Source organism: Hemitrygon akajei, chromosome 5 (genome assembly GCF_048418815.1).
Source record: "Hemitrygon akajei chromosome 5, sHemAka1.3, whole genome shotgun sequence".
Classification (NCBI taxonomy): domain Eukaryota; kingdom Metazoa; phylum Chordata; class Chondrichthyes; order Myliobatiformes; family Dasyatidae; genus Hemitrygon; species Hemitrygon akajei.
This window is the reverse complement of record NC_133128.1, coordinates 117,257,393-117,401,571: the sequence shown is the minus strand read 5'-3', so window position 1 is coordinate 117,401,571 and position 144,179 is coordinate 117,257,393. Positions and strand designations below refer to the sequence as shown.

Sequence of the window (144,179 nt, the reverse complement as noted above, 5' to 3'; positions counted from 1 at the left end):
CTTAAATGTCCCTTAGGTATCACCTCAACTACCACCCTGGCAACGCGTTCCATGTACCAACCACACTTTGTGTTAAAAAACTACCTCTGACATCCCCCCTATACTTTCCTCCAATCAACATAAATGTATGCCCTCAGTTCTATTTTCCTCAGGGAAAAATTCTCTGTCTATCCACTTGATCATCTTGTAAGCCACTACCAAGATACCTCTCATCCTCATTCACTTTAAAGAGAATAGCTTTCCTCATAAGACATGCTCTCTAATCCAGGCAGCATCCTGGTAAATCTCCTCTGCACCCTCTATAAAGCTTCCACATCCTTCCTATAATGAGAGATAAATCAGGACTTGGTTGAGAACTCATTCTTCAGCTTCTGAGAGGGTGGGACACACCCTCTCCCGCAACCCACATAACCATCTGAGAAATGCAATGCATTGCAATGAGAAATGAAATGCATCTGAGAAATGAGAAACAAGATGGGCGTCTCGTGAGTCAGTAATTGGGTTAGTTGGGCTGTTTATGTGGAGAGAGATTGGAATTGGAATTGCTTTATTATTGTCACACTAAGGAGTTGGTAGAAGTTGGTAAGATTTTTGGATCATTGGGCTCTTTTCCAGGGAAGGTGGGACCTGTACAGAAGAGATTGTATTCATCTAAACTGGAGAGGGACTTATATCCTAGCATGAAGGTTTACCAGTACTACACGGTGGAAGTTTTAAACTAGAATAAAAGGGGGATGGGATCTAGAGTTCCAGAACTGATAGTGAGGAGGCTGTGGAGACTTCGAAGTCAGGAATCAGAAGGTTGAGCATGGTGTGACTACTTGTTGTGAGGTGCATATATTTCAATGCAAGGAAAGGCAGATGGGCTCAGGTAATGGATCAATGCCTGGAATTATGATATTGTAGCCATTAGTGAGATTTGGTTGCAGGAGGGGAAGGACAGGACTGGTAGCTCAATATTCCGGGCTTTGGCTGTTTGGAATGTGATAGAGTGGAAGTGATTAAAGGAGGAGGGGTGGTGTTAGAAGTCAGGGAAAATGTAACGGCAGTGCTCAGTCAGGACAGACTGGAGAACTCACCTAGTGAGGTTTTATGGGTAGGATTGAGCAATAAGAAAGGTGTGACCATATTAATAGGGCTATAATATAGACCACCCAGCCTCGCGGGATTTCGATGAACAAATTTGACGAGAGATTGCAGACTGTCACAACAAAAAAAAAAGCTTGTAATAGTAGGTGATTTTAACTTTCCACATGTTGATTTGAACTCCCATGCTGTAAAAGGACTAGATGGGAGAGAGTTTGTCAAATGTGTTCAGGAAAGTTTCCTTAATCAGTACATAGAGTCCCAACCAACTTGATCTCCTGTTGGGGAATGAGACAGGGCAGCTGACAGAGGTTTGTGTAGAGGAACACTTTGCATCTCGCGGTTATAATGCCATTAGCTTTAAGGAGAAGGAAAAATCTGGCCCTTGGGTTGATTCTAAATTGGGGAAAGGCAAGTGTGGATTGGGACAGGCTGCTTTCTGGCAAAAGTGTACTTGGTAAGTGGGAGACCTTCAAAAATGAAATTTTGAGAGAACAAAGTTTGTATGAGACGTCAGGATAAAAAGCAAGGATAACAGGCTTGGGGAACCTTGTTTTTTGAGAGATATTGAGGCCCTGGTTAAGGAAAAAAGGAGGTGCATAGCAGGTATAGGTAGGTGAGAACAAATGAGGTTCTTGAGGAGTATAAGAAATTTAAAAGAACAGTAAAAAAAGAAATAAGGAGGGCTGAAAGAAGGCACGAATTTGCTCTAGCAGACAAGGTGAAAGATCTACAGATAAGTTAAGAGTAAAAGGATTGCGAAGGACAAAATTGGTCCTCTGGAAGATCAGAATAACAATCTATGCCTGGACCCAAAAGGGATGGGGGAGGTCTAAAATGGATTTTTTGCATCTGTATTTACTCAGACACAGAGTATGTACAAAGCAACAGTGATATCATGGACCCAAATGCAGATTATAGAGGAGGGAGCATTTGCTGTCATGAGGCAAATCTGAGTGGATAAATCCCCAGGGCCTGACAAGTGTTCCCTCTGACCCTGTAGGAGGCAAGTGCAGAAATATTTAAATGATCCCTGGTGCAAGTGCAGATATATTTAAATCATCCTTCGTGACTGGTGAGGTACCGGAGGATTGGAGGACAGCTAGAGTTGTTTCCCTGTTTAAGAAAGGCTCTAAGAATAAGCAAGTGTTTTTTCTTATTGTACACGTATCTCACCATACCTGTCCACAGGGCAATAAACTCAACTTGAATTTGAAACAGGGAACAAAGTTCCTGGTGCGCAAATAATTCTCAGCCTGTGGACAGTGAATTCCTTCAAAATATAAGGTCAAAGTCAAACCTCCCGTCATCGCTTTCCTTGTTCTTGTAAAAACTGTCTGTTATTTATGTACAATTTATGTTTTTCTTCTGAATTTGCATATCTGCATATACAAATAAAGGACGTCATGTGAGCGTGGAGGTTAGCATAACACTTTTCAATGCCAGCCACCTGGATTCAATTCCTAATGTTGCTGTAAGGGGTTAGTACGTTTTCACCATGACGTTTCTTCCCGGTGCTCCACTTCCCTTCCACATTTCAAAGACATACAGGTTAGGATTAGTAAATTGTGGGCACGCTGCTTTGATGCCGGAAGCGTGGAAATGCTTGTGGGCTGCCCTTGGGACATCCTCTGACTGTGTAGATTGATGCAAATGATGCATGTAACATGGTTTGCTGTACATGTGATAAATAAAGCTAATCTTTACCTTTCTGTCTCTGAAGCCATGTGCCTAGGTCTTTCCCCTCTCACCTTAAAGCTATGCCCTCTAGTTTCAGGGGAAAAGACTGAAGACTGGGAGGTGGTGCATTCTGGGAGTACAAGAAAGGATAGGGCCTACACAATGAGGCCTAGGGAGAATTGAGGAACAGTGGGGCCTCGGTATGCACATCCAAGAATCTCTAAAGACCGCAGCACAGATTCAGATTCATTTATTTATCACAGTGCATCACCGGCACCAGCCTACCAGCCATCAAGGAGATGTAGGCCTCTGTTAGTCTCGATAGACCATGGTTTTGCACCTTGGAAAGTTTCCAGGGCGCAAGCCTGGGCAAGGTGTTTTTGTTTTTATGGAAGACCAGCAGTTGCCCAAGCTGCAAGTCTCCCCTCTCTACGCCCCCAGTGTTGTCCAAGGGAAGGGCATTAGGACCCATACAGCCTGGCACCGGTGTCATCACAGAGCAATGTGTGGTTAAGTGCCTTGCTCAAGGCACACGCAGCCTCAGCCAAGGCTCGAACTAGCGACCTTCAGATAATTAGACGAACACCTAAACCACTTGGCCACGTGCCAACCCATCAAGGAGATATACTGTATTCAGAAAGATACCAGAAAATGGCCAGTAATATCCTGAAAGATCCCACCCACCCTGCTCACGGACTGTTCGTCCCTCTCCCACCAGGGAGGGGATTACGTAAGCATCCATGTCAGGACCACCAGACTCAAAAACAGTCACTTTCCCCAAGCGGTAAGGCTGATCAATACCACCACTCACTAACCCTGCACCCCCACACCACTACTACTTTATCATTTCCTGCCAGAGTCAGTTTATATACGCAGGTTATTTGTGTACACAGGGCCCTTGGTATTACTAAGCATCACACCCATCCATCCAGCATTCTCTTTGACTTTCTACCATGGGGCAAGGAGACTCTGATGCATAATGGTCAGGGTGGGAATCAGTTCTTTCCCTCAGGCCACTAGGCATCATGAAGTGTCCCTAGTTAATCTGTTCTCTACCTTACAATATTAATTTATGCACTTTAGTTTGTTTCTTTATGCGTAACCCATCTGTCGATTTCATCCTCACTTTCCTAAGTTATTGTGTGTTATATGTGTACTACTGCGCTTTACACCCCAGTCTGGAGAAACGTTTCATTTAACGGTGTACATGATAATAGTAAAATGACAATAAACTTGACTTGACTTGACTTGACTTGATGTATAGATGTTCCCATGCCTAGCATCACCTTATGTACATACCATCAGATTGCGTATACAAGCTAATCTTATGTATTTATATATATTGTATTTTTTATTATTGCACTCATCTTATTGTGTTGCATCAGACCCAAAATAAAAACAATTATTTTGTTCTCCATAACACTGGTGTACGGGAAATGATAGTAAACCATCTTGGATCTTGGATGTATATTGAAACGATACAGTGAAATGTGTTCAAAGTACATTTATTATCAAAGTATGAGTGCAATACACAACCCTGAGATTCGTCTTCCCCACACACAGCCACAAAACAAAGAAACACATGGAATCCGTTCAAGGATAACATCAAATACCCGGCATGCAAAAAAAAGGAACAAATCGCACAAGCAGCAAAAATCAAGCAAATAACACACAGAATACTAAACTCCAAACCGTAGAGTTTTCAAAACAGTCTAGGAGTGTTCAGCTCAGTTCAGTTCAATTTAGCGATGTGTTCTCCTTTGACTGCAAGCCGCAGACCACTCCGCCCTGTTCAAAATCGCACAAAACAATAAAAAAGGAATAACCAGAAACACATGAAGTGTGAGTCTTCTAAAAATGAGTCCAATCCACAAAACTTGCCCAAGACCCAAAACTCCTGAAACTTCCTCCACAGCAGTGGGAGACCGATCAAACGCAGTGGGTATGCCCACTCACCTTCTGCTCTCATCCTCATAGATTCCAATCTTACTCGATGCTTTAATTAGTGTTAACAACCAACACAGCCTAAGGATGTGTCGGGACCAGCCTGCACATTCCGGTCACGACATGAGAGAGTCCAAAACTAGGAGACATAGGTTAGTGGGGAAAGATTTAAACAAGTCCTGAGGGGCAACTTTTCACCCTGAAGGAGGTGAATATATGGAACAAGCTGCCAGAGGCAGTGGTTAAGGTAGGCAGAAGAGTAAATTGGTAAACACAAGAGATTCTGCAGGTGCTGGAAATCTTGAGCAATGCACACAAAATGGTGGAGGAACTCAGCAGGTCAGACAGCATCTATGGAGGGGAATAAAAAGTCAACATTTCAGGCAGGGATTGGTAATTTTCTTAAGTTGGTAAATTGGTTTATTATTGTCATATGTACCAAATACAGAGAAAAAGCTTTGTTCTGCATACCATCCATACAGATCATTTCATCATACCGGTGCATTGAGGTAGTACTGGCAAAATCAATAGCAATGCAGAATAAAGTGCAACAGTAATGTAGAAAGTGGAGTGCAGGCGGACAATAAGATGCAAAGTCATAACGAGGTAGTCAATAGTCCATCTTGTAGTATGTACTGTATATAACCATATAACAACTACAGCACGGAAACAGGCCATCTCAGCCCTTCTAGTCCATGCCGAACGCTTACTCTCACCTAGTCCCACCGACCTGCACTCAGCCCGTTACCCCCCATTCCTTTCCTGTCCATATACCTATCCAATTTTACTTCAAATGACAATATTGAACCTGCCTCTACCACTTCTACTGGAAGCTCATTCCACACAGCTACCACTCTGTGAGTAAAGAAATTCCCCCTCGTGTTACCCTTAAACTTTTGCCCACTAACTCTCAACTCATGTCCTCTTGTTTGAATCTCCCCTACTCTCAATGGAAAAAGCATATCCACGTCAACTCTATCTATCCCCCTCATAATTTTAAATATCTCTGTCAAGTCCCCCTCAACCTTCTAAGCTCCAAAAAATAAAGACCTAACTTGTTCAACCTTTCTCTGTAACTTAGGTGCTGAAACTCAGGTAACATTCTAGTAAATCTCCTCTGTACTCTCTCTATTTTGTTGACATCTTTCCTATAATTTGGTGACCAGAACTGTACACAATACTCCAAATTTGGCCTCACCAATGCCTTGTACAATTTTAACATTACATCCCAACTCCTATACTCAATGCTCTGATTTATAAAGGCCAGCATACCAAAAGCTTTCTTCACCACCCTATCCACATGAGATTCCACCTTCAGGGAACTATGCACCATTATTCCTAGATCACTCTGTTCTACTGCATTCCTCAATGCCCTATCATTTATCATGTATGTCCTATTTTGATTAGTCCTACCAAAATGTAGCACCTCACATATGTATATGTATATGTCACATTATACACCCTGAGATTCATTTTCTTTCAGGCATTCACAGAAGAACAAAGAAATGCAATCAAATTAATGAAAAACTACACACAAACAACCAATGTGCAAAAGAAGACAAACTTGATATTTTCCTTGAACGGGTTCCATGTGTTCTTTGTTTTGTGGCTGTCTGTGGGAAGACGAATGCCCGGGTTGTATACTGCCTATGTACTTAGATAATAAAAGAAGACAAACTGTGCAAATACAGAAAACAATAAATAAGTATTTGCTTAGCGTCCTGTAGTTTATCTATTTGGTGTAGTGGCATCCACAGCAGGTTTTGAGGTGAGTGATCCCAGGTTCGAATCCAGCCAGGTCTTTGCATGCTTTCCCTCCCTGCTGGGCTGAGTGTCGAGCTAGCAACTCGGCCTCGTACAAAACAGACAGATGCTGAAGAGTTGTAGAATCCTTGAAAGTGAGTGTGCAGGTTGTGGAATCAGTTCAGAGTTGAGGTGAGTGAAGTTACCCATGCCGGTTCAGGAGCCTGATGGTTGGAGGGTGATAACTGTTCCTGAACCTTGTGGTATGGGACCTAATGAAGGATTTCAGCCCAAAATGTCAACTGTTTCATGGATGCTGCCTGACCTGCTGACTTCCTCCAGCATCTTGCGTGTAATTCTGGATTTCCAGCATCGGCAGAAGCTCTTGCGTTCCTGTCCCTTCTTCCTCCTTGTCTTAATGTGTGGCAACACTTGCATCTGCCCCCAGTACATCTTTGGTTGTGTTGGTTGTTAATGTGTTTCAGTGTACAGAAAAATGAATTGGAATCTGAACCTGGGGAAATGACTTGTCATCCAACTTATCTGTGCCTTTCAAAACCTCAACACTTCTCTCAACAGTTCCACAAGTTGAATGCTTTGAATAATTCATATTGCTCTTTCCTCCCTCGCCATTCACCCCACCCAACTCGTGGGAACAGTCTGACTGCGCAGTAACCGCTGGGTGTGTCTCAGCGCCACACCGCTTGTTGCTCAACAGCAGCTGGTACATCCTGTACTTCGCCACCTGTCCAGCAGAGGCCACTAAAGAGCCACGACCAGGAAATCCGGATCATGCTGACATATAAGGAGTGTTCAATGCTCTGGGCTTGAGGGGGGGGGGAAATCACATTGAAACCTGTAGAATATTGAAAGATCTAGATAGACTGGATGTGGAGAGGATGCTTCAAATAGGACCTCAGTACCCAGCCACAGAATAGAACAGAGATGAGAAGGAATTTCTTTAGCCAGAGGGTGATGAATCTGTGAAATTCATTGCCACAGGCCAATGTGCAGGCCAAGTCATTGGGTATATTTAAAGCGGAGGCTGACAGCTTCTTGATTAGTAAGGGTGTCAAAGGTTTCAGGGAGAGGGTAGAAGAATAGGGTTGAGAGGCATAATACATCAGCCCTGATGGAATGGCAGAGCAGACTTAATGGGCCAAATGGCCTAATTCTGCTCATGAGTCTTTTGGGCTTATGGACCTCTTTGAAGGCAGATTCACAAGATAAATTAGTAAATTGTAAACTGTAAAAGGTATAGGGAATAGCTTGTCCCGTGTACTGTTCATACAGATCAGATCATTGCCCAGTGTATTGAAGAAGAACATAAGAACTAGGAGGAGGAGTAGGCCACCTGGCCCGTTGAGCCTGTTCCGTCATTCAATAAGATCATGGCTGATCAGGCCATGGACTCAACTCCACCTACCTGCCTTTTCCCCATAACTCTTAATTCAACTGCTATGCAAAAATCTAACTGTGTCCTAAATATATTTAATGAGCTGGCCTCTCCTGCTTCCCTGGGCAGAGAATTCCACAGCCTCACTACACTCTGAGAAAAGCCATTTCTCCTCATCACCATCCCAAATCTACTCCCCCGAAACTTGAGGCTATGTCCCATAGTTCCAGCCTCACCTATCAATGGAAACAACTTTCCTGCCTCTATCATGTCCTATCCCTTTCATAATTTTACATATTTTCTTATGATCCCCTCTCATTCTCCTGAATTCCAGTCAGATGGTGGTGCACTTGGTTGCAACAGCCTCTCCAGGTCCAACAAATGGTGCAAATGCTTCTCTTAAACATTTTTCTTGTGATCGCAGGATGCAGGGCACATTGGTAATTCAAAATGCTGCACAGACCAGGCTCTCGTGCCGTGACCATTACAGCCACTGAGTGGAGGAGGCACCAGAGATTCAGATGGGAGATAGCAGGAGGTATGGAATCCATGCTGGGTTGGGGGCTGGTCCCTGCAGGCCAGCTTTCCCATCAGGGCTTCTCTCAAGTGTTTGCTCCCTGGAAGGCAAGCTGGATTGCCTTCGTCTGCGGTTGACACCGCATGTGATATAGAACTGCGGTGTGCTTGTTCTTGCAGAAACGTGCTCTCGAACACCATCAATCTTCAAGCCATCGGATGCAGGGAGTCGCGCTAGTATTCATTTGTGACGATACCGTATGTGTTATCATAACCGTATGTGCTGTGTGTGACTGTATGTATTGTGTTTTGCTCCTTGACCCTGGAGGAACACTGCTTTATTTAGCTGTATACATGTGTTGGTTGAATGGAAATTAAACCTGAACTTGAAGTCCTGTGGGTAAAGTGCCAGAAAACTCAATCTTGGAGAGATTGGCTAATGACATCATCTCCAGAATCAACCTGGTCAATCTCCTCTGAACTGTCTGTTTCATCAAGTAAGAAGACCAGAACTGCATGCAATACTCCAGTAGAAGTGAAAACAATAACAGATGCAGCATAGAGTGTTACTGTTACAGAGGAAGTGCAATACAGCCAGACAATAAGGTAGAATGTGAAGTCAAGAACCCATCTTACTGTACTAGGGAATCATAACGGTGATTTTGTGTCTTGTGCCCGATGAGAGAGGGGAGAAAAGAGAATGTCCAGTGTGTGGGGTCTCTGATTATGTTCTCTGCTTTACTTAGCCAGCAAGAAATGCACGCATGGAGGAGAGGCTGGTTTCTGTAATTTGCTGAGCTGTGTCCACAGCTCTCTGCGGTTTCTTGCGAGCACATGCAGAACAAGCGCCGACCTCCAGGGGTCAGGCGAGATGACCAATTAAACACGTACAACAAGCTCGAGGAAGTGTCCTCGGATGTGGTATGAAACAACGGGTTAGAAAGGAGAATAGGGAGAGAGGGAGTCCTGAAAAAGGGTTTCGACCCAAACGTTGACTGCTTCTTTCAACGGATGCCACCTGACCTGCTGAGTTCATCCAGCTTTTTTGTACGTCTTGATTTGACCACAGCATCTGCAGGTGCACTTTGTGTTTGTTAGTCTTGGCAAACTTGGAGGCAGTGGGTTTCACGACACATGCTGGTGATAATAAATGTTTCTGATTCTGATTTCAGGGGGAAACAATCGAAGTTAGATCTCACACAGAAGAATTTGGTCATTAGTGAGTCTTCCGGCCCTTAGTCTTCCATGGCGTTTATTTCTCCCAGGATGCAACGCGAGGATGACTAGTCTCTATGTCTCAGCCGGTGTCACGTGACAGGAAGGCAGTGCGTCAGGCGCGGGAGGGGCACTTGCCTTTGAGCTTCGGAGTCGGAAGTGATTTGCGGCCTGTGTCCAGGGTCTGGAATTTGTGGACTGTAGAAGATCCCGAAGCCCCGTGGCCGGCCCTAGTAACGAGTTCCGAACCTCAGCAGTACCGGCACCATGATCCTGCTGGAGATCAACAACCGCATTGTGGAGGAGACGCTCACCCTGAAACTGGAGAACGCTCTGGCCGGGTACCTGCGGGAGGGGGAGAGGGAGGGAGAAGGAGAGGCCTGAGGGAAGAAGGTGAATTCTGAGGGAGGGCGGAGAAAAGAATCCCAGAGAGGTGGGGGTTAAAAAGGGAGCCAGGAGGGAGGAAGAGACGGAAGCCCCGACTAGGGTAGGGAAGGAGAGGAGAGAGGAAGTAAGGTGGGGAGGAATTCCTGAGGGGGACATAGAGGGATTCCTGTGGGTGGAATGAGAGCGAGGGAGGAAGGAGCTCTGGGGAGAGATGGAAGCCCTGAGCAAGGGTAGGGTTGAGGTGAATGGGATGGAGGGAAAGTAGGGAGAAAGGGAGGGTGAGGAGGAGGGACAGAGGGAGGAAGGGATGTAGAGGGCAAGGAAGGGGGAGAGGGAGGGTACGGAAGCAGGAGAAGGGAGTGGGATAGGCAAAAGTGAGCCCTGAAGGTGTAAAGAAGGAAGGGAGGAGATGAGTTCCTGAGGGTGGAGTGAGGGAAGGAGGGGTGAGACAGCGGGAGGGAAGAAGGGAGAGATGGAAGTCTGGTAGGCAGGGGTGAGGAAGGGGTCCCTCGGGGTGAGGAAGGGGTCCCTCAGGGTGGAATGGCATGGGGAGGGTGGGAGCCCTCGGGATAGAGGTGGATGTGGGTGAGGAGAGACAGACGGAGGGAGGGAGTGAGGCCTGGGTATTGTGACTCTGTGGCTGGGTGCACATCTCACATTGCTCCCAGCACTGTATCAATCCGTAGGTCTCGGGAGCCAGGGGTAAGGTGGATCTGCAGGCCTTGGAAGGAAGTGCCAGTGTGCGCACAGCAAGATTCCACTGCCGCACATTGTCCCATCAGCTGAAGTATAAACTTTGTCCCCAGGACTCGAGGTCCAGTTCCTCCTTTCATAAACGGGATCCATCAGAGTCAGGTTTAATATCACTGGGAAATGTCAAATTTGTTCTTTGGTGGCAGCAGTGTATTGTAATGCATCATTAAAAAACAACTAAATTACAATATGTATTTTAAAAAATTGAATGTGGAAAGCAAATAGTGAGGTTCATTGTCCATTCAGAAATCTGTTGACAGAGGGGAAGAAACTATTCCTGAATCATTGAATGTGTGCCTTCAGGCTCCTGTACCACCTCCCTGATGTAGCAATGAGAAGAGGGCATGGCCTGGGTGATTGGGGTCTTTAATGATGGACGCTGCCTTTTTGAAGATGTCCTCAATGCTGGGGAGGCTAGTGCCCATGATGGAGCTGGCTGAGTTTACAACTTTGCAGCTTTTTCCGAGCCTGTGCAGCAGGCTCTCCATTTCTGGCTAAATTAACAGCTGAACCGATGCCTTTACTTGTCTCATTCCAGTGACCTCTCCTCTGCTGAGGTCAGCCCTTCCTGGTTGCTTACACCACCGTGGCAACCAGGCTGGTGTTAGTCCCGAAACATCGGCTGTACTTCTTCCTATAGATGCTGCCTGACCTGCTGGGTTCCACCAGCATTTTGTGTGTGTTGCTTGAATTTCCAGCATCTGCAGATTTCCTCTTGTTTGGTGACAATCCTGTGGTGGTATTGCACTTATGTAAAGCATTGTTACTCCACTGCTGGATGAAACTTTGTTCACAAAATGTATTCAGCCCTTCTTGCACTTATCCCCTCCCAGCCTCAAGCAACAACAACAAGCCCCTTTCCCACACACACACAGAGACACAGATACACATACGGACATACACACGCCTTAAAACAGGGAAGTAAGAAGTGAGGGTAAGGATATTCCAAGAAAACGACCAGATGCCAGCGGAACTCAGTGGGTTAGGCAGTATCTGTGGAGGGAGGGGATCGAGATTTTGGGTTGAGGCTCAGCTACAGGCCTAAGAGTAGAGGGAAGTTAGGCAGCATCAAAAGCAGTGGGGGGGGGGGGGGGGGAGCAGTGATGGGCAAATGGAACCAGAGGGAAGCGATGGAAAGCTGAAATAGTTTTTCCAAGTAGTACTGCCAAAATTTAACACACACAAAATGCTAGAGGAACTTTGCAGGTCAGGCAGTGTCTGTGGAGAGGAATAAACATTCAGCATTTCAGGATGAGACCCTTCATCAAGACTGGAAAGGAAGGTGGCTGGGGGGAGAGCAGTAGAATGTGGCAGGTAATAGTTGGAAGAGGTAAAGGGCTGGAAAAGAGGGAATCTGATTAAAGAGGAGAGTGGACCATGGGGGCAGGGGAAGGGGCATTGGGGCAGGTTAGCAGAAAAAGTGAGCGGTGGGCCTGAGTGGGATAATAGAAGAAGAGGAAGGGGGAGGGGGGAAATTACCAGAGGTTGGAGAATTCAATGTGTATGCATTCAGTCTGGAGGCTACCCAGACAGGATATGAGGTGATGCTCCTCTAACTTGAGAGTGACCTCATTGTGGCAGAGAGGAGGCCATAGACCGACATGTCAGAATGGAGATTAGAATTAAAATGGTTGGTCACTGAGAAATCCTGCCCAGTTTTGGTCTACATGTACCACATCAAATAAAGGCAAAGCAGTGTCAATATAACAGTTTTTATACAGCCTATTTTTGTGTTTGAGGAAAAGTGACTTCTCACTGAGGAATTCCCTGTCCTGACTGTCTCTCTGTTATTCCTTCCAGCAATAAACCGGACACAGTGGAGGTCACTTTTGCAGGTAAGCTGTGGCTTGTGGAACTTCATTAATAAGACCTGTGGACTAACAGCAGCTCCACTGACGAGGATGCATGCATGACTGTTCACTCCTTCTGCACACTTTCCATTTTACTGACAACAGGCAATGACTGAAGCAAATACTAGTGTGGCTAGTCATCGCCTGTAAAGGTTTGGGTGTAGTCATCACCTGTAAAGGCTGTTCAGTGTTTTGCCTGTAGTGGGTGTTCTTTCAGATGCCTGACACTTTTCATTTTGTCTCCCGCTCCTTAAATACTTTTTAAAGATGAGCTTTATTTATCACATTTACATTGAAACCATGAAATGTGCCTTTTTACATCAACAACCGACAGTCTGAGAATGTTGTGAGGGCAGCCCACAGCTCTCACCGTGCTTCTGGTGCCAATGTAGCATGCCCGCAACTAACTAGCCCTGACCGTTACGTCTTTGGAAGATGGGAGGAAATCGGGGCACCAGGAGAAACCCACACGGTCACTGGGAGAAAGTATAAACTCCTTCCAGACAATAGTGGGAATTGAACCCCGATTGTGTACGTCACCCGCGCCACCTTGTACCATGAAGAACGTGGTCACTGACCCTGTATCCACAGACCCCAAGTGACCGAGCAGGACACCTTAGCTTGCATCTTATCTGCTGATAAATTTAGTTTCAATTGATTAAATGGGGAATTAAAAACCTGGGGCCAGCGACCAGAAGTATTAGATTGTATCCGGTGTCTGATGCTTTATCAGGTAACTCCAGGCCGGTCCTTGCTGACTCTGAAATACTGTAGAAGCCACTCTGCTGAAAGGGTAATTTATGATGGATAGCACCCTGAGAACCTTTAGTTTCCTCCAGTTTAACAGAGAAGGAAATAAAGGTTAGCTTTATCTGTCACGTGTACATTGAAACACACAGTGAAGTGCTTTGTTTACATCAACAATCAGCGTAGTTTGACGATGTGCTGGGGTCACCAGGTTTCCAGTCCCATCATAGCATGCCCACAACTTGCCGACCCTAACCTGTACATCTTTGGGATGTGGGAAAAAAACAGTATCAGGAAATCCACTCCTTGCAGACAGTGGCGGGAGTCGAACTCTGATCTGTGATCACTGGCACTGTAAAGCATTGCCTATGGATTAGTAGGTTAATTAGTCACGTGGGTGTAATCGGGCGGTATGGGCTCGTTGGGACAATTACGGGCCCTAACCCTGACCCTAATGCTTGTTACTGTGCTGTATCTCTAAATAAAAACTGGAATTGTCAGTGAATCGATAATGAATCCCCCTGCTGTGACTGGGACAGGCATGGGGGTGGGTCCATAACCTGATCAGAAACAGTTATTGCTCCTCAACCATCTGGCACTTGAAACAGGATAACTTCACTCAATCTCACTCACCCCAACACTGAACGGTTCCCACAACCTATGGACTCTTCATCTCATTTTCTCTGTTGTTTATTCATTATTGCTATTTTTGTTTATTTTTCTTTCATTTTGTATTTGAACAGTTTGTCTTTTGCACATTGATGGTTTGGTCCACTTTGTGTACAGTTTTCCATAGATTTTATCATTTCTTTACATTTACTGTGAATGCCCGCAAGAAAAGAAGCTTAAGGCTGTAATTGGTATTTTGATAATATTCTTTGAACTTTGAACCTTGATTGACAAGCAGTGAGGTGATATTCCTTTCTGACCTCCCGGCCTGTTTCTGCCTTCAGATTTCGATGGGGTTCTCTACCACATTTCCAACCCGAACGGGGACAAGACTAAGGTGATGGTCAGCATCGCCCTGAAGTTCTACAAAGAGCTGCAGGATCATGGGGCAGATGAGGTGAGTGAGTCTCAGGGAATTCCTACCGGATCATCAGAGGCATAGACAGGGTGGACGGAATCGGAATGTGTCCTGATATATAGTCTCAGCCCGTAACATCAACTAGTTATTCCCCTCCATAGACGCCACCTGACCTGTTGAGTTCCTCCAGCATTTTCCATGTGTGTTGCTCTGGATTTCCCGCATCTGCAGAATCTCTTGTGTGTAGACAGAATCTTTATGTCCCGGAGGACATACTATAGGCCTAGACAGAGTGAAGATGGAGGGAGTGTTTGCAATAGTGGGGGAGTGTAGGACAAGAGGGTACAGCCTCAGAATAGAAGGACATAGAAGAGATAAGAAGAAATTTCTTTAACACAAGAGATTCTGCAGATTTCTGCCGGAAATCCAGAGCAGCACACACAGAATGCTGACGGAACTCCAATCAGGCAGTATCCGTGGAGACAAATAAACAGTGGCATTTTGGGCCGAAACTCTTCATCAGGACTTCTATAGGTGGTGAATCTGTGGAATTCATTGCCAGAGACGGCTGTAGAAGCCAAGTCATTTAAAGCAGAGGTTGATAGGTTCTTGATTGGTAAGAACGTCAAAGGTTATGGGGAAAAGGCAGAGAATGGGGTTGAGACAGAGAATAAATCAGCCATGATTGAATAGTGGAGAAGACTTAATGGGCTGAATGGTCTAATTCTGCTCCTTAGTCTTACAGAATGGGCATATCTTAACCAGGAAAACACATTGCCACCAACTTCCACAGCTTCTTAGTCTTTAGTTAAAACAGTAGAGTTTGGGTTATTTGGCTGACTGGATAGGGGAGTTTTTTTTCCTTCCCCCAGGAAGGTAAAAGGGACAAAAAGACAATTGGATCCGAGCCCAGGATCCGCTGCACCATCAATCTGTGCAGTATACGCTGGGTTCCTTGTCCAGTGAACTACTTCACCATGAAAGTCCTATAGTCCCATGGCACAGAACAAGCCCTACAATCATAGAACATACAGGCCCTTTCAGAGCACAATGTTGTGCCAATCCTTTAACCTACTCTATCAATCTAATCCCTCCCTCCTATGTAGCCTTCCGTTTTTCTTTCATCCCTATCCAAGACTCATAATTGTCCCAATGTATTTGCCTCTACCAGCAACCCTGGCAGGGTAATTCCACGTACCCACTGCTCTCTGTGTAAAACAAAAAGAGCCAACCTCTTACATCCCCCCATACTTTCCTCCAATCATCATAAAATTATGTTCACTTGCATTCAAATTTGAAAGTAAATTACCTATCACCATATACAACCCTGAGATTTATTTTCTTGCAGTCATTCACAGTAAATAAAAAAAAACAAAGCAAGCAAAATAATAACAATAAATAAATAAGCAATAGCTATCGAGAACATAAAATGAAGAATCCTTGAGAGTGAGTCCACAGATCGTGGGAACAGTTCAGATTTGGGGGGAGTGAATTTGACTGAAGTCAGCCCCTCTGGTTCAAGAGCTTGATGGTTGAGGGCTAATAACTGTTGCTGAGCCTGGTGGTGTGGGTCCTGAGACGACTCCTGTACCTCCTTCCTGATGGCGGCAGTGAGAAAGAGCATGGCTGGAAGTTGGGGGTGTCTGACGATGGATGCTGCTTTCCCTGTGACGGGGCTCAGTGCGCGCGTTAGCTATTCTGCTCTGGAAAAGCTGAGAAGACAGGTGAGGGTTTAAATTACTTAACCCCGTCCACCTCCATCACTTCTACCATTGATAGTCTCTTCTCTAGAAACACAGGGGTAGCCAATGTGTTTTGGAGGCGGTGCAGAGGAGATTCACCAAGTTGATTCCAGAAATGAGGGTGTTAGCTTATGAGGGGAGATTGAACTGCCTGGGACTATACTTGCTGGAATTCAGAAGAGTGAGAGGAGAACATTAAAATAAGAATTTTAGGATTAATATTTTTAAGGTTAGCTTTATTTGTCACATGTACATCAAAATATACAGTGAAATGCGTTGTTTGTGTCAGATCAAATCATGCTTCCGGCACCAACATAGCATAGCCACAACTTACGAACCCTAACCCGACGTCTTTGGAAAGTGGGAAGAAACCCGAGCACCCAGAGGACAGTCACAGGGAGAACGTACAAACTCCTTACAGACAGCAGCAGTGAATTCCCAGATCAGGATGGACTGATCATCTTGTTGCGTTGGGCTCATTCTGCTTCCAAAGCACACCCCACCCACTCTATCCAGAGTGCCTTTCGTTCTGCAAGGGGGCAGTCTTTGCTGGGAAGAACAATTCCTGTTGGAATACAGGTGGCCTGAGCCAGATTGCACGGGGCTTGTCAGTCTGATAGCCATATGTGGTGAGCATAGGTTATGCCCTTAGTACTCAGTGTTGGGGAGAGTGGAGATGCTGCCAGTCGCCGCTGTGTAGGGAGCTCCCCAGTGGAGGGTCGGAAATGGTTAGCGCAGTGCTCCAAAACACCAACGACAAGGTTCAGTTTCTGCCACTGTCTGTGAGAAGTTTGTACGTTCTCCCCATGGCTGCATGGGTTCCCTCTGGGTGCTCTGGTTTCCTCCCACATCCCAAAGACCTATGGGTTAGGGTTAGTAAGTTGTGGGCATGCTATGTTAGCGCAGGAAGCAGGGTGGGCTGCCCCCAGTACATCTTTGGACTGTTGGCCATTGATGCAGATGATTCATTTTAATGTAAGTTTCGATAAACATGTGACAGATAAAGCTAATCTTTTATAACGGTGGGAGAGAAGTTGTCCTTGAGCCTGGTGGCATGTGCTTTCAAGCTTTAATATTTTCTCCCTGATGAAAGGGGGAGAAGCGAGTATGTCTGGGATGTGTTTCAGTGTCTGTCTGACAAAGCTAATCTCCTATTGTGAGCCTCAGCTACGAGAGAGGAAGGTTTGTGGAGCGTTGTCTGGGCGTGCAGTGTGCAACGAGTCATGGCGTGTGGTTAATGTGGTCGGGTTTGCAGTCTCAACAGATCCTTTTATGGTATTTCACTCAGCACATCACAAAGCAGGAAGTGCTGGCTCAGTTTCTATTTCAGCCTTCCCAGTACAGTTCCTCCTCCACCCCCACTGTCTGCCCAGTTACTGCACTCAAACCATCAGTAATAGAAGGGGGGGGGGCAGTTCCTTCAGACCCTGCGTTGTCATTCAATAACATCAAGGCTGACAAAGACCATTCCCCTCCCATCCATGTACTTATGCACATTTCTCTTAAATCAGGGGTTCCCAACAGAGCCTTTGCTTAATGGTATTACTCCGTGGCATAAAAGTTAGGAGCTATGTTGCAATCAAACCTGCACCCACAGCTTCTGCTGGCATGTCATTCCACACTCACACCTTCCACCTCCGAGTGAGGAAGTTCTTAAGTATTTTTTCTTTCACTCTTGACTTACGACCTCTGGTCCGAGTCTCACCCAACCTCGGTGAAAAAGGGTTGCTCGCCCTATCTATACCCCTCGTAATTTTGTTTATCTCTATCAAATTTCCACTCATTCTTGTACACCCCAAGAAATAAAGTACATAATCGATGTTTCAGGCCGAAACCCTTCATCAGAAATCCTGGTGAAGTGTCTGGGCCAAAATGTCGAGTGCTTACTCTTTTCTGGAGATGCTGCCCGGTCTGCTGAGTTCCTCCAGTATTTTGTGTGCGTTTCAAGCATCAGCAGACTTTCTCGTGTTTGTGACAGATATGTGTATGGTTGCCCTCAATCACAGGTATATCCTTCCTTTGGAAGGAAGCCAGACTTGTGCACAGTATTGCAGGTGCAAATTCACCAGGGTTTATTGTAATTGCTTATGGCTTTAATCCAATCTCTAACATACTGTTGTCTTCCTGCATCTGCTCAGTAACAATTAATGATTGTGTACAAGTGCACCCATGTCCCTCAGAAAACCAACACCATACACTCTGCTTTTCTGTCTCTTTCCACCAAAGTGGAAGGTTCAAAGTTAATTCCTTATCAAAATACATATACATTGCTCTTTACTACCATATAGTTATATAGAGTATACAACCAGCACCCTTTTCCCAGGGTGGAAATGGCTAATACGAGAGGGGATAGTTTTAAGGTGATTGGATGGCAGAGGTAAATGTTGTACACGTAGCGGTGGGTGTGTTGAACACCCAGGGATGGCAATAGAGGCAGATACATGAGGGATATTTAAGAAACTTAGACAGGCACACAGACGAAAGAAAAATGAATATCTATATGGGAATTAAAAGTTAGATTGATCTGAGAATAGATTTAAAGGTCAGCACAACATTATGGGTCGAAGGCCCTGTACTGTTCTGTGTTATTTCCTTAGAGTCCTGTTACCACTTAATGATAGACTTCAACATTTTAATCATTGCCCCAGCAAACACTCCCAGGGGCCATGAAGAAAAAGAATTTCAGGATATATATTGTATACATTTCTCTGACATAAAGTGTACCTTTGAAACCTTTGACAGAACAGTACAGCATGTACAGGCCATTCAGCCCACTATGTGCTCTAAGATCGATCTAACCCTTCCCTCACACATAACCCTTAATTTTTCTTTCATCCATGTGCCTATCTAAGGTACATTCTTAAACAGGCCTCATATATCTGCCTCTGTAACCACTTCTGGCAGGGTGTTCTGCACACTCGCCACACTTATTAAAAAAATTACCTCTGACATCTACCCTATACGTTTCACCAATCACTTTAAAATTATGCTCCCTACTAATAGCAGTTTCCACTCTGGGGTAAAGTTTCTGGATATGCACTCAATCAATGCCTCTTGTACGCCTCTCATGCTCTCACTCCAAAGCGAAAAGCCCCAGCTCACTCAACCTATCCTCATAAGACATGCTCTGTTATCTAGGTAGCATCTGGTAAATCTCCTCTGCACCCTAGGTACCCTTAGATACTGAATAAAATGTCGAGTACACTATCCCATCAAAAGCTCCCAGTTTAGGTCATTCTAAGATCCTTATCTTCTCATTTCATCCAGGAGTGGAGAATACATGATACAGGAGATTTGGGGTTTTTTCACATTGTACAAGTCTTGCGTTGTATTTTGGAGTTATATATTTGAGCCTTGATATTAATTTTATCACATAAAATTTACCCATTGGTCATTAACTTTCTGTTCTATCCCTGCAGTTACTGAAGCGAGTATACGGCTCCTGCCTTGTCCCTCCTGAACCAGGTAACCTGCTTCCTTTGACTGAAATCTCCTTGGGCTGGAACATTTCAAAGTTAACAGAGGCAGTGTTGCATCTTCTGAAAAACATTATTGTAGAAAAGTCCCTGGGCCCAAGTGGGATATATCCCAGGTTACTGTGGGAAGCGGGGGAAGAGATTACTGAGGCATTGACGATGATCTTTGCATCCGCACTGACCATAGGAATGGTACCAGAGGACCGGAGGGTGGCAAATGTTGTTCCAGTGTTCTAGAAAGATGATAGAGATAATCTTGGGAATTATAGACCAGTGAATTTTATTTTAGAGGTTGGCAAACTAATGGGGAGGAGTCTTAGGGATAGGATTATTGAATATTTGGAGAAGCATTGTCATATTGAGGATAGGCTGCAGGGCTTTGTGAGGGTCAGGTCATGCCTCACAAGCCTGACTGAGTTTGTCAAGGAGGTGGTAAAACAAATTCTTGATGGTAGAGCAATGTATATGAATTTTAGTAAAGCCTTTGACATCCAGTCAAGATGGCACTGAGTTGTGGTCTCTGCTGGGATCATGGCTCAGACTTGGCTGTTATTCGAAGTTTGTAGGGATGGCTTTTGGGACAAGGGGGAGTTGGGTGCTTGTTAGGGTTTGGGGATGTGGAGGAGTTAGAGGTCTGGTCTCTGCTCTGCACTCAAGTTCAGCGATGTGGACGGCTGACATGGATGTTCGGTTGTCTCAGGTTGGTGGGTCCTAGGATCGGATGTCCGTGCAAGCTGTAGGCACAAGGATCGGTGAGTTGGTGTGCACAGAGTTTGAGCTTGGAGTTTAGGGTCTTGTCATCGGCTAGTCCGGGCGTCGATACCAAAGGTTAAAGCCTATACGTTGATCGGAAGTCCTGAAGTTGAAACATGATGGCTGGTGTGTGGTGCCTGGAGGGTGGGGGCTAGAGGCCTGTCCAGGAATTGGTTGACTGTCCATGTGGATGGGAGGAAAGGGGCTTCATTTGGTGTTTTGTTGCTTGACATGTTCCGTTCCGGTGAGCATTGTGGGTATCCTGTGTTGGTGTCGGAGTGTGTGGCGAGGCTGGGGACCTGTCCTTAGGGATATTGGGTGTAATGCAAATGACGCCTTTCACTGTATGTTTCGATGTTGTGATAAATAAATGAATCAGACAAGTTCCTAAAGGAAGGCTCATTCAGACAGTCAGGAGACTCGGTATCCAGGGAAACCTGGCTGATGGATTCAGAATTGGCTTGCTCACAGAAGGCAGATAGAGGTTAGTAGATGGAGCCTATTCTGCCTGGAGGTCGGTGACCGCAGGGATCTGTTCTGTTGTGGGACCCCTGCTCTTTGTGATTTTTATAAATGAATTGGATGAGGAAGTGGAAGGTGGGTTAGTTAAGTTTGCAGATGACACGGAAGTTGGAGTGTTGTCAGTGTAGAAGGTTCCATGCAGAGTGGTCTCCGAGCCAAGCCATTATCCATCCAGGTAGGATGCTTTCTGTGGTGCATCAATAAAAGTTGGTATTGTTTAACTGGTTTATTATTGACACAGGTATCGAAGCACAGGGGGAAAGCCAGCCGCGCAGGTCGTTGCAGTGAGGTAGTACAAGTTAAAATAGCGTCAGAATGCACAGTGCAGTGCGGAGAGACAGTAAGGTGCAGAGTTGTAATGGGGTAGACCGGGAGGTCAAGAGCCCATCCTATTGTAGATTTTTTTTTAAGATTACCTTTTTTTGCCTCGCCAACATTGAAGCATACAGTGAAATGCCTCATTGGCATCAACGACCAACAGTCCAAGGATGTGCTGGGGGAAACTCGCAAGTGTTGTATGCTTTCAGGCATCCTGACTTACTGACCCTTATTAATCTATACGTCTTTGGAATGTGGGAGAAGACTCGGGTCATAGGGAGCACAAAGTCCTTACAGAGAGTGGCAAGTATTGAAACCCAATCAGTGGCGCAGTAAAGTGTTACGCTAACCGCGCTGCCTACGCATGGTACTAGTTCGACAGTCATATTACAGTGGGGGTAGAAGTGGGTGGTATGTGCTTTCAGGCTCTTGTACCGTCTGCCCGACGGGAGAGGAGAGAAGACGGAATGTCTAGGGTGACTGGGTGGGTAGGGTCTTTGATTATGTTGGCTGATTTGCTGAGGCAGTGAGAAGTGCAGTCAGAATCTCTGGAGAGGATGTTGGTTTCTGTGATGCACTGAGTTGGGGTTCAACAAATTAATCAAGCACCCCCCCCCCCACACCCCCACACAGATGATTGACACTGGGGAGGGGAAATGGCCTTAAACTGCAGTGGTGACCTATTCAATGCAGATTCTAACCTGTAGTTGTGCTGGGGGGGTGGGGGTGCCTGCCATGCCAACCAAGTCTGATCAGATCATTCCCACATGACTGTGTGTGGAACTGTGTATACAGCTGTTGCTCCTCTGTGTCCTGTTTGCATAGTGGGCGTGGAATACTGTAACGCGAGCACTGCAAAGCATCTAATTAAATGGGTTTATTTCATATGTTGTCATTAATCTCATCTCTGTCGATGTGAGAACGCCTGTTTACTGACAGACCAGTTCCAGGGGGTGGGGACGATACCTGTTGGAGTACAGGTGCCCCACCCAGAATATGCAAGGTTGTCAGTGTGATGGCCACACCTGGTGGATATAGAGCATGCCCTAGTATCAGTGTTCCACCTGTGCCTTTAGTACTGGGGAGTTGGGGAGAATGGAGGTGTTACCAGTTGCAGCTTTGTAGGGAGCTCCCACTTGAGGGACAGGCTTTGTTATATGAGCGTCATGTTAGTGTAGCAGTTAGCTTAACACTCTGAGCCAGCAATCAGAGTTCAGTTCCTGCCACTGTCTGTAGGGAGTTTGTACATTCTCCCCATGACTGCGTGGGTTTCCTCCGGGTGCTCTGGATATCTCCTACATTCCAAAGACGTACAGGCTCGGGTTAGTGAGTTGTGGGCATGCTACGTTGGCACTGGAAGCGTGGTGACACTTGCAGGCGGCGCCTGGCACATTGCCGTACTGCGTTGGTCGTTGATGCAAGCGACACATTTCACTGTCGTTTGTCATTTGCCCTGTGAAACGTCACAAAAACCAGGAATGGGGTGTTAGATGGAGCAGCAAACCAAGTACTGGAGGAACTCAGTGGGTCAGGCAGCCTCTGTGGGCGTGTGAAACAATTGTTGACATCTCTGGTCATAACGCCTGCCATCCAGACCTTCTCACAACCATCATTGGACAGCAAATACAAGAGCCTTTGGTCCCACACCACCAGGCGCAGGAACAGTTACGGAGTGGACAACTTCACCTATCTTAACTCTAAACTGATTCTGCAACCTACAAACCTACAAACTTGCTTTACAGCTTATGTTCTTAGTGTCATTTTTTATTTACACATTTTGTCTTATTTTGCAAATTGGTTGTTTGTCAGTCTTTGTTTATAGAACATATGACACTATAGCACAATACAGACTCTTTTGACCGTGATATACCAACCTTTTAAGCTACTCTAAGATCAATCTAACTCTTCCCTCCTACATTGCCCTCCATTTTCCTGTCATCCATATGCCTGTGTAAGAGTTTATTAAAATGTCCCTCGTGTATCTGCCTCCACCACCGTGCCTGGCAGGGTGTTCCATGTTTATGTATCAGGTTTTTTTGTAAATTTTATTGTATTTTTCGTCTGTATATGCCTGCAAGAAAATGAATCTCAGCTAATATATGGTAACGTGTATGTACTTTGATAATAAATTTACTATAAACTTTGTGGATTTCAAGGTTATGTAGTCATACAGCAAGGAAACAAACCTTTCAGTCCAACTCGTCCGTGCTGACCAAGATGTCTAATGCAGCAGAGTTGTGTAAACTCATGAGTTGCATAGACACTTATTGCACACAGCCTTAAAGATAAAGAAATTAGTTTAATTTGTCATATGTACATCAAAACATACAGCGATGTGCTTCATTTGTGTCAGATCAAATCAATGAGGATTGTGCTGAGTAGCCCATAAATGTCTCCATGTAACCAGTGCCAACATAGTGTGCCCGCAACTCACTAAACCTGGGAGGAAACCGGGAGAACATGCAAACTCCTTACAGACAGTGACAGGAATCAAACCCTGCTCTTGCAGCTGCCATTGTAAAGTGTTACAGGGGAATCAAAAACTAGAAGGCACAGGCAGAAACTGATTTATAAAGGACTTTGAGGGGCAAACTCTTCACCAAAGAGTGGTGGGTATATGAAATGAGTTGCCAGAGGCAGTAATTGAGACAGGCCCAAGTACAACGTTTATTAGACGCTGCAGTTATCTTCGTTTATCTTCAAAAGGTGATGCCTCTAAAAGGCAGCATCCATTGTTAAGGACCCCCATCAACCAAGACATGCTCTCTTTTCATTGCTACCTTCAAAAGGAGGAGGCACAGGAACCTGAAGACATACACTAAATGTTTTAGAAACAGTTTCTTCCCCACCGCCATCAGATTTTTAGATGGACACTGAACCTATGTACATTTCCTCATGCACAAAATGCTGGTGGAATGCAGCAGGCCAGGCAGCACCTATAGGAAGAAATACAGTCGACGTTTCGGGCTGAAACCCTTCGTCAGGACCTTCGGGTCCTGGCATTTTATGTGTGTTGCTTGAATTTCCTTGTGTTTGCGTTTTTAAATACACTACCTCACTATTTTCTTTTTTTCTCTCTTTTTGCACTATTTATAATTTAAGTTTATATATTTTTTCTTATTGGAATCTAGGTTTTTTTAAAAATTAGGTATAGTATGTATTGCAATGTAGTGCTGCCACAAAACAACATATTTCATGACATGCCAGTGATATGAAAGTGGATAGGAAAAGATTAGAGGGTTATGGGCCAAATGTTAGCAAATGGAAGTAGCTTAGATGGATGGGGTTTTTGGTCAGCATGGTTGAGTTGGGCTGAAGGGCCTATTTGTGAGTGACTATAAAATAGAAAAGCAGATGTGGTGGTCTCAGGTAGAGCGTGGTTCTGGTCTCCAGCTGTGCGTGGTGACTGCTCTGAGCCGTTTCTGTCTTCTGCAGGGTACAATGTATCTCTGCTGTTCGACCTGGAGAACATCCCTTCAAACAAGACAGAGCTGATCCACCAGGCCGGCATGCTGAAGAGGAACTGTTTTGCCTCTGTCTTCGAGAAATACTTCAACTTCCAGGCAGAGGGCAAGGAGGGAGAGAAGCGTGCCCTGATTCATTACCGTGACGACGAGACCCTGTGAGTGAGCGTAGAATGTCACAGCACAAAGCAACAGACACAAAGCGCTGGAGGAACACGGGTCAGGCAGCATCTGTGGAGGGGGAACAAACAGTTCACATTTCAGGCTGAGAAAGCACTGGAAAGGAAGGAGGCAGAAACCAGAATAAGAAATTGAGGGGACGGGGAGGAGTGCAAGCTGGCTGGTGACAGGTGGGGGGAGGGAGATAGGTAAAATGGCTGAAGAAGAAAAAGTTTGATAGTGGATGGTAGACCACTGGAGGTGGGATAATGGAGGGAGGTGAGAAGAGAATTTGTAAGACGGCAGTATCTATGGAAGGCTGTAACAAAGGAATAAACTCTCCTGTGCTTGCATTTATTCTACCTATACCCCTTAAATTTTCTATACCTCTATCAAATCTCCCCTCATTCTCTTATGCTTCAGGGAATAAAGTCGTGCATTCCCTGTAACTCGGTTCCTCGAGTCCTGGCAACATCCTTATAAATTTTCTCTTGGTTTTCATGATTGCCATATTTCCTGATCACATTGAGTGATTCTGGATCAGCTCTTGAAGCGATTCTACCCTCCTACCCTTCTCCCACTGGTTATCACCTTTCCACCTAACCCCCATGACCTCTAGTTCTAATCTCAGTCAAACTCAGCAGAAAAAGTCTGCTTGCATTTACCCTATCTATGCCCCTCATAATTTTGTATACCTCTATCAAATCTCCCTTCATTCTCCTACACTCTAGGAAATAAAGTTTTAACCTATTCAACCTTTCTCTATAACTCAAGTGCTCAAGTCCTGGCAAAATTCTTGTAAATTTTCTCAGCACTCTTTCAGTCTTATTATAGCTTTCCTGTGGGTAGGTGACCAGAATTGCACACAGTACTCCAAACCTTCGACCTCTTATTTTCATCTCACCCAGCCTCAGTGTAAAAAAAGCCTGCTTGCATTAACCCTATCAATACCCCTGGTAATTTTGTATGTAATTGGTACGTTTGTATTGAATTACTCAGTGTAACCACTGCTTCTGCACCTCAGTGATGTGAAGCAGCCTCCGTACCCCCGACTGGTCCTGCTGTTGGGTGTGCTCACCGCCAGTCAGCCCCTTCTGCCATTGTACAGTGATCTGACTAGTGCCTCATTCGTCTTCCAGCTACGTGGAAGCAAAAAAGGACCGAGTGACGGTGGTCTTCAGCACGGTTTTCAAGGATGATGATGACGTTGTGATTGGAAAGGTCTTTATGCAGGTAAGCCACGTAATGTTTGCTTCACTTTTGGAAGGTCAAGTTTGAAGGCAGAGTACAGAGTTAATGGCAGTAAGTAGTCTTAGCAATGTGGAGGAACAGAGGGATCTTGGGACCATGTCCGTAGGTCCCTCAAAATTGATTGAGTTGTTAAGAAGGAATATGGTGTGATGGCTTTCGTTAGTTTGGGGAGGGGGGATGATTCAAGGGCTACGAGGTAATTTTGAAGCTCTAGAAATATTGGAATATTATATTCAATTGCGGTCACTTTATAGGAAGGATGTGGAAGCATTAGAGAGGGTGCAGAGGAGATTCACCAGGAAGCTGCCTGGGTTAGAGAGTATGTTTTATGAGGCCAGGTTGAGCAAGCCAGAGCTTTTCATTGTCTTTTTCTCCAAAGAGAGAGGTGACTTGACAAGGTGATGAGAGGCATTGATCGAGTGGTCAACCAGAGACTTTTTCCCAGGTGGAAATGGTTAATACATGTAAATATAATTCACTTATGTTAATAAGTAATGTCATTAGGGTGACACGTTCGCATGGCAACTAGCATAATGCTGTACAGCGCCAATGGTTGGGGGTCCAATTCCCACCGCTGTTCTTAAGGAATTTGGACATTGTCCTGTTGATCATGTGGGTTTCCTCCTACATTCCAAAGTCATACAGGTTCGGGTTAGTAAGTTGTGGGCACGTATGTTAACGCTGGTAGCGTGGTGACACTTGTGGGCTGCCCCAGCACATCCTCAGACTATGTTGGTCGATGACACATTTCCCTGTCTGTTTCAATGTAAATGTGACAATTAAAGCCAATCTTTTGGGTAGGCGTGGTAGTGTAGCACTGTTTGTATGTTCTCCCCATGACCACATGGGTTTCCTCCTTTCCCAGGGTGGAAAAGTCTAATACAAAGGGCATAATTTTACAGTGATTAGAGGAAAGTACAGGAGGGATGTTGGAGTTAATTTTTATACACAGAGGGTGATAGGTGAGTGGAACATGCTGCCAGGGGTGGTGGCAGAGGCAGATACATTAGTGAACACAAAGTACACTGCAGATGCTGTAGTCTAATCAACACGTACAAACAAGCTGGAGAAATAGATACATTGGTGACATTTAAGGATAGGCACATGTGACAAATAAAGTTAATCTTTAGGGCAGGCACGGTAGTGTACCAGTTAGTGTTACATTGTTACAGCACCAGCAACCCAGGGTCAATTTCCCGCTGTCTGTGAGCAGTTTGTACGTTCTCCCCGTGACCGCACAAGTTTTCTCTGGTTACTCCGGTTTCCTCCCACAGTCCAAAGACGTACCAGTTAACAGGCTAATTGGTCCCATGGGTGTAATTAGACAGTGCGAGCTGGTTGGACCAAAATTGCCTGTTACAGTGCTGCATCTTTAAATAAATAAATATAAAATATAGAGGACCTTATCTTCAAGGTAAGTAATTGGAGAAAAGTAGAGGGGGTATGTCAGATGTAAGTTTTTCACAGAGTAAAATTCACTGCCTGAGGTGATGGTAGAAGCAGGTACATTAAGGGCATCTAAAAAATCTCTTAAATGGGCATGTGGATGATAGAAAAATGGAGGGCTATGTGGGAGGGAAGGGTTAGATTGATCTTAAAGTAGATTATAAGTTTGATACAACATCATGGGCCGAAGGGCCTATACTGTGCTGTACTGTTCTGTTTTAATATTAAGTATAGTGGAGAGTGTGCAAAGCAAGAGATCAGTGCAAAAGACACAATCCGAGATATGTCCATAGAGAAGCAAGAGATTTTCAGGCCAATTCACATTCCCGTTTCCGCATCTTTCAGATGCGGGTGGAAACCATGGCACCCAGTCCCACATCACAAAATCCAACAGACGGCACCTGAGGTCAGAATTGAACCGGGTTCTAAGATGCACCATGTATGCCTTGTTGCACCCTCCCACACAGCCCAGGATAGATGTAGACTCGCTGTGTTCACCCATTAATGTGATTAAACCCTTATCTGTTCAGCATTCGCTTCCCCCACTGGCTGTAGCCAGATATCTTTGAATCAATCAATGTTGTTCTGTCGGGCTGTGAGCCAGGTCGGTTCCGTAACCATGAATGCAGTTTGTCAAATGTTTAATCAGTGGTAGGTAATTGTGTAAAAGTCATTTCATTTCCATAGTCTTTGTTCTGTATCTATGTTTTGTTAAACTCTGCACGGAAGCATAAGGCAGGGCAGCGTGCCTTCTACCTGTACAGTCGACCAAACAGGTCCTTCAGCCCATCTCTCCATGACTAACTGTTCATCTGCCTAGTCCATCGACCTGCTCCCAGGCCATAGCCCCCCATACCCTTCCCATTCATGTACTTATCCAAATTTCTTTTAAATGTTGAAATCGAACCCACATCCACCACTTCCACTGGCAACTCGTTCCACACGCTCACCAACCACCATGTTCCCCTTAAATATTTTACCTTTCACCTTTAACCCCTGATCTCTAGTTCAGGTCTCACCCAACCTCAGTGGAAAAAGCCTGCTTGCATCTGTGGAGCGTTAATACTACCGATGTGTAAAAGCTTTCCTCGTTGCTTGCAGCCTCTGATCCCTTTGTCGCACAAAGTTTTATAGTCCAGCTCCGTTTACAGTTTGCCTTCTGTCCACTCCCACTTGGCCGCAGAATATTCCCATCTGCCAGCCCATAACCTACTCACTGAACCAATAGAACATTGTTATTTCATTTTGTATTTTCACCGTTTGTCTCTTGCATGTCTATTGTTTGCCTGTCTTTATATGCGGTTTTTCATTGAGTCTATTGTGTTTCTTTGTTCTAGTTCAAGTTTAATTATCATTCAGCCATACCCAGGAATACAGCCAAATGAAACAGCGTTCCTCCAGTGCAAAACACAATAACAACAGTCACACACAACACGAGGCACCTATAGCACATAAATATGATAGCAGGAAAGCAGTCACACAAAAAAGTAATATACCCATTCCCTAAATGTCATGGCCTATAGATTGGTGGTACATGGGATGTTGTCTCGGAGCCACGTTTCTGCAAGAACAAGCACGTCACGTGCGCTAGTGCAGCCACAGATGAATGCATTCCAGCTTGTCCTCCACCGAGCGGACACTAGAGGGCAGCACCAAAGGGAAGGGCCAGCCCCAACTCAGCAAGGCTTTCAGCATGTCCACTGTGCCTCTGCCTGCTCCCACATTGCCTCTGGCGTTTAAGTACTTTGATAATAAATTTACTTTGAATTTTGAAGCATATTTGTTGCTATCGCGAACCCATTGATTCAACAAATAGAGTTGTGCTCATTTGCCTCAGGCAACTCGTTCATGGAGCATGTAAATGATTGGGGTTCCATCACTAATCCCTTGGCATCCTACTAGTTGCAAATTTTGAATCCAAGTGGGAACTCAGCATCTATGACATTTCGGGCTGAGACCCTTCATCAGGACTGCAAAGGAACAGGGAGGAAGCCAGAAAAAGCTGGTGAGGGAAGGAGTGCAAGTTGGCAGGTGATAGGTGAGACCAGGTGAGGGGGCAGGAGGGTGGTTAAGGGAGGCAGTGAGGAGTGAGAAGGAGGAATTGGAAGCTAGGAGGAAGAGGTAAAGGGCTGAGAAAGAAATGTGATAGAGAGGGTAGTGAACCCAAAGGCTTGTTTATTCTCACGACATAGGAGCAGAATTATTCCATTTGATTCATCGAGTCTGCTCTGCCATTCTTTCGATGAATTCCACATATATATTATTGTAATTTATGGTATTATTTTATGCATTGCACTCTACTGCTATCCAAAACACAAAAAATTGATGATGTATACCAGTGATAATAAAGCTGATTCTGTTTCTGATTTTGTAGGAGTTCAAGGAGGGTCGGAGGGCAAGCCACACGGCCCCCCAGGTGCTGTTTAGCCACCGGGAACCTCCCCTGGAACTGAAGGATACCAATGCTGCTGTGGGTGACAACATCGGCTATATCACCTTCGGTAAGTGCTGCTCCCTGCCGCCTCTCCGAGGATCTCCCTGCATCAGGGGCGTGGTGGGAGGCCTGAGCAAGGGGGAATTAATAACGTGAGATTCTCAGAGAGAACAATTAAATGAGTGGGAACAAAGACCAAAAAAAAGGATATTCTTTTATTAGATTACTTCCCTCAGCGATCTGCATGCTTCTTAAATTTACTACCTTTAAATCATGTCTCTGACAAGTGTATTGTAGAGTTGTAGTGCCATACAGCGCGGAAACAGGCCCTTTGGCCCAACTTGTTTATGCTGTCCAAGCAGCCCATTTAAGGTAGTCCTGTATGGCCCTCTAATCTCTGCCTATCCACGTACCTATCCAAATGTACTCTAAATGTTGCTATTGTACCTGCCTCAACCACTTCCTCTGGCAGCTCGTTCCATACTCTCACCACACTTGGTGTGGAGAAAAGTTACCCTTCAGGTTCCTATTAAGCCTCTCCCCTCTCTCCTTAAACCGGTGCCCCCAGTGCCCTCTAGTTCTTGATTTCTCAACCCTAGGTAAAACACTGAGTGCATTCTATCTATGCTCCTCATAATTTAATACTTCTCTATAAGATCATTCTCATTGCCCTACACTCCAAATAAGAAAGACCTAGCCTGTCCAACCTCTCCCTATAACTTGAGCCCTCTAGTCCCGGCATCATTCTCATAAATCTTTTCTGCATTCTTTCCAGCCTGAGGGTGAGCATAACTGTACACAGTAGACCAGTTGTGGTCTCATACGGCTGCAGCATCACTACATTCCCACAACACACATACACAAAATGCCGGAGTAACTCAGCAGGTCAGGCAGCGTCTTTCAAGAGGAATAAACAGTCGACACTTTGGGATGAGACCCTTCACTGGGACTGGAAAGGAAGGGGAAGGAATTCATAATGGGAGTGTTGGGAGTACGATCTGACAGGTGATAGGTGAAACCAAGTGAGGGAGGAGGAGGGTTGAAGTTAGAAACGGAGGTGATAGGTGGAGGAGGTAAAGGGCTGAAGAAGGAGCAAGGAATCTGATAGAGTGCTGTGGACTGTGAGAAGGGAAGGGAAGAGGAGGATCAGAGGGTAGGTGAGGAGAAGTCAGTCAGCGTCTCGGGAGAGAGAAATGGTTAATGTTCCAAGTCAAAGCCCTTTCAGATGAGTGTTTTAGTTGGACTTGCACTGTGTACTGATGGAAAATAAATCAGCCATGATGGAATGGCGGAGCAGAGTCCACGGGCTGAATGGCCTAATTCTGTTCGTATGTCTCGTGGTCTTACTGTCCAAGGTGAGAAGGGGAAAGTTTATAGAAGATTTATGAAGCAAGTTCTTAGGCAGAGGCTGTTAAGTAACTGAAACGAACTATCAGAATCAAGTTTAACATCATTGGCATATGTCATGAAATTTCTTGTTATGTGGCAGCAGTACATGATAAAACCTGTAAATTAATGTAAGGTGTGTGTATGTGTATGTGTGTGTGTATGTATATGTGTATATATAGTGTGTTAAATGAATAGTGCAAAAAGAGAGGGAAAAGAAGTAGAGGTAGTGTTCATGGGTTCAATATCCATTCAGAAATCTGATGGCAGAGAGGAAGAATCAATTCCTGAATGGTTGATTGTGTGCCTTCAGGCTCCTGTACCTCCTCCCTGATGGTAGCAATGAGAAGAGGGCATGTCCCTGGTGCCTGAAGATGTTCTGGATGCTGGGAGGCTAGTGCCCATGATGGAGCTGACTGAGTTCACAACTTTCTGCAGCTTATTTCAATCCTGTGCTGTGCCCCCGCCCCCCTCACCACCAAACCAGATGGTGGTGCAGCCAATTGGAATGCTCTCTGCGGTACATCTGTAGAAATTTGCAAGTGTCTTCGGTGGCATACCAATTTTCCTCAAATTCCTAATGAAATATCGCCACTATCGTGCCTTCTTTGTAGCTGGGCCGATATGTTGGGCCCAGGATAGACCCTCAGAGATGAGGACGGTTGTGTGTTCCCTTGTCTTATCCTTTTTGAAGTCCACAATCAATTCTTTGGTCTTACAGATGTTGAGTGCAAAGTTGTTGTTGTGACACCACTCAACCAGCTGATCTGTCTGACTTCTGTATGCCTCCTCGTCACCATCTGAGATTCTGCCGGGGAGAAGGCAAGAGAATGGGGTTGAGAGGGGTAATAAATCAGCCATGAAGGAATGTTGGAGTGGACTCGATGGATTCAAGGCCTGATTCTGCACGTTTGTATTATAGTCTGATGACCTCTAGGCTGGGAACTGCCCTGCACTCTCCGAGCCACCACTAACGGTCACTTTTCTTTTTTTACTAGTCCTGTTCCCTCGGCACACCAACCCCAGCACCCGTGATAACACCATCAATTTGATTCATACCTTCAGAGATTACCTGCATTACCACATCAAGTGCTCCAAGGTGAGTGATGGGGCAGCCATTGAGTTCCAGCCTCTACCCTCAGTGTAGTTACTCAACACACACAAAAATGCTGGGAGGACTCAGCAGGTCAGGCGATATCTGTGGAGGGAAGTGAACAGTCAACGTTTTGGGCCAAGAACCTTTGTCTATCCTGATGATGGGTCTCAGTCCAAAACATTAACTGTTCATTTACCTCCATTGATGCTGTCTGACCTGCAGAGTTCCTCCAGCGTTTCTGTGTTGCTCTGGAGTTACAGCATCTGCAGAATCTCTTTTCTGCTGCTATCTTCACAGGGACGGGTGGAAAATTCTTGTTTATGACTTTCTGTCATATTCAGTTAAGGTGAAAGATTAGCTTTATTTGTCATGTACAGTGAAATAAGTCATTTGTGTCGATGACCAACACAGTTAAAGGATGTGATGGGGGCAGCCTGCAGGAGTCACCACACATCTGGTACCAACATAACATGCCCACAACTTGTTAACTGGAACTGGAGCACCCAGAGGAAAGTCACGCAGTCACTTTTGAACCCCAATCTTACAGCTGACATTGTAAAGCATTACACTAGCTACTACACTACTGTGCAGACCAGAACACCACTCAAATTTTCCATGCAGACTTTTCAGCAGAAGAGTGCAGCATCTGCAGAATCTAGAATCTCTTGGTGTACATGCTGATGTCTTCACAGAAGTGGGTGGAAAGTTCTTCTTTATGGCCTGTGCCTCATTTAGTTATTAATGCAAATGGGCAAGGTAAGAGAAAAATGCAGAAATCTGGAAAGAAGGAACAAGGTTATAGTGCACAATGAAAATGTGGGAATAGTAATTAGAGATGTGTGAGCTCAGGACGGGCACAAGTTGAATTGATCTTATCTGCATGGAGAATTCATAATAACATGGGTTATCTCATGGCACAAATAAGGGCGTTCAGTACCGTAGTGCTGGCGATTGGGATTGAAATCCAGCCGCTGTCTGTAAGGAGTTTGTACGTTCTCCCTGTGACCGCGTGGGTTTCCTGTGGGTCCCAAGGACGTATGCTGTGGGCATGTGGAAGCATGGCAACACTTAGGGCTGCACCCAGCACAGTCTTCAGACTGTTGGTTGTTGACGCAAGTGGCACATTTCACTCTGTTTCGATGTACACGTGCCAAAGCAAATCTTTAAAAAGAACATCACCCTTAATGGCTGCACAGCTTTACCGCACCAGCGATTGCCGATTCAATTCTTGCCACTGTTTGTAAGGAGTTTATATGTTCTTGGCTCATTTCACCAACCGCATGCTGTGACTCACTGCACACCACGTGCCCAGACAGCACTCCCCAAACCTCCCTCTCTTGCAGTTGAGACTCACATTGGAATAGTAACTTATTTGTCACATGTACATCAAAACATCGTGAAATGCCTCATTTGTGTCAGCAACCAACACATTCTGCGGATGCAAGTGGCTCCTGACACTGACCACGATGTCCTCGGGGAGAGAGACTGGTTCCACCCCCCTTTTCAACACACACTACCCTCCACAACAGGTTGCTCTTGTTTGAGGTCACTGATAATCACCATGTGTTCACAGGCTTACATCCACACCCGTATGAGGGCCAAGACATCAGACTTCCTCAAGGTGCTGAACCGTGCACGCCCTGAGAGTGAGAAGAAGGAAATGAAGACTATGTCGTAAGTATAAAGGGAGGGGCCAAGGGGAGGGTCCGAGTTTTCATGGTTCACTGGATAAAATCTGGGAGGAAAATGCAAGTCACCACCTTTGACACCTCTGAGGATGAGCCCCTCCAAATGTTGGGCAGTCCGCCTCCTCCCTACTTTGACCAACGTATACAAAAATATTGTGCGTTGTTCAAAATTTCTAGTAACTGCAGAATCAATTGTGGCGTATAGATGGCAGAATAATAGAGAGGGTTATATAGAATGGAAAGGTTAGACTGGAGTAGGTTAAAAGGCTGGCACAGCATGTTGGGTCAAAGTGCCTGTACTGTTCTATGTTCCATATGCTTTGGAGACAGTGCAGAAGACATTTAAGAAACTCTTAGCCTTCCATTTTTCTCTCATCCATGTGCCAACGTATGAGGGAATGGTTAGGTTGATTTTGGAGTAGGTTAAAGGGTCTAAATAACATCGTGGGCTAAACATCCTTTTGTGCGCTGTAATGTTCTACAGGCTTTGGAGGCAGTTCAGAAAACATTTAATGGATGGTAGAAAATGGAAGGCTACATAGGAGGGACAAATAAGAATGATCTTAGAGTAGGTTAAAAGTTCGGCACATCATGGGCCAAAGGGCTGTAATGTTCTGTTATAATTTGCTTCTTCCTAATTTGTGCCTTGTTTGAGGAAGGGGCTGGCTTCTGCAGGAGGGTTGTGGCTGGTCAGGGGAAGTGAGAGCCAGCAGAAATAGAGGTGCTACAGTTCAGAGAAATGACGTGTTGAAACTGACCCAGCTGGTCCACATGGCTGCTTCTGCTTTAAATAAAGTTTAAATGAGTCAGCTTGTGTTACAAAGCTTGCTATTTACAAGGCTTTGCAATAAATTAATTTGCTTTTAGATTTCATAGATACTATTACACTGTTGATTCGTTTGATAATCTAGTCATCTATTAAGTTTGTATCTAACCGTTAAGTGCTCCCTCCTTTATGTCGTATTACAGTTGGATGCATTAGGAGCCTGGCAGTTCCTAGATGGCTGGTAGCAACGTTATAAACCTGCGACTTTCCCAACACAAGTGGGGGGTGGGGGTGATTGAAACGATGAGTGGTGTCACCAGCACCACTCCCATTCAGGCATGGAGTCGTACAGCATGAGAACAGGCCCTTTGGCTCATCAATACACTAACCACCTACTATCCCTGCAGCCCTCATCCCCTTTTTAAATTTATTTTATGTATTTATTGATACAGCGTGGGGCAGGCCCTTCCGGCCCAATGCTCTGTGATGTCCACCTACCTGCATACTCAGCCTTAGCCTAATCAATTAACCTACTCGCTGGTATGTCTTTGGATAGTGGGAGGAAACCCACGCGTTCACGGGAAAGATCGTACAGATGACGTCGGAATTGAACTCCAAACTCTGACACATTCCAGTGTCTCCCTGCAAGATTCTGCCCCTCAGCCTCACACTGGGGGCAATTAACCTATTGACCCTGCAAGTCTAGGGGATGGGGATGGGGAGGGAACCCGCACAGCCAAGTGGAAATTGTAGACACCCCACACAGATAGCGCCAGAGGTCAGGATCAAACTAGGGACTGTGGGGCAGTGGCTATCTATCACTACTGCTCTGAAGCCAGGCTCAGTCCTCGCAGGGGGCAGAGAGAGTTGGAAGATTAGGGTTCAGTGGAGCTGGGTGGGTGTGGGGGTGGTGCAGTGGGAGGTGTCTGCCATTGTTTGTGTCCAGGGGTTCCCCCTGACTACAAGAATGTTGCCAGGACTTGAGGACCAGAGATTTAATGAAAGGTTGAATAAATCACTGGAGTTTAGGAGAATGAGGGGAGATTTGATACAGGTGTACAAAATTATGAGGGGTATGGATAGAGTAAATGCAAACAGGCTTTTTCCAGAGTTTGGGTGTGACTGGAACTAGAGGTTAAGGATGAAAGCTGAAATATTTAAGAACCTGGGGGGGGGCTTCTTCACTTGAGAGTGTGGAGCAAGCAGCCAGCGAAAGTGGTTGATGTGGGTTCAGTTTCAACATTTAAGAGAAGTTTAGATAAGTACATGCATGGGAGGAGTATAGTACAGGTGTGGGTGAATGGGACTAGGCAGAAGTACAGTTCAGCATGGACTAGATGGGCAGAAGGGCCTGTTTCTGTGCTGTAGTGCTCCTGGACTCCATAAAGGACTCAGGAGTGTGGGCTTTTGGCTGGGCAATCACCGGTGATTCTTTCATCTCCCTGCAATCTGTGGGTCTCGCATTAACCGGCAGAGCTGAAGCTACTGGGAGCAGTGTCTATCTGCCCATCGAGGAATGGAGGGCACATCCTTGCCTGAAGTTCAGACAGGGTCTGCCACGTCCCCTCAGTGTGCAATTACAAGCTGTGGCTATTTGGGATGTGCCGATAATTTAACTGTACCCTAAATCCATCCTTCTGGTCATTGGTGCCCAACCAGATCCCTCCTTGCCCACAGTGACATCCCCTCTGTTCATAATCAGTGCTTTGGCACTGGGTGCAAACTGTCCCCTGACCCATGCAACCATGCCCTCTCCAGGGTATTGATTTCCTTTAATACTCTTCCCCCTCCTGCCTGTACAGTAGATCTGTTTGTACCTCCTGGAACCTCGCCAGGCTCTTTGCATCCAAATTTATTTCTGCTCCACGACTTCATCGAAAGCTTTGTATGTCATTTGAATTCTGCTTTGCATGTCTTGAGTGTTCACGTACATCACTCAGACCTGTCCCCACCAGTACTATACCCCAGTGTTATACTGTGACAGACCTGTCCCCACCAGTACCGTACCCCAGTGTTATACTGTGACAGACCTGTCCCCACCAGTACTGTACCCCAGTGTTATACTGTGACAGACCTGTCCCCACCAGTACTATACCCCAGTGTTATACTGTGACAGACCTGTCCCCACCAGTACTATACCCCAGTGTTATACTGTGACAGACCTGTCCCCACCAGTACCGTACCCCAGTGTTATACTGTGACAGACCTGTCCCCACCAGTACTGTACCCCAGTGTTATACTGTGACAGACCTGTCCCCACCAGTACTATACCCCAGTGTTATACTGTGACAGACCTGTCCCCACCAGTACCGTACCCCAGTGTTATACTGTGACAGACCTGTCCCCACCAGTACTGTACCCCAGTGTTATACTGTGACAGACCTGTCCCCACCAGTACTATACCCCAGTGTTATACTGTGACAGACCTGTCCCCACCAGTACTATACCCCAGTGTTATACTGTGACAGACCTGTCCCCACCAGTACTGTACCCCAGTGTTATACTGTGACAGACCTGTCCCCACCAGTACTGTACCCCAGTGTTATACTGTGACAGACCTGTCCCCACCAGTACTGTACCCCAGTGTTATACTGTGACAGACCAGTCCCTACCAGTGCTGTACCCCAGTGTTATACAGTGACAGACCAGTCCCTACCAGTACCGTACCCCAGTGTTATACTGTGACAGACCAGTCCCCACCAGTACTATACCCCAGTGTTATACTGTGACAGACCTGTCCCCACCAGTACTATACCCCAGTGTTATACTGTGACAGACCTGACCCCACCAGTACTGTACCCCAGTGTTATACTGTGACAGACCTGTCCCCACCAGTACTATACCCCAGTGTTATACTGTGACAGACTTGTCCCCACCAGTACTATACCCCAGTGTTATACTGTGACAGACCTGTCCCCACCAGTACTGTACCCCAGTGTTATACTGTGACAGACCAGTCCCTACCAGTGCTGTACCCCAGTGTTATACAGTGACAGACCAGTCCCTACCAGTACCGTACCCCAGTGTTATACTGTGACAGACCTGTCCCCACCAGTACTGTACCCCAGTGTTATACTGTGACAGACCTGTCCCCACCAGTACCTACCCCAGTGTTATACTGTGACAGACCTGTCCCCACCAGTACTATACCCCAGTGTTATACTGTGACAGACCTGTCCCCACCAGTACTGTACCCCAGTGTTATACTGTGACAGACCTGTCCCCACCAGTACTGTACCCCAGTGTTATACTGTGACAGACAAGTCCCCACCAGTACTGTACCCCAGTGTTATACTGTGACAGACCAGTCCCCACCAGTACTATACCCCAGTGTTATACTGTGACAGACCAGTCCCTACCAGTACTATACCCCAGTGTTATACTGTGACAGACTTGTCCCCACCAGTACTATACCCCAGTGTTATACTGTGACAGACCAGTCCCCACCAGTACTATACCCCAGTGTTATACTGTGACAGACCTGTCCCCACCACTACTGTACCCCAGTGTTATACTGTGACAGACCTGTCCCCACCAGTACTGTACCCCAGTGTTATACTGTGACAAACCTGTCCCCACCACTACCGTACCCCTGTCTTAGAGGAAAATCTGTCCCCAGCAGTACTGTACCCCTGTGTTATACAGGAACAGACCTGTTCCCACTGGTACTGTGCCCCGGTGTTATACTGTGACAGACCTGTCCCCACCACTACTGTACCCCAGTGTTGTACAGAGACAGACCTGTCCCCACCACTACTGTACCCCAGTATTATACTGTGACAGACCCATCCCCACTGGTACCGTACCCCTGTCTTAGAGGCAGAGCTGTCTCCAGCAGTACTGTACCCCAGTGTTATACAGGAACAGACCTGTCCCCTCTGGTACTGAACCCCCGTCCATGTAACAGTGACAGACCTGATCCCACCAATACTATACCCCAGTGTTATACAGGAACAGATGCGATCCCACTGGTACCGTGCCCCGGTGTTACAGAGGCAGACCTGTCCCCATTGGTACTTTAGGCTGAAGTAATGTGGCAGGAAGCTTATGCTTTGCTGTTAAACAACATTGTGGCTGCTCTATCTCGTCCTTTCCTGCCCTAGTCCTGTATCCAGAAATTTCTGAATATTTGTGGAGTTTTGAGTCTTCACAGTGAAGAATTCTGACTGCTCACCTCCATACAAGTGACAAAATTCCCCACGTTTCAGTCCAGAATCACCTTGTTGTTATAGAGCAGTGAATTCTGGTTATGGATTCTTCCTGCAGGGAACACGTCCCCTTCCTGTTGAGCAACGCACACAAAATGCTGGAGAAACTCAGCAAATCAGTCAGCATTTATGGTAGAAATGTCCTCTCCTATCCCCTCCCTCCCTCTTCAACCCTTTAGCACTCCCTGCTTATCACCTCCACCTTTTTCTACATCCCCGCCCACCTACCTTCACCCTCACCTGGTCTACCTATCACCTTTCCCCTCCTCCCACCTTCTTATGCCCTCTTCTTCTCCAGTCCTGATGAAGAGTCCCAGCCCGAAACTTGATATATTTGTTCCCCTCCATTGATATTGCCTGACCTGAGTTCCTCTGGAGTCTTGTGTGTGTTGCCCTTTGGGTTTTCAGCATCAGCAGAATCTCGTGTTAGTGATGTCCTCTCCTTCAGCCCAATGTACTGAGCTCTGCCGCTCCTGCCCCATCACTCTCAGGGACCGGTCTGCTGAATCTTCCTGCACTCCCTCTGAGTTTCTGTGTGTACAGGGGCGGTCTCTCCTTGCTCTGTGTTGCTTTGTGTTGCAGTCCATTCATCTCCGCTTTTACCCCCCCAGGTTTTTCCGTGGCAGACTACCGTTCTGCTTTTTACAGAAAAGAATCTTTGGCGATAGTCCAGTAGCCCCAGTGCGTAGGGAGTGGACAGGGAGCGCAGTGCAGTCTCGGAGAGTCAGGTCTGCTGATAGATACACGTGTGAGTGAAGCAGGGAGAGGTGGCAGCCACCTCGGCAGTGTGGTGTTCCGCCTGAGAGAGAGTTCACCATAGCAGCGCAGAAGACTGTGTTCCCCAGTGTGTGCTCTGCTGCTGTTCTCCAGTGTGGAGCTCCGGAGGGGAGGGGGATTAGATTCTCAGTCACTGCAGAGGAACAGTTATGCAGACCCTGTTACTGAGAGCAGGGTCAGCCTTTTCACTGTGAGGGTCATTTTGAATCCCTCGACTTCTGGGGAGGGGAGGGTGTGAATGAAGTCCGGCCAACGGTGTTTTGAGATGTGGGATACATGTTCACAAGCTCTGAAAAGACCACATTTTATAGGAGCAGAGTGAGGCCATTTGGCCTGTTGAGTCTGGTCCAGCATTCCATCATGGCTGATTTATTATCCCTCTCAACCCCATTCTCCTGCCTTCTCCCTGGCACCTTTACTGATCAAGAACCTATCAACCTCTGCTTTATATATACCCAGTGACTTGGCTTTCACAGCCATTCATGGCAATGAATTCCACAGATTCACCACCCTGTAGCTAAAGAAATTCCTCCTCCTCTCTGTTCTAAAGGATGTCCTTCTGTTCTGATCTGTGCCCTCTGGTTCTAGACTCACCCACAATAGGAAACATACTTGCCACATCATTCCATATAGCTCTTCCACTGTTCAGTAGGTTATAATGAGATTGCGTCTCATTTTTCAGAACTACAGCTGTCAAGCACTGCTCATACTTTAACCCAATCATTCTGGTGAACGTACTCTGAACCCTCTCCAATGCTGGCACATCATTTCTAAGATAAAATGAGCCAAACTGTTCACTATGCTCCAGTGCAGTCTGACCAGTGCCTTATAAAGCCTGAACATTACATCCTTGCTTTTATATTCTAATCCTTTCAAACTGAATGCTGACATTGCATTTGCCTTCCTCACCAACGACTCAATCTGTAAGTTAACCTTTAGGGAATCCTTCACGAGGACTCCCAATACCTTTGCACCTCTGACTTCTGAATTTGCTCTCCATTTAGACTATAGCAAGCCTTTACCCCTTCTACCAAATTGCACAACCATACACTTCCCTACACCATATTCCTTCAGCCAGTTCTCTCCACTCAGTTTGCTTCTTGGGGAGAGTGTTACTTTCTGACTCTCTGGCTTTGGGGAGGGGTACGTGGTGGGTGGTATGGGAAGGGTTGGTCAGTTTGCTGATTACCGTTGGAATGGTGATAACGGTATATCTGAGTGGCTGACTGCCTCCTCCCCACTCTCCTGGGGCTGTGGCTCAGGTCCTGCTCCTCAAGGATGGGGAGGAAGTAGAGGTGGGAATGGGGCGAGGGACAGGGTGGTGACGATGGGGGAAAGGTGGGGTGGGAGATTGTGGGGAGGGCAGGTGGTGGAGAGGGGAAGGAGTGAGGATTGGGAGCGGTGTGGAGGGAAATGGTGGGATCTGGAGAGGCAGAGGGGTAGCGTGGCATCACCCGTGCCCGAGGAGTGATGACAATAAAAGGCCGAATTGCAGTGCTCCCCCCAGCAGTTGGTTCTCGGTAGGGACACGATGACAGAAACCCCAGAGCGAAACTGTCTGACCTCGGGCACGGCGCAGAGTGACGTAGGGGAGCTCACCCACCCCATCCCCTACATTCTGCACCAATGCCAGGTGTAGGGCAGAGCAGACTGTGTGTGAGCAGGATGAAGGTGCAGTCTGTTGGGGGCGATGGGTGCAGGAGCTCATGGTTTAAGGGGTGGTGGGGATCAGTGGTCTTCAGTAGGTGACGGGGGAGGTGTTGGTTGATGCGTGGGAGGTCGAAGGAGTTGGGGAGGGTGCCCATGGAGTGTAGGAGGTCACGGGGTGGGGGGTTGTCAGTGTGTGGGACCTTGCAGAGTAAGTGGGGGAGAGGTTCTCAGTGGTGTACAGGTGGTAGTGGGGAGAAGAAGGACTATTGTACTGTTCTGACTGCCGCACTCTCTCCACAGGGGGAAGACCTTTACTGCCCGATAATAAACTGGCGGCCACAGATGGGCGAGGAGAGCCCAAAAGCCTCCCCAATCCCTCCCCCACAAACACACACAAAGAATCATCGCCGTGGTCAGCGGGACCTTCCCAGAAATATTCCCCACCTTCTGTCATTTTTCAAGCTTCCCTTGTGTTGAATTCCTACTTCCTGGGGACACTCCCAATGGAAATAAAAGCCCTTTCACCTCTCCGATCCGTGTCCTTAACATTTCGCTGTTGCTTTCCATGGCCTGTAATACATCGATTCAGTATGTTACTCCCAATCCCTGCCCTCGAACTGTGCCGCAGCGCTGACGGAGACAGTAGCACTTCCAGAAAAATAAAGTTTTTGTATGTCACCCTTGCTATCTGTATTTTATTTTGATCTTTTGGTCTTGTTATGTGTCTGACTTTTGTTTTAGACACTCCAGATGTGAAGCATTAACACTGTAAATAAAAACTATTATAGAACATACAACATATGGCATGCTTGCCTTTATTCGTTAAGGCATTGAATTAAAAAGTCAGGATGTTGCAGCTTTATAAAACTCTAGTTAGGCTACATCTGGAGTATTGCATGCAATTCTAGTTGCCCCATTACAGGAAGGATGCCAAGGCTTTGGAGAGGGTTCTGTAATGAATGATTGGACAAAATTGGGTTTTTTCTCTCAAGTAGTGAAGGTTTATAAGGTTATGAGATGTCTATTTTGATCATCTTTTTCCAGGGGTTGAAATGCCCCAGAAGGGATAATTTCAAAGGACATGTGAGGGGCAAGTTTTTTTTTAAAGAGTGGTGGGTGCCTGGGGTGGAGGTAGAGGCAAAAACTTTAGGGACTTGTAAGAGATGTGAATGTGAAGCTTTGCTCAGAGAAAGCAAAGGAAAGTAAAGCTAAGTTTTATCCATTTCTTTACATCTGCTCAGCTAGGATAGTGGAAGGCTTCTCTTGCGGTATGTGGGAAGACAAGGAGACCTCCAGTATCCCCGACCACCACAACCGAGAGAAATGCATCCAGCTGCAGCTTCGAACAAACTGCATTAAGGAGTTGGAGCTGAAACTGGATGAACATCGGATCACTCGGGAGGCTGAGGGGGTGATAGATAGGACATACAGAGAGGTAGTTACACCCTAGGTGCAGGACAAAGGAAACTGGGTGACAGGAAGGGGAAATGAGTTAAGGAGCCAATGCAGACTACCCCTGTGGCCATCCCGTTGAACAACAGGATTTGGATACTGTCCGGGGTCGGGGGATGACCTAACAGCAAAGTCATGGGGTTGAGTCTGCCTCTGTGACTCAGAAAGGAAGGGGGAAGAAGAGGCATGCTATGGTGATAGGGCATTCATTAGGGAAAAAGACAGGAGGTGCTGTGGGCGAGAACAAGATGCCTGGGCGGTATGTTGCCTCCTGGGTACCAGGGTCTGTGATATCGGGGATTGAGTCCTCAGTATTCTTAAGTGGATTGTGAACAGCCAGAAGTGTGTATGGAACTGGAGCAGATAGCAGAGGTACTTAATGAGTACTTTGCCTTAGTACTCACTACGGAAACGGATCTTGGTGATTGTAGGGATGACTTACAGTGGACTCAAAAGCTTGAGCATGCAGATATTAAGAAAGAGGATATGCTGGAGCTTTTGGAAAGCATCAAGTTGGATAAGTCATCAGGACTGGACAAGATGTATCCCAGGCTACCGTGGGAGGAGAGGGAGGAGATTGCTGAGCCTCTGGTGATGATCTTTGCATCATCAATGGCAATGGGAGGGTTGCAGATGTTGTTCCCTTATTCAAGAAAGGGAGTAGAGACCAGTGAGACTTAGTTCGGTGGTTGGTAAGATGATGGAGAAGATCCTGAGAGGCAGGATTTATAAACATTTGGAGAGGCATAAAATGGTTAGGAATAGTTAGCATAGCTTTGTCAAAGGGAGGTTGTGCCTTGCAAGCCTGATTGAATTTTTTGAGGACATGACTAACGTTGATGAAGGAAGAGCAATAGATGTCATGTGTATGGATTTCAGCAAGGCATTTGACAAGATACCCCATGCAAGGCTTATTGAGAAAGTAAGGAGGCATAGGATCCAAGGGAACATTGCTTTATGGATCCAGGACTGGCTTGCCCACAGAAGGCAAAGAGTGGTTGTAGATGGGTCATATTCTGCATGGAGGTGGGTGACCAGTGGGGTGCCTCAGGGATCTGTTCTGGGACATCTACTCTTTGTGATTTTTATAAATGCCCTGGATGAGGAAGTGGAAGGATGGGTTAGTAAATTTGCTGATGACACAAAGGTTGGAGGTGTTGTGGTTAGTGTGGAGGGTTGTCAGAGGTTATAGCAGTTCATTCATAGGATGCAAAACTGGGCTGAGATGTGCCAGATGGAGTTCAACCCAGATAAGTGTGAGGTGGTTCATTTTGGTAAGTCAGATAGGATGACAGAATATAGTGTTAATGGTAGTGTGGAGAATCAGAGGGATCTTGGGGTCCAGGTCCATAGGACACTCAAAGCTGCTGATGGTTAAGAAGCCATGCGATGTATTGGCCTTCATCAGATGATGAGGGGCATTGATGGTGTAGTCAGAGGCTTTTGCCCAGGGTTGAAATGGCTAACACAAGAGAGCACAGTTTTAAAGCGCTTGGAAGTAGGTACAGAGATGTCAGGGGTAAGTTTTTGACTCAGAGTGGTGAGTGCGTGGAATGGGCTGCTGGCAACATTGGTGGAGGTGGATACAATAGGGTCTTTTAAGAGACTCCTGGACAGGTACATGGAGCTCAGAAAAATAGAGGACTATGGGTAACCCTAGGTAATTTCTAAGGTAAAGACATGTTCGGCACAGCATTGTGGGCTGAAGGGCCTGTATTGTGCTGTAGGTTTTCTACGTTTCAAAGTCATGGTCCATGCATGTACCAATAACATGGGCAGGATGAGTGACAAGGTTCTATATAGGGAGTTAGGTGCTAAGTTAAAGGGCAGAACCTCCAGGGTTGTGATCTCAGGATTGCTACTGAGGCCAGAACTAGGAAGATCATGCAGTTTAGTATGTGGCTAAGGAGTTGGTGTAGGAGGGAACACGTAAAACTTTTGGATAATTGGGTTCTTCCAGCAAAGGTGGGACCTGTACTGGAGGGATGGTATGCACCTGGACTGGAGGGGGACTAGTATCCTAGCAGGAAGGTTTATTAATGCTGCACAGTGAGGTTTAAACTAGAGTTGCTAGGGATAGGGAACCAGAGTGCCAGAACAGTTAGTGGAGGCATCTGTTGAAAAGACCTCAAAGTTAGGAATCAAAACATTGAGCATGGTGTGACAAAATTGAAAACAAGACTGAAGGGTTGTAGCTGAATGTGTGCAGTATCCGGAATAAGGTAGATGAATTTGCAGCACGGTTGCAAATTGGCAGGTATGATGTTGTAGGCATCACTGAATCATCGCTGAAAGATTATAACTGGGAGCTTAATTTGCAAGGATACACATTGTATCAAAAGGATGGGCAGGAAGGCAGAGGGGCGGTGTTGCTCTTTCATTAGAAAGAGGTGACACAGGGTCTGAAGGTGTTGAATCATTGTGGATAGAGCTAAGGAACTGCAAGGGTAAAAAGACCCTGATGGAGTTGTATACAGACCCCCAAACAGGAGTAAGGTTCTGGCCTATAAATTACAACTGGGAGATAGAAAATGCATGGCAAAAGGACAATGTTACAATAGTCATGAGAGACTTCAATATGCAGGCAGATTGGGAAAATCAGGTTGGTGCTGGATTACAGGGGGTGGGGGGATTTCTAGAGTGCTTGTGAGATGGCTATTTAGAGCAGCTTGTGGTTGAGCCTCCTTAGGGGATCAGCTATTCTGGGTTGGGTGTTGTGCAATGAACCAGAATTGATTAGAGAGCTCTAGGTAAAAGAACCTTTAGTGACAAGTGACCATAATATGATCAAATTCACCCTGAAATTTGAGAAGGAGAAGCTAAAGTCAGACGTATCAGCATTACAGTGGAGTAAAGGGAATTACAGAGGCATGAGAGAGGAGTTGGCCAGAATTGATTAGAAAAGAATGCTGGCAGGGATGTCAGCAGAGCAAATGGCTGACATTTCTGAAAGCAATTTGGAAGGTGTAGGATATGTACATCCCAAAGAGGAGGAAGTATTCTAAAGGAAAGAAGACACAACCATTGCTAATGAGAAGTCAAAGCCAAAGGGAGGGCATATAATAAAGCAAAAATTAGCGGGAAGTTAGAGGGTTGGGAAGCTTTTAGCAACCAATGGAAGGCAACTAAAAAGTCATTAATAAAGTAAAGATGGAACGCAAAAGTAAGCTAGCCAATAATATTAAAGAGGATACCAAAGGTTTCTTCAGATACATAAAATGTAAAAGAGAGGTGAGAGTGGATATAGAACAGCTGTAAAATGATGCAGGAGAGGTAGTAATGGGGGACAACAAAGTGGTGGATGAACTGAGTAAGTGTTTTGCCTCAGTCTTCACTGCAGAAAACACTAGCAGTATGGTGGAAATTCCAGGTGTCAGGTGTGAAGTAACAATACTAGAGGGAAGGTTCTTGGGAAACTGAAAGGTCTAAAGATGTACACACCAGGATTCTGAAGGAGGTGGCTGAAGAGATCGTGGAGGCATTAGTAATGATCTTTCCAGAATCACTTAGTTCCAGAAGACTGGAAAATTGTAAATATCACTCCACTCTTCAAGAAAGGAAACGGGCAGATGAAATGAAACTATAGGCTAGTTAGTCTGACCTCAGTGGTTGGGAAAACGTTGGAGTCAGTTATTAAGATGAGGTCTCAGGATACTTGAAGGCACATAATAAAATAGGCCATAGTGGGCATGGTTTCCTCAAGGGAAAACTTGCCTGATAAATCTGTTAAAACTCTTTGAAGAAATAGCAAGCAGGATGGACAAAGGAGAATTGGTTGATGTTGTGCTCTTGGATTTTCAGAAGGCCTTTGACAAGGTGTCACACATGTGGCTGTTTAACCAGCTATGAGCCCATAGTATTACAGGAAAGATTTAGCATGGATAAAGCAGTGGCTGATGGCAGGAGGCTAAGAGTGGGAATAAAGGGAGCCTTTTCTGGCTGGCTGCCGTGACTAGAGGTCTGTGTTGGGTCCAATTCTTTTTACGTTATTTGTTGATGATGGGATTGAAGGCGTTGTTGCAAAGTTTGCAGACAATATGAAGGTAGGTGGAGGAAGTTAGTTTTGAGGAAGTAGAGAGGCTACAAAAAGACTTAGGAGAATGGGCAAAGAAATGGCAGGTGGAATACAATGTTGGGAAGTGTACGGTCATGCATTTTGGTGGAAGAAATTAAAGGGTTGACTACTTTCTAAATGAAAAGAAAATACAAAAAACTGAGGTACAAAGGGATTTGGGAGTCCTCATGCAGGATCCCCTAAAGGTTAATTTTCAGGTTGAATCTGTGGTAAGGAAGGTAAATGCAATGTTAGTATTCATTTCAAGAGGTCTAGAATATAAAAGCAAGGATGTAAATTGAAACTTTATAAAGAACTAGTGAGGCATCACTTAGAGTATTGTGATCAGGTTTGGGCCCTTTACTTAGAAAGGATGTGATGACACCGGAGAGGGTTCACAAAAATGATTCCAGGATTGGATGGCTTACCATAGAAGAGCTTTTGATGGCTCTGGACCTAGATTCACTAGTATTCAGAAGAGTGGTGACCTCATTGAAACTTACTGAATGATGAAAGGCCTTGATAGTGTGGATGTGGAAGGAATGTTCCTGTGGTGGAAGAGTCTAAGACCAGAGGACACAGCTTCAGAATAGAGGGGCTTCCTTTTAGAATGAAGATGAGGAGGAATTTATTTAGCCTGAGAGTGGTGAAACTGTGAAATTCTTTGCAATAAGCAGCCGTGGAGGGCAAGTCTTTATGTATATTTTAGGCAGAGGTTAATGGATTCTTGATTTGTCAGGACATAAAGGGACATGAGGAGAAGGCAGGAGATTGGGGCTGAGAGGAAAAATGGATCAGCCATGATGAAATGGTGGAGCAGACATGATGGGCCAAATGGCCTAATTCTGCTTCTATATCTTATGGTCTACAATGAAATGATATGGACATTGTGTAGGCAGAAGAGATAGGGTATCCTTTCGATTACTATTTTAACAGTATGGACATGGACCAGTTGGGCCAAAGGACCTCCTTCTGTGCTAAGATGTAACTCTATGCTGAAGCATGTTAATGGCAAACTTCTTAGCAGTACGGAGGAACAGAGGGATCTTGGGATCTACCTTCTCAGATCCCTCAAACTTGCCACTCTAGTTGATGGGTTGTTAAAAAGATTCAAAGTTCAAAGTACATTTATTATCAATGTACTGTATCAATAAAAATGTGTGAAGCCTTTGTAATTACCTGATTTTCTGCATTAATTATTCATAAAATGTGGTCTGATCTTCATCTAAGTCACAATAATAGACAAACAATCTGCCTAACTAATGGCACACAAACAATTGTACTTTTCATGTCTTTATTGAACATATTGTTTAATCATTCACAGTCCAGGCTGGAAAAAATATGTAAACCCTTGTATTTAATAACTGGTAGAACCTCCTTTAGCAGTAATAACCTCCACCGAACGTTGCCTGTAGCTGCTGATCAGACTTGCACAATGGAGCAGAGGAATTTTAGACCATTCCTCCATACAAAACTGTTTCAGTTCATCAATATTTCTGGGATACCTTGCGTGAGCAGACCTCTTTAGGTCACACCACAGTATCTCAGTTGGGTTAAGGGATGGACTCTGACTTGGCCATTCCAAAACACAAATTTTCTTCATTTTTTCTTCATTCTATTGTTGATTTACTCTTGTGTTTTGGATCATTGTCTTGTTGTATCATCCAACTTCTATTAAGCTTCAGGTGATGGACAGTAAAATGTCTTGATAAAATTTTGAATTAATTGTTCCCTCAACGATTGCAAGATGTCCAAGTCCTGAGGCAGCAAAGCAGCCCCAAACCATGATGCTCCTTCTACAATGCTTCACAGTTGAGATGAGGGTTTGGTGTTACTGTGCAGTGCCCTTTTCCCTCCAAACATAGTAGTATGCATTCTGACAAAAAGTTCAACTTTCCTCTCATCTGTCCATAGAATATTGACCTAGAAGCATTGTGGAATATCTAGGTGGTCTTTTGCAAACTTGAGACGTGCAGCAATGTTTTGTTTTGAAGAGCAGTGGTTTCCTCCATGGTGTTCTTCCATGAACACCATTCTTGTTCAGTGTTTTTCTTATAGTGGACACAAGAACAGAGACTTTAGCAAATTCTAGAGGTTTCTGTAAGTCTTTTGCTGTTACCCTTGGGTTCTTTTTCACCTAGACACTAGAATACTACAGCACAGTACAGGCCCTTCAGCCCTCGATGTTGTGCCGACCCATATATTCCTTAAAAAAAAGTACTAAACCCACACTACCCCGTAACTCTCTATTTTTCTTTCATCCATGTGCCTGTCCAAGAGGCTTTTAAATACCCCTAATGTTTTAGCCTCCACCACCATCCCTGGCAAGTCATTCCAGGCACCCACAACCCTCTGTGTAAAAAACTTACCCCGATGTCTCCCCTAAACTTCCCTCCCTTAACTTTGTATATATGCCCTCTGGTGTTTGCTATTCATGCCCTGGGAAACAGGTACTGGCTATCCATCCTATCTATGCCTCTCATAATCTTGTTGACCTCCATCAAGTCCCCTCTCATCCTTCTTCGCTCCAAAGAGAAAAGTCCCAGCTCTGCTAACCTTGCCTCATAGGACTTGTTTTCCAATCCAGGCAACATCCTGGTAAATCTCCTCTGCACCCTCTCCGTAGCTTCCACATCCTTCCTATAATGAGGTGACCAGAACTGAACACAATACTCTTAAGTGTGGTCTCACCAGAGATTTGTAGAGTTGCAACATGACCTCTCTACTCTTGAACTCAATCCCCCTGTTAATGAAGCCTAGCATCCCATAGGCCTTCTTAACTACCCTATCAACCTGTGCAGCGACCTTGAGGGATGCATGGATTTGAACCCCAAGGTCCCTCTGTTCATCCACACTCTTAAGTAATCAACCATTAACCCTGTACTCAGCCTTCTGGTTTGTCCTTCCAAAATGCATTACCTCACACTTATCCGGATTGAACTCCAACTGCCACTTTTCTGCCCAACTCTGCATCCTGTCTATATCCTCTTGTAACCTTCGACAACCTACAGCTCCATCCGCAACTCCTCCAATCTTCATGTCATCTGCAAACTTACTCACCCATCCTTCTGCCTCTTCATCCAGGTCATTTATAAAAATCACAAAGAGCAGGGGTCCCAGGACAGATCCTTGCGGCACTCCGCTAGTCACCGACCTCCAGGCAGAATACTTTCCTTCCAGTACTACCCTCTGCTTTCTTCCTGTAAGCTAATTTTTTTATCCAAACAGCCAAGGTTCCACTGATCCCATGCCTCATGACTTTCTGGATGAGTCTCTCATGGGGGACCTTGTCAAATGCTTTGCTAAAATCCATGTAGACCACATCCACCGCCCTACCCTCATCAATTTCTTTTGTTACCTCTTCAAAAACTCAATCAGGCTCGTGAGGCATGACCTTCCCTTCACAAAGCCATGTTGACTATCCTTGACTGTACTTCTCCAAATGCTCATAGATCCTATCCTTAAGAATCCTTTGCAATAGTTTGCAGACCAACAACATAAGACTCACCAGTCTATAGTCCCCAGGATTCTCCCTATTACCTCTTTTAAACAAGGGAACTACATTTGCCATTTTCCAATTCTCCGGCACCTCCCCTGCAGCTAAAGAGGATTCAAAGATCATAGCTACTGCTCCAGTGATCTCTTCTCTCACTTCCCACAGCAACCTGGGGTATATCAAGTCTGGCCTTAGGGACTTATCTTGATGTTTTTAAGAAGATCCAACACTTCTTCTTCCTTAATCTCCACATTGTCCAGCACACAGGCCTGTTCTATTTTGACCTCACCCTGATCAATGTCCTTTTCACTTATGAATACTGAAGCAAAGTATTCATTTAGGACCTTCCCAACCTCCTCTGCTTCCAGGCACATGTTGCCTTCTTTATCCTTTAGCAGCTCCACCTTCATTCTTGTCATCCTTCTGTTCTTCACATTCGCATAGAACGCCTTGGGTTTCTCCTTAATCCTAAATGCCAAGGCCTTCTCATGGCCCCTTCGAGCTCTCCTAAGTTCGAAAGCTGAAGACCTCCTTCAGCATTGCATGTTGTGCTCTTGGTGTGATTCTTACAGGATGCCCGCTCCTAGGGACATTAGCAATAGTACTGAATTTCCTCCATTTGTAGACTATTGCTCCTACTGTTGACTGATGAACATTCAGGTCTTTAGAAATGATTTTGTAGCCTTTACCAACTTCACGCATCTCTACAATTCTTCTAAGGTCCTCTGAAAGTCGTTTTGATCGAGGCATAGTGCACTAAACAGATCATTCATGAGAGGAGCAGGCTCTGTCAGTAACCTGACCTTGTGTGTCTTTTTATATAGGGCAGGGCACCTCTACAACCCACAACTCCAATCTCAGCTCACTGATTGGAACACCTGACTCCAAATAGCTATTGTAGAAGGTATTACCCCAGGGGTTCACATTTTTTGAACATAGAGTGGTTGTTTAAATGGTGTACTCACTATTGACGAGGAGCAGTACAATATTAGTTTAGGCAGATTGTATTTGTCTATCATTGTGACTTAGATGAAGGTCAGACCACATTTTATGAATAATTAATGCAGAAAACCGGGTAATTTCAAAGGGTTCACAAACTTTTCCTTGCAACTGAGTGTAAAGAGTCCTGTCTCTGTCTCCCCAGAGACAGCCTCGAAACAAAGAACCTTGCTCAAAGAAAAACATCAAACGTCAAAACCCCCTTCCCCCCACGCGCAAATGGCAACAAAAAAAGATTGAAAGCACAGAATATAAAATACAAAAGACATATTTCAGTTCAGTTCAGCTCACTGTTCAAATACCTGCAGACCACCCAATTCAAAAATCGTCCAATAGTAATAACAAAAAAGCACAACCAGGACTAGAAATAGAACACATCTTAAAAACTAATTGTAGTCCAAACCTACAATCTGTGTCAACTAACCCTTGCTCCAGCCCCATCTGCCTACATCATTGAGGGAGAGAAAGAGATCATTCACAGCCTCGTGGAATCCTCTCGAAACAGCAAAGCGCCAGATCGCTCGATCGGCCCGAAAACGTACCGGCAGAACGTAGACAACAAGCTCTAACAGTAGTAGAAGCAAATCTGAAATAAAAAGAAGAGAAAGCTGTATGGTGTGTTGGCCTTCATTAGTTGAGGCATTGAGTTCAAGAGCCACGAGGTAACGTTGCAGCTCTGTAAAACTAGTTAGACCACACTTGGAGTTTTGTGTTCAGTTTTGGTCACCTCACAGGAAGAATGTGGAAGTCTCAGAGAATGTGCAGAGGAGATTACTGTTGAAATGATAATAACGGTATATCTGAGTTAATCAAACAGTGACTGTGGCTGACTCTCCCTCCTCCCCACTCCCCGGCTGTGGGTCAGCTTCTGCCCCTCAAGGATGGGGAGGAAGTAGAGGTGGGAACGGGGAGAGGGTTGAGATGGGGTGGAGCTGGAAGGAGGATGCGACGGGTTGCGAAGGGGAGAAGGAGAAGGCTGGGACAGAGAGAGGGTGACGAGGGGAGAGGGTGGAGTGAGGTGGGAAGGTGTGGGGAGGCAGAAGAGTTGGGGATTGGGAAGGGTGCAGAGGGAAGGGGCGGGGAGAAATGGTGGGGTTAGGCCAAGGGGTGATGACAATAAAAGGCCAAAATTGCAGTGTTTCCACCCGGCAGTCGATTCTCAGCGGGAGCACGGTGGCAGGACTCCAGAGAAACACTGTCTGACCTCGGACGCAGTATTCAGGGGACCTCAGACATCCCCATGCACAACGGTGTCAGGGAGAAAACTCCCCACCCTCACACACCCCATCCCCTATATTCTGCACCAATGCCTGGTCTGGAACAGAGCAGACACTGTGTGTGTGTGTGGGAGCAGGATAGGTGGAAGGAGTCAGTGGTGTGTGGGAATTCATGGTGTTACATAGAACAGTACAGCACAGAAACAGGCCATTCAGCCCACAACGCTGTGCCAAACCAGCTAAAAAGCAAATCATAAACATCCAAACACTAATCCCTCCTACCATGTCCATATCCCTCCATTTTCCTTACATTTATGTGCCTATCCAAATATCTCTTAAAAGACTCTAAAGCATTTTCCTCTACCACCACATTCCAGGCATCCATGACTCTTTGAGTAAAAAACTTCTGAATCCAAACAGCTAATTCGCTGTGGATCCATGCATCTTAATCTTCTGGATTAGCCGCCCATGAGGGACTTTACTAAAGTCCATGTAGACAACATCTGCTGCTCTATCTTCATCAGTCACTCTCGCCACCTCGTCAAAAAACTCAAGTCACATTGGTAAGGCACAACCTGCCACACACAAAGCCATGCTGGCTCTCCTTAATTAGGCCATAGGCTTCCAAATGCTCATATATCCTATCCCTAAGAATTTTCTCCAAAATTTCTCTGCAACTGACATAAGACTCACTGGGCTATAGTTCCCAGGATTTTCCCTTGTTCCCTTCTTAAATAGAGGTACAACATTAGCCACTCATCAGTCCTCCGAGAGCTCACTTGTGGCTAGACAGGACATGAAGATGCTGGTCAAGGGCCCAGCAATCTCATCCTTTGCCTCCTTCAATAACCTGGGGTAAATCCCATCAGGCCCTGGGGACTTATCACCCTTAATACTCATTAGAAGACCCAACACTTTCTCCTCCTTGACCTCTAAGCAACTTCATATACTTATACACACAGCACTGATCTCCTCCCTCCATATCCTTGGTAAATATTGAAGCAAAACCTCACTCAGATTCTCCTCATCCAAACAAATATTCCCCTTTATCATTGTGTAACCATCAGATTCAGCCAGCGGCGTTAGTCTAGAGAAGACAGTGTCTGGCCCCACCAAACGTGTGAAATCTGAAGTGTAAAACCTCTTGTTTGTGTGGATACTGTATGATCCGCTCCTCCATTACAAATCAGTACCACAAAATACCAGACAGTGCACCATAACAATTAAACATTTAGCTTTATAATTCTTAATTTGACTGAAGGGTTAGTAAAGAAAAACAAACAGAAAAGGGCCCATTTTAATGGGACAGTCTAATGTGCAGAAGTTAGAGCTTATGGTTTCCCTTCCATTGGTCCTCCATCGATTTCCCCGGGCTTCATCGACTCCCGACCCCACTTTTAAGTCCACTCCATCCTGCTGTCTATGACCTCTCCTTTCTGACTACTTCTTTCGTCATCTCTCACTGAACAGAAGACCCAGATCACTTCGTCCTCAGGCACATACCAAGAAAAAAACATTCCAAAGCCACCGTTACCTCTAGCCATAACCCAAACACTGCTACAGAAAAACCATTACTTTAGCAATGAAACCTTTCCCAGGGTGTTACACTCTTCCCCCCCCCCCCCCCCAACCAAATTTAGTCATGTCCTCATGACATTGGGATAATTTGCCAACCCTTCCTGCAAAGCACAAAGTCCAACCCTGCTGTGAAAGGCAGTGGCATAGCTCCCCAAAGCATAAGGGCTACACTCCGTTCCCCAGTGCTACATAGGCCAGCCTATCCAGTGGTGTCCTGATTCTTTGAGACCTCTGTACCTCTCAAACTCTCAACCAATCTCTATCTCTTTACGTCATCAGAGCACTGTCACTCAACTAACAACTGAGAGGCCTGCTCTTCCCAAGTCTCAAACTCTTCTTCCCTCTCGGGGGCGTGCTTTATTCCAGAGAATATTCTTAGCTTCCGATAACTAGGACCCTCAGCCTGTGCGCTGGGCCATTTATTCGCCAGAAAGGTAAGGGCTGACACTAGCTCAGAATTCTCACTTGTCACTGGGGGACAGGAACTCATTGGACATTCCAAATCCAACTACTCCTTCCCCTCACTCCTCAGAAACGAGAGAATCCTGTCTTCGAAGTCTCTGCCTCCAGCTATGGGAGACTCAACTTGCGATTTGGCCCACTCCACAGCACTCTCCTTTTCGTAGAAATATAGAAACATAGAAAACCTACTGCATAATACTGGCCCTTAGGCCCACAAAGCTGTGCCGAACACGTCCCTACCTTAGAAATTACTAGGCTTACCCATAGCCCTCTATTTTACTAAGCTCGTGCCTATCTAAACGTCTCTTAAAAGACCCTATCGTATCCACCTCCGGCAGCCCATTCCACGCACTCACCACTCTCTGCGTAAAAAACTTACCCCTGACATCTCCTCTGCACCAACTCCCCAGCACCTTAAACCTGTGTCCTCTTGTGGCAACCATTTCAGCCCTGGGGAAAAAGCCTCTGACTATCCACACAATCAATGCCTCTCATCATCTTGTACCCCTCTATCAGGTCACCTCTCATCCTCTGTCGCTCCAAGGAGAAAAGGCTGAGTTCACTCAACCGGTTTTCATAAGGCATGCTCCCCAATCCAGGCAACATCCTTGTAAATCTACTCTGCACCCTTTTGTGGCTTCCACATCCTTCCTGTAGTAAGGCGAATAGAACTGAGTACAGTACTCCAAGTGGGGTCTGACCAGGGTCCTATATAGCTGCAACATTACTTCTTGATTCCTAAATTCAATTCCACAATTGATGAAGACCAATGCACCACATGCCTTCTTAACCCCAGAGTCAAACTGCGCAATTGCTGTGAGCATCCTATGAACTCCAACCCCAAGATCCCTCTGATCCTCCACACTGCCAAGAGTCTTACCATTAATACTATATACTGCCATCATATTTGACCTACAAAAATGAACCACTTCACACTTATCTAGGTTGAATTCCATCTGCCACTTCTCAGCCCAGTTTTGCATCCTATCAGTGTCCCACTGTAACCACTGACAGCCCTCCACACTATCCACAACACCTCCAACCTTTGTGTTATCAGCAAATTTACTAACCCATCACTCTGCTTTTTCATCCAGGTCATTTATAAAAATCACAAAGAGTGGGGGTCCCAGAACAGATCCCTGAGGCACCCCACTGGTCACCCACCTCCATGCAGAATATAACCCGTCTACAACCACTCTTTGCCTTCTGTGGGCAAGCCAGTTCTGGATCCACAAAGCAATGTCCCCTTGGATCCCTTGCCTCCTTACTTTCTCAATAAGCCTTTGATGGGTACCTTATAAAATGCCTTGCTGAAATCCATATACACTACATCTACTGCTCTTCCTTCATCAATGTGTTTAGTCACATCCTCAAAAAGTTCAATCAGGCTTGTAAGGCATGACCTGCCCTTGACAAAGCCATGCTGACTATTCGTAAACATATTATACGTCTCCAAATATTCATAAATCCTGCCTCTCAGGATCTTCTCCATCAAATTACCAACCACTGAGGTAAGACTCACTGGTCTATAATTTCCTGTGCTAGCTCTACGCCCTTTCTTGAATAAAGGAACAACATCCACAACCCTCCAATCCTCCGGAACCTCTCCTGTCCCCATTGATGATGCAAAGATCATTGCCAGAGGCTCAGCAATCTCCTCCCTCACCTCCCACAGCAGCCTGGGGTACAACTCATCCGGTCCTGGAGACTTAGCCAACTTGATGCTTTCCAAAAGCTCCAGCATATCCTCTTTCTTAGTATCTACATGCTCAAGCTTTTCAGTCTGCTGCAAGTCATCCCTACAATCACCAAGATCCTTTTCCGTAGTGAATACTGAAGTAAAGTATTCATTAAGTACCTCTGCTGTTTCCTCCGGTTCCATACACACTTTCAGTAGACAATAGACAATAGGTGCAGAAGTAGACCATTTGGCCCTTCGAGCCTGCACTGCCATTTTGAGATCATGGCTGATCAATTACTATCAATACCCGGTTCCTGCCTTGTCCCCATATCCCTTGATTCCCCTATCCATAAGATACCTATCTAGCTCCTTATTGAAAGCATCCAGAGAATTGGCCTCCACTACCTTCCGAGGCAGTGCATTCCAGACCCCCACAACTCTCTGGGAGAAGAAGTTTTTCCTTAACTCTGTCCTAAATGACCTACCCCTTATTCTCAAACCATGCCCTCTGGTACTGGACTCTCCCAGCATCTGGAACATATTTCCTGCCTCTATCTCGTCCAATCCCTTAATAATCTTATATGTTTCAATCAGATCCCCTCTCAATCTCCTTAATTCTAGCGTGTACAAGCCCAGTCTCTCTAACCTCTCTGCATAAGACAGTCCAGACATCCCAGGAATTAACCTCGTGAATCTACGCTGCACTTCCTCTACAGCCAGGATGTCCTTTCTTAACCCTGGAGACCAAAACTGTACACAATACTCCAGGTGTGGTCTCACCAGGGCTCTGTACAAATGCAAGAGGATTTCCTTGCTCTTGTACTCAATTCCCTTTGTAATAAAGGCCAACATTCCATTAGCCTTCTTCACTGCCTGCTGCACTTGCTCATTCACCTTCAGTGACTGATGAACAAGGACTCCGAGATCTCTTTGTATTTCTCCCTTACCCAACTCTACACCGTTCAGATAATAATCTGCCTTCCTGTTCTTACTCCCAAAGTGGATAACCTCACACTTATTCACATTAAACGCCATCTGCCAAGTATCTGCCCACTCACCCAGCCTATCCAAGTCACCCTGAATTCTCCTAACATCCTCATCACATGTCACACTGCCACCCAGCTTAGTATCATCAGCAAATTTGCTGATGTTATTTTCTATGCCTTCATCCAAATCGTTAACGTAAATGGTAAACAGCTGTGGTCCCAATACCGAGCCCTGTGGCACCCCACTAGTCACCACCTGCCATTCCGAGAAACACCCATTCACCGCTACCCTTTGCTTTCTATCTGCCAACCAGTTTTCTATCCATGTCAATATCTTCCCCCCGATGCCCTGAGCTTTGATTTTACCCACCAATCTTCTATGTGGGACCTTATCAAATGCCTTCTGAAAATCGAGGTACACTACATCCACTGGATCTCCCCTGTCTAACTACCTGGTTACATCCTCGAAAAACTCCAACAGATTAGTCAATCATGATTTACCCTTGGTAAATCCATGCTGGCTTGGCCCAATCCTATCACTGCTATCTAGATATGCCACTATTTCATCCTTAATAATGAACTCTAGCATCTTTCCCACCACCGATGTCAGGCTGACAGGTCGATAGTTCTCTGTTTTCTCCCTCCCTCCTTTCTTAAAAAGTGGGATAACATTAGCCATTCTCCAATCCCACTATCACATTTGATAGGTCCTATTCTTTTACATCTTGTCCTCTTGCTCTTCACATACTTGTAGAATGCCTTGGGGTTTTCCTTAATTCTGCCTGCCAAGGCCTTCTCATGGCCCCTTCTGGCTCTCCTAATTTCCTTCTTAGGCTCCTTCCTAGTGGCCTTATAATCTTCTAAATCTCTAACATTACCTACCTCTCTGAACCTTTCATAAACTTTTCTTTTCTTCTTGACTAGATTTATTACAGCCTTTGTACACCATGGTTCCTGTACCCTACCATAACTTCCCTGTCTCATTGGAACATACCTATGCAGAACTCCACACAAATACACCCTGAACATTTTCCACATTTCTTCCATACGTTTCCCTGAGAACAACTGTTTCCAATTTCCTGCCTGATAGCCTCATAATTCCCCTTACTCCAATTAAACACTTTTCTAACTTGTCTGTTCCTATCCCTCTCCAATGCTATTGTAAAAGAGATTGAATTATGATCACTATCTCCAAAATGCTCTCCCACTGAGAGATCTTACACCTGACCAGGTTCATTTCCCAATATCAAATCAAGTACAGCCTCTCCTCTTGTAGGCTTATCTACATATTGTGTTAAGAAACCTTCCTGAACACACCTAACAAACTCCACCCCATCTAAACCCTTTGCTCCAGGGAGATGCCAATTGATATTTGGGAAATTAATATCTTCCATCACGACAATTCTTATTATTACACCTTTCCAGGATCTGTTTCCCTATCTGCTCCTCGATATCCCTGTTACTATTGGGCAGCCTATAAAAAAATACCCAGTAAAGTTATTGACCCCTTCCTGTTCCTAACCTCCATCCACAGAGACTCCGTAGACAATCCCTCCATGACGTCCACCTTTTCTGCAGCCGTGACACTATCTCTGATCAACAGTGTCACGTCCCCACCTCTTTTGCCTCCCTCCCTGTCCTTTCTGAAACATCTAAAACCCGGCGCGTGAAGTAACCATTTCTGTCCCTGAGCCATCCAAGTCTCTGTAATGGCCACCACATCATAGCTCCAAGTACTGATCCACGCTCTGTTTGTTCACAACACTCCTTGCATTAAAATAGACACATCTCAAACCTTCGGTCTGAACACGTTCCTTCTCTATCACCTGCCTATCCTCCCTCTCGCACTGTCTACAAACTTTCTCTATTTGTGAGCCAGCTGCTCTTCCCCAGTCTCTTTAGTTTGGTTCCCACCCCCCAACAATTCTAGTTTAAACTCTCCCCAGTAGCCTTAGCAAACCTCCCCGCCAGGATATTGGTCCCCCGGGATTCAAGTACAACCCGTCCTTTTTGTACAGGTCACACCTGCCCCAAAAGGGGTCCCAATGATCCAGAAATCTGAATCCCTGTCCCCTACTCCAATCCCTCAGCCTTGCATTTATCCTCCACCTCACTCTATTCCTATTCTCACTGTCGTGTGGCACAGGCAGTAATCCCGAGATTACTACCTTTGCGGTCCTGCTTCTCAACTTCCTTCCCAACTCCCTGTAGTCTTTTTTCAGGACCTTTTCCCTTTTCCTACCTATGTCATTGGTGCCAAAATGTAGCACGACCTGTAGCTGTTCTCCCTCCCACTGCAGGATATCTTGGACGCGATCTGAAATGTCCCGGGCCCTGGCACCTGGGAGACAAACTACCATCCGAGTTTCTTTCCTGTGTCCACAGAATCCCGGAATGTATGTAGCCCTCGGCAACCCCCCCCCCCCCACCTGGGGCCCCAATAGTACCAGAAAGTTCCTCTGCCGTTACGTCAGTGCTAGTCCAAACTAAAACAAAGTCTGTGCCCGCCATTTTATCAAACCTCCGCCCCACAATCATAACTTTGTCAACAGCTTTAACGGTACTTAAAAGTCAAATTAACAATTTGTCCCGAGTACAAATTTCTACCCCACTCAATGCACACGCATTGGTTACCAGTAACCCCATGAATGCACACCACCACTCAACCCCATAAGCATCTATACTAGCACAGATTTAAACACACAACCCACTGGTTCGATGCACAAGGCAATCACACAACATCCAACAAAATCAATCCCGGACAAGCCCCAGCAATCGTAACCCTCAAGTTCGGCCAGCGGCATTAGACCAGGGAAGACAGTCTCTGGCCCTGCCAAACGTGTGGAATCTGAGGTGCAAAACCTTGTGTTTATGTGGATGCTGTGTGATCTGTTCCCCCATTACAAATCAGTATCATGAAATAACAGATAGTGCACCATAACGATTAAACGATTTAGCTTTATAACTCTTAATTTAACTAAAGAGTTAGTAAAGAAAAACAAAAAGGACCCATTTTAATGAAACAGTCTAATGTACAAGTTGGAGCTCATGGTTTCCCATCCGTTGGCCCTCCATCGATTCCCCTGGGCTGCCTCGACTCCCGGCCCCCTCCAAGTCCACTCCGTCCTACTGTCTACGACCTCTCCTTTCTGGCATCTTCTCTATTCATCTCTTGCCAAACAAAAGACCCAGATCACCTTGTTCTCAGGCATATTACAAGAAAAAAACACTCCCTTCATTGGACGGCTCCCGTTACCTCTAGCCATAACCCAAACACGGCTGCTACAGAAACCCCATTACATTAGCAGTGAAACCTTTCCCAGGGTGTTACACTTGAGTGGTTACTCTTACTCTTGATGTATGTATAGAATGTCTTGGGATTCACCTTAATCTGACTTGCCAAGGACTTTTCATGGCCCCCTCCTGTCTTTCCTAGTTCCGTTCTTTAGTTCTTTTCTGGTTTCTTTCTAATTCTAATGTGCTCTATTTGATCCTGACTTTCAAAGATTTGCATGCTTTACCTTTTTCTTCTTGACTAAATTTATCACCTCTCTGGATATCTATGATTCTCTTATCTTTCCATCCCCACCCTTTCTTCTAACAGGAGCATATCTTTCCTGTAACTCTGTGCAATTGATCTTTAAACACCCTTCACGTGTCTGATGTGGACTTGCCAGAGAAAAGGTGTTCCCAAGTAATGCTTCTTAGTTCCTGCCTAATGCCCTCGCAATTTGCCCTGCTCCAATTTTAAACTCTCCCACAAGAGCCTATCCTGAAAGTTAAGGAGTTATCGTCACTGTTCCCCAACTGCTCACCCACTGAGAAGTCAGTCAGCTGGCCAGGCTCATTACCCAACACCCGGTCCAGTATGGCCTCTCATCTCGATGGACCATCCACATATTGATTTAAGAAACCTACCTGGATACACTTAACATATTCCACCCCATCCAAACCCCTTACACTAAGAAGGTCCCAGTTTATATTAGGGAAGTTGAAATCCCCCCATTACAGCAATTCTTACACACTTCCTTAATCTGATTACATATCTGTTTCTCAATGTCCCGGTGTTTACTGTGGGGAGGGGGGTCTGTATTACAATCCCATCAGTGTGATTGCACCCCTCCCATTCCTGAGTTCCACCCAAATGGTCTCAGTGCCTGACCCCTCCACTATGTCTGCCCTGAGTGCCACTGTGATCTTGCCCTTGCTCTGTAGTGCACTTCAAACTATCCAACCCATCACACCTGTTATTTCAATACTTTCCCTGACATCTCCCGTCTGTCTGATCCTTCTCTTACTGACCTGGAGTTCCGGTTCCCAGCCCCTTGCAAAACTAGTTTAAACTCTCCCAAGTGGCATCAGGAAACCTCCCCGCCAGGACACTGGTTCCCCTCCAGTTCAGGTGCAACCCATCCCTCTTGTACAAGTGCTCCCCTTCCCCAGAAAAGGTTCCAATGATCCAAGAACTTGAAACTCTGTCCCCTGCACCATCTCCTCAGCCACTCATTCATCCATGTCATCACCCCATTCCTGCCTGCACTAGCCCGTGGCACAGGGAGTAATCCAGAGATTACAACCTTGGAGGTCCTTTTCTTCAACGATATGCACCACAACCTCTGGCTGTTCACACTCCCCCTTGAGAATATCCTGCAGTTGCTCCATAATATCCTGGACACTAGCATCCGGGAGGCAACACACCATCTCAGTGTCACTTTTGTGGCCAGAGAATTTCCTTTTCTGTCCCCCTAACTAACAAGTCCCCTATAACTACCACACTGTCTGACTTTACTCTTCCCTGTTGAGCCTCAGAGCTGGCCACAGTGCACCTGCCTGGCAGCTGCCACCCCCCCCCCCCCACCCCCAGCAGCATCCAAAGGGGTATTCTTGTTGCTGAGGGGGATGGCGAAAGGGGAAGTCAGTGGACTGTGGAAGGTCACAGAGAGGATGAGAGGTGCTTGATGATGACAGATGATAAGGGGGAATGTCAGAGGTATATTTTTAACATAAAGAGCGGTTGGTGCGTGGAAAGCACTTGTAGAAGTGGGGTAGAGGCTGATACATTAGGACAATTCAGAGACAAATAGACACATGGATGAGTAAAAATGGAGAGCTATGTGGGAGAGAAGGGTTAGATTAATCTTGGAGTAGGTTAAAAGGTTGGCACAACATCATGGGCCGATGGACCTGCACTATGTAGTACTGGTCTATGTTCTAATATAAATTATAGAAGAGAGTAAAGATTAGAAGTGTACAAAACAAGAGGGAATCAGAGACAAGTCCATGGTAAAGTTGGAAGTTCTCAGAAGCCAGTTCACATTTCTGTTCGCTATGAGAAGCAAGGCAAGAGATTATTGCACCCTTGCCGATTATCTTTGTGTCCACACTGGCCCAAGATTTAGCATCAGATGATAGGAGGGCGGTAAATGTTATCCCTTTGATCAAGAAAGTGACAATCCTGGGAATAACAGACCAGTGACTCTTGTGTCTGAGGTGGGCAAGCTAATGGAGAAGATCCTTAGAGCATTTGGAGAAGCATAGTCTGATCAGGGATAGTCAGCATGGCTTTGCAAGAGGTAAGTTATGTCCCACGATCCTGTCTGAATTATTTGAGGATATGACAAAGCACATTGATGAAGGCAGAGCAGTGGCTGTGGTGTATGGTATATGCATTTTAGTAAGGCATTTGACAAGGTGCCCCATGGCAGGTACATTTAGAAAGTCAGGATGCATGGGATCCAGGGACAGTTGGCTGTGTGGATTCAGAATTGGCTTGCCCACAGAAGGCAGGGGATGGCAGTAGATGGGGAGTATTCTGCCTGGTGGTCCGTGATCAGTGGTGGTGTGCAAAGAGCTATCTTTGGGATGTGGGTGGAAACTCGGAGCGCTCAATCCCACATCAGAGGGAGAACGTGCAAACTCCATACAGAGGTCAGGACTGAACCCAGAACTCTGTAGCTGCCTCCAATTAAACTGTGTGATGATTGATTCGATCAGTTGTCATGTCCGATGATGACAGCGAAGCGTGATGGGGAGAAAGGCCGCTGCCCTACCAGCTCCAGCGGTACGAGTAGTCTTCCTTGTTTGCAGTGGACTGTGCCTTGCCATGCCCTTCACTGCCCACGGAGCATTGCAGAACCGTCTTCTTGGCCACTGCATCTCACTGTTCACATTGCTACCGTCAGGGAAGAGGGTCAGGAGCCTGAAGACACAACTCGACATCTTCTCCCCTTGGCCATCGAATTTCTGAGCAAAAGGAACTCACGAACACCTCACTATTTTTGCTCTTTGTTTTGCATCACTTATTTAATTTTACATATATAATTGTAATTTATATTATGCTTTATGCATTGCACTGGACTGCTGCCACAAGACAACGAATTTCATGACACATATCAGTGATAATACACCTGATTCTGATTCTGTTGATCTCATCCGCCCAGCCTGCCCAAGTTGACATCACGTGCTGGTTCAGGTGTGTCCCTATCTCACCGGGATATGAAGCCCGCATATCAAAGCGACGCACCAGGGCGTTGCCACTGTGGCATGCAAACAGCCACCCGCAGCCACAGGTGAGAGGCGGGGACCAAGGGTGAGCAAGTTGCCCCAGAATGGACATGGCAACCCCGCTCACCAGAGGTGCTACCCCTCCCTAGCCACCCTTCATCTGTGCGATAGTGATTGGGATAGCACTGTCACGTGCTCGGAGCTGCAGTGAAAAACTTTGTTTTGCAAATCATTTCATCACGTCAGCGCATTGAGTTTCTACAAAGAGAGAAGCAAAATGGAATACAGCATTAAAGAGAAGGTCAGAGTAAATTTATTATCTTAGAACGTGTATGTCACCACACACTACCTTGAGATCCGTTGCAGGCAGTCACAGGAAAATAAAGGTATACAATAGAATTTATGAGAAACCATACATAAGCAAAGACTGAGAAACACCAATGTACAAACGAAGAGCATAGAACAGTACAGCACAGGAACAGGCCATTCGTCCCACCAGCTAAAAAGCAAATCCAAACCACCCAAGCACTAACTCTCCCCTTCTTACACCATACTGAGAACATGAAAGTGAGTGTAGAGGTTGTGGAGTGAGTAAAGGGTTGTGATGAGTGGGGTTATCCTCAGGAGCCTGATGGCTGAAGGTATTAACTTCCTGAAGCTGATGGTGTGGGGCCTACGGCTCCTGGACTTCTCGCCTTATGACGGCAGCAAGAAGAGAGCATGACCGGATAATGGGGCTCCCAGCTGATGGAGGCTGCTTTCTTGCAGCAGCGACCCTTGTAGGTGTGCTCGGTGGTGGGGGAGGCTTCTCCTGTGATGGACTGGGCCGCATCCACCAGCTTTTGTAAAGTTCAGGGTAAGTTCATTATCAAAGTATGTATATGTCACCATATACTACCCTGAGATTCATTTTCCTGCAGGCATTCGGTCGAACAAAGAAACACAATAGAATCACACAGAACTGCACAGACACAAAAACTGACAACAGCCGAGCAACACACACACGATGCTGGAGGAGCTCAGCAGGCCAGGCAGCTTCTGTGGAAATTTTTGGGCCGAGACCCTTCGGCAAGACCGGAGGAAAAAAGATGAGGAATCAGAGTAAGAGGTGGGAAGGAGTTAGGAAGAAACACGAGGTGATAGGTGAAACCAGGCGAGGGGGAAGGGGTGAAGTAAAGAACTGGGAAGTTGGTGAAACAGATACAGGGCTGGAGAAGGGGGAATCTGATAGGAGAGGACAGAAGGCCATGGAAGAAAGAAAAGGGGGAGGAGCACCAGAGGGAGGTGATGGGCAGGTAAGGAGATAAGGTGAGAGAGGGAAAAGGAGTGGGGAATGGTGAAGGGGGAACGGGGTATTACCGGAAGTTCGAGAAATCAATGTTCATGCCAGGTTGGAGGTTACCTAGATGGAATATAAGGTGTTGCTCCTCCAACCTGAGTGTGGCCTCATTGTGACAGTAGAGGAGACTATGGACTGACATGGAACTCCTGCTGAGTCCCTCCAGCATCTGCAGATTTCCTGCTGTGCAACAGAAGACAAACTGTGCAAATACTAAATAAATGCATAAATAACTAACTAGCTAACTGGGAATCAGTTGCAGAGTCCTTGAAAGTGAGTCTGTAGGTTGTGGAATCAAGTCAGAGTTGTGCAGAGTGAAGTTATCTACACTGGTTCAGGAGCTTGATAGTTATAGGGTAACAACTGTTCCTGAACCTGGTGGTGTGGGACCTAAGGCTCCTGTACGTCCAGACTTATGGCAGCTGCTTCCATGTAGGCTTTTCCATGGACTCATCACTCCTTGTGTAAAAAACCTGCACAGTTATCCACAGCTTTAGTCAAGGGATTGAGTTCTTCAAGCATTGAGAAGTTTTGGGCCCCTTATCATTGAGAAAATCCAGAGGGGGCTCACTAGAATGATTATGGGAATGAAACAGTTAGCGTATGAAGAGTGTTTGATAACTCTGGGCCTCTATAAGAAGAAATCGGAGGGATCTCATTGAAACCTATCAATTGATTGAAGGCACAGGTGGCATAGATGTGGTGAGGATGCTTCCTCTTAAGGACCAGAGGGCGCAGCCTTAGAATAGAGGGACATCCCTTTAGTATGAAGATGAGGAGGAATTTCTTTAGCCAGAGGGAGGTGAATCTGTGGTTTTCAGTGCCACAGACAGCTCTGGAAGCCAAGTCATTGGGTATATTTAAAGCAGTGGTTGGTAGATTCTTGATTAGTCAGGTCGTCTAAGGTTGTGGGGAGAAGGCAGAAGAATGGGGTTGAGAGGAAATAAATTGGCCATGATAGAATGGTGGAGCAGACTCGATGGGCCGAAGGGCCTGATCCTATCCATTCAGAGGGAGTATCACCATAACGTCATTTATGAGTTTACACAAACCTATCTTCATTATTAGTTCTGACTAACTGAGTGAGATCAGGGCTGGAGGACATTATGCAAACACAGAAGTGAACAATAACAGCGGATGAGTCAACTGTACAGCCATGGCCGTTTGATAAGGTTCTAACCTCAGCTCCATGTTCTTATCCAGCTGATATTTCATCCCTTGCATATCAATTATCTTCTTAACTCTGCCTTAAACATATGCAAACATCACGTTCCTATTGAGCTTGGGCGATGGTCCAAGCACTCACTGCTCTAGAGCAGAACAGTACAACAGAGGAACAGATCCTGTGGGTGGCCATCTTGTGCCAAACTAATCAAACTGATAATCAACTTCCCAACTAAACTGATTTCCCTTCTGCCTACACAATGTCCATGTCCCTCCATTCTCTGCATCTTCATGTGCCTAGCATCTTGTAAATGCAGCTATTATAAATTTTATTCTATTTCCTAATTTCCTTAAGACCATAAGATATAGGATCAGAATTAGGCCATTTGACCCATCGAGTCTGCTCTACCATTTCATCATGGCTGATCCATTTCCCCTCTCAGACCCAATCTCCTGCCTTCTCCCCATATCCTTTCATACTCTCACCAATCAAGAATTTATCAGCCTCTGATTTAAATACACCCATTGACTTGGTTTCCACAGCTGCCTGTGGCAATGAATTCCACAGATTCACCACTATCCAGCTTAAGAAATTCCTCTGCATTGTTCTAAAATGACAGCCCTCTATTTGGAGGCTGTGTCTTTTGGTCTTAGACTCCCTCACCATAGGAAACATCCTTTCCACATCCACTCTATCAAGGCATGTTGCAGCACTGAAGAAAGAACTGGATGACCTCAGGTTTATCCGCGAAAACTAGGGTTTTCTGGACAGGACCTACAGTGAGGTCGTTACACCGAGGATACCGGAAGAGAGAAAGGGGGCGACGATGAGGAAGGAAAGGATGCTTGAAGTACAGGAGACCCCAGGGGATGTACCTCTCATAAACAGGTTCACCCTCTTGGAAGCTGTCAGGACAGAAGATACTGCCAGTCTGAGAGGCGGACAGGTCTGCGAGCCGAAAATTGGTGCAGAAACACATCAGACATCAGGAAGAACCGTGGTAGTAGGGGACTCCATAGTAACAGGTACGGAAAAGGGTTTCTGCAGCAACAGGCGAGATTTAAGGATGGTGTGTTGCCTCCCTGGTGCTAGGATCCAGGACATCACGGACCGATTGCAGGGAATCCTGAAGGGTGAAGGTGAACAGCCAGAAGTGGTAGTGCATGTCGGCACAAATGACATCGGGAAGAAGAGGAAAGACATTCTGCAGCGGGACTTCAGAGAACTCGGAAGAAGGCTGAAAAGCAGGACTTCCAGGGTGGTTATCTCTGGTTTGCTTCCAGTTCCTCGTGCTGGAGAGGGCAGGAACAGGGAGATAATGGATCTGAATGTATAGCTGAGGAACTGGAGCAGGAAGCAAGGATTTACATTCTTGGACCACTGGGATCTGTTTTGGGGTAGGGATGAATTGTACAAAAGGGACGGGTTGCACCTTAATAGGCGGGGGACCAGCATTCTGGCAGACAGGTTTGCCACTGCAACATGGATGTGTTTAAACTAATTAGTGGGGGGGGGGGAGGGGATGAACTGGAAATATAAGGATGGAGTTAAAGGGAAAGTGAAAATAAGAATAGTTAAAAGGACAACAGAATCAATGGAGTAGAAAGCTCAAGAAGAGATTATACAGTATGGCCAAGTGAAATAGGAATTGATATGAAAGGAGAGGGGAGTACCGAATTAAAAGTATTATATATGAATGCACAAAGTATAAGGAATAAAGTAGATGAGCTTGAGGCTCAGTTGGAAATTGGCAAGTACGATGTTGTGGGAATAACAGAGATATGGCTTCAAGCGGACAGGGCCTGGGAAATGAATATTCAAGGATATACATCTTATCGAAAGGACAGACTGACTGGCAGAGGGGGTGGGGTGGCTCTGTTGGTGACGAATGATATTCAGTCCCTTGCAAGGGGGGACATAGAATCAGGGGATGTAGTCAGTATGGATAGAACTGAGAAATTCTAAGGGTAGAAAGACCCTAATCAGAGTTATCTACAGGTCCCCAAACAGCAGTCTGGATGTAGGGTGTAAGTTGAATGAAGAGTTAAAATTGGCATGTCGCAAAGGTAATGATACAGTTGGCATGGGGGATTTCAACATGCAGGTAGACTGGGAGAATCAGAATGGTACTGGACCCCAAGAAAGGGAGTTTGTGGAGTGCCTCCGAGATGGATTCTTAGAACAGCTTGTACTGGAGCCTACCAGGGAGAAGGCAATTCTAGATTTAGTGTTGTGCAATGAACCGGATTTGATCAGGGACCTCGAGGTAAAGGAATCATTAGGAGGTAGTGACCATAATATGATATGTTTTAACTTACAATTTGAGAAGGAGTAGGTAAAATCCGATGTGTCAGTATTACAGTTGAAGAAAGGGAACTATGGAGCTATGAGGGAAGAGCTGGCCAAGTTCAATGGAACGATACCCTAGCAGGGAAGACAGTGGAACAAAAATGACAGGTATTTCTGGGAATAATGCAGAAGGTGCAGGATTGGTTCATTTCAAAGAGGAAGAAAGATCCAAAGGGGAGTAAGGGGCGGCCATGGCTGACGAGGAAAGTAAAGGGCAGTATAAAAATTAAAAAAAAGAAGTATAACATAGCAAAGATGAGCGGGAACCCGGAGGACTGGGAAGCATTTAAAGAGCAACAGAAGATAACAAAAAAGGCAATACGCCAAGAAAAAATGAGGTACGAAGGTAAACTAGCCAAGAATATAAAGGAGGATAGTAAAAGCTTCTTTAGGTATGTGAATAGCAAAAAAATAGTTAAGACCAAAATTGGGCCATTGAAGACAGAAACAGGTGAATTTATTATGGGGAACAAGGAAATGGCAGATGAGTTGAACAGGTACTTTGGATCTGTCTTCACTAGGGAAGACACAAACAATCTCCCAGATGTAACAGTGGCCAAAGGAACTAGGATGAAGGATGAACTGAAGGAAATTTATATTAGGCAAGAAACGGTGTTGGATAGACTGTTGAGTCTGAAGACTGATAAGTCCCCGGGACCTGATGGTCCGCATCCCAGGGTACTTAAAGAGGTGGCTCTAGAAATCGTGGACACATTGGTAATCATTTTCCAATGTTCTATAGATTCAGGAACAGTTCCTGCTGATTGGAGGGTGGCTAATGTTGTCCCACTTTTCAAGAAAGGAGGGAGAGAGAAAACAGGGAATTATAGACCGGTTAGCCTGACGTCAGTGGTGGGAAAGATGCTGGACTCAATTATAAAAGAGGAAATTACGACACATTTGGATAGCAGTAGAAGGATCAGTCCGAGTTAGCATGGATTTATGAAGGGAAAATTATGCTTGACTAATCTTCTGGAGTTTTTTGAGGATGTAACTATGAAAATGGACAAGGGAAAACAGAGTCTGGTACAATGGTCACCTCTATCTATGTCCTTGGTAGGTCGTATTAATGTTGTTAAAATGTACCGGTATGTTCTTCCCAAATTTTTATACTTATTTCAATCTATCCCAATTTTTATTCCTAAATCTTTTTTTGATTCCTTAGACTATTATTTTGTCATATCTGTGGCAGAATAAGCGCTCTAGAATTAATAAAAATCCACCTCCAAAAATCTAAAAAAGAGGGTGGCATGGCTTTACCTAACTTTCGCTTATATTACTGGGCAGCTTATATACGTTGTGCTACCTTCTGGTCTTTCTTCCACGGTCAACCCGAGTGTCCTAACTGGGTGGCAATGGAGTTGAGCTCCACTAAAGAATTATCTATATCTGCACTTCTTGGCTCTGCACTCCCTAGCAGTCTGCCCAGATCAATAGCTAATCCTCTGGTCAGACACACGTTGCGTATATGGGCTCAGTTCAGGAAATGCTATGGTTTCCAGGGGTTTTCCGTTTCTAGCCCTGTCGCACATAATCACCTTTTTTTTACCTACTACGTACGATTCAGCATTCCATGTTTGGTACAGGAAGGGCATTAGACATTTTGAAGATCTCTTCATTAATAATCGCTTCGCTTCTTTTCAGCAGCTCTCCGTTAAGTTCAACCTGCCTAACGCTCACTTTTTCAGATACCTCCAAATCCGACACTTTACTGCTCCTTTAATTCCTAACTTTCCTGAAATGCCTGCGAAAAATGCTATGGACCTATTTCTTTCCATTAATCCACTAGGTAAAGGTTTAATTTCAATTATCCGAGATAAACTAGCAGCCTTACAACGGGCCCCTGTGGATAAAATTAAAATGGCCTGGGAGCAGGATTTAAATATCTCCTTATCCGAGGAGAGCTGGGACTCAGTTCTCAAATCGGTCAACTCAACCTCCCTTTGTGCTCGCCATTGCCTCTTACAGTTTAAGATTGTTCATAGAGCCCATATGTCTAAATCTAAACTATCTCGATTCTACCCTGGCATTAGTCCGCTCTGTGATAAATGCAAGAGGGGCGTGGCCTCTCTCATCCATATGTACTGGCTCTGTCCTAGCTTGGAGAAATTCTGGAAAGATGTCTTCACTACACTATCGGGTATTCTGAATCAGCACCTAGAACCTAACCCCTTAATTGCTCTGATCGGTTTTTGGGGCGAGACAGATTTAAGTCTGGGTCCGACCAAATGCCGAATATTATCCTTTGCCTCTCTCCTGGTGAGACGCTTGATCCTCCTTAGATGGAGAGATGTTGCCCCGCCCACTCATGCGCAATGGCTTAACGACATTATGGCCTGCTTGGACCTCGAAAAAATTCATTATTCAGTTCTCAATTCGGGTCTAAAGTTCCATAAGGTCTGGGGACCTTTTATCGAGTACTTTCATAACCTTCCTCTTGACTAGGGTTTTTTTTTCTTCTTTTCGGTCCCTTGCTTTCAGCTCCCTTTTTCTTTTTTTCTGGTAGTAGGCATTATTATCCTCTGTTACTAAGTGTATTCACAGTCTGGGAGTTTGACTGTCCGGACTTATACTCTTTATACTGTGTGGTGGTTGGTCTGGAGTTGTTGTTGTTTTTTTCTTGTGTTTTGGGGCTTGGGGAGGACACTAAGCTCACTTGTCTTTAATTTAGGTGCTTTTTTGTTAAATTCTCTTCGTTTGTAGCATATTGTTATTGTATGCTTAATCTTGCACAGCATTAATGCTCCCCACTGGGATTTGGGGCTTTTAATTTTGTAAAATGTTTTGAAAAACTAATTTAAAAAAAATTTTTTTTTAAAAAATTGACAAGGGAGAGCCAGTGGATGAAGTGTACCTGGACTTCCAGAAAGCTTTTGATAAAGTCCCACATAGGAGATCAGTGGGCAAAATTAGGGCACATGGTATTGGGGGCAGAGTACTGACATGGATTGAAAATTGGCTGGCTGACAGGAAACAAAGAGTAGTGATTAACGGGTCCCTTTCGGAATGGCATGCTGTGACCAGTGGGGTACCGCAAGGTTCAGTGCTGGGACCGCAGCTGTTTACAATATACATTAATGATTTAGATGAAGGGATTAAAAGTAACATTAGCAAATTTGCTGATGACACAAAGCTGGGTGGAAGTGTGAAATGTCAGGAGGATGTTCTGAGAATGCAGGGTGACTTGGACAGGTTGGGTGGGTCTGCAAGTGTATGGCAGATGCAGTTTAATGTGGATAAATGTGAGGTTATCCACTTTGGTGGCAAGAACAGGAAGGCAGGTTACTATCTGAATGGAGTCAAGTTAGGAAAAGGGGAAGTACAACGAGATCTAGGTGTTCTTGTACATCAGTCAATGAAAGCAAGCATGCAGGTACAGCAGGCAGTGACGAAAGCTAATGGCATGCTGGCTTTTATAACAAGAGGAATTGAGTATAAGAGTAAAGAGGTCCTTCTGCAGCTGTACAGGGCCCTGGTGAGACCCCACCTGGAGTATTGTGTGCAGTTTTGGTATCCAAATTTGAGGAAGGACGTTCTTGCTATTGAGGGAGTGCAGCGTAGGTTCACAAGGTTTATTCCCGGAATGGCGGGACTGTCAAATGTTGAAAGATTGGAGCAACTAGGCTTGTATACACTGGAATTTAGAAGGATGAGAGGGGATCTGATTGAAACATATATTATTAAGGGATTGGACACACTGGAGGCAGGAAGCATGTTCCCGCTGATGGGTGAGTCCAGAACTAGAGGCCACAGTTTAAGAATAAGGGGTAGGCCATTTAGAACAGAGATGCGGAAAAACTTTTTCACCCGGAGAGTGGTGGATATGTGGAATGCTCTGCTCCAGAAGGCAGTGGAGGCCAAGTCTCTGGATGCATTCAAGAGAGAGTTAGATAGAGCTCTTATAGATAGTGGGGTCAAGGGATATGGGGAGAGGGCAGGAACGGGGTACTGATTGTGTATGATCAGCCATGATCACAGTGAATGGCGGTGCTGGCTAGAAGGGCCGAATGGCCTACTCCTGCACCTACTGTCTATTGTCTATTGTCTATTGCCTTTCAACATTTGATAGGTTTCAATGACGTCAGCCCTCATCCTTCTGAATTCCAGTGAGTAGAGGCCCAGAGCCATCAAATGCTCCTCCATTGGTAAGCCTGTCAATCCTGGAGTCATTTTCATGTAGCTCCTTTCAACACTCGCCAGTGTCAGCACATCCTTTGCAAGATAAGGGGCCCAAAAGACATGACAGAATGGGACCAATCAAGTGTAATAGTGGAAAAGTGTGTATGGAACCAGAGAAGATAGCAGAGATACTTCATGAGTACTTTCCTTCAGTATGCACTATGGAAAAGGATCTTGGTGATTGTAGGGATGACTTACAGTGGACTGAAAAGCTTGAGCATGCAGATATTAAGAAAGAGGATGTGCTGGAGCTTTTGGAAAGCATCAAGTTGGATAAGTCACTGGGACCGGACGAGATGCACCCCAGGCTACTGTGAGAGGTGAGGGAGGAGATTGCTGAGCCTCTGGCGATAATCTTTGCATCATTAATGGAGACAGGAGAGGTTCCGGAGGATTGGAGGGTTGTGGATGTTGTTCCTTTATTCAAGAAAGGGAGTAGAGCTAGCCCAGGAAATTATAGACCAGTGAGACGTACTTCAGTGGTTGGTAAGTTGATGGAGAAGATCCTGAGAGGCAGGATTTATGAACATTTGGAGAGGCATAATATGATTAGGAATAGTCAGCATGCCTTATGAGCCTGATTGAATTTCTTGAGGATGTGACTAAACACATTGATGAAGGTAGAGCAGTAGATGTAGTGTATATGGATTTCAGCAAAGCATTTGACAAGGTACCCCATGCAAGGCTTATTGAGAAAGTAAGGAAGTGATGTGCCTCAGGGATCTGTTCTAAGACCCCTACTCTTTGTGAATTTTATAAATGACCTGGATGAGGAAGTGGGAGGGATGGGTTAGTAAATTTGCTGATGACACAAAGGTTGGAGGTGTTGTAGATAGTGTGGAGGGCTGTCAGAGGTTACAGCGGGACATTGATAGGATGCAAAACTGGGCTGAGAAGTGGCAGATGGAGTTCAACCCAGATAAGTGTGAAGTGGTTCATTTTGGTAGGTCAAATATGATGACAGAATATAGTATTAATGGTAAGACTCTCGGCAGTGTGGAGGATCAGAGGGATCTTGGGGTCCGAGTCCACAGGACACTCAAAGCTGCTGCGCAGGTTGACTCTATGGTTAAGAAGGCATACGGTGCATTGGCCTTCATCAATCGTGGGAATGAGTTTAGGAGCCTAGAGGTAAAGTTGCAGCTATATAGGTCCCTGGTCAGATCCCACTTGGAGTACTGTGCTCAGTTCTTGTTGCCTTACAATAGGAAGGATGTGGAAACCATAGAAAGGGTGCAGAGGAGATTTACAAGGATGTGGCCTGGATTGGGGAGCATGCCTTATGAGAATAGGTTGAGTGAACTCAGCCTTTTTTCCTTGGAGCAACGGTGGATGAGAGGTGACCTGATAGAGGTGTATAAGATGATAAGAGGCATTGATCGTGTGGATAGTCAGAGGCCTTTTCCTAGGGCTGAAATGGCTAGCACGAGAGAGTACAGTTTTAAGGTGCTGGGAAGTAGGTACAGAGGAGATGTCAGGGGTAAGTTTTTTATGCTGTGCAGCTTGACTCTGATTAAGAAGCCATATGGTGTATTGGCCTTCATCAGATGATGAGGGGCGTTGATGGTGTAGTCAGAGGCTTTTGCCCAGGGTTGAAATGGCTAGCAGCACAAGAGGGCACAGTTTTAAGGCGCTTGGAAATAGGTACAGAGGAGATGTCACGGGTAAGTTTTTTTACTCAGAGAGTGGTGAGTGCGTGGAATGGGCTGCCGGCAATGGCGGTAGAGGCGGATACGATAGGGTCTTTTAAGAGTCTCCTGGATTGGTACATGGAGCTCAGAGAAATAGAGGGCTATTGGTAACCCTAGGTAATTTCTAAGGTAAGGACATGTTCAGCACAGCTTTGTGGACTGAAGGACCTGTATTGTGCTGTTGGTGTTCTATGTTTCTAAAACTACTCACAATACTCCCAAGTGAGGCCTCACCAGTGCTTTATAAAGCCTGAACATTACATCCTTGTTTTTATATTCTAATCTTCTCAAAATGAATGCTAACATCACATTTGCCTTCCTCACCATTGACTCAACCTGCAAATTGACCTTTAGGGAATCCTGCACGAGGATTCCCAAATTCCTTTGCACCTCAGATTTTTGAATTTCCTCTCCATTTAGAAAATAGTCTACCCTTTTATTTCTTCTACCAAAGTGCATAACCATACACTTCCCTACACTGTATTCTATCTGCCACCTCTTTGGCCATTCTCCTAATGTGTCTAAATCCTTCCACTTCCTCAAAACTACTTGCTTCTCCACCTACCTCCGTATCGTCTACAAACTTGACCACAAAGCCATCAATTCTGCCATTAAGTCATTGACATATAACATAAAAAGAAGCAGTCCCAACTCAGAACCTGTGGAACACCACTAGTCACAGGCAGACAACCAGAAAAGGCTCCCTTTATTCCCACTCTTTGCCTCCTGCCAATCAGCCACTGCTTTATCCATGCTAAAATACCATGACTCTTAACTTTTTAAGCAGCCTCATATGTGGCACCTTGTCAAAGGCTTTCTGAAAATCCAAGTACACAATATCAACCAATTCTTCTTATTCTACCGCTTGTTATTTTTTTCAAAGAATTCCAACAAATTTGTTAAGCAAGATTTAGGAAACCAAGCTGACTATGGCTTATTTTGCCATGTGCCTCCAAGTGCCCCAAAACCACATCCTTGACAATCGACTCCAACATCTTCCCAACCACTGTGGTCAGACTAACTGGCCAATAACTTCCTTTCTTCTGCCTCTCTCCCTCTTGAAGAGTGGAGTGACATTTGCAATTTTCCTTTCCTGTGGAACCATTCCAAAATCAATTGATTTTTGAAAGATCACTACTCTTCATCCACCTCTTTCAGAACCCTGGGGTGTACACCATCTGGTCCAGGTGACTTACCTACCTTCAGAGCTTACAGATTCCCAAGCACCTTCTTCCAAGTCATGGCAACTTCACACACTTCTGAGCCCTGACACTCTCAAACCTCCAGCATACTGCTAGTGTCTTTTATAGTGAAAACTAATGCAAAATACTTATTCGGTGGGATTGAGTTCAAGAGCCGAGAGGTAATGTTGCAGCTATACAAGACCTTGGTCAGACCCCACTTGGAGTACTGTGCTCAGTTCTGGTTGTCTCACTACAGGAAGGACGTGGAAACCATAGAAAGGGTGCAGAGGAGATTTACAAAGATGTTGCCTGGATTGGGGAAGTATGCCTTATGAGAATAGGTTGAGTGAGAGGGATTGATTGGGTGGATAATCAAAGGCTTTTCCCCAGGGCTGAAATGGCTAGCACAAGAGGGCACAGTTTTAAGGTGCTTGGAAGTAGGTACAGAGGAGAAGTCAGGGGTAAGTTTTTTATGCAGAGAGTGGTGAGTGCGTGGAATGGGCTGTTGGTGGCAGTGGTGGAGGCTGAAATGATAGGGTCTTTTAAGAGACTCCTGGATAGATACACAGAGCTTAGAAAAATAGAGGGCTATGGTTAAAGCCTCGGTAGTTCTAAGGTAGAGACATATTCAGCACAGCTTTGTGGGCTGAAGGGCCTGTATTGTGCTGTAGGATTTCCATGTTCATCCTTTGAATGTGTGCAATACCAATATCCCTGGACACCAATCCTCCTGACTTTCTGAATAATGGACTATTTATCTTTATTCCTCTCTCAAATTTGTATTCTCTTTGTTTATTTTACACACATAATTTATGGTAGCTTATATTGTCCTCATCTTGTAATGTGCTGTACTTCGATAGCAAAAAATAATAATTTTCATGACGTTTATGGCCTGGGTATGTAAGCCCATGACTATAGACTTAAGATTCTAGAATAAGAACTGGAACTGGGATGAAATGAAAGTCTTAGTGAGATTTAACTCCCATCAGCGATCACCATTCAGAATTCGATTCCCACCGCTTTAAGGAGCTTGTATGTTCATCCCATTGCCACAGGTTTCTTCTGGGTACTTTTCAGTCTTCCCACATTCCAAAGGTGAGGGCTACCCACCTGTGGGCATGCTCCTTTGTCACCAGATACACACAACCGATGGACTCACTTTCAAGCCTACAATCATGTTCTCAGTATTATTTATTTATTATTAGTTTTTTTTGTTGTATTTGCACCATTTTACTTATTTTAAACACTAGTTGTTTTGTGTAGATTTTCATTGATTCTATTGCATTTCTACGCTCTACTGTGAATGCCCACAAGAAAATGAATCTCAAGATTCATATATGTACTTTGATAATAAATATGGTAACATATATGTACTTTGATAATAAACTTATTTTGAACTCTCACGGGCTGACCCAGTGCAGCCACGGGCTGTGTTGATCATTGACACAAATGACACACTTCACTGTGTGTTTCGATGTACATGTGACAAGCTAATCTCTCATCTAGCCCCAGTACAGTTCAGTTGGGCTGAATGATCTGGTCCTGTGCCTTAGACTTGTAAATGATGTTCAGTCTACATCCATTGGGAAGTTCAAGCAGAATCTTTTATTATGTCATTTAGAGAAGCAAACAAAGTTACAATAGCAAAATCAGATTCCCACATCACCTTCCCCCACATTTATATCAAGGAATGTTAATGCTTTGGACAAAGTTATGCCTAAATTTTCAAGAAGCCCATGGAAATATACAATAGATGTGTCAAAGACAAGTACAGGGTTAAGATCTGAGCATTGCAGACAGCTGAATGTTCACCTGAAGTGCTCTGCCTACACAAAACGACAGTGTGCGGTGGGTTCAGTGATGCTGAGAAGACTAAGGCCACATGCAGAATTAGGCCATCAATGGAGCTTGGATCACTCTGAGACAGCTCAGGCCCCTGGGTGGTAAAGGGAGCACCGGGGACACTAGAGGATAGAACCACATTCCCCCCCCCCCCCCGTATCTCCCCCCTTATGGCAGTAGCGAGAAGAGAGCAGGAGTCTCAGGAACCACACCAAGTTCAGCAACAGTTATTACCCTTGACCAACAGACTCCTGAACTAGAGGGGATAACTTCACTCAGCCTCACTCACCCCAACACTGGACTCACTTTCAAGACCTCTTCATCTCATGCATTGCTTATTTTTGATTTTTTTTCTTGTTGTACTTGCTCAGTTTTTTATCTTTTGCACATTAGCTGTTTGTTTTTTTTTATGTGCAGTCTTTCATTGATTCTGTTGTGTATCTTTGTATTTACTGTGAAAGCCCGCTAGAAAATGAATCTCAGGGTTGTATGTGGTGAGATATATGTATTTTGATAATAAATTTACTTTGAACTTTAAACATTGAACACCCTGCTTCTTCACCGTTACCTAACTGAAACCCATTTCCCAAGTTGACCTTTGACCCTTGTACCCCAGCCGATAGATAGCCAGACAGACCCTTCCCCAAGCGTATTAGCTCTAAATCCTTTGGAATGTTCTCCCAGAATTCGGTGCAGATGGAAAGAATTTTCAATTTGGAATTTCTTTTGTTTCCTGTTTCTCTGAAACAATTTTCCCCTCCACGAGCTTCTGCGAAATGATGATGACTTTCTTAGTGTTTTTCCTTGGATCTGCAATAGATTCAAACAGAGAATAAGAGTCAGAGAATGGTAACAGGCCCTTCAGCCCAGCTTGTCCATGCTGACCGAGGTGCCCACCTCAGCAAGTCCCATTTCACCTGTATTTCAAGTTCATTGTCATCTGACTGTATATCTATATATACAACCAAACGAAACAACATTCCTCTGGACCAGTGTGCACCCACAAAAACATATCATGCACAGCATACAAAGCAAAATATTTCCACAAATTAATAAAATATAATTCAGAGTGCATGTAGTGCACAACACAGGTAAACAGTAAATAGTACTGAAAACAGTAAACAGCTCGCTATCCTAGTGATGAGACCTCTGTGGTGGCAAAGTATTCATTAGTCTCTGAGGCTGAGGGAAGAAGCTGTTACCCAGTCTGGCAGTTCCAGTCCTGATGCTCCTGTATCTCCTTCCTGATGGTAGTGGGTCAGAGAGATTGTGGGATGGGTGGTAGGGATCTTCATCAATGCTTTGGGTCCTTTGCATACAATGCTCCCAGTAAGTGTCACTAATAGCGGGGAGGGAGATCCTAGTGATTCTCTCATCAGTTTTTACTACTCTCTGTAGGGTCTTGCATTCTTATCTATGTACTGCACCTATCCAAATATCTGATAAATAATGTTAATATATCTGCCTCAACCACCTCCTCTAGAAGCTCGTTCCATATATGGACCACCCTGTGTGTGATGAAGTTGCCCTTTGGGTCCTTTTTAAATCTCACCCCACCCCCTCCAGTTGATGATTCCTCAGCCCTGGGAAAAAGTCTGTGTACGTTCACCATGTCTCTGCTCCTTTGATTTTATACACTTCTCGTATACACCCCTCAGTCTTGTATGCTCCAAGCAATAATAAGTTACCTACCGCATTGTGAATATGTACTTGTTAGATGTGGCCATGCTACGGTGGTGCTAGAACCATGGTGACATTGGTGGACTGCCCCAGCACATATTTAGACTGTAGTGTTTGTTGACACAAAAATATGTTCATGTACATGTGACAAATATACCTAATCTTCCTTTCTAGCACAATGTTATCGTGAATGTATATTACTATCTCATCAAAAACTTTGGACAAATTAATCGAGTAGGGTGCCTTATCAGCAAAGGAAAATGGAGAGCTGTGTAGGAGAGAAGAGATTAATCTTGGAGTAGATTAAAAGGTCAGCACAACATCAAGGGCAAACTTGGCAGACAGAAGGAGATGAGTACCTGGAATGAGCTGCCAAAGAAACTAGTTGAGGTAGATACATTAACAACACTTAACGGATATTTGGGCTGACTATCGCCATTCAATCCCTGCCTTTCCATCCCTTGGGACTCTCCCCCCATAACTTCCCTACAACAGGTGTTTGTCTCACTGGCTTGTTGCACTTCTGTCCGCCTTTCTTGAGTAAAGGTAGTAAGATGTTGTCCACACATGGTCAACTGATTCTGGTCCCAATTTTATCCCAAAGTGATATCTGGGTTTATTGTCCCTCATTACATTGTTTGCTTCCATACAGAGTGTTTGGGAAAGCCATCGTTAAGGACCGTCACCAACCAGGACATGCCCTCTTCTCATTGCAACCATCAGGGAAGAGGTACAGGAGCCTGAAGACACACACTCAATGTTTTGGGAACAGCTTCTTCCCCTTGGATATCAGATTTCTGAACGGACAATGAACCCATGAACACAACTTCACTATTGTGCTCTGTCTTTGCACTACTACTTTAATTTTATGGTTTTTTATTGTAACTTATAGTAATTTTTGTAATGCACTGTACTGCTGCCACAAACCTGCAAATTCCACAACATACTGTACGTCAGTGATAATAAACCTGATTCTGATTCTGAATTCATCTGCAAATTCTTCACTTTTAACATTTAATATTCTACAGTATGAAATTGTCTGTTCTGGGTAATTTATTCCTTTTACATCTCTAGCTCGCTCAACCTTCCTCATAAGACATGCTCTCTAATCCAGGCAGCATCCTAGTAAATCTTCTCTGCACCCTCCCCAAAGCTTCCACATACTTCCTATAGTGAGGCAACCAGAACTGAACATAACCAAGTATGATCTAGCCAGGGTTTTATAGAGTTGCAACAGTACCTTGTGGCTCTTGAACTCAATACCCTGACTAACAAAGGCCAATACTCCACACATCTTCTGAACCACCCTATCAATTTGGATGGCAACTCTGAGGGATCTATAGATTTGGACTTCAAGATCCCTCTGTTCCTCCAACCTGCTAAGAATCCCGTTATTAACCCTGTACTCTACCTTCAAATTCGACCTTACAAAATTAATTTCTGCACACTTTTCTGGGTTGAACTCCATCTGCCACTTTTTAGCCCAGCTCTGTATTTATCAGTGTCCCGTTCTAACCTAAGAACGGTTAAGAACCTTCTACACTCCCATAATTTCATCAACTTTCGTACCATCTACAAACTTACTACCCACCCTTCCACCTCCTCATCCAAGTCATTTATAGAAATCTCAGAAGAGCAGGGGTCCCCACAGAACACCACTGGTCACTGAACACACTCCAGCTACAACAATCTGCCTTCAATGGCCAAGCCAATTCTGAATCCACACAGCCACGTTTCCCTGGGTCCCATGCCTCCTGAATTTCTGAACCAGCCAACCATGGGGAACCTTGCAAAAAGGTTTATATTGCTTTTATACTATTGAAAGGTTTCTTGTGGATGTTCTGGGGTACCAAATAGTTTCTATTTGTGGTTCTCTCTAACAATGAAAAGTTCAGCAACATCCCTCAGCTTTGGTTACATGGCAACTGTTTCTCTATGCAGAACCATCAACTAACCTCCAGTGCCTAGAGGTGGTCTTGGGTGGTCTGATTGACTTAACCTGGAAAACAGAAACACGTTTACGCACAGAAGGGCAACCGATTGCCCTGAGTCACTAAGGGTTAGTGATTCTCACTAACCACCCCTTCATCCCACCTGCCATTAGTCACCAGACAAGTCAACCTTGCAATTAGACCTCAATGGTAGTGAGAATTGGTGGCGCAGTTAGCGTAACACTTTACAACGGCAACAACCAATCATCAATCAAGGTCAATTCCCACTGCTGTCCGTAAGGAGTTCACACGTTCTCCCCGTGACCACATAGGTTTCCTCCCACATTCTAATGACGTATGGGGTAAGGGTTGGCAAGCTGTGGGCATGCTTTATATGACAACACTTGAGGGCTGCCACTAGCACATCCTGGGAACTGTGTTGGTCGCTGACGCAAACAACGCATTTCACTGTAGGCTTCGACGTACATGCGACAAATAAAGCCCATATTTATGGTTCATTCCTGGGGGGGGGGGAGAGGGTGGGGCTGAGTGGGGGGGGGGATGGTTTTGGAATCACATGGATTCCATGTGAGTAGTGGAGGCCATTCGCACCTCCACATCCTACCAGACCCGTGTGGAACCAATCCAGCCAGTCTCATTGCCCCACCCTCCGACTCAGCTCCCAGTTGCATCTGCTTCCAGTCCTCCCTTTACCGTATCAGATCAGATACGAAAACACATGCAGCTGATCGACTGTACGGTGAATCGACTGGGTCCCCTGCATGCAAAAGGCTCTCTTTTCACGCAGACTTAGGAGTGCGCATGGTATTCGAACAGGGTCCGCCAATACATCGCTCCCGCACTGTAAGCGTGATCCATATTAACGTGACTCAGTTAAAATATTTAATTGTACAACACCACTGTCATTCTTGCCCCGCTCCCCACTAAACCCCAACCCCAACCGCCCTGGAGCCCTGAGTCATAGGGGTGTTCAGGTCAGGCTGTATGTTACCCATCTCCCTCCAGAAGCTTTCGGTAGGTGTCAATCTCCGCCTGCAGCCTCATCTTGGTGTTGAGCAAGGTCTGGTACTCCATGGCCCGGTTCTTCAGGTCTGTGCGGTACTGTGCCAAGTCCTGCTCGAGGTTGGCGATGGTGTTGGCCAGGCTCTGGAGCTCCCTGGCCACTCGGTCCTCGGTATCCTGCAGGGTGTCCTCCAGTGAATGGATCTGTCAGGGCAGTCAGGGTCAGTGAGTCACGCCACTGCACTGCCTCCCATATCAACCCATTCCCTAGGAAGATTCAGAGCGCTACAGCACAGAAACAGGCAGTGATGCATACATGACAAATAAAGCTGATCTTTCTTTTATCGACAGTAATCATCTAGCCTATGTGTCTTTAGGATGTGGAGAGAAACCAGAGAATTCTGTTGACTAGATAATTGCAAGTAATTGATGATGTTGTTCTACCCAAGAAAGGGAAAAATCTGTTATTGAGAAATTTTTAATTGATCTTATTGTATTTTTTAATGAATCTCAATTTAGAGTGCAGAAGAGGTTTACCAGGATGCTGCCTGGATTAGAGGGCACGTGGACAAACTTGGAGTGGTTTTTTTTCTGGAGCGGTGGGGGCTGAGAGGAGATCTGATGGAGGTTTATAAGATTATGAGAGGCATGGATAGAGTAGATAGACAGTATCTTTTTCCCAGGGGTGAAATACCTAATAGCAGGGGAGGGGGTAATTTCAAAGGAGATGTGATTGACAAGTATTTCTTCCCCCCACAGAAAGTGGTGGGTGACAGGAATGGATTGCCTGTAGAGATGGAAGAGGGAGATACATTAGAGAGATTAAAGCATGAGTACGAGGAAATGGAAGGATATGGACTTTGTGTAGGCAGAAGGGATCAGTTCAGTTGGCCCTTCGATTATTAATATAATTGATTCTGAACAACATTGCGAGTTCAAAGGCCTGTTCCTGTGCTGTACTGTTCTATGTTCACAGCAGTTATGGTGACATATACCGGTATGTAGATTAATAACAAATGTACTTTGAAATAGGGATGTGGATTGTGCTAATATAGTAATAGGGAACTGCAGACAAAGCCTAGAAGCAGACATAGAATGCCACGGAGACAATACACAAGTCTCGGGAACTTCATTAATTATGTTACAGCATTGTTAGCGAGAGAGAGAGAGAGTCAGAGAGAGCTACAGGACAGAAACAAGCCCTGGACTGTCTAATCCATGCTGAACCATTAATTTTCCGAGTTCCACCGACCCACACCCAGACCAAAGCCCTCCATACAGCTCCCATCCCTGCGCTTATCTAAACTTCTCTTAAACGTTGAAATTGAAACTGCATCCATCACTTTGGTTCCACATCCTCACCACCCTCTGAGCGAAGTTCCTCCTCAGGCTCCCCCGAAATATTTCACCTTTAACTTCTGACCTCTGCTTCTCGTCTCACACACCAGTAGGAAAAGACTGCTTGCATTTGCCCTATCTATACCCTTGGTAATTTGGTATAGCTCGATCAAATTTGTGTGAGTGTGCCTGTGCGCGCACGTGATTATGCGCGTACACGTCTGCGCGTCTACATGATGATGTGTGAGGTTGTGTGTTATGACTGGTAAGCAGGGCGGTACAGGTGAGGTGTGTGTGGGTGTGGGAGTGGGAGATTCTGTATCTGTGTGCGCGCCTGAGCCTGTGATTCGCAGTCCGGAACGGAGTGCCGTCGGTACCGTGGCTCCGAGGGTGCGCTGCTCCACCTCCAGGGTTTTGATCTGACGCCGGAGATCGGCGACATTCTGCTTCGCTGCCTGCAAAGCCTCATTGTTCTTCGAGACCTCGAGGGAGGCAGAGTCAAACTGCAAAAGAAGGCATAAGAGATACTGCAGATGCTGGAGATCCAGAGCAACACACACAAAATGCTGGCGGAACTCAGCAGGCCAGGCAGCATCTATGGAGAAGAATAAACAGTCCACATTTCGGGGTGAAAACCTCCATCAGAACTGGAAAGGATTTATTCCCCTCCATGAATATCGCCTGACTTGCTTAAGGGATGTGGCATCAGACTGGGTGATCAGAACAAACTTTACTGACTCTACAGGGACACAGCACACACTCACACCGTACCAACATCCTTACTCACACACAGCTTCTCTGCATCTTGTCCAAAAAACGTCCTCACACTCATTTTTCATACATTCACCCATGACTCACAGAAAATGCCACGTTCGAATGGCAAAGACACGATGGTCCAACTGGCCTAGTTCTGCTTCTGTCTTTTACGGTCTTATGAAAGCCAGCCTCCCCTCCATGGACTCTGTCTACACTGCTCCTACTTCAGTAAACAGCCGACATAATCAAAGACCCCACCCATCCTGGACATCTCTCTCTTTCCCTTTCCCACCAGGTGGAAGATACAAAGCCTAGGCTCAAGGACAGCATCTACACCACGTTATAAAACTCTTCAATGGTTCCCCAGTATGATAAGATGCATCCTTGACCTCACAATCTACCTGCTCTGCACCCTCTCTGTATTCTGCCTTGTTAATATTGTACTACTTCAATGCAGTACCCCACTGTTGTAAGACTATTGAATGACCCTCTAATACAATAAGATGGATTATTGATCTCACAATCTATCTCTTATTCTGCACCTTGTTATTCCATAAGGAGTCAATTACCAAAGACCCCACCCACTCAGGACTTTCTCTCTTCCCCATCTCCAATCGGGCAGAAGATACAAAGACCCAAAAGCATGTACAAACAAGCTTAAAGACAGCTTCTAACCCACTGTTATCAGACTCTGGAACGGACCTCTTGTATGATGAAATTGAACTTTCGATCTCTCAGTCTACTTTGTCGAGGCCCTTGCACTTCAGTCACAGACACAGACCCGCCTGTGAAAGGACGAGGGTTGGGCATGGGGCTCGCAACTCCATCCACAAAGCCCCGGAGCTACAGAAATGCCAACAGAAGCTCCCATCACTGGGAGAGAAAGGATCTTTGAAGATGGGCTATACCTGGGGGCAATTTGAAAGACTGGCCCAGGACAGACCAGGCAAGCTGTTGTCTGCAGCCCATGCCCCAATACAAGTTGTTAGAGTGACTTTTGGGTTTAGGACATTTACATTTAGCAATTGACTTTGACTACCAGTCTTCACATCTGAAGGATGTATGGTGCATTTAATTTGGAGTACAGCTCTGAACAAGCCCTAAAAGCTGTGAATCCCGGCCCAAACAATGGTGATTAAAATTCATTTGGATGTCTGTGTTGTGGATGTGAATCAAGAGGCATGAAGGTTGTATGTAGTTTCAAAGAAAGCATTCAAAGAAAGAATACATTGTAAATAAGGAGTTGTCCTTTGATGTTTGGCACATAAAATATCAGGCCAGCCAGACCTTGCGACCGAAAGCGTCCCCATATGATGCCTGTTGTACCTGGTTTTGTCAAGTAAAGAAGCTGCTCTGTATCTACCAGTAATTTTCTCTGCTAACTCCATTCACGCAACAAGCAGCTGCATGTGTATATCACGGTTATTAACCCACTGCCCATCTTGATGCATTTGGTGACAACACTCAGGAGACTCAGGAACACATTCACCCTGTGCCCATTACCTTCTTTCTGTAGCATTCTTCTGCCTCCTTCTTGTTCTGGTCTGCAAGGGCCTGGTATTCCTCTCGGATCTTGTTAATCATTTGTCCCAGGTCCTCCTCGTCAGAGTTTTCAAGCTCCACCGAGACGCTGGAGTTCGAAATCTGTCTTCTGAGTTCATCCACCTCCTGTGAGGACAAACAAACTTTACAGCACTGTTCCATTCAGTGAAATCAGCCTGGGCAAAACAGAGGCAGTTCAATTTCAAGTTTATTGTCATGGGCAGACAGACTCAAAATCAGGTTTATTATCAGTTATATAGACGATGAACTTTATTGCAGCAGTACAGTGCAATGTGTAAAAACAATACTTTGTTACAACACAAAATATATAAAAAGAAAATTACTATGGCAAAAAGAGCAAAAGAGTGAGGGACTCAGGATATAACCTGTCAAATTCTGCAGTCTGATTGTGAGCTATACAGTATAAGGAGGCCCTCTATTGGTCAGGGTCAACCATGGATGTTGTGACCTAGCTGTATGCAAGCTAGGGCAGGGCAATATGGAAAGCACGCTGTAGCCTATGCAGCAGGCTCCCCATGAGGGGGTACAGCCACAAAGCAGCAGAGGTTTGAAATCAAAGTTTTTCTCCTAGATAAGCTGCCAACCATGGCTGACAAGCCCCATCTGCCTGAAGTGAGCAGTTTTGAGGTGCCAGTAACCCACCTTTGCCAGTTCTCCCGACAGTAGGAACATTTTTGGCGGGTTTGGTAGCTAAGCCACACGTGAAGGCCATGAAATGGACTTGGTTGTTAGAGGCTATTTGAAAGGCACCATATCAGGAGTATTTGATAGGTAGAGGGAGCTCATTCCTGCTACTCCTGTCCACCCCCCCCCCCCCAAGCACAGTTTTGACAACCTTAAGGAATCAAACTCTATAAACGATTTAGATAAATTAAGTGGTTTAGATCATTTTTGGGCCCCATATGCAAGAAAGGATGTGCTGGCATTGGAGATGGTCCAGAGGAGGCTCATGAGTGATTCCAGGAATGAAAAGGTTAACGTATGAGGAATGTTTGATGGCTCTGGGCCTGTACTCACTGGAGTTTAGAAGAATGAGAGAAGATCTGATTGAAATCGATTAAATATTGAATGCCCTAGATAGAGTGGACATGGAGAAGGTGTTCCCTATAGTGGGGGAATCTTGGACCAGAGGGCGCAACCTCAGAAAAGAGGGACATCCCTTCAGAACAGAGATGAGGAGGAATGTCTTCAGCCAGAGGGTGGTGAATGGATGGAATCTATTGCCACAGACGGCTGTGGTGGCCAGGTCATTGGGTATGTTTGAAGCAGAGGTTGATAGGTTCTTGATTAGTCACAGGGTGAAAAGTCATGAGGAGAAGTCAGGAGAATGGGGTTGAGAGGGACAAGAGATTGAGTGTATTTTAATCAGAGGCTGTTGGGTTTTTGATTAGCAAGGGTGTCAAAGGTAACAGAGAGAAGGCAGGAGAATATGGTTGAGAGAGATAATAAGTCACCCACGATGAACCGACGAGGAAGACGTGACGGGCTGAATAGCCCAATTCTATGCCATGGAAATGAGCTTTTCGCAGCAGCAGCAGCACATTGCAAACATAAACAGATTATACATAATATGCAAAAGAAGCAATAGCACTACTGCAAGCTGAGAGAGAGTAAAGAAATACAGTTGGAGGTAGTGTTGGGGCTTTTCAGGTGGGTTCATTCTGACTAGCTGCGTCACAGCCTGCAATAGAGACTCCAGTGCACAAGGTTGCAGGAGGTTGCAGAGAGAGATGTCTCCATTGTGGGCACACTACAGTACACAGCTCAGCAGATTATGGAAACCATGGACTCTATCTACACTTCTCACTGCCTCAGTAAAGTAGCTAGCAAAGTCCAAGACAGCCTCCAACCCCAAATGTTCTCTCTTCTCCCCTCTCCCATCAGGCAGAAGGTAGATAAGCCTGAAAGCACACATCACCAGGCTCAAAGACAGCTTTTTATCAGACTCTTGTATGATAAGGCGGACCCTTGACCTCACAGTCTACCTCATTATGGCCTTGCACTGTATTGTCTACAGTATGCAAGACAAGCTTTTCACATGTGACAATAATAAACCAATCCCAAAATGCTGGAGGAACTCAGCAGCTCAGGCAGCATCTATGGAAATGAATGAACTAGTCAATGTTTTGGACCAGACTGGAAATGAAGGGGGAAGACGCCAGAATAAAAAGGTGGAGGGAGGGGAAGGAGGGTAGATAGAAGGTAGAAGCCAGGTGGGTAGGAAAGATAAAGGGCTGGAGAGGAAGGAATCTGATATGAGAGGAGAAAAGGAAGGAGGAGGGGACCCAGGGGGAGGTGAGATGAGGTAAGAGGCCAGAGTGGGAAACAGAAGAGGGGAGGAGAAGGGAAATTAATTTTTGCCAGAAAGAGAAATCAATATTTATTCCATCAAGTTAGAGGTTACCCAGATGGAATACAAGGTGTTGCTCCTCCACTCTGAGGGTGGCCTCATTGTGGCACAAGAGGAGGACATGGGTCGACATGTTGGAAAGGGAATGAGAATCAGAAATAAAATGTCTGGCCACCGGGAGGTTCTGCTTCTGGTGGATGGAGTGAAGGTGCTCAATGAAGCAGTCCCCCAATTTACACTTATCTCACCAATGCAGAGGAAGCTGCACTGGGAGCACCTGACACCTCAACAGGTTCACAGCTGAAATGTTGCCTCACATGGACAGTCTGTTTGGGGTCCTGTATGGAGGGGAGGGAGGGGGTGAACAAGCAGGTGTAGCACTTTGGCCACTTGCAGAGGTAAGTGCTGGGTGGGAGGTTAGTGGGGAGGGGTGACTGGACAAGGGAATCACAGAAGGAGTGATCCCTGTAGAAAGTGGAGAGAGGGGGAAGAGCTAAAGATATGTTTGGTGGTAGGATCCCTTTGGAGATGGCAGAAGTTGTGGAGAATGATGGCTCATGGGGTGGTAGGTAAAGACATGAGGAACTCTCTCACTGTTAAGGCAGCGGGAAGATGGGATGAGCAGGATGTTCAGGAAGTGGAGGAGATGCAGGTAAGGGAAGCATCAATGTTGGAGGAAGGGAAAGAAGGAGGAAATCTCTGGTGTCCTGGGAAGAAAAGCTGCATCCTGGGAACAGATGCAGCAGAGATGAAGGAACTGAGAAAAAGGAAAAGTATTTTTACAGGAGACGGGGTGGAAAAAGGTATTGTCAAGGTAACCACAGGATATGGTAGACGATTGACAATCTATCTCCAAAGATCGAGAAAGGGAAAACAGATGGAAGAGATGGACCAAGTGAATTTAAGGGCAGGGTGGTAGTTGGAGGCAAAGTTAATGATATTGACAAGCTCAGCATTGGTGTATGAATCAGCACCAATGCAGACATCAGTGTAGTGGAGGAAGAATTGGGGAGCATTACCATTGAAGACGTGGAACACAAACTGTTGTATGTAGCAAGCAAAAAGACAGACATAGCTAGAGTCCATGCGGGTGTCCATGGCTACCCCTCAGGTTTAGAGAAAGTAAGAGGAAATATTTTTGAGGGTGAGGACCACTTTGGCCAGACAGAGGAGGGTGATGGTGTTGGGGAACTGATGGTTCTTTTATTGAGAAAGAAGTGGAGAATTTTAAGGCCTTCTTCATGGAAGATAGAGGTGTATAGGAACTGAACAGCCATGGGGAAGATGAGGCAGTCAGGGCCAGGGAACTGAAAGTTTGTGAGGAAACCAACAGCATGAGAGGTGGCATGGATGCTGGTGGGAAGGAATTGAACCTGGGGGTGGAGGGGGGGGATAGAATGGTGTCAAAGTATGAGGACATGAGTTCAGTGGGGCAGGAGCAGGCAGAGACATTGGGCCTATCTGGACGATCAAGTTCGTGGATCTTGGGTAGGAAGTAGAAGTGTTGGGTAAGGGATGTACGAGTTTGGTGGTAGTGGATGGGAGTTCTCCATTGTTGATGATGTAGGAGACAGTTTTCTGATGGTCCGGAGTGGAGTCCTCTTCAAGGGGGAGGCATGCAGAGATGTGCCGCCTGTCCTTAGCAAGGTAGAGTCAGTCCATCTCACAACAACAAAACCCCCTTTGACCTCGGGTTTGATGGCAAATTTGGGAATGGTACGGAGAGAGTGGAGGGCAGTGTGTTCACAGGACACAAGGTTCGAGGGGGAGAGTGGAGTGCTGAAATCAAGCCAGCTGAGTCTCATCAATTCAAGATGAAAAGATTCGGACCAGGCAGAGAATCAGAGCTGGGCGTCCAAGAGGAGGAGGAGAGTTGGAGATGGGAGAAGGAGTCATCAGAGCAGGATGTGGAATTCTTGGCAAAGAAGTGGACTCAAACGGAGGTGACAGAAGAAGAGCTCGGCATCATGGCAGACATGAAACTTCCTGAGGTGTGGGCAAAGGGCCAATGCTAGTATACTGTGAAGAGCATTCTAACTGGTTGCACAACTGACTGGTGGAGGGGCCACTGCACTGGGTCAGAAAAAGTTGCAGAGGGTTGCAAACTCAGCCAGCTCCATCACAGGCACAAGCCTTCCTAGCATTGAGGATATCTTAAAAAGGCAATGGCTACAGAAGGCAGCATCCATCATTAAAGACCCCATCACTGCAGAGTATGTCCTCTTCTCATAAAGCACCATTAGGGAGGCGGTGCAGGAACCTAAAGACACCCGCAACATTTCAGGAATAGCTTCTACCCCTCTGTCATCAGAATGGACAACAAACCCATGAATAATACCTCACTTTTTGGCTCTTCCTGCACTACTTATTTAACTTAAATATATATAAATACATATTTCTTATTGTAATTTATAGTATATTTTATGCACTGCACTGTACTGCTGCCATAAAACAACAAATTTCACGACATATGTCAGTGATAATAAACCCGGTTCTGATTCTTGCTCAGAGCTTTTTATAACCTTCCCTAGATTTCTCTATTGCTCTGCCGTCACACATCCTCTCATGCCCAGATCTGTCAGTTCTCTCTCAGTCTCACAAAGCGCATTGCCCATACAGAGAACTTCAGGTTCCACACATGGAGAAAACTTCTTCAAAGAATCTCTTTTCCTCAAAGAAAAGAGAGCTCCTGATCGGTTGGTTAAGAAGGCATATGCCGTGTTTACCATTAATCAGGGATTGAGTTAAAGAGCTGCTAGGTAATCTTGGAGCTCTTTAAAACCCTGGTTAGACCACATTTGGAATATTGTGTTCAGTTTTGGTCAACACATTACAGGAAGGATGTAGAAGCTTTAGGGAGCATGTAGAGGAGATTTACCAGGATGTTGCCTGGATTAGAGAGCATATTTTATGAAGATAGGTTGAGTGAGCCAAGACTTTTCTCTTTGGAGCAATGAAGAATGAAAGGTGACTTGGCAGAGATGTACATGATAAGAGGCAAGGATGGAGTGGAGAGCAAGCACTCTTCTCCCCAGGGCAGAAATGGCTAATACTGGGGGTATCAGTTTAAGGTGACTGGAAGAACGTATGGGGAGATGTCAGAAGTAAGTTTCATACATAGAGTGGTGGGTCTGTGGAACTGACTGCCAGGGATTGTGGTGGAGGTAGAAACATTAGGGACATTTAAGAGACGCTTAGATAGACACATGGAGGAAAAAAAATTGGGGCTATGTAGAAGGGAAAGGTTAGATTGACCTTAGAGCAGATTAAAAGTTTGACACCACGTCGTGGGTCAGAAGGCATTGATCCCATTTCATCCCTGCACTCCCCCCCCCCCCAAACGCTACCCCTCACACTAGGGGTCAATGTGCTGCGGCCAATTAAACCATCGATCTGCACGTCTTTGGCATGTGGGAGGAGCCTGGAGCACCCGGGGAGAACGTGCAAACTCCACAAAGACAGCGCCCGAGGTCAGGATCGAACCTTGAAGGCAGCGGCCCTACCCACTGCGCCACTATCTCACGCCCCTCAGGTGAATTCAACAAGCTGACCTAATGGCAGAAACCGTTACCTCCTGATGGTTCTTGCGGAGGTATCCGAGCTCCTCGTTCAAGTTCTCGATCTGCATGTCCAGCTGCCCACGGCCGACGTTGGTCTCTTCGAGGATTTTTCTCAGACCATTGAGGTCCTGTTCTACCGACTGCCTCAAGTCCATCTCCGACTGCCACCTGAGGACACCGAGGATCGCCGGGTTACTGAACACCCTCCACACTAAGCCCAGTTTCCGAGACACTGGTCTACTGAGGCCATTTGGCCATCCTGCCTATGCTGGCCCCTTACAGGTTGTGCTGTTTCTCCAAAAGTGATAAACTTCCTGAGTAACTTGGCTCCCCTTGTAAAATCAGAAATAACAAGCCCGCATGTTATCCTTGATTAGGATTTGAATTTTAAATCCCGCATAAAGAAAGTGACCAAAGCAGCATTTTTACACTCGTTTCTGTCACGTAATGATGCTGAAAACCTATTTCATGACTTTACGTCGAATAGAATAGGTGCACTTATATGACTTTCCAAAGCAACCCATTGATAAACTTCAACTCATCCAAACGCCGCTGCTAGACTTTTAACTAAAACCAAGATAAGGGAACACATCATCCCGTCCTAGCTACTCTGCATTGGCTTCATGGGTCTTTTAGAATTGATTTTAAAGCCCTCAATGGTCTGGGAACGGAGTACATCACCGAATTGTTTTCGTTTTATAATCCTGCTCGAGCTCTTAGGCTTTCTTCCGCCACTCTCTTAAATTTAAACTATCTCCCTCAAAGATAATTTGCAAGTCAGTTTTATTTGAACTACGCTCCTAAACTGTGCAACTCACCTGTACCTGAAACTACAAAGGATGCTAGCTGACACTTCTAAACGCCAGCTCAAACCCTATTTACTTAAGCTTGGTTTTAACTAACATCTTTTTTCCCCCTTTATTTTTATGTTTGCATTTTATCCCATTACAAAGCACTTTGAACTGCATTGTTTTGTATGAAAAGTGCTCTATAAATAAGTTATTTTTATTGTTATTAACTTTCTTGAAAACTTTTCCCCGGAAATCGTTCCCAAATCATAACAGTGTGCTGGAGATCATTTATCGAACTACGGTCAGCGCTAGCTGTTGGATCTGGGTTGATTTCCCGCCACTGTCTGTAAGGAGTTTGTACACTCCGTGTCCACTTTACTACCTCCTGTGCTGAGTGTGTGTTGGTGGTCATCCGCTTCAAGCTGTCACGTGTCTGTGCATTCAGAGGCGCTCTGCCACACCGTTGTTCTAACACGTGGCTAGTTGAGATACTGTCACCTTCCTGCCATCTTGAACCAGTCTGGCCATTCTCTCTGACCTCTCATTAACAATGCGGCTTCGCCCACAGAACTGCTGCTCACTGGATGTTTTATTTTTGTTTTTTCACACCATTCTCTGTGAACTCTGGAGATGGTTGTGCGTGAAAACCCCAGGAAATCAGCTGCTTCTCCGACACTCAAACCACCCCGTTTGGCACCAACAAGCATTCCACGGTCAAAGTCACTTAGATCCCATTCTTTCCCCATTTGATGTTTGGTCTGAACAACAACTGAACCTCTTGGTCACGTCAGCGTGCCTTTACGCGTTGTGTTGCGGCTACGTGATGGCTGATTAAATATTGGCATACACGAACCCATGTACAGATGTACCTAATAAAGTGGCCACTGAGTGGACGTACTATGACACAAAACATATTTTAAAGTTTGAACTACAAGGACTGGGCCTGGGACTGTTTTTCCCTGGAGTGAAAGAGGTGGAGGGGCGACTTCATAGAAGTGTATAGGAGCCTGGATAAGATTGATAGTAATAGTCCTTCTTCTCCAGGGTTGTTATTCTGGGTCGGGCTGCAACCATGCCGTTTCTTTAACAATTTTTACGAGGCCGGTTTGCCAGTTCGGCACTCAACCCAGCGCGGATGGAAAGCGGGCAAGGAGCCGGCCGGATTTGACCCCTCGCAGCAAAGTCCGGTGCAGTTGCTCTCCTCGAGGGTAAAACTCGGGGGCAAGGGTTTAGGGTGAGACGGGGGAAAGATTCAAAGGGAACTTTGAAGGGCAACTTTTTCACCCGGAGGGTGGCAGGTACATGGAACGAGCTGCCGTTCCAACATTTAAACAAACCCACGGATAGGAAATATTCAGATACGGACAAAATGCGGACAAAGCCGGATGGCCGAAGCCTGTCCCGGAGCTGGGGGGCTGCCGTTTGAGGGAGGAATGGGGCTTGTTTTGCCATTGTTGTTTTTGTTGCTTGGTGTGTTCGGTGTTGTTCTGCTGAGCATTCTCGGCGTGGTATGTTGGCACTAGCCTAGAATGTGTGGCGACGCCTCCAGCACACGCTTGGGTTGTGTTGGTTGTTAACGCAAACGATGCATTTCACTGTATTCGGCCAGACTTCTAACCTCCTCCAGGATCAATCAAACCCTTCCCTCCCACATAGCACTCCAGATTTCTATCATCCATCTACCTATGTTAGAGTTTATTAAATGTCCCTCATGTACCTGCTTCTACCACCATCTCTGGCAGGGCGACACACACACACACACACACACACACACACACACACACACACACACACACACACACACACACACACACACACACACACACACACACACACACACACACACACACACACACACACACACACACACACACACACACACTAAAGTTAGATCCAAGGATCTGTTTCCGTGCTGTGAACTTTAAACCATCGAATACTCACTTCACTTTGAAGTCATCGGACGCCAGTTCGCAATTGTCCAGCTGTAAGGTCAGGCCGGCATTGTCCAAGTTGGTGTCCTGAACCTATAATGCAAAGCAGGTTCAGGCGCGGCAGTGGTGTAGATAGGCACGGGGCCGAGGCTCGCGTATCACAATGCGTGCACGCACCTCGCTGTTAGTGCAACGCTTCACAACGCCCCCAATCCGGGACCCGGTGTGAGCACACACACACACACACACACACACACACACACACACACACACACACACACACACACACACACACACACACACACACACACACACACACACACACACACACACACACACACACACACACACACACACACACACACACACACCTGGAGGAACTCAGCGGGTCCGGCAGCATCTGTGGCAGGGTGGAAGCAGAAAGTGTCGACGTGTCACGTCGGGACCCTTCAAGAGGAATGGAAAGAAAGAGGATAAAGTGTGGTCCAGAGCCCGGATCCGTCCCTTTCTAATTAATCCCTGCGTTAATATGTTCTTGATTAGTCAGGGCGTCAAAGGTTACGGGGAGAAGGGGTTGAGAATGGCGGCCCAATGAGAACGGCCCAATTCTGATCCTATGTCTTATGGTCACCCACCTGCTTACAGAGGTCCAGCACGGGTTTCTCGTACGACTGCCAGTCCCGGGTCATCGGGCCTTTCTTGGCCAGCGCGTCCTTAATCTTGTTCTCCAGTTCCTTGTTGGAGGTCTCGAGGCTCTTCACCTTGTTCATATAGGCGGCGAGCCGCTTGTTCAACACCTGCAGTTCGTCCTGCCGGTTGAACGTAGGTACCGAGAACTCCATCCGCCCGATTGCGGGCACGTTCACTGGACCGTACGACATCAGCCGCACGTTCCTGCTCAGGTCGCCCTGGAGACTCCGGGCGGTGCTGGCCCGCCGCTGAGAGCTACCGCTCACCAGACTGGCTGAGCTGGGCGAACGCATGAGGACAGAGCTTCCTCTGTTCAGCTTAGCCCTGAACATATCCATTCTCTGTTCAATTCCAGGTACCCGATGACCCTCTTCACACCGCAATCTGTCTACCCCTCTCCGATTCTGCTCAGGGACACTTCGCCCGGCTCCTGCAAAGCCACTCGTCTCTCGCTTTCTCTCTCCTATCTCCCCTTTTGACCACTCCTTTCCCTCCTCTCCTCTCCTCTCCCGTGCCTTCTGCTCTCTCACACAAGTCTCCCCCTTTTCTCTGTCTCTCTCTTGCAGCTGTTCCCTTGTATCTCCTGCTCTGCCTTTTCACCTGTTCGCCTCTACCTGTGCCCCTCACACCTACGCACACACTTCTCCCTGTACTCCTCTCACCTGCCTCTTTTGACTCAGGTGAGTTTCTGTTTATATGCAGCTGAACGCATGGTTTTGGACTGGCAGCTTCATTGTCCAATTGCAGCCCGCCGCCTTTCGACTGACTCATTAATAGGCGAAAGCCGAGGTTTCATTGGAGTCCCGGCCCTCACTGGGTCCAATGGAAAACGGAGAGGGCGGGACTAATGTGATTGACTTGTTGTTAAAGGCTCCGGTGACAGCTGTGCGGTGGCACTTCGGCTCGGCGCTCGCAGTGGAGCTCAGGACCCTTTGCCATGTCCTACGGCACTTCAGGATTCAGCAGCCGGTCGCTGCAGCGGATGTCCACCCTCCGCACGGTGCCGCGCTCCTTCTCCATCAACACCATGCTGCTGTCGGACGAGCCGCGGGTGGAATTCGATGCGCAGGGCAGGGCAGCGCGCATCCAGGAGAAGGAAGATATCAAAGGGCTGAACAACCGCTTCTCGGAGGTGATCGGACAGGTGAGCAGTGCCGGAGACGCGGAAGATAACACGACCCGCAATATCTAGGAGACCACAATTCCCCGGGATTCCCAACAAAGTCCCAATACCCACAAATATTGAAATCCGCAAAAACTGGGATCCGCAGCTGCGGAGTCCCACGGAACCCGCGACCTCAATGTCTCGGATCCGATCCGCAACGTCTTATAGTAGGTAAATTCCGGGACCCACAAAATTTAAGTCCTGCAATTTCCCGAAACCCGTAAGATCTCAAGTCCCGCAAATATTGAGACTCGCAAATCCCGTAAGCCGCGATATTCAGTCTAGAAATTCCGGGACCCATAAAATCTTGGGAGCCATAAATGCCGAGATCCTCAGTTTTGGATCTGCAACTTTCAGGAATCCAGACAAATCCAGAGACCTGCAAATCCCGGGACTTGTAAAATCCTGGGAGTTGCAAACACAGGGGGTCACGGAATCATGAGATCCGCAATATCTAGGCACCCACAAATCCCGAGACCCGCAGAATCCTAGGATCCACAAATCCCGAGACCCGCTGAAAAAGGAGAACTTTCGTCGTTCCGAGACCTCGGGATATCCAAACCAGGGACACTAATGGATCGCAGTCCGCTCGCCCCAGACCGATATCCTAAAGTTCCTGAATATGGATAGGTTTCTTCCGCAGCGTCAGGCACTCCCTCCCGTGGAGTGGGGGGGGGGGGGTGATCGAGCACTCAGCAACGCACGAGTAAGCGCTATATTTACATGGCGCCTCTCTCCACTTCGGATTGGTAAACAAAATCAAGTCGTCACTTTTTATTATCATTTCGACCATAACTGCTAGTACAGTACACAGTAGAAACGAGACAACGTTTTTCAGGACCATGGTGCTACATGAAACAGTACAAAAACTACACTGAACTATGTAAAGACACAGACAAAAAGAAACTACACTAGCCTGCAGATTTACCCAGGACTGCATAAGTGCACAAAACAGTGCAGGCATTACAATAAATAATAAGCAAGACATTAGGCATAGTAGAGGGCAGTAAGTTGGTGTCAGTCCAGGCTCTGGGTATTGAGGAGTCTGATAGCTTGGGGGAAGAAACTGTTACATAGTCTGGCCGTGAGAGCCCGAATGCTTCGGTGCCTTTTCCCAGATGGCAGGAGGGAGAAGAGATTGTATGAGGGGTGTGTGGGGTCCTTCATAATGTGAAGTACCTAGGGTACTAAAGGAGGTGACCCTGGAAATTGCGGATGCTTTGGTAATCATTTTCCAATGTTCCTTAGATTCAGGATCAGTCCCTGAGGATTGGAGAATGGCTAATGTTATCCCACTTTTTAAGAAAGGAGGGAGGGAGAAAACAGAACTATCGACCTGTCAGCCTGACATCGGTGGTGGGGAAGATACTAGAGTCCATTATTAAAGATGAAATAGTGGCATATCTAGATAGCAGTGATAGGATTGGGCCGAGCCAGCATGAATTTACCAAGGGTAAATCATGCTTGACTAATCTGTTGGAGTTTTTCGAGGATGTAACCAGGAAGTTAGACGGGGGAGATCCAGTGGATGTAGTGTACCTTGATTTTCAGAAGGCATTTGATAAGGTCCCACATAGGAGACTGGTGGGTAAAATCAAAGCTCAGGGCATCGGGGGGGGGGGGGGGGGGAAGGCATTGACATGGATAGAAAACTGGTTGGCAGATAGAAAGCAAAGGGTAGCGGTGAATGGGTGTTTCTCCGAATGGCAGGTGGTGACTAGTGGGGTGCCACAGGGCTTGGTATTGGGACCACAGCTGTTTACAATTTACGTCAACAATTTAGATGAAGGCATTGAGAATAACATCAGCAAATTTGCTGATGATACTAAGCTGGGTGGCAGTGTGACATGTGATGAGGATGTTAGGAGAATTCAGGGTGACTTGGATAGGCTGGGTGAGTGGGCAGATACTTGGCAGATGGCGTTTAATGTGAATAAGTGTGAGGTTATCCACTTTGGGAGTAAGAACAGGAAGGCAGATTATTATCTGAACGGTGTAGAGTTGGGTAAGGGAGAAATACAAAGAGATCTCGGAGTCCTTGTTCATCAGTCACTGAAGGTGAATGAGCAAGTGCAGCAGGCAGTGAAGAAGGCTAATGGAATGTTGGCCTTTATTACAAAGGGAATTGAGTACAAGAGCAAGGAAATCCTCTTGCATTTGTACAGAGCCCTGGTGAGACCACACCTGGAGTATTGTGTACAGTTTTGGTCTCCAGGGTTAAGGAAGGACATCCTGGCTGTAGAGGAAGTGCAGCGTAGATTCACGAGGTTAATTCCTGGGATGTCTGGACTGTCTTACGCAGAGATGTTAGAGAGACTGGGCTTGTACATGCTAGAATTAAGGAGATTGAGAGGGGATCTGATTGAAACATATAAGATTATTAAGGGATTGGACAAGATAGAGGCAGGAAATATGTTCCAGATGCTGGGAGAGTCCAGTACCAGAGGGCATGGTTTGAGAATAAGGGGTAGGTCATTTAGGACAGAGTTAAGGAAAAACTTCTTCTCCCAGAGAGTTGTGGGGGTCTGGAATGCACTGCCTCGGAAGGTAGTGGAGGCCAATTCTCTGGATGCTTTCAAGAAGGAGCTAGATAGGTATCTTATGGATAGGGGAATCAAGGGATATGGGGACAAGGCAGGAACTGGGTATTGATAGTAATTGATCAGCCATGATCTCAAAATGGCGGTGCAGGCTCGAAGGGCCGAATGGTCTACTTCTGCACCTATTGTCTATTGTCTATAATGCTGTTTCCTTTGCGGATACAGCGTGTAGTGTAAATGTCCGTAATGGCGGGAAGAGAGACCCCGATGATCTTCTCAGCTGACCTCACTATCCGCTGCAGGGTCTTGCGATCCGAGATGGTGCAGTCTCCGAACCAGGCAGTGATGCAGCTGCTCAGGACGCTCTCAATACAACCCCTGTAGAATGTGATGAGGATTGGGGGGGGGGGGGGGAGATGGACTCTCCTCAGCCTTCGCAGAAAGTAGAGACGCCTCTGGGCTTTCTTTGCTATGGAGCTGGTGTTGAGGGACCAGGTGAGATTCTCCGCCAGGTGAACACCAAGAAATTTGGTGCTCTTTACGATCTCTACCGAGGAGCCGTCGATGTTCAGCAGGGAGTGGTCGCTCTGTGCCCTCCTGAAGTCAACAACCACCTCTTTTGTTTTGTTCACATTAAGAGACAGGTTGTTGGCTCTGCACCAGTCCGTTAGCCGCTGCACCTCCTCTCTGTAAGCTGACTCGTCGTTCTTGCTGATGAGACCCATCACGGTCGTGTCATCAGTGAACTTGATGATATGGTTCGAGCTGTGTGTTGCAGCACAGTCGTGGGTCAGCAGAGTGAACAGCAGTGGACTGAGCACGCAATCCTGGGGAGCCCCCGCGCTCAGTGTGATGGTGTTGGAGATGCTGCTCCCGATCCGGACTGACTGAGGTCTCCCAGTCAGGAAGTCTAGGATCCAGTTGCAGAGGGAGGTGTCCAGGCCCAGTAGGCTCAGCTTTCCAATCAGTTTCTGAGGGATGATTGTGTTGAATGCCGAACTGAAGTCTATGAACAGCATTCGAACGTTCGTGTCTTTTTTGTCCAGGTGGGTTAGGGCCAGATGGAGGGTGGTGGCAATGGCGTCATCTGTTGAGCGATTGAGCGAACCAAATCCTCTACTTCTCGGATGTAGTCTGATTGCGTACGGCAAGATCACACATGGAACAACATGAACAGACAATTAGTCAAGGGGTTAGGGGAGAAATCGCTCGAACGATCGAACGGCCTCGCTCAACGTGATCAGGAAACATGGAAATCACGAGGCTGGTTAATTGACCTCAGCGCCGGAGGAGAACGCCTCTTCTCTGGTTGCAAGTGGTGCGATTCCAGGGGACTGCTTTACTTACGCCTGTTCCCATATCCACAGCGGGCAGGTCCCTCAATGACCGCACTAGAACCGACCTCCTGCACCTTCTAACAGACTACGCACACCAACAAGGGCGGATGGGCTAGCGGTTAAAGTCGCGCTGATTGGTCCGGGTTCACTTCCAGCTGGTGCCTGTGTGGAGTTTGTACGTCCTCCCCATGAGCGCCTGCCTTTCCTCATGGTCACCGCTCTCCTCCCACTTTCCAAAGACGCATGGATTGGGTTGGTACGCTGTGGACACGCTATTTTGGCCCTGGAAGCATGGTGAAATTAGCGGCTGCCCCCGAAACAGTTTCGATGTTTATTGACAAATAAAAATAACTTTTTTTTAGAACAGAAATTTGCAGCGCGTTACAGGCCATTCGGCCCACAATGTTGTACCGACCATGTAACCTACTCTAGAAACTGCTTAGAATTACCCTACCGCATAGAACCCTTTTCTTTTTGGCCTATTCTTTTGTTGAGTTCCCAATAAATAAAGCCTCTTTTCAGCTTTTTTTCCAACATCCGGATAGATGAAAAGATCTCTCCAACACCATGTGACGCTTCCGCGGTGCCGTCCATCCCGTGGTGTGACGTTCCCTCGGTACTGTTCTTGCCACAGTGCGACGATCCTTTTCCATGTATAAAAGTTTATTTACTAGTAAAAACATACATAAAATGATCAGGAGTTCACAAAACTACTTACAGTTTCAGATTAGAATTCGATTTACTATCATCTACGGAACATTCGATTACCTCGGGAAACTATCGTTCTCGGAACACGTCCGCTGTCCCATGCCCCCTCTCCAAGAATACCCGGGTGTCACGATATGCACTGGCAATTTCGGAACCCAAGTGCGGAGCAAAGGCAGATTCCAATGTAGATACGGCGAACAGTTTATAAATAGGAATTCCAACGGAACGTCGGTAGCTCGGCCAAGCGGCACTCTCAAAACTAGGAGTCTGCGATTAGCGCTAATCGGGAGTTTGCTTAAATACAGAAGTAACACTGAATCCCGAACCTATCAAAATAAACTTAATTTTGCACAGAAAGCACCACAGGAGACCGCCTTGTAGTTTTCTCTTTGAATTGCAATTGAATTGAATATGCAGATAGTTATTAATGGATATGATATAGTTGGGATCACAGAGACATGGCTCCAGGGTGACCAAGGATAGGAGCTCAACATCCAGGGATATTCAATATTCAGGAGGGATAGACAGGAAAGAAAAGGAGGTGGGGTAGCATTGCTAATTAGAGAGGAAATTAACGCAATAGAAAGGAAGGACATTAGCCTGGAAGATGTGGAATCGATATGGGTAGAGCTGCATAACACTAAGGGGCAGAAAACGCTGGTGGGAGTTGTGTACAGGCCACCTAACACTAGTAGTGAGGTTGGGGATGGCATTAAACAGGAAATTAAAAATGCGTGCAATAAAGGAACAGCAGTTATAATGGGTGACTTCAATCTACATATAGATTGGGTGAACCAAATTGGTAAGGGTGCTGAGGAAGAGGATCCCTTGGAATGGATGTGGGATGGTTTTCTGAACCAACATGTCGAGGAACCAACTAGAGAGCAGGCCATTCTAGATTGGGTATTGAGCAATGAGGAAGGGTTAGTTAGCAATCTTGTCGTGTGAGGTCCCTTGGGTAAGAGTGACCATAATATGGTGGAATTCTTCATTAAGATGGAGAGTGACATAGTTAATTCAGAAACAAAGGTTCTGAACTTAAAGAAGGGTAACTTTGAAGGTATGAGACGTGAATTACGGTGGATATGCAATGGCAAGCATTTAAAGATCGCATGGATGAACTACAACAATTGTTCATCCCAGTTTGGCAAAAGAATAAACCAGGGAAGGTAGTGCACCCGTGGCTGACAAGGGAAATTAGGGATAGTATCAAGTCCAAAGAAGAAACATATAAATTAGCAAAAAAAAAAGCGGCACACCTGAGGACTGGGAGAAATTCAGAGACCAGCAGAGGAGGACAAAGGGCTTAATTAGGAAAGGGAAAAAAGATTATGAGAGAAAGCTGGCAGGGAACATAAAAACTGACTGTAAAAGCTTTTATAGATACGTGAAAAGAAAAAGATTGGTCAAGACAAATGTAGGTCCTTTACAGTCAGAAACAGGTGAATTGATCATAGGGAACAAAGACATGGCAGATCAGTTGAATAACTACTTTGGTTCTGTCTTCACTAAGAAGGACATAAATAATCTTCCGGAAATAGTAAGGGACCAAGGGTCTAGTGAGATGGAGGAACTGAGGGAAATACATGTTAGTAGGGAAGTGGTGTTAGGTAAATTGAAGGGATTAAAGGCAGATAAATGCCCAGGGCCAGATGGTCTGCATCCCAGAGTGCTTAAGGAAGTAGCCCAAGAAATAGTGGATGCATTAGTGATAATTTTTCAAAACTCCTTAGATTCTGGATTAGTTCCTGAGGATTGGAGGGTGGCTAATGTAACCCCACTTTTTAAAAAAGGAGGGAGAGAGAAACCGGGGAATTATAGACCGGTTAGTCTGACATCGGTGCTGGGGAAAATGCTAGAGTTGATTATCAAAGATGTGATAACAGCACATTTGGAAAGAAGTGAAATCATCGGACAAAGTCAGCATGGATTTGTGAAAGGAAAATCATGTCTGACGAATCTTATAGAATTTTTTGAAGATGTAACTAGTAGAGTGGATAGGGGAGAGCCAGTGGATGTGGTATATTTAGATTTTCAAAAGGCTTTTGACAAGGTCCCACACAGATTAGTGTGCAAACTTAAAGCACGCGGTATTGGGGGTATGGTATTGATGTGGATAGAGAATTGGTTGGCAGACAGGAAGCAAAGAGTGGGAGTAAACGGGACCTTTTCAGAATGGCAGGCAGTGACTAGTGGGGTACTGCAAGGCTCAGTGCTGGGACCCCAGTTGTTTACAATATATATTAATGATTTAGATGAGGGAATTAAATGCAGCATCTCCAAGTTTGCGGATGACACGAAGCTGGGCGGCGGTGTTAGCTGTAAGGAGGATGCTAAGAGGATGCAGGGTGACTTGGATAGGTTAGGTGAGTGGGCAAATTCATGGCAGGTGCAATTTAATGTGGATAAATGTGAGGTTATCCACTTTGGTTGCAAGAACAGGAAAACAGATTATTATCTGAACGCTGGCCCATTAGGAAAAGGGGAGATGCAACGAGACCTGGGTGTCATTGTACACCAGTCATTGAAGGTGGGCATGCAGGTACAGCAGGTGTTGAAAAAGGCAAATGGTATGTTGGCATTCATAGCAAAAGGATTTGAGTACAGGAGCAGGGAAGTTCTACTGCAGTTGTACGAGGCCTTGGTGAGACCGGATTGTGTGCAGTTTTGGTCCCCTAATCTGAGGAAAGACATTCTTGCCATAGAGGGAGTACAAAGAAGGTTCACCAGATTGATTCCTGGGATGGCAGGACTTTCATATGAAGAAAGACTGGATCGACTAGGCTTATACTCACTGGAATTTAGAAGATTGAGGGGGGATCTTATTGAAACATATAAAATTCTAAAGGCTAGATGCAGGAAGATTGTTCCCGATGTTGGGGAGGTCCAGAACGAGGGGTCACAGTTTAAGGATAAAGGGGAAGCCTTTTAGGACCGAGATGAGGAAAAACTTCTTCACACAGAGAGTGGTGAATCTGTCGAATTCTCTGCCACAGGAAACAGTTGAGGCCGGTTCATTGGCTATATTTAAGAAGAAGTTAGATATGGCCCTTGTGGCTAAAGGGATCAGGGGGTATGGAGAGAAAGCAGGTACAGGGTTCTGAGTTGAATGATCAGCCATGATCATACTGAATGGCGGTGCAGGCTTGAAGGGCCAAATGGCCTACTCCTGCACCTATTTTCTATGTTTCTTTGTATGAATTTAAGGCGGCAATTATTAGTGCATCTCCAGGATAGGATGATCTATGTTATTGTATGACCGACAACTCGCTTGAGATAACATTTCTGAATCATATTTGGAGTTTAGGTCACCTTATTTCCTCATGGAAAATGGCAGTAGGTGTGCCTTTTCTAAAACCTGGGAAAACCTCACAGGATCCTTCTAATTACAGGCCAATATCATTAACATCTCATTTGTGTAAACATATGGAACGTAGGTAATAGAGTGTTTGAATTATATTTTAGAAACGAGAGGTGATACAGCATTTTGTCAGAGCAGATTTCGGAAGGGTAGAATGATAGTGGATTCAGTTTTATGTTTGGGAGATGATATTAGGAAAGCACAAGTAAACAAAGAAGTTGTAATAGCAGTACTTTTGAAAAAGCATATGATTTGCTATGGTGGGAGGGTCTTTTGATTAAATTATGGGAATTAGGAGTGAAGGGAATTTTGTATAATTTTTTTCTGAGCTTTTTATTTGGATGGCCTATGCAAAGTATGTTTGGTGTTGTAGGGGATAGGGAATGGGACCCCACAAGGCAGTATTTGTAGCCTTTTATTGTTTAATATTATGATTAAAGGTATTTTCTCTGAGACGGGTATGGGGGTGTATTACTATATGCAGATGATGGAGCTTTATGAATTTCAATTTCACTGTATATAGGATGCAATTGGAGATTAATAAGATTGAACAGTGGGCAAATAGGTGGGGATTTAAGCTTTCAGTAGCTAAAACACAAGTTTTGTGTTTTACAAAGATGATTAATAGACCTGCACTTGATTTGAAATTATACGGTTAAACTCTTTAAGTGTCAATTCTACGCATGTGACTGGATAATAAGCTTGAAATGGAAGTACCATATCAGGGAAATAATTGATACATGTAAAGGAGCATTAAGTATACTCGGGTATCTTTTTGGATATTCTTGGGGTGTCACACAAAAATCTCTGTTGACTATTTAAATTTGTTTAATTAGATCTGTCCTTGATTTTGACTGTGTGGCTTATGGATCAGCTTCATCTTCAACTTTTGAAAGTTTGGGTGTGATACAAGCTCAGGCTTTAGGATTCTGTTATGATGCAGTAAGGTCGTCTCCTGTTTTGGCTTTACTGGTTGAAATAGGACATGTACCCCTACAATTGCAGAGGCTGAAGTTGGTGTTCATTCCCCTCCACACCTGTGTGTGCAGGGACCCAAAAGAGGAAGTTATGTAAACCAATGCTTTGAATATGAAATTTGAGGAGCAAAGAAATGATCATCCTGTTAGAGGTGTGTTGGAAACATCAGAGAATGTGTTTTTAGTTTTGGGTGGCTGGGTTCTTATCATGCCAGGAATATGGATTATGCAATATGTCCCACTGTAGCTTTCTCGGTAACCTCCTTGTTTTTTTCCCAATTACTTTAAATGATTTTAGGCTACATGATTTAATAAAATGTAATGATTCTGTTATGCCTGAGAGTCTGTTGGTCCATCAATATATCAAGGAAAATTATTATGATGTGTTAACTATTTTTACTGATGGATCAAATGTGATAAGTTTTTATCTGCAATTTGAGAAGGATAAGGGCAGATCGGTGGTGTCAGTGTTGCAGTTGAACAGGGGAAACTATGAAGCAATGAGGGAGGAGCTGGCCAAAGTTGACTGGATGGATATCCTAGCAGAAAAGACAATGGAACAGCAATGGCAGGTATTCTTGGGAATAATGCACAAGGTGCAAAATCAGTTCATCCCCCGGAGAAGGAAGGATTCAAAGGGGGAAAAGGGGCCACAGTGGTTGACAAAGGAAGTCAGAGATTGCATAGCATTAAAAAAAAAAGAAGTATGACAGAGCTAAGGTGAGTGGGAGGACAGATAATTGGGAAGTTTTTAAGGAACAACAGAACTTAACTAAAAAGGCAATACGGGGAGAAAAAAATGAGGTACGAATGCAGGCTAGCCAGGAATATAAAGGAGGATAGCAAAAGCTTTTTTAGGTATGTAAAGAGAAAGAAGATAGTTAGGAACAATGTTGGGCCCTTGAAGAATGAATTGGGTGAAATTGTTATGGGAAACAGAGAAATGGCAGAAGAATTTAATAAGTACTTTAGATCTGTCTTCACTAAGGAAGACACAAGCAATCTCCCAGATGTATGGATGGGCCAAGGACATAGGGTAACAGAAGAAATGAAACAGATTGACATTAGGAGGGAAACGGTGATGAGTAGACTGATGGGACTGAAGGCTGACAAATCCCCAGGTCCAGATGGTCTGCATCCTAGGGTACTAAAGGAGGTGGCCCTGGAAATTGCGGATGCATTGGTAATCATTTTCCAACGTTCCTTAGATTCAGGATCAGTTCCTGAGGATTGGAGAATGGCTAATGTTATCCCACTTTTTAAGAAAGGAGGGAGGGAGAAAACAGAGAACTATCGACCTGTCAGCCTGACATCGGTGGTGGGGAAGATGCTAGAGTCCATTATTAAAGATGAAATTGTGGCATATCTAGATAGCAGTGATAGGATTGGGCCGAGCCAGCATGGATTTACCAAGGGTAAATCATGCTTGACTAATCTGTTGAAGTTTTACGAGGATGTAACCAGGAAGTTAGGTGGGGGAGATCCAGTGGATGTAGTGTACCTCGATTTTCAGAAGGCATTTGATAAGGTCCCAGATAGGAGATTGGTGGGTAAAATCAAAGCTCAGGGCATCGGGGGGAAGGCATTGACATGGATAGAAAACTGGTTGGCAGATAGAAAGCAAAGGGTAGCGGTGAATGTGTGTTTCTCGGAATGGCAGGTGGTGACTAGTGGGGTGACACAGAGCTCGGTATTGGGACCACAGCTGTTTACAATTTACGTCAACAATTTAGATGAAGGCATTGAGAATAACATCAGCAAATTTACTGATGATACTAAGCTGGGTGGCAGTGTGACATGTGATGAGGATGTTAGGAGAATTCAGGGTGACTTGGATAGGCTGGGTGAGTGGGCAGATACTTGGCAGATGACGTTTAATGTGAATAAGTGTGAGGTTATCCACTTTGGGAGTAAGAACAGGAAGGCAGATTATTATCTGAACGGTGTAGAGTTGGGTAAGGGAGAAATACAAAGATCTAGGAGTCCTTGTTCATCAGTCACTGAAGGTGAATGAGCAAGTGCAGCAGGCAGTGAAGAAGGCTAATGGAATGTTGGCCTTTATTACAAAGGGAATTGAGTACAAGAGCAAGGAAATCCTCTTGCATTTGTACAGAGCCCTGGTGAGACCACACCTGGAGTATTGTGTACAGTTTTGGTCTCCAGGGTTAAAGAAGGACATCCTGGCTGTAGAGGAAGTGCAGCGTAGATTCACGAGGTTAATTCCTGGGATGTCTGGACTGTCTTACGCAGAAAGGTTAGAGAGTCTGGGCTTGTACACGCTGGAATTAAGGAGATTGAGAGGGGATCTGATTGAAACATATAAGATTATTAAGGGATTGGACAAGATAGAGGCAGGAAATATGTTCCAGATGCTGGGAGAGTCCAGTACCAGAGGGCATGGTTTGAGAATAAGGGGTAGGTCATTTAGGACAGAGTTAAGGAAAAACTTCTTCTCCCAGAGAGTTGTGGGGGTCTGGAATGCACTGCCTCGGAAGGTAGTGGAGGCCAATTCTCTGGATGCTTTCAAGAAGGAGCTAGATAGGTATCTTATGGATAGGGGAATCAAGGGATATGGGGACAAGGCAGGAACCGGGTATTGATAGTAGATGATCAGCCATGATCTCAAAATGGCAGTGCAGGCTCGAAGGGCCGAATGGTCTACTTCTGCACCTATTGTCTATTGTATATTGTCTAAAAGATAATTTAACTGGGAATACTGGTATGGCTGTTTTTGTGCCTGAATTACAGGTAACAACAAAGAACTGTCTTACAAACCATTTAATCGGAATATACAGCAGAATTGGTTGCCATAATTTGGGGCTTACAGTGGGTGGAGGAATTTTGTCCTTGCAAAGCTGTAATTTGTTCAGATTCCTTTTCGGTTTCGATGGAGTCTTAAAGCAGGTCATTCCAGCAGTAGGTCAGATTTACTCTTGGAAGCTCATCAAACTTTATTTCATATTCAAAGTATTGGTTTACATGACCTCCTCTTCTGGGTCCCTGCACGCACAGGTGTTGAGGAGAATGAACAGGTTAGTTGTTCAGCTAAAAAGAGCTGTTGAAAGTTCAGCAGTGGATGTAGACCTTCCACCTAGCAAATCGGAAGCTAAGGAGTTGGTACGGTTCATAATTTGGGGGTTATGGCAAGACTTGTGGGATAATGGTCATAACAGGAGACACTTTTATGTGTTCAGTAAATCTGTTGGTTTTATGGGAGAAGGGGGTAAGACAAGAAGGGAAGGGATTATACTGACTCAACTTAGAATTGGGCATAGTATGCTTAATTATTCCTTGTATCTTGCTGGAAAACATCATTCTGGGTTGTATAGGTTCAGTCATCTTTATGAAATAGTTGAACACATACTATTACAGTGTGAGGTATATAAGGTTGAAAGAAATCAAATGCAGGCTTCAAATGCAATCTTTGAGTTTGGTAGTTTTCATTTAGAAACTTTATTTAGTTGTGAGAGTAACTTTAATTTAATTCTTATATTGTCTTTCACTACTTGCTACTTTATAGGGTTTAGAAGGTAATTTAACTTTCATTTGAAAAATAAATACTAAGGGTTTTATTTCCCAATTGTGTACACCACACTCCAGTCCAGTTGGTGGCAGTAATGCTCCTTTAAGTGGGACTGCCAACTGCCATGAAAAGTCAAAAGAAGAAGGAGACTGAATTACAAAGAGCGAGTTACTCATGAAAACACAAGGAGCACTAAACTATTAACAATTCTTGCTATACAACAATTAACTGTCAGTTGCTCTGAAAAAAAAATTGGAAGCCAATGTTTTCTGGCTCCCTGCACAGGCCCAGAGAGCTCGTCATGGTACACCCAACCTCCCCCTCCCCCTCCCCCCCCCCCCCCCACCACCCCGTGGCCGGAACCTGATGACCCAGAGAGACCTTGGGAATCTTGAGACAGAGAGAACATTTAGGAAAAAAAACCTTGGAAACCTTGAATAAACATGGAAAACCTAGAAGGCCATGGGAAACTTTGGGAACCAGGTACATTTGAACCAGGAAAAAAGCCTTGTGAGCCAAAAAAAGGCCTTGAACACAGACCACAGAACATTGACTTGAAAAGTTCTGCCCGTGAACTTGAAAAACTCAGAAAATAGACTAGAGACACTCAGAACGTGGACTTGAGAATAAATGACTTTCTCACCTAAAGTCAACCAATGTCAAGACGCTGCTGTTCAATATCCGCTGGGTCAATTATTTGGTGGGGTCCTTCTGTCATGATGTCAGAACCCACGTACAGATGAAAGACAGACTCCAATGTAGAGACAGTGACCTTGAGTTTATTCACAAGAATTCCATTGGTGGCTTGGCTGAGCGACACTGCAAGATGCAACATTCTCAAAACTAAGACCCCACAATTAGCACTAATCAGATATCCACTTAAATAATACAAGTAGTACAGAATCCCCAGGACTATCAAAATAATCTTAACAATTTTACACAGAAAGCATTACAAAAAGTAAGCCACTCGAGGAAAAACACAAGGAACTTTAAACAACTAACAATTCTCATTAAACAACAAAGAATGAGGGGGATATCCATGTAAGTTTTTTCCCCCCACACAGAGAAGAGTGGTGGGTGTGTGGAATGTGCTACCAGGGGTAGTGGTACAGACAGATACATTAGGACATTTTAAGAAACTCATGGATGTAAAAAAAATGGAGGGCTATATAGGGGGATGGGTTAGATTGATCTTAGAGTAGGTTTAAAGGCCAGCACAACATCTTGGTTGAAGGACCTGTGCTGTGCTGTAATGTTCTATATTCTAAAAAGTTGCCACTTTATTTGTTACCTCCTGTACCTAATAAAGTGGCCACTGTGTATGCTCATGAACTTCTGTTGCTGTAGCCCATCTACTTCAACATTCAATGTGTTGTATGTTCAGAGGTGCTCTTCTACACACCACTGTTGTGACACATGGTTATTTGACTTAGTGCCATTTCCTGTCATCTTAAACCAATCTGTCCATTTCCCTCTGACCACTTCTATTGGGCTCCCATCTTTTTCTTGCAATTAGTTTAGTGCTTTGGAGTTACAAAACATAAAAGTGGTGATGAGGAAGTTTTTAACAATGCTAAGATGACTCCCTACCTGTTGAATTGCAGTGAGACATTTGAGGGGTTTTTTGAAAAAGCACAGCACGTGCTTCTTCTGGAAAGGACAGAAAATGTCAAGTTTTTTAAAAAGGGCAGAAAACAGAAGAATTAATGGGTTCATAAACAGTGTGTACTGGGTGAAAATAATCATTAAAAAAAAGAGCAGAAATGGCTGGCTACATTGGAAAGACTGATGCATTTGGTTACACAATATATATTTATACTGAGCTAATGGAGTCGTATTTTGAAGTAAAAGGAATAGCCAATGAGAAGCAAGTGCCAGTTTTGCTGAGTGTGAGTGCATTGGGTTCAAAGGCTGTAATCAAACCAGCTGAAATGAGCTTTGCTGATATTGTGAAAGTAATGCAGGAACATTTAGAACTGGAAGTCATTGATTGCAGAACATTAGGTTTCATAAGAGGGATCAAAAGGAAGGGGCATCCATTGCAGTGCACATGGATGAACTGGAAAGGTTGTCTGAGCATTGTCAGTTCAGTAATGGGCTTAGTAATGCACGGAGAGATTGTTTAGTTTGTGGAATCTTACAAGAAAGCATTCAAAAACAGCTCTAACTCAAGCACAACTTCATTCACTCCTGCAAATTAATGGGATAAGACATATTACATCTGCACCATACCACCCAGCTACAAATGGCTTGACAGAAAGGTAGGATGAGAGTCCAAAGAATGCATTGCAAGCAAAGTCAGCAGAACATACTACCCAGGCACTGAATCAAAAGCTTGCAAATTTCCTCCTTGCATCACACTCCACAACCAACAACTCACCAGCTAAGCTGTTCCTGGGTCGTCCCTTACATTCACCGTTGGATCTCCTCAAACCCAAACTCAGAACGAGTATGCAGGACAAACAACTGAGACAAATTGAGGTCTCCTCATACAAGGAGGTTTGATGTTTCACCCCTGGACAAGCAGTCCTGGAAAGGGTCTGTAATGTATGGATCTGTTTTTTTTTTAGTGCCATGACTTCCATTAGCACTACTTACTGACAGATAACTTGCGCATGCACAATGATCTGTTGTCTCTCTCTATAAAGTGAATATAGCAGTTAACCTCACCTCTGTGTGTGTGATTTTATTTAACTGATATGTAGCTGTACAAACAGAACAAACTGGCGATCAGTATGAACCTGAATGTAAGTAAATATCACCAAATGCACCAACAGTTATGAGACAACAACATTAGGAGGAAGGGAAGGAGACAACGAAAGAAAAAAGTGAATCAGTACAGAGAAGGCCATCATAGATGCTAACAAAGGGACGTGTAAGTAATAGTGCATGTTACACAGTGAGAGATGCAGAAACATAGAAAATCCACAGCACGATAGAGGACCTTCAGCCCACAATGTTGTGCCAATCATGTACTTAATTTAGAAATTACCTAGGGTTACCCATATTTTTCAAAGCTCCATGTACCTGTCCAGGAGCCTCTTAAAAGACCCTATCGTATCCGCCTCCACCAATGTTGACAGCAGCCCATTCCACGCATTCACCACTCTCTGTGTTTAAAAAAAAAAAAAAAAATTTAAATTAAAAAAAACACCTGACATCTCCTCTGTACCTGCTTCCAAGCATCCTGAAACTGTGCCCTCTTGTGCTAGCCACTTCAGCTCTGGGAAAAAGCCTCTGACTATCCACACGATCAATGCCTCTCATCATCTTATACACGTCTATCAGGTCACCTCTCATCCTCCATTGCTCCAAGGAGAAAAGGCTGAGTTCACTCAACCTATTCTCATAAGGCATGCTCTCCAATCCAGGCAATATCCTTGTAAATCTCCTCTGCACCCTTTCTATGGCTTCCACATCCTTCCTGTAGTGAGGTGACCAGAACTGAGCACAGTACTCCAAGTGGGGTTTGACTAGAGTCCTGTATAGCTGCAACATTACCTCTCGACTCCTAAACTCAGTCCCACGATTGATGAAGGCCAAAGCACCGTATGCCTACTTAACCACAGAGTCAACCTGCGCAGCTGCTTTGAGTGTCCTATGGACTCAGACCCCAAGATCCCTCTGATCCTCCACACTGCCAAGAATCTTACCATCAATACTATATTCTGTCATCACATTTGACCTACCAAAATGAACAATCTCACACTTACCTGGGTTGAACTCTATTTGCCACTTCTCAACCCAGTTTTGCATCCTATCAATGTCCCGCTGTAACCTCTGACAGCCCTCCACACTATCTACAACACCCTCAAACTTTGTGTCATCAGCAGATTGACTAACCCATCCCTCCACTTCCTCATCCAGGTCATTTATAAAAATCACAAAGAATAGGAGTCCCAGAATAGATCCCTGAGGCACACCACTGGTCACTGACCTCCATGCAGAATATGACCCATCTACAACCACTCTTTGCCTTCTAATGGGGAAGCTGATTCTGGATCCACAAAGCAAGGTCTCCCTGGATCCCATGCCTCCTTAATTTCTCAATAAACCTTGCATGGGGTACCTTATCAAATGCTTTGCTGAAATCCATATACATTACATCTACTGCTCTACCTTCATCAACATGTTATGCCTCTCCAAATGTTCATAAATCCTGCCTCAGAATCTTTTCCATCAACTTACCAACTACTGAAGTAAGACTCACTGGTCTATAATTTCCTGGGCCATCTCTACTCCCTTCCTTGAATAAGGGAACAACATCTGCAACCCTCTAATCCTCCGAAACCTCTCCCATCTCCATTGTTGATGCAAAAGTCATTGCCAGAGGCTCAGCAATCTCCTCCCTTACCTCGCACAGTAGCCTGGGGAACATTGCATCCAGTCCCAGTGACTTACCCAACCTGATGCTTCCCAAAAGTTCCAGCACATCCTCTTTCTTAATGTCTATATGCTCAAGCCTTTCAATGTGCTGTAAGTTATCCCTACAATCACCAAGATCCTCTTCCATATTGAATACTGAAGCAAAGTATTCATTAGGTACCTCTGCTGTCTCCTCCAGTTCCATACACACTTCCCACTGTCACACTTGATTGGTCCTATTCTCTCACGTCTTATCCTCTTGCTCTTCACATACTTGTAGAATGCCTTGGGGTTTTCTTTAATCCTGCCTGCCAATGCCTTCTCATGGGCACTTCTGGCTCTCCTAATTTAATTCTTAAGCTCCTTCCTGAAAGCCTTATAATCTTCCAGATCTCTATCATTACCTGTTTTTTTTTAACCTTTCATAAGCTTTTTTTTTTCTTCTTGACTAGATTTTCAACAGCCTTTGTACACCACGGTTCCTGTACCCTACCATCCCTTCCCTGTCTCACTGGAATTTACCTATGTAGAACGCCATGCAAATATCCCCTGAACATTTGCCACATTTCTGCCGTACATTTCCCTGAGAATATTTGTCCCAATTTATGCTTCCAAGTTCGTGCCTGATAGCTTCATAATTTTCCTTACTCCAACTAAATGCTTTCCTAACTTGTCAGTCCCTATCCCTCTCCAATGCTATGGTAAAGGAGTCAGAATTGTGATCACTATCTCCAAAATGCTCTCCCCTGAGAGACCCGACACCTGACCAGGTTCATTTCCTAAAACCAGATCAAGTACAACCTCTCCTCTTGTAGGTTTATCTACATATTGTGTCAGGAAACCTTCTTGAACACACCTAATAAACTCCACCCCATCTAAACCCCTTGCTCTAGGAAGATGTCAATCAATATTTGGGAAGTTAAAATCTCCCAGCACGACCAGAATCTGTCTCCCTACCTGCTCCTCAATGTCCCTGGTACTACTGTATTGGGTGGTCTATAAAAAACACCCAGTAGAGCTATTGACCCTTCCTGTTTCTAATTTCCACCCACAGAAACTCAGCAGACAATCCCTCCATGACTTCCTCCTTTTCTGCAGCCATGACACTATCTCTGATCAGCAGTGTCACATCCCCACCTCTTTTGCCTCCCTCCCTAACCTTTCTGAAACATCTAAAGCCTGGCACTCTAAGTAACCATTCCTGTCCCTGAGCCATCCAAGTCTCTGTAATGGCCACAACATCATAGCTCCAAGTATTGATCCACGCTCAAAGCTCATCCGCTTTGTTCATGATGCTTCTTGCATTAAAATAGACACATCTTAAACCATCGGTCTGAGCGTATCCCTTCTCTATCACCTGCCTATCTTCCTTCTTGCATTGTCTACAAGCTTTCTCTATATGTGAGCCAATCGCCCCTTCCTCCATCTCTTCAATTCAGTTCCCAACCCCTAGCAATTCTAGTTTAAACTCTCCCCAGTAGCAAGCCCACCTGCCAGGTTATTTGTCCCCTTCAGATTCAAGTGCAACCCATCCTTTTTGTACAGGTCACACCTGCCCCAAAAGAGGTCCCAATGATCCAGAAATCTGAATTCCTGCCCCCTGCTCCAATCCTTCAATCATACATTTATCCTCCACCTCAGTGTATTCCTATACTCACTGTCACTTGGTACAGGCAGTAATCCTGAGATTACTACCTTTGCCGTCCTGTTTCTCAACTTCCTTCCAAACTCCCTGTAGTCCGTTTTCAGGACCTCTTCCCTTTTCCTACCTATGTCATTGGTACCAATATGTGAGCCACGACCTCTGGCTGTTCTCCCTCCCTGCCACCGCAGGACATCTTGGATGCGATCTGAAACATTCCAGACCCTGGCAACTGGGAGGCAAACTACCATCTGAGTTTCTTTCCTGCATCCACAGAATTGCCTGTCCAACCCACTAACTATAGAGTCCCCTATCACTACTGCCAACCGCTCCCTTTCCCTACCCTTCTGAGTCACAGGGCCAGACTCTGTACAGAGGCACAGCCACTGTTGCTTTCCCCAGGTAGGCCATCTCACACCCCCCCCCCCCACAACAGTACTCAAACAGGAGTACTTATTGTTGAGAGGGACAGCCACAGGGGTACTCTCTAGTATCTGACTCTTTCCCTTCCCCCTCCTGACTTACCCACTTATCTGTCTCCTGAGGCCCCAGTGTGACTACGTGCCTGTAGCTCTTCTCTATTACCTCCTCACTTGCCCTGACCAGACGAAGGTCATCGAGCTGCATCTCCAGTTCCCTAACGCAGTCCCTAAGGAGCTGCAGCTCGGCACACCTGTCAAGTTAAAGTGAAAATAACGAGGATGGTCTTAGTCAGAAAAGTTGACAAATTTGATAGTGCTAATAAGGACTGGGAATCAGATATCAAGAGGTTTGAACAGTATTGTAACATGAACAACATGGTTGAAGAAAAGAAAATCTCCACATTTCTTAGCTTAATGAGTGCTAAAATGTACAGGCTTTTACGCAACTTCGTAACTCCTGAAATACCACCAAGCAAGATGTCAATGAAATTACCGCAATTTTACAAAATCACTTGAGCACTAAACTGCTAGTAATAGCTGACAAATTCAGGTTTCACAAAAGGAACCAGTTAAAGGATGAAAGCATTTCTGAATACATTGCAGAAGTGCACAGACTTTCCCAATACTGTGACTTTGGAGATGGACTTTTTGATGCTTTAAGGGATCAGGCTTGTATGCACATGCATAGTCAAAGCACTCAAAAGAGGCTACTGTCAGAAAGGAACCTAACTTTAGAACAAGCATTGACCATTGCAAAACCATTGGAAACAGCAGAAAAGAATGCAGCAGAACTACAGGAAAATAGTTCAGAATGTAAAATGCACAAAATGTCTCTGCATTTTGCAAACATCCAAAAATGTTATCAATGTGGCAAATCCTCCCATGATGCTAATGACTTGGTTCAAAGAAAAAATCTGCAGAAAGTGTCACAGACAAGGTCACATAGAGAGTGTACAAGTCAGACAAAAAGCACAACCAAAGAGAAAAACCACACCGAGTGAAAAGTTTCAAACACAAACCTAAACAAATGCTTAAAGTGACTGAATGTCAAACTGAATCAGATAACACAGAGTCTGAAAAAGGTGAGCTGTCATGCCTAGAACTCCACAGCATTACTGAAGCAGATAGCAGAATTATATGGATCACAGCAGATGTGTCTGTTGTAAAACTGAAAATGGAGCTGGATACAGGGTCAGCTCTGTCTGTAATTTCTGAGGCTAACTAGAACAGTCTATTTTCTAAGCTACCATTAGAAATGACTGCAGTGATGTTAAAGACCTACACAGGTGAAAAAGTGTCTCCCAAAGGCAAACTGAAATGTGACATAAGGAAGCATAACACAGCAGTTGGAGTTTTATGTGTTGAAAAGCGGAGGGCCAGCACCTTTCGGATGTCAATGGTTGAGAAAAATCCAACTAGACTGGCACTCAATCAAAGCTCTCAATGTGTCATCAACAGGCAACTGCAGCCCAAACAGTAGCACTAACCAGAGACCGTCACAGTTGCGTAATGCTAATGAGAAGGTGTTTAAGAAGAGTATTGGTAAACTCCAAGACATGAAGACCAGAATTGAACTGGACAAAGCAGCAATACCAAGATTCCATAAAGAGTGTCCAGTGCCTTACGCACCACGTCCTAAAGAGGATGCTGAACTTCAGAGCTTGGAGACATCTGGCATTCTCTGCATGGTTGAGTGAAGTGATTGGGTCACACCCATTGTCCTGATAATCAAGAACAGGAAGGCTGGAGCTGTTCACATATGCAGGGACTTCAAAGTGAGCACCAAATACCATTGCTGCATACTGTGCAGTACCCCCTGCCATGAATAGAAAGAAGACAGTTTTGCATCTTTGGCAGGTGGGGAGAGATTTTCAGAAATTGATTTGTCACGAGCCTATCTGCAAACAGAGACTGAGGAGTTCCTCACAATCAACACTCACAAGGGAATGTTCCAGTATAATCATCTTATCTCTGGTATTGCAACAGCTCCAGCAATTCAGCAAAGAGCGATGAGCCAAGTGCTCAAAGATATCCCAGGAACACAGTGGTACCTTGATGACATCATGACTGGCAAGAATGATGAAGAGCACCTCCAGAACTTTGGTAAAATACTTAGCAGGCTAAGTGAGTCTGGTCTGTGTGCAAAGAGAAAGAATGAAATCAAGAATGAAATCTCCTATTGTGGACATGTCATTGATAATCATGGCTTACATAAGTCACAAGAGAAGATTGAAGCAGCCCTACAGGCACCCAAACTGGAAAATGTGTCACAACTCAGGACGTACTTGGGGCTTGTAAACTACTATCACCAGTTTCACCCAAATATTGCTACAGTACTGCACCCATTATGAAAGCTGCATCTAAACATCTGATTGCATTTGCTTCAAGATCACTGATGAGTGCAGGTTGCAACTATGCACATATCAACCAAGAGGCTCTTAGTCTACTATGGGGAATAAAAAAGTTCCACCACTACCTCTACTGACAAAAGTTTACTCTAGTGGTAGACCACCAGCCCCTTGTATCCATCTTCAATCCCAGGAAGGGAATCCCGGTGATGTCTGCTACTTGGTTGCAACGTTGGGCACTTTTCCTAGGAGCCCACTCTTATGATAAACAGTTCAAGGGTACCAAACAACACAGCAACACTGATGGCTTGTCATGTCTTCCACTGTTGGCAAATGAAGAAAAGCTGAGGCAGAACAGTTGCTGGGCCATTCATCGATTCCACGTTTCTGATTGCTGTAGATGCTCATTCGAAGTGGCCTAAGGTAATACCAATGAAGTCAACCATCTCAGAAAAGACTGTTCTACCCCGAGGACTACCTTCTTCAGAAACAGCTTACCAGAACAAATAAGTGAGTAACAATGGACCACAATACACGTCAGAGGAGTTCAGACTATTCATGAAGGAAAATGACATCAAACATTTCAAGTCAGCTCTTCACCACCCAGCAATGAATGGGTCAGCCAAAATGTTTGTCCAAACCTTCAAGAAGTCCATAAAGCTATGGACAAGGACATTTCTCTACAGCACAAGGTGGACAACTTCATCTTTGTGTATCGGAACTCTGTTCATGTGATGACAAATCAAACACCTGCAAAGCTGCTCACGAGCGGGAATCAGACGTGGAGCCGATAACCAGGGGACACTTGACTCGAAGACAAGGGTTATGTAAAATATCCAGGGAATGGAGCGGAGCTTAGAACTGACAGTCCTAAAGAATCAGGAAACGAGGTTTACACACACTAGAGTCGACCAACAAACTAGCAAAGCATGGCTGTGATGCCCGAGTTCTTATCCTATGTTTGCTAATGGGAACCAGCTGTGCTGTAATTAATGGAACTAGCAATAACTGGGAATCAGCGGACGGGAATTAAGGCACAATCAATGAGATAATAGCAAGATGGGGAATTGCCAGACACCTGAAACCAGATCTATGGAGGAAAGTGCAGAATAAACACTTCAGCCAGTTGCCAAGTAAATCAGCAAGGAGCTTCAAGGATGGACAGGAAGTCCTAGCATGTGAATGCCAAGTGGACACCTGGTAGGAAACTACAGGAACTGGACCACTGATGTACACAGTGGATATTGGAGATCAGACATGGAGACGTCATGTGGACTGGAGACGTCATGTGACTGGATGCCCAGCTGAAGAACACACCAGAGTCAACTGTATCCAACAAGATGGACACATTGCATCCGCCAGATTTACCGCTCAGTGATGATCATGTCACCAACAGCAATGTGTCACCTGCCACACAGAAAGTTGTCTTTGACGAGACACCTGCCAAAGCTGATGCCACTCCACAGGTCCAGAGGTGCTGCCCTGAAAGAAACAGAGTTCCACCCAAAAGACTGAATCTTTAGTATAAAGTTAGTTATGGACTGTTATTGTGAAGCATATTTATTCAAAAATTGATTGTTAAAGGGAAATTGAATGTCTTGTTACATATACAGTTTTATGTTACATTAATCTAAAAGGGGAAGAAGTGTAAGGTATGGATCTATTTTTTTAGCTCCACAATTTCCCTTGGCATTACTTAAGAACTGATAAGTTACCCATGCACACTAATCAGTTGTTCTCTCTCTGCAAAGTGAATATACCATTTAAACTCACCTCCATGTGCATGCTTTTATTTAATTGGTATGTAGTTGTACAAACATGACCGGGACTACAGAGATGATCAAAAAATGGGTACTTGGGAAAACTAAGGACAGAAGTGGACCACTCTCCTACACAGAGGAGGGAGCGTCTGATGTCATCTGGAGACGACACATCAATCCGTTTAGGAAAACAGAGTCAATTGTTAGAGAAGAAAGGTGGCCAGAGGTGTCAGTGTGACCTCCTGCAGTCCAGAGTAAATTTTACAACGCTCCAGACACTGAGATTGTTTGACAGCCAATAGACTCACCTGCCAACTAGAGTGATCCCCCCTGTGAGTAATATTTGACTAGTCCTGTAATTATATTGTTTGATTACCAGTTATATGTAAAAGTATGTGCATGGCATACATACACACTTCCCCTATAGTAAAGACAAAACTAAGACTCTGTCTCTTGGGCTCCCGTCTTTTTCTTACAATTAGTTTAATGCTTTGGAGTTACAAATCACAATGCAGTTGTCCTTTCATTCTGGTTCCCCCTCACCTTTTTTCTTCTCACTTCCCCATCACCACCTCCTTATTCTCCTCCTCCTTCCCTTTCTCCCATGGTCTACTCTCCTCTCTTATAAGATTCCTTCTTCGGCTCTTTACCTCTTCCACCTATCCCCTTCCAGCTTCTCACTTCATCTACCCTCCCCCACCCATCCACCTTTCCCCTCACCTGGTCTCACCTGTCACCTGCTAGCTTATACTCCTTCCTTTCCATTCATCTTCTTATTCCGACTTCTTTTCCAGTCTTGATGAAGGGTCTCGTCCTGAAATGTCGGCTGTTTATTCATTTCCATGGATGCTGTCTGACCTGCCGAGTTCCTCCAGCATTTTGTGTGTATTACTCAAGCCTCCTACTGTACCTCAGTACACGTGACAATAATAAACCAATTCCAATTCTGCTGGGGGCTGAATAGGTGGGAGAAGTGAAGGGTGAGCTCCGCAGATGGACCGTGGAGAGCATTCTAACTAGTTGCATCACTGTCTGATATGAAGGAGCCACTGCACAGACTTGGAAAAAGCTGCAAGATGTTGTAAACTCAGCCAGCTCCATCACGGGCACGAATCTCCCATGCACTGAGGAGACCTACAAAGACCGCAAGAAGGCAGAATCCATCATTGAGGACCCCCATCATCTAGGACATTGCGACCATCAGGCCAGAGATACAGCAGCCTGAAGACATACAGCCAATGCTTCAGGAACAGCTTCTTCCTGTCCGCCATCAGATTTCTGAATGAACAATGAACCCATGAACCTATCTTTTTTTTTGCTCTCTTTTTACAGCACTCACTTAATTTTTATATATACATATACTGTATTTCTGATTGTATTTGATTGTTGTTTTTTATTATTATGTATTGCAATGTACTGCTGCTGCAAAACAACAAATTTCATGACATATGTCAGTGATGACAAGATGGCGCCGGCATACAACATTCCCTTAGTCGACGTTTTCCAGATAGTCTACGAAACTACTTACCGTAGATTCCGGACTACAGAGCGCACCTGATTAAAAGCCGCTGGCTCTAATTTTAGAAATAAAATCAATTTTTTAATTGTAAAGGCCGCACCGGATTTTAGGCCGCAGGTGTCCCACGTTGTAATATGAGATATTTACACAGAAAGATATTACACGTGAGGATTTTTTAACTTTTAATTAAATCCATATGGTAACAAAAACAAATACATATTGCAAATGCTTTTTTTCGAACCGTGCCCGTAACGCGGCTACTTTTAAATATACGTTGCGTATACTTCTTTACTGAACAACATTCCAATATCTCCTAACGACTGGTAAAAAATATATATACTGCAGCCTACCAGGGAAAGTTATTGATCGCCTTTAAATTAAAAGCAGCGTTCGCTCAGATCCAAAGCCGCTCGCGTAATGCGCTCCCCCCTCCTTTCCGTTTATCGCAAACCGGCGTTTTCCCACAAGACACCGCGAAACCGGGTGTGATGTCATAGCATCCCGCGATGTAGTACAGAAAACAAATATAGTTAAAACTCTTCTAACTTTAACTAGAAAATGAATTACTAAGCGAAAATATTATAAACTAAATAACTGCCATAAGGCAGCACAATGCTTTTCTTCGAGTGTTTTCCATGTTGATGAGGGTGAGTACAAATGACTGATTTACAATAATTTAATTGTGAAAGTGCGCTTGATTTATCGTACAATTTCATTGGACCTCTGTGAACTACTCATCAATTTTATTGGTCTACTGTTATGAGGCAAAATGTTTACGAGGCGGCATGAAAAAAATCATTAAAGGCCGCAAAGTTCAAAGCTGTTCAAAATGTGGGAAAAAAGTAGCGGCTTAAAATCCGGAATCTACGGTAATTTACCTCTTTTACATTTGTTTTTCATCTTAAATATGTTTCTGGAACTGTTAGAGGCTGTGGTTTGGTGATCCAGTGCTTTGCTGGCTGGATTGATTCAGTGATCCAGCGCTTTGCTGGCTCCAAGAAGATTCCGGGAAGCGAGTGTGTACTCAAACAGCCTTGAGGTGTAGAAACTTAGAGACGAGACACGAGCCGATTTTGCTAATTAAAGGGAACATTAATCGCCTATTAAAGCACTGAGGAAAATTGAGACATCGCAGCAAATGCGGAAGGCAAGAAAGGGTTCAGTGCCAACTGCCTGCCTTTTGATCGCTAATGAGATCCCTCTGCTGCCAGAGAAGGAGTCTATGAGCAGCCTATTGCTGTGTGGCAGCTTACTTTGATGGGCAGGTGTGTTCTGCGCTCGTGTGGTATGTCTCTCCTTTGATGATGTTGGAGAATGTTACCATGGCTCTGCATTTATAAATTGGACTATCGTTCTTCTGTCTGTGGACTTCTTCAGACTCGTGGTTTCTATATTCTGCACTTTCACCCATTCCTTTATGTTTTGTTGTGAGAGGGGAGGGGGTTTGGGGACCAATGTCCTTGTTGCATTTTGTGCTGGCTGAGGGGGTTTGGGGGTCAATGTTCTTGAGTTTTCTATGGAGTAGGGGGGTTGGGGTCAATGTTCTTGTGTTTTATACAGAGTAGGGGGTTTGGGGGGTCAACGTTCTTGTGTCTTGTACAGAGTAGGGGGTTTGGGGGTCAACGTTTGTGTTGTGTTTTGTATGGAAAGGGGCTTTGGGGGTCAACATTCTTGTGTTTTGTACGGAAAGGGGGTTTGGGGTCAACATTCTTGTGTTTTGTACGGGAAGGGGGTTTGGGGTCAACATTCTTGTGTTTTGTATGGGAAGGGGGTTTGGGGTCAACATTCTTGTGTTTTGTACGGAAAGGGGGTTTGGGGTCAACATTCTTGTGTTTTGTATGGGAAGGGGGTTTGGGGTCAACATTCTTGTGTTGTGTATGGGGAAGGGGGTTTGGGGTCAACATTCTTGTGTTTTGTACGGGAAGGGGGTTTGGGGTCATAATTCTTGTGTTGTGTATGGGGAAGGGGGTTTGGGGTCAACATTCTTGTGTTTTGTACAGGAAGGGGGTTTGGGGTCATAATTCTTGTGTTGTGTATGGGGAAGGGGGTTTGGGGTCATAATTCTTGTGTTTTGTACAGGGAGGGGGTTTGGGGTCATAATTCTTGTGTTGTGTATGGGGAAGGGAGTTTGGGGTCAACATTCTTGTGTTTTGTACAGGAAGGGGGTTTGGGGTCATAATTCTTGTGTTGTGTATGGGGAAGGGAGTTTGGGGTTAACATTCTTGTGTTTTGTACAGGAAGGGAGTTTGGGGTCAACATTCTTGTGTTGTGTATGGGGAAGGGAGTTTGGGGTCAACATTCTTGTGTTTTGTAAGGGAAGGGGGTTTGGGGTCATAATTCTTGTGTTTTGTACAGGAAGGGGGTTTGGGGTCATAATTCTTGTGTTGTGTATGGGGAAGGGGGTTTGGGGTCAACATTCTTGTGTTTTGTACGGGAAGGGGGTTTGGGGTCAACATTCTTGTGTTTTGTACGGGAAGGGGGTTTGGGGTCATAATTCTTGTGCTGTGTATGGGGAAGGGGGTTTGGGGTCAACATTCTTGTGTTTTGTACGGGAAGGGGGTTTGGGGTCATAATTCTTGTGTTTTGTATGGGAAGGGGGTTTGGGGTCAACATTCTTGTGTTTTGTACGGGAAGGGGGTTTGGGGTCAACATTCTTGTGTTGTGTATGGGGGAGGGGTTTGGGGTCAACATTCTTGTGTTTTGTATGGGAAGGGGGTTTGGGGTCAACATTCTTGTGTTTTGTACGGGAAGGGGGTTTGGGGTCAACATTCTTGTGTTGTGTATGGGGGAGGGGTTTGGGGTCAACATTCTTGTGTTTTGTATGGGAAGGGGGTTTGGGGTCAACATTCTTGTGTTGTGTATGGGGGAGGGGTTTGGGGTCAACATTCTTGTGTTGTGTATGGGGAAGGGAGTTTGGGGTCAACATTCTTGTGTTTTGTATGGGGAAGGGGGTTTGGGGTCAACATTCTTGTGTTTTGTATGGGAAGGGGGTTTGGGGTCAACATTCTTGTGTTGTGTATGGGGAAGGGAGTTTGGGGTCAACATTCTTGTGTTTTGTATGGGAAGGGGGTTTGGGGTCAACATTCTTGTGTTTTGTACGGGAAGGGGGTTTGGGGTCAACATTCTTGTGTTTTGTACGGGAAGGGGGTTTGGGGTCAACATTCTTGTGTTGTGTATGGGGGAGGGGTTTGGGGTCATAATTCTTGTGTTTTGTATGGGAAGGGGGTTTGGGGTCAACATTCTTGTGTTTTGTACGGGAAGTGGGTTTGGGGTCAACATTCTTGTGTTGTGTATGGGGAAGGGGGTTTGCGGATCAGTGTTGTTAGTTTTTTTGTGCAGGGGAGGAGGGTCTGGAGGCTGATGATTGGGATGCCATTCTTTTTTGTGTGGGGGGGGTTTGATTTTTTCTTTCTGAATGACTTTCTTTGCTTTTCTTTGCTCTGTGGCTATCTGGAGAAGACAAATCTCAGAGTTGTATATGGATGCATACTTTGATAATAAATGAACCTTTAATATAAAACCTGATTCTGGATCTTGCCTCTTCTTGCCCGGTGCAGGTCCGGAAGCTGGAACAGGAAAACCAGGTGCTGCAGACACGTTGGGATCTCCTGCAACAGGGAGATGCCTACAAGTCCAATGCTGATAGGATTGTTAACCTCTTCTGCGGCAAGCTCAGGCAGCAGCTGTCCGACTTAGAAAGGGAGCGAGACCGACTGAAGGAACAGATCACCCAGACTCAACGGATGGTTGACGACTTCAAGCAAAGATACGAGGATGAGATTAACACCCGCACAACAATGGAGAACGAGTTTGTCATCCTCAAGAAGGTCAGTGGTCACCCGCTGTTCTCATGTGAACTGGCGGGTGACCGTTCATAGACTGCCTGTACTCAGCCGGGTGTAGAAAGGATCTGTTCAGTCTGTCTGTACTCATTCGGGTGTAGAGAGAGTCTGTTCAGTTTGCCTGTACTCGGTCAGGTGTAGAGAGGGTCTCTTTAATCTGCCTGTACTCAGCCGGGTGTAGAGAACGTCTGTTCCTGGTTTGCCTACAGTCGGGCAGAGAGAGGCTCCATTCATGGTTGGCCTGTAGTCAGTTAAGTACAGAGAGAGTCTACAGGCATAGAAAGAAGTCCATCTATGTACACTCAGGTGTAGAGAGGACCTGTTTATTGCTGGCCTGTAACCAGTCAGGTGTAGAGAGGGTCTGCTTGTGATTTGCCTGTACCATTGGGTGTAGTGAGGATCTGTCCATGATGGTTCACCCGTAGTCAGTGGCGTGTAGAGGGGGCTGTTCATGATGTGCCTGTGCAGTCAGGTGCAGACAGCATCTAATCATGGTCTGCCTGTAGTCAGTTAGCTGGAGAGAGGGTCTTCAGGTGTAGAGATGATCGGCCTGTAGTCAGTAAGTAGTGAATTATAGAGAGTGTCTGTGATGGGTCCACCTGTTGTATGAGTGTCACTGGACCTGGCAGGGATAATCCTTTGCTGAAACAATGTTGTATTGAGAGTGGTAGCGAGGGAAAAGCCTGAGAGCTCACAGTGGGTTGGAAAGGATGGACTGGGGTATGGAACAGACAATTGGACACAGTCTGAGCAGCTGGAGGTGGTGGAACAGCAGACTGTTGTCCATACCACTGCAAAGGGTGCACAGAAAATTTTCAGATCCACAGACATTGTCAGCTTAAGCCCAATCACTTCTTTCTTTCCACTGGCCAGGAAGCTGTACGAGCTGCTGGTGAGGTGCCACAGAGAGTACCATACACAGTTCTGGTCACCCTGTGATAGGAATGACATGATTAATGTGTAGAAAAGGTGTTGCCAGGACCAGAGAGCTTGAGATGTAGGGAGAGGTTGGCCAGGCAGGGTCTTTATCCCTTGAAACACAGGAGAATGAGGGGCGACCTTATAGAAATAGTTCGGATTATTATTGGAACAGATCAAGTGGATGTGGCTGTACTATGCTGTGTTCCACCTACTGGCTCTTCATCACTGCGTCAGGACTAAATCAGGAGCTGGGACGTCACGTTGCAGTTGTGTAAGTCATTAGTGAGGCCTCACTGTTGCAGTTTTGGTCGCACTGTTACAGGAAAGAAGTGGTTAAACTTGAAAAAAGTGCAGATAATATTTACAAAGATGTTGGCAGGACTAGTATTGAGTTATAGAGAGGGGTTGGCCAGGCGAGGTCTTTATTCCCTGAAACATACAAGAGTGAGGGGTAACCTTATACATAATGTTCAAAATTATGAGTAGCATAGATAACCCTTTTCCCCAGAGTTGGGGGGGGGGGTGGGGGAGTCCAAAACTGGGGGTCATAGGTTTAGGGTGAGAGGGGAAGGATTGACCTGAGGACCTCAGGGATAACGTTTCCCACTCAGAGGATGGGGAATGTATGGAACAAGCTGCCAGATGAAGTGGCTGAGGCAGGTACAATAGTACCATTGAAGAAGCACTTGGACAGGTACATGGAGAGGTGGAGCTTGGAGGGAGGTGGACTAAATGCAGGAAATTGGATCTAACTGGGTGGGCACCATAGATAGCATGGACTTGTTGGGTCGAAGGGCCTGAATCTGTGCTGTGTCCATCTAAGACACGATTCTTCCATGAACCTGACTCTAGGAAGTGGATGAATCGTACTTCCAGAAGGTGGAGATGGAGTCCAAGCTGGAGTACCTCAGCAACCTGATCGAGTTTCTGAAGCAGCTCTATGCCGAGGTGGGTCTCGTTAAAACATCCAGTTAGAGTGGGGGATGGCTGTTCCTCCATCACACAGGTCAGCAGGTTGGCACAGAGTCTGAGGGGAGGCGAGGGGCTGTTTCATGGAGTGAGCTGCGGTGATACAACGGCTACTGGGATCAAAGGGAACTATCCAAAGGGGATCAGGGACATGGCTGTGAAGGGGCAAGAGCAGTGAAGGACATGTAATGGGAAAGAATAGCATGATGGGCCAAATGATCTCCTCCTCTGCTGCCCTGCTTTACAATTCAAGATTCAACATAGCTCCTATACAGTAGCATACCTTACCATTGCCGTGCAACCAGCCATATTCTGTATACTCCACCTACTCAACGGGACAGTGTGGAGGGAGCTTCACTCTGTGTCTGACCCCGGGAGTGTGTGATGGGACAGTGTAGAGGGAGCTTCACTCTGTGTCTGACCCTGGGAGTGTGTGATGGGACGGTGTGGAGGGAGCTTCACTCTGTGTCTGACCCTGGGAGTGTGTGATGGGACAGTGTAGAGGGAGCTTCACTCTGTGTCTGACCCTGGGAGAGTGTGATGGGACAGTGTAGAGGGAGCTTCACTCTGTGTCTGACCCTGGGAGTGTGTGATGGGACAGTGTAGAGGGAGCTTCACTCTGTGTCTGACCCTGGGAGTGTGTGATGGGACGGTGTGGAGGGAGCTTCACTCTGTGTCTGACCCTGGGAGTGTGTGATGGGACAGTGTAGAGGGAGCTTCACTCTGTGTCTGACTCTGGGACTGTGTGATGGGACGGTGTAGAGGGAGCTTCACTCTGTGTCTGACCCTGGGAGTGTGTGATGGGACAGTGTAGAGGGAACTTCACTCTGTGTCTGACCCCGGGAGTGTGTGATGGGACAGTGTAGAGGGAGCTTCACTCTGTGTCTGACCCTGGGAGTGTGTGATGGGACAGTGTAGAGGGAGCTTCACTCCGTGTCTGACCCTGGGAGTGTGTGATGGGACAGTGTAGAGGGAGCTTCACTCTGTGTCTGACCCTGGGAGTGTGTGATGGGACAGTGTAGAGGGAACTTCACTCTGTGTCTGACCCCGGGAGTGTGTGATGGGACAGTGTAGAGGGAGCTTCACTCTGTGTCTGACCCTGGGAGTGTGTGATGGGACAGTGTAGAGGGAGCTTCACTCCGTGTCTGACCCTGGGAGTGTGTGATGGTACAGTGTAGAGGGAGCTTCACTCCGTGTCTGACCCTGGGAGTGTGTGATGGGACAGTGTAGAGGGAGATTCACTCTGAGTCTAACCCTGGGAGTGTGTGATGGGACAGTGTAGAGGGAGCTTCACTCTGTGTCTGACCCTGGGAGTGTGTGATGGGACAGTGTAGAGGGAGCTTCACTCTGTGTCTGACCCCGGGAGTGTGTGATGGGACAGTGTAGAGGGAGCTTCACTCTGTGTCTGACCCCGGGAATGTGTGATGAGACAGTGTAGAGGGAGCTTCACTCTCCCAGCAAGGGGGTGGGGGAGTGTGTGTGTGTGTGTGTGTGTGTGTGTGTGTGTGTGTGTGTGTGTGTGTGTGTGTGTGTGTGTGTGTGTGTGTGTGTGTGTGTGTGTGTGTGTGTGTGTGTGTGTGTGTGTGAGAGACAGGCGGGTGGTAATGCCTGTATGACGTACTCTGTGTAACTACAGGAAATCCTGGAGCTTCAGTCCCATATTCAGTCGGCAGCCGTCACCTTGACGGTGAAGAACAATCGACAGCTGGACATGAGGAACATAATTGAAGACGTAAAACGGCAGCACACAGACATCGCTGCCAGGAACAAGGCGGAAGCCGAGGCCTGGTATCAGAAAATGGTGAGACCTTATACCACCAGTCACATGAGACACAGAGTCCTTCAGCATGGAAACAGGCCCCCTGGCTCAGCTGATACATTCCAACCAAGATGTCCCATCTACACTACTCCCATATGTGTTCCTGTAATACAACTGTGACACCGTAATTTCCTTTGGGATAAATAAAGTATCTGATCTATCTGTTTGTCCACATTCATTTCATATCCCTTTAAAAGTTTCCTATCCATGCACCTGTCCAACAGTCTTTTTAAATCTGTTATTGTGCCTGCCTCAGCCACTTCCTCTAGCCTTCCACAGAGATGCCACACTTTATGTCAAAAAAATGCCCTTCACTTTCCTATTAAATCTTTACACTTTCATCTTAAACTTGTGTCCTCTAGTTCTTGATTTCCCCCACCCTGGGAAAAAGATTTAGTGCATTCACTATTTCTAAGCCCCCCCCCATGATTTTAGAAGATTAGCTTTATTCGTCGTATGTCCATAGATGCATTGAAATGTGTTGTTTTGCATCAAATCAGATCAGAGGATTGAGCTCACAAGTATTACCATGCATCCAGTGCCAACAGAGCATGGCCACAACTCACTAACCCTTCCCGTACATCTTTGGACTGTGGGAGGAAACCAGAGCACCCGGAGGAAACCCCTGCAGTCACGGGGAGAACATACAAACTCCTTCTACGTTTATACATTTCTGTAAGGTTACCCTTTAGCCTCCTACTCTCCAAGGAATAAAATGCTAGCCTGTTCAACCTCTCCCTATAACTCAATCCCTCAAGTCCTGGCAACATCTTTGTGAATCTTTTCTGCACACTTCCCAGTTTAATGACATCATTCCTATAGCAGGACAAACAAAACTGAACACAATTCTCCAGATATATATGATATTTATCTCTAACTGTGCTACAAGATTGTCTACCTTATTCTGTATATGGTGACCTTTCAAATATAACAGCTTAAGTCTTCTGTATTCAGATTTTTAAAATATTCATTTAAACTCATCCTACTGACCGCAATTTTGCCCTAACATCGTCTATCTTTCCTCACAGTCTCACTACACACTAAATCTACTTGTATATCAACTGCCCTGTCCTCAGCCCTATCACTCCCATCGTCCTGCCAAATCAGTTTAAACCCTCCCCAGCAGCTTTAGCAAACCTGCCCGCAAGGATATTGCCCCCCCCCCCATGAGTTCTGGCGTAACCCATCCTTTTTGTACAAATCATACCTTCCCCAGAAGAGATCCCAAAAATCCATAAATCTGAACCCCTGCCCCCTGCACCAACTCTTCAGCCATGTATTTATCTGCTAATTCATCGAATTCTTACCCTCAGTGTACATGGCACAGGTAGCAATATACTGCCCTGAGTGTCCTACTTTTCAGCTTTCTGGCTATCTCCCTATATTCTCTCTTCAGGACCTCCTCCCATTTCCTGCCTATGACATTGGTACCGATATGTGCCATGACTTCTGGCTGTTCACCCTCCCCCTTTGGAACACTGTGGATCCGATCAAAGACATCCCTGACACTGGCACCTGGGAGGCAACATACCACCTGGGTGTCCCTTTCACGTCTGTAGAATCTGCTTTCTACTCCTCTAACTATGGAATCCCTTATCACTACTGTACTCCTCCCCCTTCCCTTCTGAGCCACAGACAGACTCAGTGTCAGAGGTCAGGTTGCTACAGCTTCCCCCTGGCAGGTTGTCCCTCTTCCACCCCCCACCCCCACAACAGTATCCAAAGTGGTATACTAACTTTTGAGGGGAATGGGCACAGGGGGACTCTGCACTGGCTGCCTGTTCCCTTTCCCTCTCCTGACAGTCACCCCAGTATCTGTCTCCTACAACTTAGGGGTGACTACTTCCCTGTAGCTCCTATCTACCACCTCCTCATTTTCTCGTGTGAGGGGAAGGTCAACCAGCTGCAGCTGCACTTCCTCATCACTGTTTCTAAGGAGCTGCACCTCGCTGCACTTTGTGCAGAAGTGGTTATCGGGGAGTCTGGAGGTTCCCCGAAGGTCTATTATCTGATGCAAAACCACTAAACACAGACCCATTCTCAGTGCACTAGCTTTGTGCTATCAGAAAAAAAAACTTACTAGAAGCTTACTTAGAACCTCCGCCTATGCTTGCTCAAACCTATTCTCGTCTAAGACTGTCCACTCACACAATGCTGCTCCGCTTACACCTTGCTTCTTTTTATTTGCTTTTGCTGAATGCCTAATAGATCGTTATAACTGCACCCTACCAAAAAATCCAAAAAGCATCCAAGCTCTTTTTAAGCTTTGCACTGTGTCATCAACAAACTATCTCTCAGGATAATTCTCCCTCATCTCTGTTACAAAGGATGACCTACTATTCTGAGGGCGTGCCTTTCAGTGCTAAAATCCCCAACTATAAGAAACAGCCGCTCCATGCCCACTCTGTCTTGGCTTTTTAATGGTTCAAGGGTTTCAATGAGATCCTCCCTCATTCTTCTAACCTCCAGTGGTTGCAGGCACAGAGCCATCAAAAGCTCCACGTACATTAACCCTTTCATTCCCAGGACCATTCTCATGACCATTCTCATGAACCTCCTCTGGACCCTCTCCAGTTCCAGCACATCCTTTCATAGAAATTGGGCTCAAAACTACTCAGAATACTCCGTGTGGTGTGACCAGTGCCTTACAAAGGCTCAGTACTAGATACTTGCTTTTAGAGTATATTCCACTCCTCTCGAAATGAACATTGCATTTGCCTTCTTCACCACCAACTCAGCCTGTAAGTTAACCTCTATGCAAACCAGCACTGGGTTCAAAATCCCTTTGCATTTTCTAAATTTGCTCCCCACTTAGAAAAAAACTTACACCTTTATTTCTTACATTAAACTACATGACAAGAATAGAATCAGGTTTAATATCATTGATGATGTGAAATTTGTTATATGGCAGCAGTACAGTTCAATACATAAAATATACTATAACTTACAATAAAATGTGTATATATAAATATATATAATATATTGTAATGCATCTATATTACAATGTCCGATCCTGTGCAGAGGCCCCTCCATACCAGCCAATGATGCAACCAGTCATGAACATCGAATTCTCCAACTTCCGGTAATTCCCTCCCTCTCCCTTCCCCCATCCCAGTTTCACTCTGCCTCCTCCTCCAGCTGCCTATCACCTCTCTCATGATTCTGTCTTCTTCTACTACCAATAGTGCTTTCCCCTTACATTCCTTCTTCACCTTTCCTGCCTATCCCCTCCCCCACCCCTTGATCTTTCCTCTGATTGGTTTTTAACCTGACACCCACCAGCCTTCTCCTTTCCACCCTCCCCCACCTTCTTCATAGAGCTCCTGCCCCGTCCCTCTTCAGTCCTGATGAAGGGTCTCAGCCCGAAACATTGACTGCTCATTTCCACAGATGCTGTCCGACCTGCTGAGTTCCTGCAGCGTTTTGTGCGTGTTGCTTTGACCCCAGCATCTAGAGTACTTTGTGTTTAGGATGCAACCAGTCAGAATGCTCTCCACGGTCCGTAGAAATGTTCTGGTCTCTAGTGACACAGTGAAAATGCTGGTTCCTCGATAAGGACTGGTGTGTGTTCTCCCGCTTCCACTTGCTGAAGTCCACAATCAATTCCTTGGTCGTACTGATACTGAGTGTGAGGCTGTCATGATAACTCTGAGACAGTGATCTATCTCTCTTCAGTGCAATCCCTCATCACCACATACTGCACTTCCTCATGCTGTATTGGATCTGGCGCCCAGCGGTCAGTCAGGCAGCACGTGGTGTGCCTGTTAGGCCTTTGCTAATAGCACACTCCCCGTTCACAGTTACAGGATTTAGAGAATGACAAAGTCAGACAGAATGAAGACCTGCGCTGCGCCAGGAATGAGGCCAGCGAACTCAACCGCGAGCTACAGAGGCTGAAATCAAACATTGACGGGCTTCAGAATCAGGTGAGCGGCTTCTATAGTGCTGGTCTGTCTCTAGCTGTCAGTCTATGTCTTGTATCATCTTGCATATCTCTATCAAGTCATGTCTCATTCTCCTTTGCTCCGTAGAGAAAAGCCCTGGCTTGCTCAACCCATCCTCATAAGACATGCTCTCACCAGAGAATCATCAAGCTGCAATGCTCTCTGATAGCTCTTGAACTCAATCCCCTGACTAATAAGGGACAGCACATAATACACCTTCTTAACCACCCTGTCAACTTGCACGGCAATTTGGCACCCAACACCCCAGGCGCAGTCTAACCACAGTCTACTACAGCTGCAACATGACTTTGCAACTTTTGTGCATATTTCCCTGACTGATGAAGGGAAATAGGCTATAGGAATTCTTTACCATCTGTCTACACATGTGCAGCCACTTTCATAAAATACACTGTAGGACATAAGAGCTTATGCAGACCCTCTGGCCCAAGATGTTGTGCCAACTTTTGAACCTACTTTAATATCAATCCCACCCTTTCCTCCTACATAGCCCTCCATTTTTCATCCATGTGCCTATCCAAGAGTTTCTTAAATGCCTCTATTGTCTATATTGCTACTGGCGGCATGTTCCAAGCAGCCACCACTCTGTGTGCTTAAAAAAGATCTGCCACTGACATCTTCCCTATACTTTCCTACAATCACTGTCAAATTATGCCCCTAAATATCATCCATTTCTGCCCTGGGAAAAAATGTCTGGCTATCCTCTTATCGTCTTGTACAGCTCTATCAAGTTGCCACTCATCCGCCTTCGCTCCAGAGAAAAAGGCCTAGCTTGCTCAACTTATACTCATACACATGCACTCTAATACGCTGAGAGGCTAAACAGGCACGTGAAGGGATCGGACTGATGGGCCGAATGTCTTCCTGTAGAAATATTTGGTGGGTTTTGAGCTGGTTTGGTTGAACTCTATGGTATCTCACAGAGGGCGGCTCTGGAGGCGAATGTCATAGAGGCAGAGGACCGGGGGCAAATAGCCATCAAGGATGCCAAGAATCATGTCAGTGAACTGCAGGACGCCCTGCGCAAGGTGAAGACGGATCTGGCGGACCAGGCTCGCGAGCACCAGGAGCTACTCAACTCCACCATGGCCCTCGACATGGAGATTGCCACCTACCGAAAACTCCTGGATGGAGAAGAGGAGAGGTAAGTCCGTTCACCCCATCCTGCCCCTCGGGACATTTCAGAGAGCCATAAGTCATAGGAGCAGAGTTAGTCCATGTGGCCCATTGAATCTGCTCCACTGTTCCCTCATGGCTGATTTATTATCCCTTTCAAACCCATTTTCCTGCCCTCTCCCTGTAATGTTTGATGCCCTGACTAATCAAGAACCTATCAACCTTATCTTTAAATATACTCCGTGACTTGGCCTCCGCAAACTTCAGTGGTAAAGAAATTACCCTCCAGCTAAAGAAATTCCTCATCATCTCTGTTCTAAAGGGACATCCTTCCATTCTGAGGATGTGCCCTGTGGTCCTAGACTCCCCTACCATAGGAAACATCCTCTTCACGTCTACACTATTTAGGCCTTTCAATATTCAATAGGTTTCAATGGGATTTCTTCCTGCCTCCCATTCTTCTCAACTCCAGAACAGGCCCAGAGCCATCAAACACTCCTCATATATTAACCCTTTCATTCCTGGAATCATTTTCGTGAACCTGCCCTGGACCCTCTCGAATGCCAGCACATCTCTTCTTAGGTAAGGGGACCAGAAATGGTCACAATGCTCCTTGCAGTCTGACCAATGTCTTATAAAGCCTCACCATTGCAACTTTGCTCATATTCTAGTCCTCTTGACTTAATGCTAACAGTTTTCCTTACCACTGACTCAACCTGCAAGTTAACCTTTAGGGAATCCTCACAAGGACCCCCAAGTCCTTTTACAACTCTGATTTTTGAAATTTTCTCCTCATTTAGAAAATAGGCTAGGCCTTTATTCCTTCTACCAAAGTCCATGACCACACTATATTCCATCTGCCATTTCTTTGCCCATTCTCCCAATCTAACTCTTCCGCAGGCCTTCTGCTTCCTCAACACTACCTGCCCCACCACCAATCTTCATATCATCTGCAAACTTGACCACAAAGCCACCTATTCCGTCATCCAAATCATTTACATATAACTTGAAAAGAAGCAGTCTCAATTCCAGCCCTTGAGGAACACCATTAGTCACCAGCTGCCAACATGAAAAGGTTCTCTTTATTCTTTCTCCTGCCAATCAGCCAATCTTCTGTCTACACTAATATTTTTCCTGCTGTACCATGGGTTCTTATTTTGTTAAGCAGTCTCCTGTGCAGCATCTTGTCAAAGGCCTTCTGAAAATCCAAGTAAACAACATCCACTGACTCTCCTTTGTTGATCCTGCTTGTTATTTGTCAGGCAAGATTTCCTCTTAAGGAAACCGTGCTGACTTTGGCCGATTTTATCATGTGCTCTTCACCAAAACCTCATCCTTAATAATGGACTCCGACACCTTCCCAACCACTAACGTCGGGCTAACTGGGTTATAATTTCCTTTCTTCAGCCTCAAAGTGGAATAATGCAGGCTCAATTGAAACCATCTGCAGCTGCGTAAAGGTTCATTAGATTCACTGGTCACCCAGAGCGCTATCCTTTGCTTCTGAACCCAACACACCTGATGGATTCGGTTATAATTTCAGAAACAACACTACACTTGCTTGGCCTTGTGTAAAGCAACACTTGGGGGCAGAATGGCTCAAGTTACATTTTATAGCATGGAAGACAACCACATTATCTGCATAGTCTACCAAGAGTAACAGTTTAAAAATGTACAAATGTACTAAAACAAGAGCTATTTCTTCTCTGTCCACCCCCAAGGCAGGAGGCTGAGCAGATCGGGCTGTCTGCCACCATTTCCCATGACGAATGAATAACCTCTGACTGGTCAGTTTGGTCAGGCTCATCTACTTAAAAATCAGATTTAATATTTCCAATTTGGGCAACCGTTGATATTTTGTTCACTTTAAGTTTCCCAGTACAAGTGGCAGCTAAAAACCCAGGGAGTGGGAAATTAATGTGCACCTGCAGCAAAGTTGAACATGGTTAGTTCAATGAAAACTGCCCACAAGCTGGGAGACTTCTGATCACTGTAAGGGTTGGTCTGGGACATCTTATCCATCTAGTTTGGCCTGCTGAGTAACAAGGCTAACCAATCTGGTGACATTCTCAATCAAATTTACTGTATTTCTTTCTTAAAAGTATACAGGTAGATGCAATAGAGCACCAAGTTAGTGGAGAGATATCAATCAGTGTAAAACATTAAAAACTTGCTTTTCCAATTAGATCTTCAACCTTTTACCTAGTAGGATTTAGTCGAAATTTTAACGGATAACCAACTGTAAATAACGCTCTCATTTCAATTCATTTATTGCCAATCAGTATCCAGCTGAAATATTCTGAAGTTATACACTCAGCAGAAAAGCCTTAAAAATCCAAGCCAAAATTATCTGCTACTTTGCAACAGAGAAGACAAACAGGATATTTGATAGTGGTGATGATAGTATAACCATCAAGTGTTCAGAAACAAGTAGCTGAAGGCTTGGTAACCAGAGGTAAAGGTTTAAGATGATTGGTTTAAAAAATAGCAAAGGTCACATGATGAAAACCTTTTCTTTAAGACAAGATTCATCAACGGCTTTCAAAAAACAATTACATAAATACTAAAAGAAGAAAATATTGCCATGACATGAAAAGAATTGGAAGGCTGAACTCATTGGATTTCCTTGTCAGAGAAACAGTTGGAACATAATCGGCCAAATTGATCTCTTTTTGTGTTTTCCTATTCTCTGATTCTACCAGAGGATGTTTCAGAGTTCACATATCCAAATTGCAATCTTATTACAAGGCACACTTCACTATATCCTTTTCAACTACTTCTACAGCCATTGGTAATCAATGGAAAAAGTGGCATCCTGAAATTTGTCTTTGCGGTGCCAATAGTCCTATTAATGGCTTCAAATATGGAAGAGCACAAGATTTAATGTATAATTTTAAGGAGTATATTTTATGCCAACACAACATCGTCAAATTACCACCTAAGCTCACCGATTAGTTTTGTCCTGAATCTGAAGGGATTTCGCAGTGGGACCGACTCATAATTTGCCATTCAGGAACTGGGCTAGTCAGAGATCAGAGACTTGTTAATAAACTATTCAAGCAATAATAATACAGAGAGCTGGAGGTGAATGACATACCACTACATCATTCACATGACTCAGACTGTGCCACAAATGACAGAATGGATATGGACTGATTTAGGAATGCCAGGGATGTTGGAAACTGAATTTCTAGCTTAAGAGTGACTACTTCTTAAAGGACAAGAGAGAGAGCTGGTGATGCTCTGAAAACCTGTGCCAACCAGCTGTCAGGTGTGTTCAAGGGCATCTTCCATCTCTCACTGCTGCAGACGGAGGTTCCCACCCAATTCAAAAGGATGATAATCATACCAGTGCCCAAGAAGAGCAGGGTGAGATGCCCCAATGACTATCACCCAATGGCACTCACATCTACCGTGATGAAGTGTTTTGAGAGGTTGGTCACGACTAGAATTAACTCCTGCGTAAGCAAGGATCTGGCCCACTTCATTTTGCCTGTCACCATAGTAGGTCTACAGCGGATGCAGTCCTACTGGCTCTCCACTTGGGCGGTAGCAATACCTACGTCAAGCGGCTGTTTGTTGACTACAGCTCAGCATTCAACACCACAATGCCCTCAGTACTAATCAACAAGCTCCAAAGTCTAGGCCCCTGTACCTCCCTCTGCAACTGGATCCTGGACTTCCTCACCGGGACACCACAGTCTGTATGGATCAGAAATAACATCTCCTCCTCACTGACTACCAACACTGGGATGCGTGCTTAGCTCACTGCTCTACTTTCTCTCCAACCGTGACTGTGTGGCTTCACACAGCTCAAACACCATCCAAAAATTTACTATTGTTGGCAGCAGAATTTCTGATGGTGAGGAGGGGGCATACAGGAGTGAGACAGATCAGCTGGTTGAGTGGTGTAGCAACAATAACCTTGCACTCAATGTCAGTAAGAACAAGGAATTGATTGTGGACTTCAGGAAGGGCAAGTCAAGGGAACATCCACCAGTCCTCATCAAGGCATTAGAGGTGGAAAGGATGTGTGATTTCAATTTCCTGAGTGTCAACATCTCTGCAGATCTTTCCTGGGCCGAACATTCTGATGCAGTTACTAAGAAGGCACGACAGCAGCTATATTTCATTAGGAGTTTGAGGAGATTTGTTATATCATCAAAGACACTCGCAAATTTCTACAGATGTACCGTGGAGAGCATTCTAACTGGTTGCATCACCATCTGGTATGGAGAGGCCACTGCACAAGACCAGAAAAAGCTGCAGAAAGTTGCAAACCCAGCCAACTCCATCATGGGCACTATCCCATGGCGATGGCGATGCCTCAAGAAGACGGCATCCATCATTAAGGACCCCCATCACCCAGGACATGCCATCTTCTCATTGCTACCATCAAGGAAGAGGTACAGGAATCTGAAGACAAACACTGAAAGCTTTAGGACAGCTTCTTCCCCACCACCATCAGATTTCTGAATGGACAATGAACCACAGGATTTTTTTCCCATTTCTTGCACTACTTGTTTAATTTAGTTTTTAAAAAGATTTATATACTTATATAAATATGCTTTTCCATTATATATTGCAATATTCTGCTGCCATAAAACATCAGATTTCACAACATATGCCGGTGACAATGAACCTGATTCTGATTCTGAAATGCATGTGATCAGGTATTAGTCAACGACACTTGAGCTTGGACTAATAGTCAGGAAGCACATGTGTGAACATGTCCCCAAGGCAAAAGAGGAATTTAAGTACAGTTAATTAAACAAGTCTGGAATTAAAAAGACAGTGCTACTGACAAAAGAAACAATTGTGTTACCAGGTGAACTAATTTGCATCCTTATTTGGTATTATTTTGTGGTACCAGATTCACATCCCCATTGCTTGGAGAAGATGAAGTGGCCCACAAGCCATTCAATTCAGCAGCAGCTGTTAGAAAAGGGCAATATTTATTACATTGGAAATCTGCAACCAATAACAGTGACCATTAAACATCCTAGTTCTCAATATAAACCTTTAAAAAGGGAAGTCAGTCACCTCCAGCTTCTCAGATAACCCAGCATTCACTGCAAAGTCTGACAATTACAATGGATATAAATGCCAGTAATAACTCTCACATTGCACAAACTTGGCAGTACAGATTCATATGATTATTTGAAACAAAAAGGGAAACAGCAGAATTATATCTGAAGACATAGAAATGGAAAGAAAAACTCAACTCTAATCAAAATTTCAAATGTGTGGTACGCTTAGCTACAATGACATTTACAAAGCAAAGTATCTGTGCAACAAGATCTATCTGTACAATCAAAACCAGCAATGGCAAAACTGTGTCCCTTTAAGTCTTGTTTATTTTTTTCTTAAAATGATGATAGATTTCCATTAATTAGATCCAGGAGTGAAGTTGTATGCTACCTGTACATGTCAGTTATCAGGGAAGCAGAGAGGCAAACAGCTAAGCAGTAACAAAGAATGAGAGTCAAACTCTTGAGATAAATAACTTCATTCACTGGGTTGCACCTCTAAATAACAACACAAAGCATGACTGTCTACAACATTTCAAATCTTCTAGTTCATCTGCGTAATTAGGGAGAAGCAGTGCTGTTCAAAGATACAATTTAATTTTTAAAATCAGACCAAAGACAACTGTCAAGCACAACTTCGTAATGCCATACCAGACACACCTTCAGTCAGTCATAGTCAAAGAACACTACAGCACAGAAACAAGCCCTTCAGCGTCCTCATCCACACTGAACTCTTCTTCTGCCTAGTTACATCAACCCACACCTGGGACATAGCACTCCACGCCTCTCCCATCCATGTAATTATGCAAACCTCTTAAATGCTGAAATCAAACCCACATCCACCACTTGCGCCGACAGCTTGTTCCACACTCTCACCACTGAGTGAAGAAGTGCTGCTTAAATATTTCACCTTTCACCCTTAACCTATGACCTCTAGTTTGAGTCTCATCCAACCTCAGTGGACAAAGCCTGCTTGCATTTACTCTGTCTATGGCCCCTCATGATTTTACACAGCTCTATCAAATCTCCCCTCTAAAGAATAAGATCCTAATCTATTCAACTTTTCCCTATAACTCAGGTCCTCAAGTCCTGGCAACATCCTTGGAAACTTTCTCTGTACTCTCTCAATCTTATTGATATCTTTCCTGTAGGTAGGTGACCAGTTGGGTCTCTGCTACAAGGTTGCTTGCATTCCTGATACAATCACTGCTGCCTCATTAGATTGACCACCCCCTCGGCCATCTCCTTGTTCTGCCCCTCTGTGGTAAGATTCTGAATGACACAGTGATCCCTAAAAATGCCAAGGAATCATTTAGGCCACTCTGCAGGTGAGGGGCTGTGTGCAATGAGTCACTCTCGGGTAGGTGTCTCACTGATCTGGCAGAATAAAATGAGACCCAGATACACATTGGGTGCACAGTTTCATTGCAGTTAGCACATCATCTTACAGTGCCAGTGATCAGAGCTCAGTTCTCGCTGCTGTCCGTAAGGAGTTTGTACATTCTCCTCGTGACCGTGTGGCTTTCCTCTGCATGCTCTAGGTTACTCCACGTTTCCAAAATGTATGGTTCAGGTTCCTGAGTTGTGAACATGCTGAGTTGGCACCGGAAGCACGGCAACACTGCCCAGCACAATCCTTGCTGATTTGATTCGACACATACGACATGTGTCACTGGACGTTTCGATGTACATGTGACAGATAAAGCTAACCTTTACTCTTTATCTTTCCCTATCCTCACGCCGGAGTAATTGTGTTTCCTTGCTGCTCCTAGGGATGGTATCCCCAACAGTGGGACTGTGCGGGTGGTCAGCGCGGTATCCAGCTCGAAGGGGATGGGAACCAGAACACAGCTGAGAATCAGTAAGTCTACAAGCCCCTCAATGTGTGAACCAGTGTGGGTGGAAGAGTGATCTCGAAGTCAAAGCTGAATTTATTGTTAGAACCTCGCACAGCACAAGCCCTTTGGCCCATGGTGTTGTGCCAACCTTTTAACCTTCTCTAAGATCAACCTAATCCTTCCCTCCTTCATAGCCCTCCACTTTTCTGTGATCCATGTGCCTATCTAAGAGTCTCTTAAATGTCCCTAATGAATCTGCCTCTAGCACCACCCCTGGCAGTGTGTTCCATGCACCCACCACCCTCTATGTTTAAAAAAAACTACCTCTGACATTCTCCCCCTTTAACTTTCCTCCATTCACCATAAAATTACGCCCAGTCATGTTAGCCATTTCTGCCCATGTAAAAGATCTCTAGCTGTTATCCATTCAATCTATAGCATCACGTACAACTCCATCAAGTCACCTCCCACCCTCCTTCGCTCCAGAGAGAAAAGCCCCAGCTCGCTCAACCTTCCCTTATAAGGTATGCTGTCCAAACCAGGCGGCATCCTGGTGAATCTCCACTGCACCTTCTCTGAAGCTTCATGAGTGCACAAGTACAATGAAAAGCAACATCAGGTAAGCAGCGTTCACAATAAAAATACTTACATTCTACAGAATTTTTAGAAGAAAGAACACAATTGGACCAAAATGAAACAAAGTCCGTTGTCATGCAATGTGGTCATAATGAGGTCATGGTTAGGGTTCTGCTAGCTAGTTCAAGAACCAAATGGTTGAAGGGAAGTAGCTTTGAGAAGATGGTGGAACCTTTAATGGTCAATGTTGCCTTCTTGAGGCAGTACCGGTGATGCAGAGGGTTGTGCCTGTGATGAAACTGGCTCAGTCTAAAACCCTCTGCAGCCTCTTGTGATTTCTTTCATTGGATATCCACCCCAGGCAAAGATGCAACCAGTTCTCCACAATACATCTGTAGACATTTGCTAGTCTTTGGTGACACACCAAATCCACTCAAACTCTGAACACATTATTGCCACTGGTGTGCTTTCGTCAATATGTTGAGCCCAGGAGAGATCCTCTGAGATGCTGACACCCAGGAAATTGAAGCTGCTCACCCGTTCCACCACTGACCCTTCATTGCAACTTCTCCCAACTTCCACTTCCACTGACCATCAATCTACAATGGCAATAAATGTGATCAGGAATTTGCCTGGAGGTTGGTGAGGGTGGGGTTCAGCAGCACTCTGTTCCAGAACCCCTGCTCTTCGTGATTTTTCTAAATTGCTTGGATGAGGATGTGGAAGTGGGGGTTAGAAAGTCTGCAGATGACACAAAGGTTGGAGGTGTTGTGGTCTGTATAGAAGATTGTCATTGGTTACAACAGGATGTTGATAGGATGCAGAGCTGGGCTAAGAAGTGGAAGATGGAGTTCAAGCTGGATTAAGTTGAATTTTAAATCAGAGTACAGGGTAATGGCAGAATTCTTAGCAGTGTGGAAGGACAGGGGTCCATGTCCATAGATCCCTCAAAGCTGCAGCGCATGTTGATAGGGTGGTTAAGAAGGCATATGGTGTGTTGGCATAGTCAGGGGATTGAGTCAAAGAGCCACAGGGTAATGTTGTAGCTTTATAAAATTCCGGTTAGACCACACTTGGAATATTGTGTTCAGTTCTGGTCACCTCATTATAGAAAGGAGGTGGAAGCTTTAGCGAGGGTGCAGAGGAGATTTAGCAGGATGCTGCCTGGATAAGAGGATTTACTTTATGAGGAAAGGTTGAGTGAACTGGGACTTTTCTCTTTGGAGCAAAGAAGGATGATATAGAGAGGACAGCGAGCCCGTTTCCCAGGATAGCAAAGGAGGACATCCATTTAAAGTGAGTGGAGGAAGGTTTAGGGGAGATGTCAGAGATGGGTTCTTTACACAGAGCGGTGGGTGCATGGAACATGCTGCCAGGGGTGGTGGTGGGTCAGATACTTAGGGACCTTTAAGAGACTTTTAGATAGGCACACGGATGAAGGACAAATGGAGGGTGACAGGCTATGTAGGAGGGAAGGGTTAGATTAATCTTCCACATCCTTCCTATAATGAGATGATCAGAACTGCACACAGTACACCAGGTATGGTCCAGTGGCTGTAGGCTGCTGAGTGTAAAACTGAGCACATCGACAAGGACTGCTGTCACAGGAAAGCAGCATCCACACCAAGGGCCCCTGCCATCCAGGCCATGCTCTCTCCTCACTCCTGCCATCAGGAAGGAGGTACAGGAGCCTCAAGATCCACACCACCAGGTTATTACCCCTCAACCATCAGGCTCTTTAACCAGGCTCTCAACATCTCTCGCCACATCACTGAACTGTTCCCACAACCTCTGGCCTCACTTTCAAAGGATCTTCATTCCATGTTCTCGATATTTATTGATGATTTATGTTTTACTTTTTTCTTGTTGTATTTGCACAAGTTGCTCTTTTACACGTTGTTTTTTTTTGTCTGGGTTTGTGTGTAGTTCTTCATTAATTCTACTGAGATTCTTCGTACTTACTGTGAATGCCTGCAAGAAAATGAATCTCAGGGTTGTATACGTGCATACTTTACTTTGAACTGGGTCCAGACAAGGATCCAGAGGCTGGGATTGGTGTCCAACAACAGGTTGATTGGGGGCGGGGGGAGTGACTAATGCTTCATTGCTGCTTCTTGTTGTAACCCTAACCAATAAACAACTTTTTTTATTTCTGATTAGATTAATAAGACGAATACCAGGGCAGGTGTTGTAAGGAACAGGCCAATGCACACATGGGGCCGCCGCCTCCTTGCCAACGCCTCAGTGAGGTCGTCACGAGAACCCATTCAATCTCCAACTCTGGGTCACGCAGAAGAAGATCCAGTAGATGTGCTCAAAGCTATGGTCAATGCCCACTCCCTGCCTTTTATGCAGTCTTTTACCCTAAACTAATCTGAGCAGACCTCTACCCCCAACACCGCTACTCCATTCGCCCACATCCTTCTCCCCAGTCCCTCACCCAACCCCCCAATCTGACCTCCTTTTGCCCACAGTAACACTCGCCACACGACCTCGTTCTTACTGTGACCCCTCCCTCCATCCCTCAAACTGTGGGTCTCCCTTCCTTCCATCCCTCAAACTGTGGGAGTCCCCTTCCTCCGTTCCTCAAATATTCCTCATCCCTTCCTCTGTTCCTCAATCAATTGGATCTCCATCCCACCATCCCTCGGCAGTGGGACTCCCCTCCCTCAAACTACAGGATCCCTCTGGTCTCCTCTCTCTGCCTACTTTGACCCATACTACAAACTCGCCCCCCCCCCGTCCCTCAGTTCCCTCTGCCAGTCTCCCCACCCTCCACCTTCCTCAGTCCTGTGTGCTTGATATTGCTTGAGGCTCTCCGCTCAGTGCCTCCTGTCCCTTCCATTCTGCAGCTTCGGACTGAACGCTTTTGGTGAAATGCTGCCTTCCTGACAGAGAAATGTAATTATCATTGGTGGGTCATGGACAATAAAGAATTTGGACAAGCCCCTCAATGTGTGTGTGTCTCTCTCTCTCTCTCTCTCTTCAGTTGTCATTAGGATCGAGGATCAACTTTATTCACCACACACATTTTATGTGTATTAGGAATTTGCTGTGGTGTGTAGGTCAGAGTGTGACATGCAACAAAAAACACCATTCAACAATTAAAGAATTATATAAAAAATATAGCTAGAGGTACAGATATGCAATGAAATGTGTATAAGTACC

At 45.4% G+C, this 144,179-nt stretch overlaps 3 protein-coding genes and 2 non-coding genes across 6 annotated transcripts; 4 read left to right on the top strand and 1 right to left on the bottom strand.

Moving 5' to 3' along the window:
- The first annotated feature begins 9,696 nt into the window (after positions 1-9,696).
- On the top strand, positions 9,697-42,158 carry arpc2 (actin related protein 2/3 complex, subunit 2). The gene is made up of 10 exons (XM_073046285.1): positions 9,697-9,921; positions 12,521-12,555; positions 14,271-14,383; positions 19,506-19,551; positions 24,591-24,777; positions 25,918-26,011; positions 29,850-29,976; positions 32,294-32,394; positions 33,965-34,065; positions 41,781-42,158. The coding sequence occupies exons 1-10, from the start codon at positions 9,848-9,850 to the stop codon at positions 41,803-41,805; spliced, it is 903 nt and encodes a 300-aa protein (XP_072902386.1). The 5' UTR covers positions 9,697-9,847; the 3' UTR covers positions 41,806-42,158.
- On the top strand, positions 41,290-41,399 carry LOC140728652 (small nucleolar RNA SNORD89). Its single transcript, XR_012099139.1, has one exon. It is a non-coding gene; the product is annotated as a small nucleolar RNA SNORD89 (small nucleolar RNA).
- Positions 42,159-52,580: 10,422 nt separating the features above from the next.
- On the top strand, positions 52,581-52,691 carry LOC140728654 (small nucleolar RNA SNORD89). The gene has a single exon (XR_012099140.1). It is a non-coding gene; the product is annotated as a small nucleolar RNA SNORD89 (small nucleolar RNA).
- Positions 52,692-77,407: 24,716 nt separating this feature from the next.
- LOC140728094 (keratin, type I cytoskeletal 18-like) lies at positions 77,408-96,184 on the bottom strand. 2 transcript variants are annotated; one of them, XM_073046281.1, is made up of 8 exons: positions 95,217-96,184; positions 94,592-94,674; positions 91,871-92,027; positions 85,890-86,054; positions 84,008-84,133; positions 82,282-82,496; positions 81,294-81,337; positions 77,408-78,468 (listed from the first exon to the last, which is right to left on the bottom strand). In XM_073046281.1, the coding sequence occupies exons 1-8, from the start codon at positions 95,607-95,609 to the stop codon at positions 78,368-78,370; spliced, it is 1,284 nt and encodes a 427-aa protein (XP_072902382.1). In that variant the 5' UTR covers positions 95,610-96,184; the 3' UTR covers positions 77,408-78,367. The 2 variants fall into 2 exon arrangements, with proteins under 2 accessions (XP_072902382.1, XP_072902384.1); XM_073046283.1 differs by lacking the exon at positions 81,294-81,337 and having other exon boundaries at positions 95,217-96,180.
- On the top strand, positions 96,150-143,937 carry LOC140728095 (keratin, type II cytoskeletal 8-like). Its single transcript, XM_073046284.1, has 8 exons — positions 96,150-96,415; positions 124,496-124,765; positions 126,554-126,649; positions 128,307-128,471; positions 132,290-132,415; positions 133,375-133,595; positions 140,370-140,458; positions 143,172-143,937. The coding sequence occupies exons 1-8, from the start codon at positions 96,209-96,211 to the stop codon at positions 143,174-143,176; spliced, it is 1,179 nt and encodes a 392-aa protein (XP_072902385.1). The 5' UTR covers positions 96,150-96,208; the 3' UTR covers positions 143,177-143,937.
- The last annotated feature ends 242 nt before the right edge of the window (positions 143,938-144,179 follow it).

Coding starts and splice junctions, on each gene's coding strand:
- LOC140728095 (XM_073046284.1), top strand. CDS start 96,209: ATGTCCTACGGCACTTCAGGATTCAGCAGCCGGTCGCTGCAGCGGATG. Junction 124,766..126,553: donor AGTTTGTCATCCTCAAGAAG/GTCAGTGGTCAC, acceptor ACCTGACTCTAG/GAAGTGGATGAATCGTACTT. Junction 128,472..132,289: donor AGGCCTGGTATCAGAAAATG/GTGAGACCTTAT, acceptor CCCCGTTCACAG/TTACAGGATTTAGAGAATGA.
- LOC140728094 (XM_073046281.1), bottom strand. CDS start 95,609: ATGGATATGTTCAGGGCTAAGCTGAACAGAGGAAGCTCTGTCCTCATG. Junction 94,675..95,216: donor TGCTGGACCTCTGTAAGCAG/GTGGGTGACCAT, acceptor TTTGCATTATAG/GTTCAGGACACCAACTTGGA. Junction 81,338..82,281: donor AAGCTTCTGGAGGGAGATGG/GTAACATACAGC, acceptor TCTGTTTTCCAG/GTTAAGTCAATCAGACCACC.
- arpc2 (XM_073046285.1), top strand. CDS start 9,848: ATGATCCTGCTGGAGATCAACAACCGCATTGTGGAGGAGACGCTCACC. Junction 14,384..19,505: donor AGGATCATGGGGCAGATGAG/GTGAGTGAGTCT, acceptor CTATCCCTGCAG/TTACTGAAGCGAGTATACGG. Junction 24,778..25,917: donor TACCGTGACGACGAGACCCT/GTGAGTGAGCGT, acceptor TTCGTCTTCCAG/CTACGTGGAAGCAAAAAAGG.